The following is a 144,179-nucleotide window of genomic DNA, read 5'->3' on the forward strand; positions in this document are numbered from 1 at the left end:
GAACTTTATTCTAGTGGCTTATTTGCATACATTTATGTTGACTTAGATGTAACACTCTCGTTTTTTATCGTGGGATTCTTGACTCTGACATGGAGTTCTTGATCCTTTTTATGTACGTGTAGTATATGTATTTTTGAAGAACTCATTCAATACTGTTTGAAGTGTTTATGCTTGATATAAGTAATACAACTAGCTGAGTTGAGCTGGTAAATAATGTCAGATCAAATTGACTAATTTTCAAGTATGAGTAATCTCCCTAGTGTTTTGAGTTTTGAGGTATGAGAACTCAAACACTGGAATCATAATTTGACAGTTCGCGGTCTAATAGTCCCCAGTAGGATAGTTAGTTTCGATATTGATGGACTTTCAAATGGTCCAGTTCCAACATAGGGACGGTACCGAAGCTCTTTTTATCAAATATTTTGTACTCTGACCAGGAACTACGGAGGTTCCAAAATGTCATCGAGGATCATGCCATATCTTGATTTGAGCTATTCATACTGACTTTGATGAGTTTTTTATTTGAAGCCTTATTACCGGAGTAATTTTCACTGCTTTCTTTATAAATTTCTCGTATCATATATTTTGTTTGTTTGGTTCATGTGGCATTTTAGCTTTTGGAGCCTTGAATATTCTCAAATATAATTCTCCTCCAACAAGGCAGGTAGTACGGGATGAGACACACTCAGAGTTATCGAGAGCATGCTTATCTTTGGGTAAAGTCCCATTCTTCAAGTAATAAATGAATTTATTATGCCAATTCCAAATTAAATTAGTCAGGCTTACCTCATTTTCATTCTAATTGATGATAGATTAGGAATCGCCTAAATAAGAGATGGCTCGATACCGAGACTGTTTGATCCGGAAACGATATTTCTCAATAAGTGCCCGGAGTTGCTTTCTAAGTCAGTGATATCAGCAGTAGATCTGAGACTAACACATCCGGCTCGATTTTCTTGGGTTGCATAGTTTTCTTGGATTTGATCAATCGTTAAATCAATATTTTTTCTCTGAGTCCCCAAGCTAATTTAAGCCTTGTAGCATATGCTTCATACTCGGCTTTGTTGTTAGTAATAAAATAACTTTTATGAATTATCTAACTACTTTCCCTGATAGGCATTAAGCATTGCCCTTAACTCGAAAAGTTTAGTACTTGTGGACCTAATTGTGTAGAAGGTCCAGATCCCGAGAATTATCCCAGAAATAACATGTTCGGGTAATATGTTCGAGCTAAAATTAATCATGAAATCTGCTAAATTTGTGATTTTACAGTCGTACATGGCTGATAAACAATATCATATTCGCTTAGTTCGACTACTCATTTAGCTAGCCTTCCTGACAGTTCATGTTTATGCAAAATATTGCGTAATAAAAATATGTGACTACGGGAATTGAATGACATTGAAAATAAGACCTTAGATTTAGGGAAACTACAATTAATGCCAACTTATCAAAATGTAGATATGTAGTTTCCGTATCTAAGAACATTTTATAATAGATAGGAGAATGTGTACCTTTATCTTCTTGAATTAAAATTGCATTTACCGAGACATCCGAGACAATTTGGTGTACCAGCAATCATCTTTCTCCTTGGAATTTTGAAAGTAATGATGCGTTGTTGTTAGATAGCAAGTTCGAATGATTCGACTTTTCGGATTAAACCGATCTTTCGAAGTTCTGTAATTTTATCTTTTATTATTTGACTCTAGTTTCTTCTTTTGCTTGACCGAATTATACCACGGGTTAATATTGAGCATATAAACCGTTACCTCCGGTGGTACACCTGCTATGTTAGCATGGAGACAAGCAAAGAAATTTTTATTAGCACGTAAAAGTTTAATCAACTTACCTTTAAATTTGGTGTCGAGTCTCGACCAATGTAAACCTTCCTATTTGGGAAGTCAATGATAATTTCTAGTTCTTCAGCATTTGACCTCGTGGTTTCTGATGCCTTCAGTTCAATGATTTCTTCCGAAAATATTTGTATAATTGTCCAAGGTTATTAATGAACCTTCCTTCCTCGTGGTCTATTCCATCCCGCAACTATCTCTTCCTTTTCAGTTGTTAGGTGTAGTATCTTTGTAAGCAATCTCGTGGCTATTTTACCCATGTTCCTCCTAATCTTCATTCTTCTCTTGTGAAATTTTACAATTTAGCAAGGTAATTCCTTACCTGTTCGGGTAGATCCGGATCTTTTCCAGCCCGTGAAGAAAATCTTGTATCTCTTTTCTCGGACCTGTTTTTTTAGATTTTTGCGTTTAGATTCGGATCACCCAATAATTACATCATCTTGATCTCCGGACCAGTTTTTGACTCTCAATTGAATGAACGTGTCTTCCTCTATTCGAAGCTTTGTATTATATCGAGTGTAAATTTTACTCCTATGTTCCGGGAAGGTTCGATATTATTCTTCTGACTCCTTCAATCATATCCGGAATCACCTCGGTTTGGTTTTCGAACCTATTTTTGGACACTTATTACTGTCGATTCGACTTACCGTGTCTTCTTCTGTTTAAATTCCGGTGCTGCAACAGTTATGCATATCATTCTCGCAGGATAGATAGGAACTCCCGGAGGTGTTCTATCCGCTCGTTCTGTTCCTTGATCTGTTTCTGTAAGGTTAGAATTAAATTTTGCAAATTAAAATTACCTGGTGTATCTGAACCTCCTATTTCGAAACTGTTTCGTACAAATCCGTTATAATCAGCTCTGGTACAGATAGTTGTGGTACCAATATATCGATGTACATTCTCTATCTTTCTCTGCTTGTTACTTACATATCATTATCATGGCTATTCTTCCCTTTTTATTTTGCATGGTATGACATCTCCAACTTGGTTGTCCTTAACTGTGTTGATTGGTAAATTTCGGCCATGATGAAGGTTTAAACTGAAAACAAGCGAATATTAACAAAAATTGTTACTATCTTTGGATGAATAGCAAATTTGCTTGAGTTCCCGGTAACAGAACCAAACTGTTTAACCCAAAAAATAGTTTTCAAGGTCAAAGCAATAATTCTATATGACGGGCCACAAGCAACCGATTCAATCCGAAAGATATAAAATTTCGTTAATACAACGTGATAGAGAAGTGAGAAATAAATTCAATGACAGATAATATAATAAAAAAAAAGTAGAGAAGAAAAAATTCTTATTAAATGATCCTTGATAGGATAATTAGCCGAACAGAGCTTGAAGGGTCGACCTATGGCTAACTTGGGAGCAAGATGCTATGAATTACAATGTATAGAATTGTAGAGAAGAAAAATAGATTCCCCTGATGGTGGTAAAAGTATGTCTATTTATAGGGCTAAATCTAAGTAACTAGTCTCCTTGAATTATGGGTCCATTATGAGCATTTACTCAATCCATCCATTACTTTGAAAGACTTGTTAAATGCTGTAATTCCGTAACTGATGAGTTAATTCCGTAATTAATGAGTCAATCTCGTGCCTGTTGAGTCAATCCCGTGCCTGTTGAGTCAATCCCGTGTCTGTTGAGTCAATCTCGTGTCTGTTGAGTCAATCTCGTGCCTGTTGAGTCAATCTCGTAATTGATTGCCTTGTTCTGACCGTTACAATCATTTATTACATTTATTAATAATTGATTTGTAACTGATGGTGTAATGATGGTAAATCTCATATAATCCGGGATTAATTTATTCCTTCCTCATTTATAATTATGAGATATTCTCCCGCGCCTGATCTGGGCTATTTCATGATGATTAGTTTCGGGGCTAACAGACACGGTATGAGTATGTTCGGTCCCGGGGGTGTTTCACATATCATCTTTACATGTCATTCTTCATTTTTCTTCAAAGTTTACTGACACGTGTCGCCATTTAATAGACCCACATGGCGAGTCTAATTTTCACTAATACAGTATGTTTTTTCCCCTAATATTACTTGTCTTCTTTTTACTCTTTCTTTGTTCTTTGTAACACAGCTGAATCCTTCTCAGTCTTATAGTTTAACCTTTTCTCGATAGTACTACAAAGATATAAAACAAAAAGCTTTTAGGTTTCTCTTACTTTGTTTATATTTTATCACTAAATAAACAAAAACAAAAGGTTCTAATTAGAAGAAGAAAAATTACCTAGGCGGAAGTCAGCATATCCCCCACTAATCACTCATTTATATTTAAGATTAAAAAGATTCTTGACGTCTATACTAGGTTCTTTTATACACAGATTCCACGTGATACTCGAGAAATCAGGACTAGTTGATTGCGAATAATATAATGGATATGATCAAAATTTGTCCTCTGTTTTTACTGATGGTTTTGTGCATGGATGTTGAACAAGTGTTCTTCTGTTCCTATGAACTTGTATTAAAAGAATTAATTAAGAAAAGAGATCATATGTTTTCCAAGTTTAATAAATTAAAAGCTTAATTAAAAAGATAATTGAAACCACACCTTACAGAAGATGATTTTGGATAAGAATTAAAAAAGAAATTTGAATGAGAGATCATATGGAAAAACTTCTTTTATTCATGTGGATGCAGCCTTTTGCAGAAATGCAGGGTAAGACTGCATACAATAGACTCTTGTGGTCCAGTCCTTCTTCAGATCCCGCATATAGTAAGAGCTTAATGCACCGGCTGCCCTTTATTCTTGTGGATGGAAAATTGATTCGATATAAGCACAATCCAGTTGAAGAAAATTACTAATCTATACGTAGAAACAGAGCCCTTTAGACAAATCAGAAAGAGTAGTAAGTAAACTATAGCAGGTGGCGTCATGTGCTTCTGTTTTCAGATAAGAGTACAATGTATGGTTTTGTAGTTTTCTCCATGATAGCATCCAACAGCTGACTGCAGATCCCCTATTAGTTTTTGTACTGTTCTTTAGAGGAGCAGATGTAGCTTTCATGTACCGGATTCATTGTTAAATTTACGTGTGAATGCTCGTTAAAATTACAATAAATAGTAGATATGAACTCATCACCTTAAATTTATAATATAATGAGTTTAATGATAAAAATCTTAAAGGTTGAATCATAGAACTAAAATTCTGAATTCGTGAGGGTTAGGTGGAGTGTTTAGAGACTCCAATGGTGCTTGGCTTCATGGCTATACAAAATACTTACTGTAGGGAAATGACACAAAAAATTACAATAATAATATTGCAATAATATTATTTGGAGCAGATACACTAATTGGTTTGAGTCGTGTTGGGAATTGTCCTAAGAAACTATTTCAGCAATGTGAAATGTTTCCCCACGATTAAACAAGCCCATCTCCATTTGTGTGACGACCCGACCAGTCGTCTCATAAGTTACCGCTTCGTTTCCCCCATTTCTACTTCTTATTGCTTTGATTATCGGTTCTATGAGTGATCGGGTTGGTTGACTCGGGTTCGGAAAGAATTTGGTAATGTTTGAGACACTTAGTCTCTTTTGAGGAAGCTTAAGTTGGAAAATTCAATCGGATGTTGACTTATGTGTTACAGGGCTCGGATGTGAGTTCCGATGGTTCGGATAGCTGCGGGAGGTGATTTGGGACTTAGGTGCGTGATCGGAATGTGTTTTGGAGGTCCGGAGTAGATTTAGGCTTGAATTGGCGAAATTGAATTTTTGGCGTTTTTCGGTTGATAGGTGCGATTTTGATATAAGGGTCAGAATGGAATTCCGGGAGTTGCAGTAGTTCTGTTAGATCATTTGGGATGTGTGTGCAAAATTTCAGGTTATTCGGACGTGGTTTGGTTGGGTTTTTGATCAAAAGCGTAATTTAAAAAACTTTGGAATTCTTAGGCTTGAATCCGATGCGAATTTGGTATTTTGATGTTGTTTCGAGCGTTCCGAAGATTGGAACAAGTTTGAATGATGTTATGGGATATGTTGGCATGTTTGATTGAGGTCCCGGGGGCCTCGGGTGAGTTTCAGGTGGTCAATCAGACCATTTCTTGATGTTGAGAGTTGTAGAAAATTGCTGTTCAGTGTTGCAGAGAAATGGCCCTCGCGTTCGCGAAGGATTAGTTGAGGAGGCTGAGGATTTAGCCTTCGCGTTTGCGAGGAAGGCTACACGTTCGCGAAGGGCTGGAAGGATGTGCATCGCGTTCGCGAGAAGGGGAGCGCGTTCACGTAGAGGAAGTTGGGCAGCTGAGTTTCAGGGTGTTTTGTTCATCGCGTTTGCGAGAGAGGGAGCGCGTTTATGAAGGGTTAGGCTGAGAAACCATCGCGTTCGCGAGGGTCAGGTCGCGTTCGCGTAAGAGAAATTTTGGTCAAAGTTAATTTGTGCTTCGTGAATGCGAGGCGTTGACCGCGTTCGCGAAGAAGGAATTGAGGCCTGGGCAGAACGTTTAAATAGTCATCTTGTCCGCGATTTTGGGGGTTAACTTCCACCATTTTTGAGCGATTTTGGAGTTTTTGAAGCGGATTGAAGAGGGATTCAAGGGGAAACACTTGGAGGTAAGATTCATGGACTTAATACTCGATTTTAGTGTGAATTCTACCTAATTAATCATAGAAATTAAGCCTAAAATTGAAGAACTAGGGCTTGAAATTGGAGACCTAGAATTTGGGATTTGATGGGTCATTTGGGGTTGGATTTTGATGCTTTTGGTATGAATGAACTCGGGGAGTGATAAGGAGTCAATTGATGTGATTTTTATCGGAATCCGAGACATGGGCCCGGGGGTCGGGTTTGGCCAATTTCAGGATTTGTTTTGTAATTTGATTTCTTTCGAGTGAGCTTTGTTCCCTTAACATATTTTGATAGTTTTGCACTTATTTTGGTTAGATTTGGAGCATCCAGAGGCCGATTCGAGGGGCAAAGACATCGCGAGCTAGAGATTCGGACCGGGTAAAGGTGAGTAATGATTGTAAATGTTGTCCTGAGGGTATGAAACCCCGGATTGCACATCGTTGTGCTATATTGAGGTGACGTACACGCTAGATGACGAGCGTGGAGTCGTGCACTGTTGGGAATTGTGACTTAGTCCGTCCCGAATGACTATTTTACCGCGTATTTGACTGAAAACTATTTGCTATCATCATGTTTGGGGTTGAATGTCATATTTGGGCCTCGTGCCAACTATTTGAACCCTTAGGGTATTTTTTTACTGATATTTTCTCACTGTTTTGACTTTATACTTGAACTCAGTCATGCTATATTCTACTGTTTTCATAACTCAGCCATGTTTACTCTATTTTAACACTTAAATGATATTTTAAATGATATTCTGGGCTGAGCATTATGTTTTACTGTTGCCCGAGTGGCTTGTGAAATTCTGATTGAGTAAGGCCGAGGGTCTATGTTGTGAGGAAACACTGATTATGATTATGAGGCCGAGGGCCTAAGATTTGTACGACACGAGGTGACTTGTTGATGTGAGGCCGAGAGCCTAGTGATGATGCCACGAGATGGCTTGATATTACGCTTGGGACGTAAGGGGCCCCTCCAAGAGTCTGCACACCCCCAGTGAGCGCGAGTACCCATTGTGATGTGAGATATAGCCCGATGGGCTGGTGTTGTTCTATGATATTGCCCGAGGGGCAGATTTTGTTGACATTGTGCCCGAGGGGCGATCCTTTATTGTGTTTATCTTTCCTAGTTGCATGTCAGTTACCTGCTTAATCGTTAAAAGGGCATTTCATAAAGTTTAAAGTGAACTAAAATGACTTTACATATCTTCACTAATTAACTATTTTTACTGCTTCATTATAGCCTGTAATGTGCCTCACGTGATTTCATATTTCTCAGTCTTTATTTATGATTATTACTCACTGAGTTGGAGTACTCACTTTACTCCCTGCACCCCGTGTGCAGATTCAGGTGCTGTTGATCCTGCTTGCGAGGGTTGAGAGCTCCCGGCAGATTTCAGAGTTCACGAGGTAGCTGCTCGGCGTCTGCAGGCCCGTGCTTCTCCCCCTTTATCTCATTTCCTTTATCTTGTTAGTGATTCTGTAATAGCTTTGTAGACGCTTCAGACTTGTAGTATATTGATAGATGCTCATGACTAGTGACACCCCGATATCGGACTGTGTTGGTTTTATTTTCCGCAACTGTACTGTTTCACCTTATCTTGGGATATTTATTATGTTTAAGACTAATTTGTACTACTTTAAATTGCTTAAAATGAATTGGGAATGTGTCGGCTGACCTTGTCTTCACGAGAGGCGCCATCACAACCGGGTTCGGGTTTAGGATCGTGATAATTTGGGAGGATACAAGAATCGGCAAAATATTGATTACAAACGCAGCTATTTAAAAGAGGGAACAAACAAAGTAGACTACAAATATTTTAAGGAGGAAAGAAAAGGAAGCTGAGAGGAACGAAAGAGGCAAAGCACAATGTGATGATACTTGATGGCTATTTTGAAGGCCTATTTATAGGTAAAAAGAGAAGACTAGAGTATGACAAGTATACAATACTTGTCTTCAATTCTCATGCAAGAATGTCATATGGAAGGACATTTGTCCACAAAATGCTATATGGAAGGACATTTGTCCAATTTTTTGGAAATATCACAACAGTTCCCCCATATATTTTTAAAAAATTCATATAAAGAGGAGTAAGATTTGCTGGATTTGTATGGCCCAAATGCAATAGGTTTGGTGTCTTCTGGATTATGAACCAAACTTAGATCAATAAAATTTAACTCACATAATTACTGGTGAAATATAATAGTTCTATGAACCAATAACTCTTATTGTAAGTCAGAGATTTTATGAATCACATTTGACTCCCAGTAATTTTGCTATTCAGCGCGGTTTTGCGCCCAATAGGCCATGCGCGTGCCTGGTTATTCATGAGAGCTCTAGAGACTAGGTCAAAATCTCATAGGAGCGGCCCACTCCACTCTCATATAGGTGAATTCATCAAGTGTATACTGCTTTTAAATACACCATCCATAAGGACTATGAATTTCATTAAGAGTTATAACTCAACCTCTCAATTATTAGCAGTCAAGCACTCTCTTTTAGTGTATCAGTGCCAATATTGACAACCCATATGAACCTACTTTATGGGATCTCCAATCACATAGTTTCGGTTACCATCTCTATTAACAACATGTCAGCCTTAACCCTATCTCTTTTGAGGTTTGAAAAATTAATTTTCTTCCCACAGGTTTAGTCAGAGGATCGGCCAAATTTATCTCTGACTTCACATAGTCAATGGAAATTATTCCATCTCTCAACAGCTGTTTTATGACATCATGTCTCAGTTTCATGTGTCTACTTTTACAATTATAAGATTTATTCTTCGTTATAGCTATTGCTGCTTGGAAATCACAGTGTATAGACACATGAGGCAATACGTCCTTTATTAAAGGTATATTAGCTAAGAAGTTTCTTAGCCACTCAGCCTCAGAGCCAGCTAACTCTAGAGCTACAAACTCTGATTCCATAGTCGATCTAGCAATGATCGTCTGTTTAGCTGATTTCCACGATATTGCACCACCACCAAGGGTGAATACATAACCATTAGTGGATTTTATCTCATCTGAATCAAAGATCCAGTTTGCATCACTGTACCTTTCTAAAGTAGAAGAAAATCCACTATATAGGATACCATAATTCATGGTTCCTCTCAAATATTTCATTAGTCTATTTAATGCAGACCAATGCTCTCTGTTGGGATTATGAGTATATCTACTCAGTTTACACACAACATAGGCTATATCAGGCCTTGTAAAATTCATTAAATGCATCATACTCCCAATAATCTGAGCATATTTAGACTAAGCAACTGGGTGAGTCACCATTATTCTTTTTCAACTGAGAGTTAGCATCAAAAGGAGTGCTCACAGATGTGACATTAAAATATTCAACCTTCTTAAGAAGTCTCTCAACATAATGTTCTTGAGACAACATTATTCCATCTTCACTCCTTATAACTTTAACTCCCAATATTGTATTTACTTCACCCAGATCTTTCATATCAAAATTAGCAGACAAAAATAATTTAGTAATTTGCACAATATTTAAATTTGTACCAAATATAAGTATGTCATCAACATACAAACACAATATCACATTATCATTGTCTACCACTTTAGTATAAACACATTTATCCACCTCAACTGAAGAAAAACCGTCTCTCAGTAATTAATTTACTGTTCAAATTTCTCATATCACTGCTTAGGAGCTTGTTTAATTAATTTACAAACTTTATTTTCTTGTCCAGGAATGACACAACCTTCAGGTTGAACCATATAAATTTCTTCTTCTAAATCACCATTCAGAAAAGCAGTTTTGACATCCATTTGGTGGGTAAAAAGCCTATGAATTGAAGCTAAGACAATTAAAACCCGAATAGAAGAAATTCTTGTCACAGGTGTAAATGTATCAAAATAATCTATATTTTGTTTTTGAAAAAATTCTTTTGCTACTAACCGAGCTTTATATTTATCTAAATATCCATGAGGGTTAAATTTCTTTTTGAAAATCCATTTACAACCAATAGGTTTTGCACCAGGAGATAAATCAGTTAAAATTCATGTATTATTTTTCATAATAGAATCAATTTCAACTTTTATTGCATCCATCCAATGTTTAGTATCTGAAGAAGATATAGCTTCAAAAAAATTTGATGGTTCATTATCGACAAGAAAAGTTTGAAAATCATTTCCATAAGGAAAATATTCTTTCCTAGGCCTTTTGCTCCTTCTCAGTTCCTCATTAGAGGTAATTTCATTATTTGTTTTAATAGTTGTATGAGAAATTTTATCAGATAATGGATAAATATATTCAAAGAACTCAGTATTCTTTGTCTCAATTATAGTATTGCAATCAAGCACATCACTTTTTAAAACAAGAAATCTATATGCAACACTATGTTCAGCATATCCAATTAGCTTGCAATCGGCAGTTTTAGAACCTATTTTTCTCTTTTTAGGTTCAGGCAAAAGAACTTTCGCAAGGCACTCCATACTTTTAAATATTTCAAGTTAGGTTTATAACCCTTCCACAATTCATACGAGTTTTGCCAGTTCTTTTATGTGGTATTCTATTTTGTAAGTGACATGCAGATAATATAGCTTCACCCCACAAATTATCAGGAGTATTAGAACTAACTAACATAGAGTTTATCATTTCTTTTAGTGTTCTATTTTTCCTTTCAGCTACTCTATTTGACTCAGGTGAATAAGGCGGAGTTACTTCATGAATTATTCCTTCTTTTTCACAAAAATCATTTAAAGACAAATATTCTCCACCTCTATCAGATCTGATTCTTTTGATTTTTCTATTGAGTTGATTTTCAACATCAGTTTTATAAGAAATAAAAGCATTAAAAGCATCATCTTTATTTCTAAGCAAATACAACTTAGTATATCTGGAAAAATTACCAATAAAAGTCACATAATATCTTTTACCACCTCTAGTCATAATCTGTTTCAAGTCGCCCAAATCAGTGTGAATTAAAGATAACAATTCAGTTTCTCTATTTACAGAAAAATAAGTCTTTCTAGTACTTTTAGCTTCAGCACATATTTCACACTTGTTAATATTATTTGAGTCTAAACGAGATATTACTAGTGACTGCATTTTCTTTATATACGCAACATTAACATGTCCTAGTCTAGCATGCCACAAAGAAATTGACTCAACCATATAAGCAGAAGAAGATGCATTTTTTTGCTAGTATCAAAAATATTAAGCATAAATAAACCATGGTTACAATATCCATTGCCCACAAAAATATTATTTTTGGTCAATACGACCTCATTATTTTCAAATGAAACCTTTACTCCAACTTTTCCTGATAACCCCACAACAACCGAATTGGTTTGGATATTAGGAACATGCAATATATCACTCAATGCTAGAGTTTTACCAGATGTGAGTTTGAGAAGAATTTTTCCTTTCCCAAGAACGCGAGTTGTTCTTGAGTCACCAAGATAAATAAATTCTTCTCCTTCCTCAATTTGGGTGAAAGACAAAATTTTGTTTTTGTCTTCACAAATGTGCCTAGTAGCACCAGAATCTATCACCCAATTTCTCACGTTGGCCACATTATTTATTTGGGAAATGACCTCAACAATTATATTATTCGCTTTAGTCAAATTTAATTTTGATTTAGCGAGATTGTCATTTATCCCAACTCTCCTCTTGCATTGAGGTGCATTTTTCTTGAAGGTTTTAGCATTGGATATGTGACCATGTCTATTTACATACCTGTGTTTTGACATTAGTGTCTGCCAAAGTTGTGGATGCAATAACGTATTTGCAACACCATGGATATCTGGCAGGATAGCTAGAATAGTAGCAGCAGAGACATCACCAAAATTGTTAGCACCATCAAAAATTTTCGCAGTAGTATTACTTGCCATAGTTTCTTAGATTGTTGGGAAATGACACGAAAAATTACAATAATAATACTGCAATAATATTATTTGTGAGCAGATGCACTAATTGGCTTGAGTCGTGCGGGCAATATCCTAAGAAACTATTTCAGCAATGTAAAATATTTTCCCAGGATTAAACAAGCCCATCTCCATTTGGGAGGATACAGGAATCAACAAAATATTGATTACAAACCCAGCTATTTAAAAGAGGGAACAAACAAAGTAGACTACAACTGTTTTAAGAAAGAAAGAAAAGGAAACTGAGAGGAACGAAAGAGGCAAAGCAAAATGTGTTGATACTTGATGGCTATTTTGAAGGCCTATTTATAAGTAAAAAGAGAAGCCTAGAGTATGACAAAGAAAATTAATAAGAAAAACTGGAAATAAGAGAAGCTAAGAAAGAAAGAGAAGAAGGTTAAGTGGAAAAGCACTTCTCATGGGATGATCATTGTGCAGTATTTATACTTGAAATTGCATGTAAATTTATAGTGCATGGCATGAAAGTGGCTAATCAAGTTTGCCACTTGGCATAACCTTCTAGAAGGCTACATACTCGCTCTCTGCCAGACTTACATCAAACGGATGCCATGCACGCAGAAATACTCGCTCTCTGCCATGTACTACGCATTGCTATTACTCATAATTATCAGCCTTTGATTGGGAAACAGAAAATACTCAACTATTTTACATTCTTGCAGGTTGATGCTACTTGAACTACATGTGCCCAAACTCCACCACACTATCAGGGAGGGTAATGGCGTGGCAGATGCTCTGGCAAAATATGGCAAACAACTGAACCATCACCATCATCAAGATGTCTTACTTTTTGAAAATCTCCCCATTTTATTTCCCCGTCTTTAGATTTTGATGTAACAGGGGCTATAACCCTGCGTTCAGTCCCCCCTATGTACTGTTCTACTTAAAAGTTCTAATGAAAGGCTTCCCCCCCCCCGCCCCCCCCCCCCCCCCCCCCCCCCCCAAAAAAAAAAAAAAAACTGATTTCGTCACTTATTTTGACTTTAACCTGACTTTTTGGAAGGGAAACAAGTAGAACCATATCGGATACACACATCTTCACATATATTTTTTGTCATAACTCAACCTCTTCTATTCAATATAGTAGCCATTTTCGAAGCTTAATTTGCCGTTTGCCCCATACAAGGTGGGGAACGAGAAGATTGAATCATGGATAGTCACTTAGTTTAAAGTGTCCTGCCTCTTTTAATTTGTTGTGGCCGAAGCACTTTCTCCTAATTTTAGAGGACCAAAAAAAAAAAAACACTAAAAAAGGGCAGAAAAGAGACGTCAAGCAAGAGAACCAATCCGCTCATGTCAGATATGTATAATAAAACCACCAGAAAGATGTTGGTGCTATATAGGAATATAGTATTTAATTTGGTTTGTGGAATATCAACTTGTGAATCAGCCAACAACGACTGTGGTGGATGTAGATGATTCCTCTTCAGGTTTGATTTTTGGGTATGAAAAAAATCTTGTTAGGAAGTACTCTTTAATCGGGACTTCAATATAAGTATTGGACACCGAATAAAAAACAAAAGAAAAATTTGAATCACCTATTCTGATTAGATGGTGATTCCTCTATTTTTCACTTTAGGTTACCATTTGTACATAGTTCATCTATACATGTAACAAAAAAAGAGTACAAAGTAGTATCATCTAATAACACATTATCTTCTTATATATGGTATGCAGGAGAGGATTAGTTGTGCTGGTTTAGTACGTATTCTCAAAGACTCATTTGAAAGAAACCGTAAATAAATGAATTTCATATTTGTTCTCTAAACATCATCAACTCCATGCCTTGAAGAATACTTATGTTGTCGAAGAGCTAGCACGAAACTGGTCTAGTTAACTGATTTTATATAAGGGAGAAAGTCTACAATTTTGTAGGCACTATACTGGAAGAAGTCCAAATTAATCAACTGCTCAATTTATTGCAAATCTCGAATTAGATTGCACACATGCTCTAATCAATGTATCAATTTATTTTGTGTGAGCATCCTACTTGCTTCATCGAACTGTCCACACTAATTTTTTAGTCTTACGTTAGGTTTGGCAAATAGAAAACCCAAAAAAAAAATGGCACCAAATAATCAAAATTATTTTCCTTGAAAATAGCAAAAGTATCCTTCTTCTCCCTTTTAACGGTTGCAACCATCTTCATAGAAATCACGTTCAATTTCCTTTCAAAAGTACCGAAAATTTTCAAAATCTCTTTACATCCTTTTTTGATTCTTTTTTTTATTTTCCCAGTATCAGCTATAACATATTTAGAGCAAATTTTAAAATACAAAAATAATAATATAATTGTGGGAGTCAATAAATTTTTGATATACAAAGATTTTTTTTTTGATATAAACAAAGAAAGAAAATAAATTTGTGATATCCATTTTGGTATACACATTATTTGATGTGTCATACACTGTGATATACAAATAATATAATTATTTTTATTATGATATTCATTGATATAGAGACAACAATAAAGTTTAAATAACAATATTTATAATTTCATATTTTAGATATACTAAGAAGGAAAATAAAATTTTAATATACACTTTGATAAACACAAAAAAAAATGGGGATTTATATTTTGATATATACATTATTTTTGTGATAAATATTTATTTGCTATCTGATGTCAATATCTATTACTAGAATTTTTTTGAGTTAAATATGTGTGTATATTGTCACATCGTGCCAAAATCCCATTCTAGATTGAACATGGGATCCAGGAACAGAGTTGTGGCAAGCCCATAGATGCTAATGTTTAATATTGGGCCAGGAAACTAAAGCAACTAGAGGCCCAAAGGTATCAACATTTGGGTAGACAACGCAACAAAGAGATTTTATCTAGCTATATTATAATAGAAATATATTTACTACTTTCATTTAGGTTCCTTATTAATTACTTTATATATCTATATTTACTAGTTTTATATAAAACCATAAAAAGAAAGAAATGAAACATACTTTAAATATTGGGTATCTGTTACACATAATTCCCTACATTTAAAATACTCTTCCTTTTTCCAAGAAAAACTATATTTGTCACCCAAAATCATCACCTCTCTTTGTACTTACCCAAAATCATCACCGTAAGAAACTCACTGAACCCCAAAATCATCACCTCTCTTTGTACTTACCCACAGTAAGAAACCCATTGATACCTATAATCTTTCTAACCCAAAAATCTTGCTTACTCACTCCCCTGTTATCCCCCCAAAATTGCAGATTCTTTCCCCTTCCAAAGCTGTTGATATGTGATCTCTCTCTTTAATCGTCCAAAATCTCTTTCTTATATATATAATACAGAAGAAATTCGAAGATTTGCTCTACAATCAAGTTGTGGGTAGGCTTCACTCTACATTAAATTTGGTTTTAGGTTGAATTTCATAATGAAACTCGAGGAAGATGAAGTTTCGGAATTGTATTACGATTGTATGATAAAGGTATCATAATTGTATCTGAGTAGTATTTGATACATCAATACCCAAGACAATTCTTATACAATATTAATACAATTAAAATATAATATTGTATTATAATTTAAGTTTAGAGTTAGTTCTAGGTGGATGTTTTAAATTAGAACTTGAAAAAGATGAAGATGAAAGTTGTATCATAATTTAGAATTGTATCACAATTTGTACCTAAAGCAATACCTGATACAATACTAATACAAGTATAATACGATATTGTATCAGTTTAAGTTTAGAGTCGGTTTTAAGTTTTATCATAATTGTGTAAGAATTCTTTCAGGATTGTATCAAATTTGTATATGAATTATGAGTAGTTGTGAGATCGTGACGAATTTTACAGTTTGTATCACAAATATATGATAATTATATATTAATTTATTAGTATTGTATCATTTATTATTTTGGATATTAATATACCATCTACAAGTTATATACAATTGTTATACAAGTATGATACAATTACGTTTTACGTATTGATCTATCTGATACAATTTATATACAATTATGGTACACTTATCATTCAATTCCTGAATATTTCTTCATTTTCAGTGTTGTCCGGTTTTCCAGCAAAAGAACGATGCAATTGATAATTTAATAATATAAAATTATCGGCAATGGTGGGAAGAGAGAAGATGGAGATTCTGGACGTAGATTAAAGAATTTTGTTGTAACAAAAAGGAGAGAGGAGAAGAAAAACCTAGATACTTATTAAAAACTACAAAACATAGAGAACATTGGTAAATAAGTTTCTAATATAGTATAACTAGGTAAAAATCCTTTTCTGTGTAAACACTATCTTATACATGCTATCCTCAAGCCCAAGGCCACTAGAATATTCCCTTGCACAACTTATTGAAATTACCGGAAAGATTTTGACAAATAGCCACTTTTACAACTATCTTGAATATGACTCGATCTCCTCCTCCTCCTTCTTCTTCTTCTTCTTCTTCTGGGATTTGTATATATACCGAGTTTTTGGATCACTATTGAAGTAACACCCGTATTACATAAAAATTTGCAAGTTTACCTATTTTAGGATCAACTTTAAACTTAGCGGGTTTGAAGTTGGAGAAATTTGCGTATGGAGTTGAAAACTTAAGATACACTTAAGAATGCTTTAGTACGAAGTGGGTAATTTTTACGTGCACTTAAGACTTTTTAATCTGAAATGCAAATTGCCGAGAAGCAGGAACTTATTCTTCGAATTTTAAAAATCCAACATTCAAATCTACTCAAATTTACAACATAACTTTCATATTTCACAAAAAACAAACCGCAATAATCCATTTGTCAAAATAACAACATATCTAACAAACCTATTTTGCAATTAAGAGGAGGAGGAAGAAGAGAGGCTATGTAGTAGCGAAGAGAGGAACACCATGTCAGTTCAGTACTGTAAAACACTAACCACCTTAAAACCTGCTCACAAACACCATATAAATTCACCTGTCACATTTGTTTTCTCAGCAACCTAGAGGAAGAAGAAGAAAAAACAGGAGAAAAAATGTGTGAAGTCATTTATATTTTGGGTACTAGTTAAATATTTTTAAAAAAAAGTAAATACAAGTTAATTAGAAATGTTCAAATAAAATGCCCCATGAAATTTTCCCCTCTTTTTCCCTCTCTATCCTCTAATTTTTCGGTAAAAGCATTACACATTACTGTTTATCTTTTAAATGCCCACTTCCTCAAATCACCACATGAAGACACCATGGCAGGTGTCACATGCACGTTTTCTGTCCGCCGAAACCAACCTGCGTGGCAGCCAAGTCCCGCACTTGACTTCAACCTTCTCACAACACTCACCCAAAATTACAGTAACTTTGGACTTAGATTATTTTTAGGCAGCTTTTAACGTAGTAAGTTTAGGAATGATTTAGGCAACGAAATTTAGTAAAGGCAACAGAAAATTAACAAGAATACAAGGCACAATTATATGAAACTCTTTTTCCAACTTTGTATTTAACTCGAGCATACAAAGAAACTCAAACTCGAAGTACAATGCCATGTACAAGAAGATCACTCTTGACCCTCAGATTTTCTCACAAGACTACTCTTAGCCTTAAGTGTTTTCACTCTTGAAAATAGAGTCAACATGCACTCATACACATTTTTCTCACCTGTGACCCAAGCATAAGGATTCTGCCCATTTATAAAATATGAGACAGCCCCTTTACCTTACACTTGTCGCACTTAGACTTATACACTTGTCTCACTCTGCCCACTATTTTAGCCTAGTATAGTTGACATACCTCAACTACTAGGATCATGTAAATCATGATAATAATAATGGGATCATATCCCCAAAAACATGCTAACACTTCTGCCAGCTTTTTAGCAAAAGCCAACTGCTGCCCATGTTCACAGCATGTGCCGTAACCACCCTTAACTTGGTCAATCTGAATCTTGCTGCCATTTTCGTGCCTTGGCTTGAATCAGGCGCCAATGCCTTGTACTCAGATGCATTGTAGCCGCATTTTGCCTATGCCATTGCCCACGAACATGGCCCTTTGGCGTGCACCAATGCCATGACAAGTTTGTCCGCGCACTACCTTTCATTGCACTTTAGCCTCCCTTTGCTACTTCGTTTTTGCCTTGACTTGGCATCACTGCCTCATGCCTTGATGCCTTTTCCATGATCAAGTGTCACCCTCAGCCTGCATCTCATTGTCAAGCCCTTGTCAAGCTGCCTCATCTCCGTCAAATCCTTGGCCATTACTTGCCCGTTTCCCTTTTTGCCTTGGTGCTACTCGTGCACCTTAGCTTGGCAACACTCTTACTGTCCCATGACAACGCTCTCATTGTCAAGTCAAGCTCAAAGTGACAGAGTTCTAACAAACCACCCATACCCTTTGCAACTCGACGTCCTCGTTGAGGTTAGCTCAATTTATGAGTCCTAAAGGGTTGACAAGCAATGCCCCTTGGCCTCCCTTCTCTTTAGCCACAATTGCATTCACTCCAGCCACTTGTTTGTTGCTGTCCATTGCCTTTAAAACAGCCCTCTTGTCCGCGACAGTCATAACATTAACACTGCCTTTATCGGGTAGTCCGTTGCTTGATGTGGCCCATCACAAATGAAATAACCACTGAATTTGCTGCCCTTCTCCTTGCTCTTTGAAGTTCCAGCCTCTTGCCTTCCCTTTCCCTTATCTTCATTAGCATTGTTATTTTCACATTTCTTCCACTCTTTGCCTTGTCCTTCTTTCTGTCGTTTGGACTTTGAAGTAGAAGTCTCATCACTCAAGTGAAAATCGCCCAATGCATCAGCCGCAACCACAACATTTGCGAGATTTTGAATATTCTGCCTATGCAACTCCAATTGTGCCCACTGTTGCAGCCCGCTCATGAAGTTGTGCAATTTGTCTTTTTACGACATATTTCTGATGCTCAACATCAAAGAAGTGAAATCTTTGACATATGCTCTCATTGATCCAATTTGCCTCAACTTTTTCAGTTTGTCCCTAGCAATCCAAGACGTATTGCTAGGAAGGAGATGATCCTTCAATTCCTTTTTAAGCCGCTCCCACGACTCAATCTTTGGTCTGCCCAAACTTTCATCTTCAGCCACGCGAGTGTGCCACCATAACTTAGCATCTTCACTCAAATACATGCTAGTCAAGGTTACTTTATCCTTCTCATCTTGCACACGAATAGCATGAAAGTGCTGCTCCATATCCCAAAGAAAATTCTCCAATTCACGTGCACTCCTTACACCACCAAATGCCTTAGGTTCAGAAATTTTTATCTTGAGACAATAAGCACCACGTTGAGGAGCATCCTCGCCCACAGCATGTCGCAACACCACTTTCTTGCTTTTCAAATCCGTACTGTCTTGACTTAGCCTTGCCAATTCTACCTCAAGGAAGGCAAGCCTTGTCACGAGAGTTTGAATTTCTTTACCTTCAGGAACATTTCCAACCAATGCCTCTAGTTTTGTTAACCTTTCCCGCAGTTCGTTGTTACCACCGGCCATGTTCTCAAATAAGACCATGAAATCTGCCACTGCCCATCGTGTCTCTGTCACAAACCTGCTCTGCTCCGATACCAGTTGTCACAAACACATTTTCTGTCCGCCGAAACCAACCTGCGTGGCAGCCAAGTCCCGTACTTGACTTCAGCCTTTTCATAACACTCAGCCAAAATTACAATAACTTTGGACTTAAATTATTTTTAGGCAACTTTCAACGTAGTAAGTTTAGGAATGATTTAGGCAACAAAATTTAGTAAAGGCAACAGAAAATTAACAAGAACACAAGGCAAAATTACAAAAAACTCTTTTCCCAACTTTGTATTTAACTCGAGCATACAAAGAAACTCAAACTCGAAGTACAGTGCCATGTACAAGAAGATCACTCTTGACCCTCAGATTTTCTCACAAGACTACTCTTAGCCTTAGGCGTTTTCACTCTTGAAAATAGACTCAACATGCACTCCTACACATTTTTCTCACCTCTGACCCAAGCATAAGGATTCTTCCCATTTATAAAATATGAGACAACCCCTTTGCCTTACACTTGTCGTACTTAGGCTTAGACACTTGTCTCACTCTGCCCACTATTTTAGCCTAGTGTAGTTGACATCCCCCAACTACTACGATCATGTCAATCATGCTAATAATAATGGGATCATTTCCCCAAAAACGTGCTAACACTTCTGCCAGCTTTTTAGCAAAAGCCAACTGCTGCCCATGTGCACAGCATGTGCCGTAACCGCCCTTGACTTGGTCAATCTGAAGCTTGCTGCCCATTTTCGTGCCTTGGCTTGAATCAGGTGCCAATGCCTTGTAGCCGCATTTTGCCTATGCCATTGCCCACAAACATGGCCCTTTGTCGTGCCCCAATGCCATGACATGTCTATCCCGCGCACTGCCTTCTGTTGCACTTTAGCCTGCCTTTGCCACTTCGTTTTTGCCTTGCCTTGGCATCACTGCCTCATGCCTTGGTGCCTTTGCCATGATCAAGTGTCACTCTCAGCCCACATCTCATTGTCAAGCCCTTGCCAAGCTGCCTCGTCTCCGTCAAAGCCTTCGCCATCACTTGCCCATTTACCTTTTTGCCTTGGTGCTACTCGTGCACCTTAGCTTGGCAACAATCTTGCTTCCTTATGACAATACTCTCGTTGTCAAGTCAAGCTCAAAGTGGCGAAGGTCTAATAGCAGGTCACCTACATATGATCATTTGTGTGTTTTGGTTGTTCTTGTGTTACGCTAATATTTGCGACTATATGGTATAAGTTAAGTCCATGCGTCACTTAATGTATTTCCCTTGGTTATCTATCTAATTATGATTTAAAAGCTTTTTAAGGGGAATGTGTATAATTTATAAAGAAAACCCCGTTCGTTTTGGCAAATAATAAACATTAATAAAAATGGGGACATAAATTTATAATATGGATATATAAGAAAAAATCTCAACTATATAAGAGTTTTCGATGTTTTACCAAAAAGTACGGGTGTACAAATGAAATCGATAAATCGCACCAACCCGATAATCCCAGATTTATCTTTTAACATATTGTTTCAAGCTTGGACTTATAATTTTTGGATGCTCCAATAAGTTTTATAGTCCATAAATATTAGTAACTCAAATAAATCCTAAACCAAAATCAAATCAATACTAATGAAAGACATTCAATTCAATTGTACTATGATTGAAAATAGTATTGGATATCTGTATTTTTAGCTTATCCATGCTATAGATAAAAGGGAAAAAGGTCAAATTTGTACCTCTACTTTGATAAATTATTCACGTTTATACCTCGTTCTACTTTTCGTCTAAATATGTCCCTACCGTTAGCAAAGTAGATAAAATCGCCCCTAACCCTAACAGATCTCCAACGTGGCAATGAGATCCCTTAATTAATCTGCCAACTAGACAAAATATCAACCCAAATTAAAAGACCCATGTCCGACCCAACTATCACAAATGAATGGGTCAAAATCTGGAAATAAATGGACGATGACAATGAAGAGGTCTCTAACAAAATAGTACAAAATGATGATTTTTCCCTATCAATAGTGCTGGTTTCTCCATTTCAAATCATCGTCTTGAATTTATAAATGGATTCTAACTGATCAAAGATCGAATTACCGACAAAACTCCGATGAGTTTCTTCATTGCTGGTAAGACAACGAATGGAGAATCGCCGAAGTTTCTTCCGGCCAAACTTCGATGAGTTTCTTCGCTGATGGTTTTTGACCATGGTTGAACATCTCTCACTTAAATGGGCTTGAATATGAAACCAAAAAGGAGAAAATGGGTAAAATGGGCATAAGGAAAGAGAATAAGTTGCATCCAATTTGAGCATGCTAGAAGATTTTGAGATTTGAGAACAGTAAAAAAGAGAAGAAAAGAAAAAATGGGGTGGAAGGGAGATAGCAGGTCAATCTGCAAAATACCAAACATTCCGGCCAAATTTGAATATGGTACTCCAAATCCTTTTTTCTCGAATGATGATACGCTATTCAATGTGTATTTAGTTTTTATTTTATTATGAAATCTTCTAAATTTTTCAAAGTGATTTTTTGTTTTCTGCTCACAATATTTTTTTTTTTGGTAAAATTTTCAGTTGGTTATCTTATTATGAGCCATAATTTCCTGGCCATAAATGGAAAAGAAAAAAGAAGGAAGAATAAGATCTGGAAGAGAAGAAACGAGGAAGAAGAAAAGATGTGGTTGAATACTTGAATTAAAAGAGAGAGAGGTGGGACCCATAAGGTGGTTGGATAGTTGGGTTAAAGAAATGGGCATGGGTCTTTTAAAATTTGGTTGATATTTTGTCTAGTTGGCAGATTAATTGAGGGGTCCATTTCCACGTTGGAGATCTGTTAGGGTTAGGGGCGATTTTATCTACTTTGCTAACGGTAGGGACATATTTAGACGGAAAGTAGAACGAGGTATAAACGTGAACAATTTATCAAAGTAGAGGTACAAATTTGACCTTTTTCTCTAGATAAAATGCATAACTTATTTTTCTTTTAATGTTTAGTCATGTAAATAATAGTACTTATTAGTCGTACTTATGTTAGCAACTTATTAGTAATTTTAAATTATGTTTGCTTTCCTTATGTCTTATTAATAATATTTATTTTATGCAATTTTATTATTTTTATTGTCGAATATTTTAGTACAATGCCAGAACTCATCTCATATTTATGTTATTTTAATGAAAAATACCTTATATAGTTCTGTCTTATTAGGATTAAAGAAATATTTGGAGCACAAAATTCTATATTTTGTGCTATGAAGACTTTATGAAAAAAATCCCGAAAACTTGAAAAATTCGAAAAAAACCGAGACTAAAAAATCTGAGTTTTATTGGTTTGGTTTGGTCTTTAGATTTAATAATCCAATACAATTGGTTTGGTTTGGTAATTAGAAAATTCGAACCAACCCGACCGATGTACACCCCTACCAAAAAGTATATCCAAAGGCATGTTTACCTCAATATATAATTATTTTTCAGTGAGAACCTTTTTTACATCAATTAGTGTACATGCATGTGTAGTATTGGGATAAAATGGCCCAAAGATACTCTTAACACGGTGTGATATTATTCCTCTTTGTGCCAAGCCTGCACAGATTTTTCCAGAAGGCCTCACACCATTAAGAGTATCCAACTCTCTATAAGTAGAATCGTTTTTCTTTCTACTTTCAATGTGGGACTTTGTTCACACACACCCAACAATCTCTCTCTTGAACTAGGTTCTACATGACCCATCACCATTCATGGGCTAATTTGGAGATTAATTGTATGTCACCCACATGAGCTTGAGTATTTACAGTCATCGAAGCCCAAAGACTGTGTATGCGTCTTCAAAGCTACGGGTAAAGGTCGTAAACCCCGTAGACAGGAAAAGGCACTAAGCCAGGCCCCAAGCTACACTCTACCATCTCCATAGTCCCGTCGTACCATTGGCTCTGACACCAGTTGTTGGGATAAAATGAAATGGCCTAAAGATACTGTTGGCCTAAGTAAAGTTTGTTTTGATGATTGACAAAGGAACTCAAGCATGAACCAGGTCCATACATAGTGTACACAAGCACAGGCAGTTTCGAGCACAAGGCATGCACGTGAAGGAGATAAGCTTAAGTGGTTACATTTGATATCTCCTGAACGAAAAAGTTGCATAAGTGATAAGGAGAAGGACTCCTTACCGAAGAAAACTCTATCCTAGATAAGGGAAAAGTTAGAAGTTGAAGATAACTGGAACTCTTCTGCCATGGAAGAGAATAGCATTAGAACTCTAGTTATTTCCTATTCTACTAACTCTATAAATTGCAGGATGTTCTCATTTTATAGGTATGCATAAACGTTGAAGTTAAACGTGAGTTGAGAGCAAAATATCAAGCCATTTTGCAAGCAATTCTTGTGCGATTCAAGTGTGCGAACCTGAAGCTACATGAACTAGATAGAAGAACTAATTTCAAGTGTCTGTCTTTTACTCTAGTTTCATTGTAGTAGGTGTTTCAAATTGTACCTTTCAACTTTATCTAGAAACAATTGTTGTAACATCTCGCATTTTCGTATGTTAAAATTTCGTCTTCAGTTAATTGACATAGACTCGGGGATGAAATTATCTTGAGGTTAACGTATTTATGCTATTTATAACAAGCGATAAGTAAGTGCCATGAAGGGTAAATGGTACACGAATCAAAGAAAATGAGTTTCGTTGATGGTTGTCGATTTGGGATAAAATACGATCCGAGCTATAATACCTGATATTTATGGACTAGTACCATACAAGGTACCATATGACCATGATAGTATGATGTATAAAGTATATAAAAAATAAGTAGTATTTTAAGTAATTTGAAATAATTCTTAATTATATGGGTAATTGGTTAATTATCAGATAACGGGATATTACCTAATTAATTAATGAATGATAAGATAAGGTTAAAAAATCCCACCCCCACGTGGCAGGAAGCCACTACTAAGAAATATGACTCTTAGTCATATTGGATTAGGTGGCTATCTAATGTAATAAAACATTAACTGTACGACATTCAAGGTTTGGTTTCATTTATACAAAGTTTGGTTTCTTTTGGACATAGGATAATAAAGTAAGAAATCATAGACCTTTCTTCCTAATTCAAAGCATTTCAAAAACAGACGCTAAAACTCATTACAACAAAGCTTTTAATAAAATTTCTTGCGACCAAATCAGTTCCAGCGAGAATTATTAGCACCTTAGAAACATAAAATTTTGCGGTTCTAAAGGAGTACAGTGCAACTTTTTTCAAGAATAAATTTTTCCCTACTCCATGTATGTTAAGGCTACCCCTGCTTTCCTTTTGGTATGGTCCAAATGATACAAAAAGAAATGAGCAAACGCACAACTTTCATAAACGACTCTATTCATAGAATACTAGGGGTCTCTATGTTCTTGATTCCCCACGTGACACATTATTATATCTTCTGTTTATTGGTCGCAGAATAATATGCAGTTGATAAAGTTTATCCGAAAAGAATGTCGAGATTATTAACATATTTTCATGCATTTTATTCATTTATACATGTACATTGACCCATGACCAGATGACATTATATACGCGTGTGTATATGTATATATATATATGTATGTATGTATGTATGTATGTATGTATGTATGTATGTATGTATGTATATATGTATATATGTATATATGTATATGTATGTATATATGTATGTATGTATATATATATATGTATATGATATATGAGAAAAGGTTACGGCGTTATATACATACACTACCTGATCAGTTGGTATATGTTGATGATTTTGCCCACAGTGGCCAAGATGATATGATGGGATGCCCTCAGAGGCTTGATGATGTTGTGTACATCTATATCTATGCATGACACGACATTTACAATCACGTGCATGATATTATAACTGTTTTGAGATTTGCAAAGTTATTTAGACTTACAGGCGGAATTCCTTATTCCATGTTTCATCTATGTCTCTTATGTACTGATTTTCATGCCTTACATACTCAGTACATTATTCGTACTGATGCTCTATTTTCCGGAGCCTGCGTTTCATGCTCTCAGGTACAGGTAGGCAAGTTGACGGTCCCCCTACTTAGGATCCTTGATCAGCGAGAGTTGGCGTGCTCCACTTGATCTGGAGATGCTTTTGATTTTGGTACGATATGCTAGTATACATATATGGGTATGACGTGGCCTAGTCCCGTCTTTGTATAGTTGTATTTTATATTAGAGGTCTATAGACAGTTAGTTATGTATAATTAGATAGTATGTGACCTTGTCGGTTTCCAGTTTTGGGTATATAATTGTCTATAGCAGCCTTGCCGGTTTGCCTACTGTATTGCGCATGTATATGTACATATGTCTTTTGGATAAGTTTCCCCCATGTATGTTATTCATGCTTATATCTTAAATGCATGATTAAGGATGGTCGACATGTAGGATTCGGGCACCCGTCGCGGTCCATCAGTTTGGGTCGTGACAAAAGTGGTATCAGAGCAGTTCTGTCCTAGGGTTTCTACAGATCGTGTCTAGTAGTCTTGTTTATGGGTGTGTTGTGCGCCACACTTATAGAAAGGAGGCTACATGACATATAGGATGTTATCCTCTCTTTTTATCTTAGATCGTGAGATATAAGAATTCATGTTCCTAATAATATGTTACGTTTTCAGTAATGCCTTTGAAGGCTACAGCCGCCCCGAAGGGAAAGTCTGTGGGTGGTGAGACTACTAGTCAAGCGCCACGAGTTACCACGACTCGAGAAGAGTCTCATAGTGAGATTTCATCTCAGAATTCACATACCCCGCCCTCTCCAGAAGAGTTCCGAGGGCACTAGCTCCAGTGCCTACCCCTATTCGTTTAGCCCCTCAGCTAGATGCACCGAGTTAGGAGATGAGAGATGCTATTCAGCTGTTAACTCGATTAGTAACCGCATAGGATCGACGTTATAATGTAGATATTGGTCATGCAAATAGGTCCATCAATGCGAGGGTTCGTGATTTCATTAATTTAGACCCTCTGGTATTCACTGGAGCGAATCCAAATGAAGACCTTTAGGTATTTATCAATAGAATGCAGAGAACTTTGAGTGTAATGAAAGCCATCGTAACTGAGTCAGTTGAGCTAGCTTACTATAGACTTCAGGATGTTGCAGTTAATTGGTACGAGTCTTGGGAGTTGTCCAGAGGTGAGGATGCCCCTCCAGCAGTATGCCAGGAGTTTACAGAGGCTTTTCTTTGTCATTATCTGTCACCAGAGCTTAGACTGGCCAGAGTTGATAGGTTTTGACCCTTCAGCAAGGTAACATGAGTGTTCGGGATTACAGTCTTCAGTTTGATTTGTTGGCTTAACAATTGTATGTTAGTCTCACTTCAGCCAGACATGGATATTTCTCATATTCAGGCATACACTCAGGGTGTAGAGGAGCGTAAGCAGAAATAGAGGGTCGATCGTGAGCATGATAGGGCCCAGAATAAGAGAGCGAGGTCTTCGGGTCCTTCTAGTGAGTTTCGAGGTAGTCAGAGACAATAGTACCCGAGGTACCTAGCCCAATCATCGGCTAGCATACCCTCTTAGTTTGGCGTTAAGAGATTTGATCGTTCCACATATTCAGGGCCTGGTCAGAATTCCAAGGCCTCGAGTTCTCAATATAGGGGTGTATCAAGTTAGATGAGGCTACCCTTGCCACGATGTGCTTGATATGGAAAGCAGCATGTCGGGCAGTGCCGTATGGGGTTGGGTGTTTGTTGTACTTGTGGTTATCCGGGCCATGTTATGAGGGATTGTCAGATGAGAGGTGATGCAAGCATAGCTCAGCCAGCAGGATCTGTAGCTGGTTCGTCCTTATCAGTACGCTCCCCTGGGCAAGGTTCACAAGCACCAATCGGTCGTGCTAGAGGTAGAGGCAGAGCATCTAGCTCAAGCGGTCCTCAGAACCACATTTATGCGTTGGCAGGACGATAGGATCAGGAGTCATCGCTTGATGCTGTTACAGGTATATTATCAGTCTCCTCATATGATGTATGTTGATAACCAATTTTTTCCTGTATATTTTTAATATGCAAAATACTCTCAAAAGAGCATGTATGTGCATATATAGGTATGTCCCAAGGTTTTATTATTTTTCTCTTAATTTTTAAAGATTTTTAAATCAATTTATTGCCCTATTTATCAAGAAAAACCTAGTAATTATCCCCAAAATTATCATTTTGGGTGCTTAATTTATTGTATTCTCATATTTATATTAAAATATAGCTAGCATAATTTTTTCATATTTTTACAAATTTATTTAGTATTTTTAAAGCTAAATTGCATATAATTGCAATATTGGCCTCTTTCAAGATTTAATTGTAATTATATTTATAAAATCGACTCCAGTATTTTTAATTTGATAATTATGTATTATTAATCATTTTAGTACCTTTAATTTATTTCCAAAAATTATTTTACTATTTTTTATAAAATAAATAAGGAAAAAATGGCTATTTAAATGTTAGCCCCGTTTATAGCCAGATTTGACACCCCAATTAAACCCAATTTCAAATTCAATTACCCAGCCCAAATCCTAAATCTACCCAACCCATGACCCTTTAAAATAACCCGTCCGGATTCCCCTTCAATCTAGGCCGTTGATCAAAATGATCAACGACCACCCTTAACCCCTTCCTTTTTTAGCCCGACCGAACCCCTAAACCTAATCATTTCCTTCCTGTAGCCGCCCTTGAATTCCCCCTTTCTCCCAGTTCTCTCTCAAGCTCCCCTCAAACCCTAGTCGCCTCCCTCCGCTTCCACCCTAAAATCACCGGAATCCATGGCTTCCAAGGCCATTGAAGTCCTATACCGGCCTCCTATAACTCCTACATGCTTGGTTACTATAATTTCAAGGCCTAACCCTGAAGAAGCTTGGCCTAAACTTTGTTCGATTCGAGTTCTATGGTCGTCTCCAACCTTGCTCCGGCCAGCCATGGCTATTCGAGCCTGATCTCGACTTCTCCTGCTTAGATCAATGACTTTCCAAGCCTTTCTCACCATCTGGGTTCTTCTGAAACCCTAGATTTTGAGGTTATTCTGATTTCTTTAGATTTGTTCTTGATCTGTGTTTTCCCTAAACTTTCAAACGCTTTCTCAAAGTTTCTTTCAAAACACTACTTTCAAAACCTTTATCTTTTTCGATTTAGGGTTTTGGCAAGATATTTAGAAGTCTCTCTGATCTTTAGCATGTTCTACTATGTTTCTTATGTTGTTCTTTTACTATGTTTTTTATGTTAATTCTTCTACTGTGTTTCTTTATGTTAAAGTCTTAAGTTCTTTCTTAGGGTTTCTGATTTTATTTTCTTTGTTGATATTTTTGCCTGATTCTCTTGTCTTTCACCTCTACACTCGATTGATGGAAAAAACCCTAAGATTTGGGGTTCATTCGAGTTCTGATATTATTTGCTATGTGACTTGTTTGTTCCTCATCTCTGAACTTGTTTGGTTTCAAAACCTTAATTTCTTTGGACCTATTTGAGCTTTTGAAGTTGTTTCATCTGTTGCTCGACTGAATTTCAAAATCTTTTGTTTCTTTATATGATTTTGAATCCCTACTAAACTCTTCTAAGGTCTTTCTACTGGACCCTCTGCATGCTATTTTGATACTCTCTCCCTTCTCCATTGCTGAGTTACTAAAACTGACCTATGTGACTACCATGTACCTATAGTCCACTACTTACTGATTTTGCAATTGCATGACACTTTTCTTTGTCCTAAATTCAGCCTCGCATGCCTAATGCTTGTGTGCTCTTTATATATGCTGAGCTTCCCCTCTAAAATGACTTTCAATTTTTGACTGATTTCAGACCTCCTTGTATAAGTCTGATTGATTCTTTCCTTGCTTTACTAATTTCCTTGTTTCTTGGTTTGATTTGAAAACTTTCCTTAGCCTTTCTGACTTGGTTTATTCATGAACCAGTAATTTCGAATCTCTGACTCCTTGATTTACTATGTACTAATTGATTCTTATCTTATTTCTTTAACTGTGTATTTCAAAGATCCTTCCCTTAATTAAACTCCTATATATTTACCCCTAATTGTCTACGTTGCACAAGATGCTTATTTGATCTCTTTCCTTAAATGATTTCTGTTCATTACCATTTAAGTTTGAACTCCTTAATTAAAGGAAGTTCTTCTACTGATTGATTTTAATTGGTACATGGTTATTTTCTTGCCTTATTCTCTGCCTGTTTTCAAACTATAAATACCATGCTCTTTCATTGACACAAACACACGAACACTCTTAGTTTTCTGAACTCACACTCACATTCAGAAAGCACTCTCTCTTGTTACTTGTACTGTGGCCTATTTTCTTTCAAGTACTGCTACTGTTGTATTTTGCTTCTTTGAAACTAGTATGTCCTGATTAAGGTTTTCAGCAACCATAACAATGTGTTTCTTTAATACCTTCACTTGCATGTCTGCCTATTGCTTATGTTTAGTTCGGAATTTACTTTAGCATGCTGTAATTTCCTTCCTATTATGAATCCCAAACCCCTTACCCTAATGTGTTTGATGCTAATGGTTTGTTTGAGGCATGACAATATTAAGTATTATTGTCTATGGCTCAAACTTGATTCCCCTGGAATCATAACCTCCATGTCACTATCATATGTTGTGTATTCTTGTTGATTTGTAAGCATAACAACACTCTCTATTGCTGTGCATGCCTAGAATTAGCTAAATGTCTAAGCACGTAGGCTCTTTTCAACTTCCCTATTCCCTTGAACCCCTTTTATGTACTTGTTTGTAGCTATTTCCCTCTCCTTCACCCATTTAGAACTCCGTTCCTCACTTGCACCCTCTCTTAGACTTTAAGTTTTGCCCCTCTCTTGTGAGCCTTGCCTTGGGACCCTTTGAGCTCCCTATGAAATTGGACACCTGAGGGATGGCCCTTCCACACTGCACTTATCCCCATTCTGATAATGCAATTTGGGTGTAAGCATTGCCCGAAGTCCCATTGAGGCTCTTAGAGAACTTTGACACACTCAGATTGGAGAAAGGCTTTGGATCAATGGTCTTTGAGTTGAGTCTATCATGTAACTCAGAGAGGAAGTCAGAATCAGGCTTCCTCTGGTTGTACTTTTTTTACTTTTCCTGATGTAATTTTATTTATTTTGGTTTGTAATAATTTGTAATAAATATTTGGGGCTGGTTAGTGAAAAAGGGTGGGTAACTATGTATGAAAATGGTAGAAATCATGACTATAGGACTACTATATTCCTGCATATTCAACCTCATATACAAACCATGTCTATAGGATTCTACATATTCAATTACATCTAGAAATCATGTCTATAGGGTTCTGCATATTTAACTTCATATAGAAATTATGCCTATAGGATGTTCTGAATTCTGCATGTTCAAACTTCACTTAGAAATCATGTCTATAGGATTCTGCATATTTAATTTCATATAGAAATTATGCCTATAGAAATGTTCAATTCTGCATAAGGTTTAAAACAAGGTCCGCATTTAGATACCACGTCTACAAGGTCTTAAAATCAGTAACGCCTATAAAGCATGCATATAGGAGTTTCTAATAAAAAATCTGATTTGCCTAACTCAGTGTTAGATATAAAACCAGTAGTAATGGCTGCTATTATTTGCAGAACTTGTAATCAATTTGTTTAAATTCTGCCTCTCTCTTTCAATAATCTGAGTCCCCCACTTAGCAAGTTTAACGAGTATACATTCAAACAGTTCATTTCGAGCCTTATTGTTTCATTGCTTTCTGAATCCAGTAGATACCATGCTCATAGGATCCTTGTCCAACACTTAGGCAAGCCCTAGGGTAATAAATATAAACTGAATCTACTTCTGTTAATAATTATAACCAGCAGGCAGACCTGATTCGGACTTCTTATCTGATTTATGTGATAAGCTGAAACTATCTCAACAATTTCCTCTCACTCATCTTTAATACCTTTTAAATCAGACCTAAAACAGAACGTGTAAGTCATGCTAATTACGTGCTTCTTTGTTTAAGGAAGTATATCTGAGCCTCTGTTTGTTATATGCTTTCCCCCAATTTGCAATATGTGTTTTGTATGTCGCCTTAGAGTTTTTTACCTTTGAAACTACAAATAAGCGTAATATCCTTTCCTTTTAGGATTAGTAGTCCCAATGCCTCCGGGACTGATAGGATTGGGGTGGGTAATAGAATGCAATAAGTAATCGAGACCAATCCGCGCTTTAAATACCTTAACGGGGTGGGAAGGGTAGATATGGATATGATGATCACGTGATAATGTCACGTGTAGCCCCTCATTGAGGAGTGATTACCGGGCATTGTGTGGGGTGATCCATATTGTTAATAAACCTAGGACCCCTTTCCCTTATTTTTTTATTTCTTTTATCATTTCAACTCCTCCGCTAAAAAAAATCAGCTTTCTTTGCTCTTCCAAACTTTGTTTATTTGCAAACCATTATATGAAACCCCCTCTTATTTGAGCCTTATTTGTCTACATGTTAATTCACAATAATTGTCTGGCCGGGAACCACACTAGTGGATTCTGAGGGGTGCCTAACACCTTCCCCTTGGAATAATTTAAAGCCCTTACCTAAATCTCTGGTTATTCAAAATCAAACTCTTTTGGTGTCCTAATGCACCCTAATCATTAGGTGGCGACTCTTCAAACACAAACTCAATTCCCAAAAGGAATGAGTTGTCCCTCCAAATATCATAAACTCGATTTCGTTCTAGAAAAAGGGGGTGCGACAATGTATATGCACTGATACCCAGGTTCCAACTTATCATATGTTACTCCGTTGGTTGCTAGTAAATTTGGAATAAAACCTGAATTGGTTAAACCTTTTGAGGTGTCTACACCTGTTGGGGACTCAGTAAAAGCTATGCGATTAAATAGAGGTTGTATAATAGTAGTTCATAGTCGATCTACCGTAGCGGACCAAAGTCAAGTCCTTAGGAATCCTACTTGAAGGTTGTCCAAAGAAGTTTGAGATACCTTAAGGGAACTCAGGACCTGGTCCTGTATTACCCATCAAGTGATAGTTTTTAATCTTGTTAGGTATGATAATATTAACTGTGCAGGTTTTCTTATGGAAAGGAAAAGCACTTCTGGAATGGTTCACTTTTCATGTTCATACCTCATCCCTTGTGGGACAAGGAAGCAAAACTCAATGGCCTTATCAACAACTAAAGAAGAATGTATAGCGAAAGCACCCTACTGTGCTCAAACCCTATGAACTGAGCAACAACTGGAAGACCTTGGGGTATCTTTTGATGGTATATTTTCTCTATGCAGCTCAAAACAAGAAGACCAAGCACATTGAGGGGTGGGATTATCTTCTGAGGGTCAATATGAAAAAGGGTTGATCTGTGGAAGGTCTTGCAGAACAGAAGACCAAATTCCAGATATCTTCATCAAAGCCTTGAGTAGAGAATATTCTGAAACAAACAAGGTGAGGATGGGGTCATGAGAGTCTAATGAAGAACATGATCCTCAATTAGCTGGCTATGCAAGACACCGTTAGGTAAAGTTAGCTAAAGTATTTTCTGACCAATCCTAACTCACATCAATACCGTTGCAGGTAAACACGCATGACGATCATAGATTCTAACGGTACAGTTATGAATTGCAAAAGAGGAGTTGCTAAAACCTTTTTCAAAAAATTGCCTTGGCATCAGGTTCCTCTACCCCAATTTAGTAGTAATATGCTTATTATGCATGCCTTCTCAAAACAAAAAAAAATTTAAACAAAATTAACACAACTGCCACATCATCCGACTTTTCAAAGTCTGCATGTCATGTCTTTCAAATCCCTTCATCCCCTTTGCACGGTAATGCTTTCCCACAAACCTACCGTCATTTTTAGAACTATTCAGAACCCGTTTCTCTCTCATCTCATCATTAGCCCTTCTTCCAATAAAACTTTCTTTCTCTCTCACAACAAGTCATGAATGTTCATCTCTTTTGTGCAGCTGTGATCCTCTCTTCATCTCTTTCTCTCACTCTACTCGTCTTCCAAATACTCCTATAATGGCAATCGAACAATCGTCTCCTTCTCCCACCATTAACACCACTCCCACTTCCCTATCATCCTTGAAATCATCCCTAGAGCTTCATTATTTCACTCTTTCTACTACTTTACCCAAACCTGGTTCCTCCTCTTTTCTTATAGTCTTTCTTTTTCTAACAAAGCCTATTTTTCTCCCATATACTGAGAACTCTATGTCTTGTCACTCCTTTGATCTTATTAATGAACACTTATAGGGTTTCATCTCTTAAGTGTCAGAGGTCCTTGAGGATGATCCTGATCAGTATCTGAACTCTTCCATTTTGGACTTAGTGACTCTCAAAGAGTCACCAGAAAAGGAAGCAACATATAACATCATGTCTATCACTGTTGAGAGTCTGATGAATGAAGGAGCATATCTCTCGCCTGAGTATTAGGGGGAAGAAACTCCATTCCTAGGAGATGTAATAACCAGAGTACTCCTTGAGTCTTTGGCTCATAAGACGCTCCTAGAAAAACCTACTGAAGAACCTGATCCTCTTCTGGGAAAACCCACTTCTGCACCTCCTGATCATCTTAAGCTCTTAGAACCCTCCTCCAAGTCACCCACTATTAGGTCACAACAGAAAGAGGGTTTTGAGTCTACACTGCAGAAAAGTAGGAGGAGTGTCAAGACAAGGAAAAAGAGGTTGATGAATCAAGGGGAATGTGTTACTGACAAGAGTTCTCCATTAAGTAAGATTGACAAAATGCTCCAAAGGAACCTGGTTCCATAGTGCAACAATCTATGAAAGCTCAAAAGTCTGTGGATAAAGTTTCCGATGAAACCATTGAGAAACAAAATAGTGTATCTGTGAAGGGCAACGACAAGTCTAAAAAGAGTCAAGTTGAGCAAGCCATGTTTGAAAATGATACTGTGGGGTTAGTAAGCTGGAAAGGAAAATCTGTTGAAGGGTATAGAAAAACAAAAATGAGAAACTGTTAAAGAACCTGGTGCTTTGAGGACCATGCCCAGTGATAGTGGTCTTTGGTATAGAGATTAACAACTCAGAAAGTCTTGTGGGGTCGTACATTTGACCCAACAATTTCGGAGATGGCCAATATGAGACAAATTCTGGAGATTGTGGAATTTCAACAATGGGAACACTTGTTTGAAGGGAGCATGCCTCTAGTGTATGAAGATGCGGTACAAACTTTTTACGCATCTCTCTTCACTGTTGAGGGGGATCATATTTGTGCACTAGTAAATAGAGTAGACATTGTACTCGACGTTTCAACATTAGAAAAGGTTCTCAGAATTCCATGTGAAGGGATGTCCTCAGTCAAGGGTGTCTGTGGTGTAAACTTCAAGAGGGCCATCATGAAGGAGCAAGCTATTCAACATGGGGAACATGTGCATAAGAAGGTATTGCTTTCTGAGTATCAGCTTCTCTTTGAACTGGTTAATAAGGTGCTCTTACCTCGTTCTGAGAGGCGATCTATTGCTATAAAATCGGATATGGTCTTAATGGAAGCACTTGATGAGTTTGTCCCAATCAATTTGCCAGCAATCATGATAGATCATATGCAAAATGTGGAAAACTTTAAAGGTACGAATCATGGGCTCCCATATGGATTTCTCCTCACTCAGGTGTTCAGATTCTATAAGGTCCCCTTGGGGAATCACAGAGTGGGCACACGTAAGCAAACCTTCTCTAAGACCACTTTAGAAGAATGTGAATGTGTAGAAAGAGTTGGTGGAAGCATCTCGACCATTTCTCAGCTGATCAATGCTCAAAATGTAGCTTCTGAAGAGATCAGAAGGTTGAGGGCTCGAAATGCCATAATGGAAACTCAACTCAGTCAAGCAGTTAAAAGGACATGATTCTGTTAACGAAGAAGTTGCTCGACTAACAAAGGAAAATGATAAACTTCGGTCACAATTACTTGAAGAACAACTGCCTGCAAATGCTCGACTGGACCTGGTTCTTAAAACCATTGTCGTCACTTCTTCCAAGCCTCCTTCTTCTAGTGTCCCCTAGGACCCTTCTAGTGTCCAGCTATTTTTGCTCTAATATTTTGTGGTTGCTGTTTTATTTTTGTTTGCTTTTTTTTTTGTGATGGTATGCTGGAATTCACCATTACTGCTCATGTCTTGCTCAGTCCTTTGAACATTAATAAAACAACTCCCCTTTTTGCCTGTATAATGATGTGTTCCTCTGGCTTCCCTTTTCTGTCATGTTGTGTGCACATATGTGGAATGATCTAGCTATGTTAAACTTATTTATGCTAATTACCTTTTTGTGCTCTTTTTAATGATGCCAAAAGAGGGAAGAATATAAGATTTCAGGAGAGCTCTGGATTAAGGGGAAACTTTGTGGGGAATGTTTTGTAGTTTCTGGAATATCAGATTTCAGTAGAGCTCTGAGATTAAGGGGGAATAAAAAAAAAAAGAGATCTGAGATTAAGGGGGAACTTTGTGTAGTTTCTGGTATCTTATCTGGTTATTTCTTCTCTAAACAAATACTATCCATGCCTAAGTTTTTCATCATCAAAAAGGGGGAAATTGATGGGTTTTTAATGTCTTTGCCTTATGCTTCTTATGTTTTAATAATCTAACAAACTTGTTATGAAGAACCAGATAGAGAACCTGACCCATATAGCATACATTTCAACTGGTCTAAAAATTAGCAAATGAATGAACGACCACTAGGAGGAACACAACATGGACCTGGTGACCTGGTCCCTTAGGGTTCTCCGACAAAAGTACAAGTCAGTGACTGTCCGCAATCATTATAAAGAGGAACACAACAGGGACCTGGTCCCTTAGGGTTCTCTGACAGAAGTACAAGTCAACTGTACAGCCGGAACGTAATAGCAGAAAGTGACTATCTCACAACTGTTATAGAAGAGGAACACAATTGGGACTTGGTTCGTTAGTGTTCTATGACAGAATACAAGTCGACTATTCAGCTGGAACGCAACTGCACAGATGTGACTATGCAGACAATACATCATTCACTTCTCATTGGAAAGAAGCGTGTACCAAGAATTGACATCACTATCTATTGTGATGTCTTTTGTGATATAACAACCTGGTGCAAGACACAACATCTTTGTGCATTCCGTGATATTCTCTCAGGCATAACAATGTTCATCCAGTATTGAAGTCACTGGTGTGTCAAGAACAAGAAGACAACTCCACTAAGGATCGGTTTCACAATAAGCTTATGCATATCCGTAGTTGAGTTGTAATCTTGTTATTTGTTCTTCATTGTATTTCCTAGTTTGCTTTCTTAGAAGCATTTGTCTTAGGAAAAACCAAAAAAATTGTAAACTTCCGAGTTTATGTTCTGACTAGAATTAGTCATAAGTTTAAAGCCTTTGTAACTAGGATAGTTATAAAGTGGCTTGTGGTGAGAGCATCACAAGTTAGTTGAAGTCTTTGTAATAGGGTTATTGCAAAGTGGCTTGTAATAGTGATATTGCAAGTTAGTGAAGTTAAAAGCCTACAAGTGTAGGTCATGATTTTTTGATCCCTTTGTGTGGGATTTTTCCATGTAAAAATCCTTTGTCTTCTTTACTTCCAATTTTATTAGCATTCTCAGCATTATCTCATAGAAGACCAGGTACTCTACAGTTTGGTAGACTCATAAATATATATATATATATATATATATATATATATATATATATATATATATATATATATATATTGTATACGGGATATGGGAAAAGGTTACGGTGTTATATACGCACCACCACCTGATCAGTTGGTATATGTTGATAATTTTGCCCACAGTGGCCGAGATGATATGATGGGATGCCCTCAGAGGCTTGATGATGTTATGTACACCTATACCTATGCATGACACGACATTTACACGCACGTGCATGATATTATAACTGTTTCAGGATTTGCAAAGTTATTTAGATTTACAGGCGAAATTCATTATTCCATGTTTCATCTATGTCGCTTATGTATTGTTTTTCATGCCTTACATACTCAGTACATTATTCATACTGATGCCCTATTTCCTAGGGTTTGCATTTCATACCCGCAGGTGCTGGTAGGCAAGCTGAAGGTCCCCCTACTTAGGATCTTTGATCAACGAGAGTTGGCGTGCTCCACTTGATTTGGAGCTGCTCTTGATTTTGGGACGATATGCTAGTATACATATTTGGGTATGACGTGGCCCAGTCTCGTCCTTTTATAATTGTATTTTCTATTAGAGATCTGTAGATAGTTACGTATAGTTGGATAGTATGTGGCCTTGTCATCTTCCAGTTTTAGGTTTATAGTTGTCTATAGTAGCCTTGCTGGATCGTCCACTATATTCCGCATGTATATGTACATATGTCTTTTGGATAGATTTCCCTCACCTTTGTTATTCATATGTATATCTTAAACGCATGCTTAAGGATGTTCGACATGTAGGATTCGAGCACCCGTAGCGGCCCATCAGCTTGGGTCCTGATGATTGTACTAGGTACTCTGAGTGTTGTATTCAAGTTAGAGGTAACTTGAAGTTGTCGCAACAGCTAGAGGCTGGTCACTACAAATGGATTATGAGATAATTCTTAGGTTGACAAAGAGTTTTGTAAATAATATTTTGGCTCAGTGATTTAGTGAAGTGGTAGGAAAATCCTCCCGAGGAGTAGGTCATGGTTTTTCACCTTTTGAGGCGGGTGTTTTCCATGTAAAAATAATTGTGTTCTTTACTTTCCGAATTTATTATTCCTCAACAGTAGTATAAGGAACACATAGAAGAATCAGATCTTTCTATAATCCGTGCACACGAAAATTGGACACCACAAAAATCACCCCCTCTTGTGTGGTACTGAAGTATAAAATATCAATTGGTATTAGAGCGGGTTATCCTTGAAGAGGCTAATACCTTAGGAGAATATCAAGATGAGGGCACTACCTGGAAAATGGGAAGGACTATCCACTGATAGGCCACCACTCTTTAATGGCCAGTACTACTCTTGGTGGAAGAACAGAATGAGAGATCATATTCAAAGAGAGGACTATGAGCTGTGGGACATTGCCACTGATGGTCCACTGGCTACATTGAAGAAAAATGCTGAAGGAGTATATGTGCCAAAGACAAGAGCGAATTGCACTACTGAGGACTTGAAGAAGTGGGAGAAGAATGCTAAAGCCAAAATATGGCTTGTTTGTGGACTTGGTACGGATGAGTACATCAAAATCCAAGTTTGTGCCACTGCTAAGCAATTTTGAGACACACTACAGGTGGCTCACGAAGTAACAACTCAGGTGAAGAGACCTAGAGGAACTCTACTATACTCTCAATATGATAACTTTGCTATGAAGGATGGAGAAACCATTCAAGAGATGTACACAAGATTCACTACACTGACAAATGAGCTAAAGTCTCTTGGAAGGATTATTCACGAAGAAGAAATAGTCGAGAAGATACTTATTAGGGTTTTGCCTATCACTTGGGAGAGCAAGATCACTCCCATCCAGGAATTAAAGAATATTACCACTCTCCCACTAGATGAACTGATTGAAAATCTTACTGCCTATGAACTTAGGAGACAAACTATGAAGATGGATGTACCTAAAAAGGAAAGGAGCTTGGCACTCAGAATTACTGAAAGATCTAATCTGGAAGATGATGAAATATATATGATCACCAAAAACTTCAAGAAGTACCTGAGGAGAGGAAAGAGTTCTTCAAGAAGTGGAAGCTACATCAAATCAAAATATCCTGAGAAGCAAACCAATGATGGTTGCTACAAGTGTGAAAAGACTTATAACCACATCAAAAACTGTCCTTTTTGGGAAATTGAATGGAAGAAGGAAAGAGCTGAACGAAGGAACATGTTCAACCAAAGAAAAACAACAACAAAGGATTAACCAAGGCTATGGTCGCTTCTTGGGGAGAAAGCTCAGATGAAAGCTCAGATGATGATGATGATGATGAACGAGCACTTATGGCCATTGGAGAATCTGATGAAAAAATTGAGGTAAGTGTCTTTCATCCCAAAGACAAGATTAAATTTTTGTCTAAAGAAAGGTTATTTGAGTTTCTACTAGACATAATTGATGAATCTGAGGATGTAAATAATAAAAAGGAACAACTGTAAAAAGAATGTGTGGTATTAAAAGCTAAGTGCAAAAACCTAGAACTTAGGGCTAGTGAAACTGAAAGTGAAAATGTTGTGTTGAAGAACCAGGATCATGAACTTGACACAACTGTCCTAGAACTTATATTTGAATATCTAAAACTGAAAATAGGAACAGGTAAGAAGACAGTTGATCACACACAGCTCACTCTAGAAGGAAATGTAGAAAAAATGAAAGATGAGGTGTACAAAGGAGATGAGCATATAAGAATCTTAAAGGAGGATCTAAGAATGGTCAAGCATGAGCTAGACAGAATTTGTAAATGGAACAGGTCCTCCGATGCACTTTCATGGCTACAAGAACACCACGGTAGCAACAGAAGAGGACTTGGCTTTGGGAACCCTGCACCTAAGTGGGATCCCAAAATCAAGTACCTCACACTTCCTAAGAACAAGATTTACACATACTGTGGTAAAACATGTCACTATAAAAGTGAATGCACTGGAAAAGAAAAGGCATGTCAAAAGAACAAAGAATTTGTTCAAGGGAAGAATAGGCTACCAAGTTGGGCTAAAAAGAATTTGATTCATCATTTTGCCTATAGAAAGGGACCTAGTTTGGGTTCCTAAGACTAACCCCTGATTTCCTTTTGCAGGTCCAAGTGAAGGGGAGTAGACAAATGTGGTACATGGATAGTGGCTGCTCAAAGCATATGACAGGAAGCAAGAACCACTTCCTTTTTACTTCAGGACCTTAAAGGAGGTGATGCCTCATTTGGAAATGAGAAGAAATGTGAGATCATTGGGGTTGGAAAGGTAGGTAAGACTGATTCTCACTCTATTGAGAATGTCTACTTGATCGATGGACTGAAGTACAGCCTAATAAGTGTATCATAATTGTGTGATAGAGGTAAAATGGTAGCATTCACCTCTACAAAATGCTTTGTCATTAACCTTACCACTGACAAGATAGTTTTGCAGGGAAAAAGAGTGAATGTTAATCTATCCACACTTTCAGATAATGAAATCATTTGCTTAAGTGTGTTGGATAATGATCCCCTCCTTTGGCACAAAAGACTTGGACATGCAAGCCTACCCAACTCAACAAACTAGTCTCTAAGGACTTGGTGATAGAATTACCTAACATCAAGTTCAAGGAAGACAAAGTTTGTGAGGCCTGTGCAAGGGAGAAGCAGGTAAGATCCTCCTTCAAAAGCAAGAAAATGGTAAGCACCACCAGGATGATGGAACTGGTCCATATGGATCTTTGTGGGCTAATGAGAACATTGAGTAGATGTGGTAAGAGATATGTTATGATGCTTGTTGATGATTACTCTAGGTTTACTTGAACACTATATTTAATATCTAAAGATGAAACATTTGACATGCTCACTTCTTTTGTTAGGAAAACTCAAAAATAACTAGGTAATTAGGTCTGATCATGGTACTAAATTTGAGAATGCTAATTTTTGTGATGAGCATGGCATAAATCATACCTTTTCTGCTCCTAAGACTCCACAACCACCGGAACCACCAGACATAAGTTCCATGCATCTTGACCCACCACCACTAAATCCATCCACATACCAACACACTACCATACCATCACCACTCACTTTTGCCCAAACATTACTTAGAAACAACTAATTCACTCCATACTCTAACACATGCCAACAAACACATTCCCACCTAGATTTGACGGATGAATCCACAACAAATGAACTATACAAAGACACCTTCATACCACTTACCTCCGCTGATAGATAATGATTATACTTACCTTGGAAATATTCAGTTATCGTTAAGGTATATGGTAGAAAAGTGGGTCACCAAACACTGCGCACAAAACTCAGAGCTCTATGGAAACCCATAAAGGAACTACCCCTAATTGATCTAGGGTGTGATTTCTACCTAGTGAAATTCCAAAAGGAAGAAAATATGTTCACTACCCTACATAATGGCCCTTGGTTTGTACTTAATCACTTTGTTTCCATCTGCAAAGGGGAGCCCAAATTCATAGCTTCCAACACACAACTAACATACACCGCCATTTGGTTAAGACTACCTGAACTACATACGGAGTTCTATGATCTAGAAATACTTCAACGTGTTGGGGAAAAGATTGGATCCCTACTCAATAATACCTGCATGTCAGCAACTACACGGGGTCGATATGCAAGAATATGTATTGAAGTTCTACTAGAAATGCCTCTTAAAACCCATGTCTATATTGGATCCCATAAACATCAACTAGTATATGAAGAGTTTAATATGCTATGTACATTATGTGGTAGACTTGGACACACAAAGAACCTTTGTTCGTCACCCTCAAATTCGATGACACCCACCACCACTACTATGTACACACCATTACCAAATATACCTTCAACTTCACACAACTCCGGTCCTAACACCACCTAAACTACATATCCACACTCCAAAATAACAACTAACGACTGGAAAACAGTCACTTTTCCAACCAAAAACCGTTCAAGAACAAAATCACCAATCCCAACCAATGTCCAATCATACAACTCCAATAATGGCGGCACGGGACCCACATGTATGTTTATTAATTCTAACTCTAATATTTCCCCTGTTGGTAAACACATATACCCTAAGAAATCCTTAATTAATACTAATCCCATAATCCAATCGAAGGTTTTTTTAATGAAAACACTTTAAAAATTCTTAATGCCCTTGAACCAATGGACCAAACGGGCACTACAAATGGGCTAGGTCTTGAAGCCCAAGACAATAACCCTAACACACTAAGCTCACGCTCCAAAACTTATCACCCAATACACTCATATACTCACCTTGCTGATTCATCTACTACCAATACACAAAGTACACGAAATAGTCATGTGGCACACGAGCACACAACAGCTGCCAATCATGCCACATGCAACCACAACTCATCCCAAATTATAGGAACTCAATTGCAAGCCTACATTACGACAATCCAAACCTTCCAAAATAACACTCAAGGCCCAATACCCTCACTCACTACCCAATTACCCAACACACCATCTGATAAAGCCAATATCCAACACAAGTAACCGGCACAACCATTTCACGTGAGCCTACACACATTACCCATATCAAATCAGTCGGCCATATTACCCACTCAAAATTAATATCCTACTAGACCCTCATCATTTCCCTCTCAAACCAATACCTCTATACATAAACCACCCTTACAAGATACATCACCCCTAAATGAATCAGTCACATTACAATTTTCAACACAGGAGAACTCTCTCTTTTACCAACACCAATCTCCTCCAACATCCAATCTTCCTCAACACCATCACAATGCAACCATCGCGGGAACACCTACCACAACCCACCCCCATCAATATCACACAATACCCACCAACTCAAGCTTATCCCTAGTCATGGTTAGAGATGAGCATGCAGGAACATGCACTGACCTTCACCATGGAGATAAACAACCAAGATGTAATAATGATGATCCAAAATCTGGCGGATATAGCTCAGATAGTCACAAAAGGGATGCGCATGAGAATGACTCCTTACAATCAATTCCTATGGGAAATGCACCCCCATCAATCCTTAATCACCAACCACCAATGACACAACAAATTCCCACTCCTCTGCCAATGCTCATGCCACCATCTCCACCACTGAACAATATGGATCTTCCCTTTTATCCACCCCAACAACAACCCCATACATTTGTTCCTTGGATACAACCTCGCACAACAATAACACCCATAATACCACTCCATGCACAAGCATCCCCATACCACCTTTTGACACCACCAACCCGCCCACTTCCACCTCCTAGTCCATCTCACAACAAACTAGATGACATAGCTCGATTGGAAGTAGTAGTAACTATGGCAGAAATCAGAGAAACACTTCCTATATTGAGATATCTCAATAGAAACAAAACATACATCCTCAAAGAACAGTACGAAAGAAAAGTGATCATAACCTGTCCACCCGAGCTACAAAGTGTATCACTATATATACGTCCAACAAGAAACCCAGAGGTGGGCAAGTTTGCAATAGTATTGATCCCAGCACTGATGAACACATCCTCAACACTGGAGAGGGAGATTCCACCAAATCCACTCACTAATCAATCCATGCAGTTTGTTATATGGAACTGTCGAGGAGCTCAATCACCGGAGTTTAAAAGAAATTTTCGCTCGATGCTTAACTACCACAAACCATCTCTTGTGGATCTACTGGAAACTCACATGCAAGATCATGAATATCATAAAGCTGAGTTTGGTTTCTCACACTTAGCATAGTTGCCAGCGAAAGGAATTTCTGGAAGAATCGCCCTACTATGGAAGGAGGAGGACATAAAACTTGATCAAGTGGCAGCCACAAACCAAGAAGTCCATTCTATCATCCAGGTATACCCTAACCCTAACGCTTGGCTACTATCCATTTTATATGCCAAAAATGACACCTATGCACGCACTGTACACTTGGGTATACGGGTAGTCATTACACTGGGTCTAATAATTGTCAATTAACAAATAGAATTCTAGAATGTCTAGATAGATGCTTAGCTATTTATGAATGACTAAAACTATATCTTGAGGCTTCAGTGGATCATTTGCCAAGAACTCACTCAGACCATAGTCCCTTGCTATTAAATTTAACAAAGCATAAAGCTCCTCAAGATAAAAAAATTTCGCTTTGAGACCATTTGGACCACTCATCCTCAATTTCCTTCAATTATTACCCAAAATTAGACTCCTAATAAACCTACTCTTCATGCCATTAAGGATTTCCAAATTCATATAACGGAATGGAATAGGGCTACCTTTGGTAACATATTTCAGAAAAAAAAAATCTTGTTAACTAGGTTACAAGGGATACAAAACTCCACCAAGTATCCAACTAGCAAATTCCTCCAAAATTTAGGAAAGGACCTAATTTCTCAATTTAATGATATTCTACAACTCGAAGAAGAATTTTGGAAGTAAAAATCAAGGATAAATTGGCTCCAATATGGTGATGCCATCACAAATATTTTTCATTTAACCACTCTCCAGAGGCGTAGACGAAACCGTATTACGGCTCTAAAAGACTCTGTTGGGAATTGGATACTAGATCAAAAATATATTAATACTTCTATTGAAGAATACTACCGCATACTATTTACTACTAATCACTCCCATCACTCAATCCATAACTATAACCCAATCCCCATCAACAAAAATGATTACTCAATTCTTGAAACCCCAATCACACACATGGAAATTACTGAAGCTCTTAAATTATTCCAATCATTTAAAGTATCAGGGCCAGATGGTTTACATCCTTATTTTTTCCAGCAATACTGGTCTCAAGTCAAATCCCAAATTATCTTTTTGTGAAGAAATATTTACCACACAACAAATTCCCTTTGAAATTAATAAAATTATTTATCTCTAATACCTATAATGTAACAACCTACATTAATCACTCAATATAGATCAATCAATCTTTATAATACCCTTTACAAATTAATTACTAAAATATTGTCAAACGAATCAAACCTTTTCTAATCAATATTATTAATCCTAAGCAATCAACTTTCTTACTATATAAAAGAGCCTCAGACAATGCTATTATAGTGCAAGAAATTATGAACTACTTTAGAAAGAAAAAAGGAATCCATGCGGCCTTCTTGCTCAAGTTAGATTTAGAAAAGGCATTTGATAAGCTTGAGTGGGGTTTTATACATGACACACTTCAATATTTCCAATTCCCTCCAAAGCTTATAAATCTCATAATGTCTTGCATTACTACAGCTTCAATTTCCATTTTAATTAATGGCCAACCAACTTCTTCTTTTTTCTCTCCTTCAAGAGGCAATCGTCAAGGAGATCCGCTATCTCCGCTATCCAAAGTGGCACCCTATTAAGTTATTCAGACATGGTCCACCACTATCTCATCTACTCTTTGTTGTTGATAATAGCCTAACCTCTAAATTGACCACTAAGAGCATCAACTCAATTATCGACACTCTAAACCTATTTACTAGATTGTCAGGGTTAACAATTAATTATACAAAATTCAAAATATTCTTCTCCAAGAACACTTCCAAGGAAGCTAAAGAAAGTGTTACTCAGGTTTTCCAAATGAAGGAGGGTATAAACTTTGGCAAATACCTTGGATACCCTCTTTTCAACACAAAACAAACCCCAACCCATTTCCAGTTCTTAATAGACAATTTTAAAAATAAATTATCAGGATGGAAAATGAACTTCCTATCAATGGCAGGACGCACTACTTTGATAAAAACTACTCTTAATTTTCTGTCTAATCATGTTATACAATTAATCAAAATACCTCATAGTGTCATTAAAAACTAGAATGATATCAAAGAAACTTTTTATGGGGTACCACTCCACAGAAACGCAAATTACACCTTATTAAATGGGAAACAGTCCAATTACCAAAGGAAAATGGTGGTTTGGGTAGACAAAACCTCAAAGATAAAAATAAAGCATTATTGGGCTCCCTAGCTTGGAGACTATTTCAATCACCTTCCTCACACTGGGCAAGAATAATCCTTTCCAAATACTTAATAACTACTAATTCGAAAACTATGTCCTCCAACTGGAAAGCTATCACTCATGGCTAGTCCTCATGTCAATTAGGCATTAAATGGAATTCCGTTAATGGAAAAAACATAAGTTTCTGGGATGATCCTTGTTTAGACACTAATTTAATTCTAAGAAAAATTATTTAAGGTCCCCTAACCCAGAATGATCAATCTTCATCACTCTCATGATATATAACAAGGAACTTCATAACTATCCAAACAATACCCTTTGAGCTACCAACGACTATAAATGAGTTAATTATCCATCACTATATACATACCATCACAAACCCTAATGCATATGACCATATCTATTAGGTCCTCACACCCAGTGGCCTCTTCACAGTTAAGTCACTCTATCAAACGTTACATTCTTTCGAACAAACTAACTTTTTTCAATGGTTATGGAAATTACACTTATCCCACAATATCAAATATTTCCTATGGCTTATGAGGCAATATCGACTACCCACATCCAGTCATCTCCATAATATATATCACCCAACATGCATAATGCCCCATTTGCCATTTACATGAGGAATCCATAATCCATCTTTTTTTCCAATGCCACCATGCCAAAGTGCTTTGGCAACGCTTTGGTATTAACTTATCCATTGCAAACTTAAATAGGCTGCATAAGGATACATCACACAGACTATTTCAATTCATTCTACAAACAACTATTCATAATCCTCAAATCTCTCCTCATATCTTAATTCCTTACACTCTTTGGAACTTATGGAAAACGGGGAATCGTACTGTCTTTGAAGGAAAATACATACCGCCAGACCCCAATCAAATTATAGGCCAAGCTGTAGATTTTGTTTACATAGGCCGGAACAATCCTAACACCATCCTACAAAAAATACACATGCAAGCTAAATGGAACCCTTCTAATAATGGTTCCTTTAAACTTAATTCAGATGGTGCGTGTAGCCTAACACATCAAAAACGTGGTTTTTGTGGAGTGATTGGAGACTCCACAAGTAGATGGTTACTTAGATACATGTGTTAAAGGCCTATGGGAAACACAATCTACATGGAACTTACAGCCTTACAGGAAGGGCTACGTTTTGCCCTACAACATAATTTCACACCATTGAAGGTCAATGTGGATGCAACTGAGGTAATCTCCTTACTTCATTCACACAATTCACATTACTCATCTTTGATTAATGAATGCAGATATATCCTACATCTTCTGGGTAGTCCTTGGGTGAGACACATATACAGGGAGCACAAATAAAGTGGCAGATCAAATGGCCAAACAAGGGGCAACTCTATCAATGCAAACCCCAACTACTGAATTTTTGGAAGCGCCTCATTTTGTCATGCACCAGTACATTGATGATCAATGGGAAACACTGCACCAACATTCCACAACTACTCACAAGATGCTGGAACACTCATTATTTTGTTTACATATATTGTCCAACGCATGTAATATGAACTTGGAAAATTCGGTAGAAGTTAGCATCAGTGCCCAACGATATTTTTGTAACTCTGTACCACATTATACTCCTTGTACTACTCCTTAATATATAATATATGCATCTTTGATTGACAAAAAAAAAAAATAGAGTGGTTGAAAGAAAGAATAGGACATTAGAAGAAATGGCTAGGACTATGCTTCTTTCTAGTAAAATGCCCCATAGTTTTTTGGCTGAAGTTGTGAACACTGCATGCATCATAATAAATAGGTGCATGACTATAACTCTTGTTGAAAAGACTCCCTATGAGTTACTTAAGGGGATAAAACCAAACATATCTTATCTTAGGGCATTTGGATGTACGTGCTTTGTGTACAATAATGACAAAGACTCCCTAGGTAAGTTTGATCCCAGAAGTGATGATGGAGTATTTTTGGGATATTCTTCACATACTAAAACTTATAAGATTTATAACAAAAGAACTATGTATGTATAAGAAAGTGTACATATGATTTTTAATGAAACTAACATTCTTTCTGAGAGGCAGGAACATGATGATGAAGCAATTGGGCTGGTAAGAAACTCAAACAAAACCACACTCAGACTGAAGCTTGTAACGATCCGACACATCATTTTGAGATTTTGCACTTTGATCGCCAGTTCTCGGGCATGACTTGCCCCGTGTGATGTATTATGACTGATGTAAATCGTTGGTTTTGATTTTCACGGAAATCGGTATGAATTTGAAAGAATAGTCTTAGTTGAAAGCTTTGAATTTGAAAGGTTTGACCAAGAGTTGACTTATTTGTATATGAGCTCGAATTAGAATTTTTATGATTTGGTTAGCTTTGTTGGGTGATTTATGACTTAGGAGCGTGGTCGGAATTGGTTTTGGAGGTCCGGTGTAGAATTAGGCTTGAATTGGCGAAATTAGTATTTTAGCGATTTCCGGTAAATAGGTGAGATTTTGATCCGAGGGTCAGAATAGAGTTCCGAGAGTTGCTGTAGCTTCGTTATGTCATTTGGGGTGTGTGTGCAAAATTTTAGGTCATTCGGACGTGGTTTGGTTAGGTTTTTAATCGAAAACGTATTTTGGAAGTTTTTAGAAAACTTAGGCTTGAATTCGATGTGAATTGATGGATTTGATGTTGTTTGAAGTATTTTGATGATTGGAATAATTTTGAATAAGGTATTGGGTCATGTTCGTGCTTTTGGTTGAGGTCCCGAGGGCTTCGGGGTGATTTCGGGTGGTTATCGGAGAAATTAGAATTTGTGTTGCAGCTTTAGATTTGCTGCTTCTGGTATTTCCGCAGATGCGGTTTGTGGACCGCAGATGCGGCACTGCAGATGCGGGTGTTTCATTACAAAAGCAAAAAAGGGTCAGATGGGCTGAGACCGCAGAAGCAGCTATGCGGGCCGCATCTGCGAAGACGCAGATGCGGGGAAAGAATCGCAGATGCGAGTTTTGGCTGGCAAGTGATTTTCGCAGAAGCGGAGGAAGAACCGCATATGCGGTCCCGCAGGTACGTGTTTGGACCATAGATGCGAGTCCTGGCCTATAAGTGAAATCTGTAGAAGCGGATGTTTTTCCGCAGAAGTGGAAGCGCAGATGCGCTTTTTGGGTCGTAGATGTGAAAGAGCTGGGCAGAAGGTATAAAAATTCCCTTTCGCTATTTTCAGTCATTTGTTCATCATTTTTTTTGCGATTTTGGAGCTCCAAGCTGTGATTTCAAGAGATGATCAAGTGTATCCACTGAGGTAAGCTACTTGGGCCTTATACCTTGTGTTTATGGTGATTATATCATTGCTTCATCATGAAAATTTGTGGAAATTAGAGGGAGAGTTGGGAAATTAGGGCTTGAAATGGGAGAGTGAATTTTTAGAATTTGAGTGACCATATGAGGTCGGATTTGAGAACTGTCGATATTTATGAACTCATGGGGTGATAAGGAATCTAATGATGTGAAAATTTCTGAGTTTCGAGAAGTGGGTCCGGGGCTTGGGTTTTGGTAATTTCGGGATTTGTGCGTGTTATTTATTGTTTTTGCTTGGGCTTTATTTCCTTGGCATATTGTGATGCATTCGTTCTGATTTTTGATAGATTCGACGCGCGTGGAGGCCGATTTAATGGGCAACGACATCGCGAGCTAAAGATTTCGCCGGTTCGAGGTGAGTAATGATTGTAAATGATATCCTGAGGATTTGAAACCCTGGATTCGCACATCGTAGTGCTATATTGAGGTGAGACACGCGCTTGATGATGAGTGTGGGGTCGTTTACTATTGGGGATTGTGACTTGGTCCGTCCGGATTGACGCTTTTACCGCATATTTGATTGAAACTTATTTGTTATCATCGTTATTTGGACTGATTGCCATCTTTGGATTTCGAGCCAACTATTTGAACCCTCCGGGGATTTTTATCACTATTTCCTCACTGTTTTGATCTACTACTTGACCTCAGTCGTACTATTTTCCACTGTTTTACAACTCAGACACTTTTACTCGGTTTTGAAACTAAAATGATATATTAAATGATGTTTTGGGCTGAGAACTACTGTTTTAATAATGCCCGAGGGGCTTATATGATTTTCGGACTGAGTATGGCCAAGGGCTAGATATAAGGATACTATGGGATCGAGCTTCGCGCCGCAACAGTGTTATACTAATATTGATATGAGGCCGAGGGCCTAGATTTGATGCCACGAGATGGCTTGATATTGCGCTTGGGCCGTAAGGGGCCACTCCCGGAGTCTGCACACCCCCAGTGAGCGCCGTCGACGAAATATATGGATCGAGCTGCACGCCGCTGCGGTGCTGGCACTGTTCTATGTGTTTACTTTATTTCATTTGTCCGCCATTATCTGTTGTTTGTGCTACTTCATGTGATATCTATCTGATCGCCTGACATTATCTGTCAATTGAGTTTTGTGCCCGAAGGGCAGATTTTCGTGCTTATCTGCACTATTGTTTTGCACTTATTTGCGTAACCGTTGAAAAAGTCATTTTTAAAAGAGGTTTAATCTGAGCTAAGATGTTTTTTTCCAAGGATTTCACAGTTTCACTGCTTTTATTCAAAGGGTTTTAGACTGCTTTATACAGCAAGTTGATGCACTTTTCGTGATTTCTTACTGCTCAGTTATTATTTACCTTTTTTACTCACTGAGTTGGAGTACTTGCTTTACTCCATGCAGCTCGTGTGCAGATGCAGGTATTTGTTCACCCGATAACGGGTTTTGAGCTGGTCGGAGGCTAAGTTATCGGATTTTAGTGAGGTGACTGCCAGCGTTCGCAGCACTGCATTTCTTCCTTTTGTTTACCAGTCCTATTTTATATGTTTCAGGCTTTGCAGTTGTATTTATACTCTAAGAGATGCTCGTGACTTATGACACCCCAGTTTGGGTTGTGTTTGGGTTGTATTACGCACTTAATAAAGAAAACTTTTGTTTAAACTGTGGTTAATTAATTATGCTAGAACTATTTATTAATATTAACTATTCTGAAAAGGCGAAATGGGTTGGTTGGTTGGCCTTGTCTTCACGAGAGGTGCCATCACGACTGGATCGGGGTCTGGGTCGTGACAAGTTGGTATCAGAGCCTAGGTTACATAGGTCTCACAAGTCATGAGTAGGTTTAGTAGATTCTCACGGATCGGTACGGAGACGTCTGTATTTATCCTCGAGAGGCTGTAGAACCTTCAGAAAAAACTTCACATTCTTGAATTCTTATCGTGCGTCCTTGATCCAGCTTGAAAAGTAACTCTTGAAATTCTTTCCACGCGTTCGCATGCATGCATGAGCACTCGGTATTAGATGTGCCTTGATGGCTTGTGATTCCCCGATCGAGGGGCAAGATGTGATCTCTGTGAGTTTGAGGTTGGGCCAGTTTGGAGGACTTGTGGCCGGATCTTTGCCTATGGCTTGAGCATCGAGGTTTTGATTGTTTGAGGCAGTGTTTTTGAACTTATATGTTCGGTAGCCCCCCTATTAGTGGGAGTGACGGTTGGGTAACTATGTGATGAGTATGTTAGTACTGCGAGATGTATCTATATAACTTGGAAGTGACAAGGAAGGTTTGCTGGTAGATAGAAGAACTATTAGGTGCTTTATTTCCATCTTGATTCGAGGTATAGCCCCGAGTTATGGGCGTATGAAGGATCTTTCAATGTTTCCCAGTTGAGAATGAAGTAAATTTCATGTTGCGGTATGAGTTTAGACTCAAGAAGACTAAGTAACTGCGTACGGTTTGTGACGGTGGAAGGTACACAAAAATGTTAATTGAAGGCAAAGCAGATGGGTTATCCCCTGCGAAGAACTTTGGGGTTATGTGATCCTTATATGTCCGTTAGAAGATCTCATTTACCAGCGAAATATAAGTGTTGAAATTTGAATGTGGATCTCTTCAGAGAGCAAGCTTGACTGTTGCGCGAGTGAATTGCGTGATTTTCAGAAGAGTTAAAATTCTAGATGAGCTGTGTTTTCACCAGTTTATAAAAGATTTGAGTTTAATCTCACTATGGTATTATGGCATCAATAAAGTATAAGTGTTATGAGTTATTGAGAGAATTTTGATCTATGGCTCCGAGCCAAGTGGGAGAGTCTGCTGTGAGTAGTTGATTGCACGGTTAGGTGCTACTTGGTTCCAGTTGGAGGCGTGCGGGCGAATCAGTTATGGCTTGCGGAAATATAGACCGAGGATGGCTCGAGTAAAGGATTTTTTTGACAAAGGTTATATTATGCTTCATAGGGTATGAGAATCACGAGATGTCTTAAGTGGTTGTTGGTAAAGAATGCTCGGTGTATAGGGAAGGAAGTTTCTTGGTTGTATTAGGATGAGGATTTCATTTTGCGGTGTCGGAGTGCCAATGAGGCACAGGTGGTTCTGTTCATTGGGTCAGGTATATTGCAGTTTGAATAAGAGTGAATGACTTGCGAGAATGATTCTAATGTGTTCAAAGAGTCTGCATACATCAATTGAGTATTCTAAAGTTGCATATGCGGTTAGAAACTGTGTTTTCATTGGAAGAGGTCAAGATTTGTGGTATTTCTACATTAATTATGGGATTCTATGTATCAGTATCAGGAAAGAAAAGGTAACAGATTTAGATTCACAGGAAGTTCCTCAGAGTAAAGAGTTCTGGAATGTGGTGTTTTTGGGAGTAATTGAGTGAGTATTCAGCGACATATAGGTCTTAGACAATGTGGTTTTGTGCTTGGGTCTCGTGTGGTGAGCCCGGGTTAAGGAATTGTGGTGCTACAACAAGAGAGAATATCAAGTTGAAAATGAATCGGAAGGAAATTTAGACAGATGGAAAAGTTTGATAGTAGACCGAACCGGTATGGTAAGGATATGATTAATTCCTTGTGTGTGTTCGAGGTAGTGAGTTCTTTCAGGTATTTAGCAGTGATGCTCTTAGGTTTTGATGTCTTGCTTAGCTTGATCCAGTTATAAGGATTCAGTCCTGACATGTCTGATTTGTGCAAAGGGAACTCGGGGAGTTCTTGATGGTTTTTACCATGGCTTGGAGATGTATATTTTCTATAGACATGCGAAGCATGGGATGTATAGTGATTTTTCTTCTAGATTGGGACCAATGGAAAGTTCTTGACCAATTGAGTACGTAGATATTTATGGCTCGGAAGGAAGATGAAGTTCTCATGTTATCCTGAGATGGTAAGGTATATGCAGAAGGTTGTGAAGGATTGACAATTGCATGTGGAAGGTTACGATTCAGTTCTGAATGGAAAGTCATGAATTCGTAGGCAGCACATACAGTTTCAGATGATTAAGGAAGTGGTAGTGCTAATTGGGGTGATTTGACGAGGGTATGTGTTTCAGAAAAGACAATGTGATTAAGCTGATGGTACTTCAGTAGTATTGCGACACTTTCTTGTTAGATCGACTGGTGATATTCGAGTTTTTTTGGTGGCACAGGGAAATTTTTGAGTATCTATCGTGGAATGATTGGGTATTTAAGGCGTAACATGTATTCACACGGCGAAATTGGGATCGGATATGGTGATTCATGGACCGTGTGGATTTGGAGACGGAAGTTCTCATATTTAGGTTATGTTGTGGTTGTGGATGGTGTGTATCGACACTTTTTAGCGACTATCGGGATTTGGAGGCTCGAGTGGATTTTTTCTTTGTTGGTATGTTAGATGTTGGATGTGATGTTGGAGTTTAGACTGGTTGTCTCAGTGTTGAGTCATTCTGGACTATTACGCTACGGGCTATGCCAGAAATGCCACGGGTTGAGTGGCGAGGTGCGGCGGATTATGTTCTAGTAGAGTGGTTTATATTTCAAAGACCAGCGAACGGCTGGGAAGGACTGCCTTTCTTAATTGAGCCTTCGTGATGGATGTCAGTGCAGAGGATTCTACCACTGATTCAGTTCCGGTTTTGAGGGACTCTCCAGATGTGTTTCTTGTGGTTGGGCATGTCGCCGGGCAGGGTTGTTGATTTCGGTATTGAATTGGTGCCGAGCACCGTATTGTATGACTCCAGCAGGAGTTATAGTAGTGGAAGGAGTAGCTTCAGGCGTCCTTGATAAGGAGTTCGTTGGCAGGCCTATGTGGATGTGTGTTCTAGCTGAGTCGGCTTAGTTTGCCCCAAACTGTATTGTTGAGGGACAAGTTGAATACACCGTTATTGAGATTACTAGTGATCTGGGAGATCTATGAGTTGCCTTTCTATGTTGCGAGACGTTATGATTTGTTGGTTATGGGCACATATGGTGCGGTTCTATTGGGGTTCATAGTCAAAGTCGAGCGGGAAGAGTAATTGGGTGTTGCTCGGTGAGTGGCGTATCGGTCATGTCCTATCGGGTTTGCGTGGTATATGTTACTTATTTCACCGTGGGTGTAATGAATTGCTTTGGTTCCAGACATCAAATTGTGTGTGGTTGTCTATTTCAAGCATAATGGCTTGAGGTGGTTCATGTGGAACAATGTTTGGATAGAATCGCGCATCGCAACGAAGATTATGTAGAGGTGTGATCTTTCGGGTTAGATTCGTGTGTTCTATTTCTATGATGTGAGACGGGTCCTCAACCTTGTGTTGTGGTGATTCTGGTGAGCTTGAGGTACAACTCTTTCATTTAAGTCATTTTCATGATTTGAGTATGTTCGTACTGTTGCCTATTGGTACGTGTACTACCCAAGTTGTGGCCTAAGCCTGTATTGATGTGTCGTATCGACAGAATAGTGTGTTGGATTAGAGAAGATCGTTGGGATCATTAATGAATACGAACGGATTCGATTTCAGTATGCTGGAAGGATAATATCGAGGTTCGGCTCGGAAATTTACTATGGTATTTTCCAAAGGAGAAGTGGCTTCATGAATAACTGATCTGAGAAATAGTTATGGTTCGTTGCGTGTTTCATTTATCGTTGGCAGTATATGAAAGTGTTGGGGTGAGACTTTAGTTGATAAGAGGTTTTTCTACCAATATTCGGTTTTGTGGGCAGCTACTATGAATAGAAGTTATCGCTACAAGTGTTTGAGTTATGTGGTATATCATGTGATTGCATCGGAGACCGCAAGTATGGGTGATTACAGCTTGTTCGGGCTTATTCTGAAAAATAGGTGTGAGATTCTAATCTTGTGAATGATTTCAGAAGTGGAAATGTGGTTCTAAGGCTTATGGGCTAGGTTGGAATGTGGAAATGTCAGTTATATTGTGTTATCGAACCTATGTGAGATAGGGTGACGTGGACTACCCCCGGGTATATGCAGGTTAAAGTTATTCAGCTACGGGTTGGCTTTTAGAACAACTCTGGGTACTTTCGAGGACGAACATGTGTTTAAGTGGGGGAGGATATAATGACCCGACCCGTCGTTTTGAGCTTTTGCACTTTGATTGCCAGTTCTCGGGCATCACTTTCTCCGTGTGATGTATTATGACTGATGTAAATCGTTGGTTTTGGTTTTTACGGAAATCGGTATGAATTTGAAAGAATAGTCTAAGTTGAAAGCTTTGAATTTGAAATGTTTGACCAAGAGTTGACTTATTTGTATATGAGCTCGGATCGGAATTTATATGATTTGGTTATCTTTGTTGGGTGATTTATGACTTAGGAGCGTGGTCAAAATTGGTTTTGGAGGTCCGGTGTAGAATTAGGCTTGAATTGGCGAAATTAGTATTTTGGCGATTTCCGATCGATAGGTGAAATTTTGATCCGAGGGTCGGAATGGAGTTCTGAGAGTTGTTGTAGCTTCGTTATGTCATTTGGGGTGTGTGTGCAAAATTTCAGGTCATTCAGACTTGGTTTGGTTGGGTTTTTGATCGAAAGCGTATTTCGAAAGCTTTTAGAAAACTTAGCCTTGAATTCGATGTGAATTGATGGATTTGATGTTGTTTGAAGTGTTTTGATGATTGGAACAAGTTTGAATAAGGTATTGGGTCATGTTCGTGCTTTTGGTTGAGGTCCCGGTGGCCTCGGGGTGATTTCGGGTGGTTATTGGAGAAATTAGAATTTGTGTTGCAGCTTTAGATTTGCTATTTCTGGTATTTTCGCATCTGCGGTTTGTGGATTGCAGATGCGGCGCTGCAGATGCGGGTGTTTCATCGCAGAAGCGAAAAAGGGTCAGATGGGCTGAGACCAGAGAAGCGGCTATGCGGACCGCATCTACGAAGATGCAGATGCGGGGAAAGGATCGCAAATGTGAGTTTTGGCTGGCAAGTGATTTCCGCAGAAGCGGAGGAAGAACCACATATGCGGTCTCGCAGGTGTGTGTTTGGACCGCAGATGCGTGTCCTGAACCATAAGTAAAATCCGCAGAAGCGGATAATTTTCCGCAGAAGCGGAAGCGCAGATGTGCCTTTTGGGTCGCAGATGCAAAAGAGGTGGGCAGAAGGTATAAAAATGCCCTTTCGCGATTTTCAGTCATTTGTTCATCATTTTTGTGCGATTTTGGAGCTCCAAGCTGTGATTTCAAGAGGGGATCAAGTGTATCCGCAGAGGTAAGCTACTTGGGCTTTATACCTTGTGTTTATGGTGATTATATCATTGCTTAATTATGAAAATTTGTGGAAATTAGAGGGAGAGTTGGGAAATTAGGGCTAGAAATTGGAGAGTGAATATTTAGAATTTGAGTGACCATATGAGGTCGGATATGAGAAATTTCGATATGTATGAACTCGTGGGGTGATAAGGAATCTAATGATGTGAAATTTTCTGAGTTTGGAGAAGTGGGTCCGGGGCTCGGGTTTTGGTAATTTCGGGATTTGTGCCCGTTATTGATTGTTTTCGCTTGGGCTTTGTTCCCTTAGCATATTGTGATGCATTTGTTCTGATTTTGGATAGATTCGACGCGCGTGGAGGCCGATTTGAGAGGCAAAGGCATCGAGAGCTAGAGATTTCAGCGGTTCGAGATGAGTAATGATTGTAAATGATATCCTGAGGGTTTGAAACCCCGGATTCGCACATCGTAGTGCTATATTGAGGTGAGACTCGCGCTTGATAATAAGCGTGGGGTCGTTTATTATTGGCGATTGTGACTTGGTCCATCCCGATTGACGCTTTTACCGCGTATTTGATTGAAACTTATTTGTTATCATCATTATTTGGACTGATTGCCATCTTTGGACTTCGAGCCAATTATTTGAACCCTCGAGGTATTTTCATCACTATTTCCTCACTGTTTTGACCTACTACTTGAACTCAGTCGTACTGTTTTCCACTATTTTACAACTCAGTCACTTTTACTCGGTTTTGAAACTAAAATGATATATTAAATGATGTTTTGGGCTGAGAACTGCTGTTTTACTAATGCCCAAGGGGCTTATATGATTTCTGGACTGAGTACGGCCAAGGGCCAGATGTGAGGATACTATGGGATCGGGCTGCACACCGCAGCAGTGTTATACTGATATTGATATGAGGCCGAAGGCCTAGATTTGATGCCACGAGATGGCTTGATATTGCGCTTGGGCTGTAAGGGGCCCCTCCCGGAGTCTGCACACCCCTAGTGAGCGCCGTCGACGAAATATATGGATCGGGCTGCACGCCGCAGCGGTGCTGGCACTGTTCTATGTGTTTACTTTATTTTATTTGTCCGCCATTATCTGTTGTTTGTGCTACTTCATGTGATATCTATCTGATCGCCTGACATTATTTGTTAATTGAGTTTTGTGCCCCAGGGGCGGATTTCCGTGCTTATCTGCACTATTGTTTTGCACTCATTTGCGTAACCATTGAAAAAGCCATTCTTAAAAGAAGTTTAAACTGAGTTAAGATGTTTTTTTCCAAGGATTTCACAGTTTCACTGCTTTTATTCAAAGGGTTTTAGACTGCTCTATACAACATGTTGATGCACTTTTTGTTATTTCTTACTGCTCAGTTATTATTTACCTTTATTACTCACTGAGTTGGAGTACTCACTTTACTCCCTGCACCTCGTATGCAGATGCAGGTATTTGTTCACCCAATAGCAAGTTTTGAGTTGGTTGGAGGCTAAGTTATCGGAGTTTAGTGAGGTGATTGCCAGCGTTCGCAGCACCGCATTTCTTCCTTTAGTTTACCAGTCCTATTTTATATGTTTTAAGCTTTGCAGTTGTATTTATACTCTAATAGATGCTCATGACTTGTGACACCCCGGTTTGGGCTGTGTTGGGTTGTATTCCGCACTTAATAAAGAAAACTTTTGTTTAAACTGTGGTTATTTTATTATACTAGAACTGTTTATTAATATTAACTATTTTGAAAAGGCAAAATGGGTTGGTTGGCTGGCCTTGTCTTCACGAGATGCGCCATCACAACCGGATCGGGATCTGGGTCGTGACAAAGCTGCACAAGTGGAAGGAACATGTGATGGAACAGGTCCTTCCACCCATGGCAACTTGACAAGGGGAACTGAACAGAGAGGAATTGATCCTTAAACCTCGAGGAAACTTGTGCATGAACCTGTTCCTCAGTAACAAAACATTGAAGGAACATCTAGGGGAAGCCAGTTGGTTGTGAAACCTTACAAGTATAAAAGTTCTCATCCCATTGAGAACATAATTACTGATCCAAACTTCGGAATCAAAACCAGATCTTCTTTGAAGAATTTTTGTGCCTTTGATGCTATTTTATCTCTTATTGAACCTTCAAATGTTGTTGAGGCTTTGCAGGATGCAGACTTGGTGAATGCAATGCAAGATGACCTCAACCAATTTGAAAGAAGTCAAGTTTGGCATCTAATACCAAGACCCAAGGATAGATAAATAATTTTATTAAAATGGGTCTTCAGAAACAAACTTGACGAAAATGGAAACAGTTACAAGGAAAAAGGCAAGATTGGTGGTTCAAAATTATAGTCAAGATGAGGGTACTATGATGAGACGTTTGATCCCATTGCAAGATTGGAAGCAATTAGACTCCTTATAGCCTTTGCTTCCTACATGAAATTAACTTCCCATAAGATGTATGTCAAGAGTGCCTTCCTCAATGGCTATCTAAAGGAAGAAGTGTTTGTCGAGAACCCTCCGATCTTTAAAATCAAGCAATGTCCTGATCATATATACAAGATTGACGAGGCACTTTGTGGGCTCAAGCAGGCTCCAAGAGCATGGTATGAAAGATCATAAAAGTTATTGCTTGAGCATGGCTACAAGAGAAGTAAAATTTACAATACTTTATTCTTGAAAGAAAAAGGTAAAGATCTCTTGGTAGTTCAGAGATATGCTGATCATATAACCTTTGGAACAACTACTGATAAGTTAATTAAAGAATTTGCTAAACTAATAGGGAGTGAATATGAAATGAGTATGATGAGCGAGATTAATTTCTTTTTAGACTTACAAATTAAACCAAATTCAAATGGAACTATAATCCATCAGCAGAAGTATGTGAAAGAGTTGCTTAAAAGGTTTAAATTGGAAGATTTCAAAGAAATTAACACCCCTATAGCAACAGGCACAAAATTGGATGTAGATGAACCTGGTTCATCTGTTGATGAGAAGTTGTATAGGGGAATGAAAGAAAAAGGTAAAGATCTCTTGGTAGTTCAGATATATGCTGATGATATAACTTTTGGAGCAACTACTGATAAGTTAAGTAAAGAATTTGCTAAACTAATAGGGAGTGAATATGAAATGAGTATGATGGGTGAGATTAATTTCTTGTTAGACTTACAAATTAAACCAAATTCAAATAGAACTATAATCTATCAGCTGAAGTATGTGAAAGAGTTTCTTAAAAGGTTTAAAATGGAAGATTCCAAAGAAATTGACACTCCTATAACAACAAACGTAAGTTGTTCTCTTCTTTCCAACGATGGGATGCTAGAAAGAAAACCTTATGTCTAATTTGGCACAACTTTATCTATTTCTAATTTAGCCCATTATCAAATTAGAAACTATATCCGGGTATATACACATAAGACCTCATACTTTATAAGGTATCATTTTGGCCTTTTTAACTGTAAACCTTAGTAGATCACTTTAATTGAGCCCAGTCTTATAGTGGTAGTAACCAACACACAATTATTCTTAATACGATATATGTGTGCAAGTCCATAAATTCTAAAAAAATATGAAAGAAGAATAGCAAATTTGAAAAGAAATCAAGGACAAGGACTCTGCTCTTATAAGCTTTAGCTATCAAGAAGTACAACGACAATGGGTTGGCTGCTCGGACTATGGATATTAATATGCTATTAGCATTACTAGAGGCGGATCCGACATGTGATACCGGGTTCATTTAAACCTCTTTCTATACGGATCATAAATTTATGTGTAAAGATACACTAAAATTGTATAATTAATAAGTAGATGAATATTCATGATTAATTTCATGGGCGACTTTTCAGCCATGCCCCATGACTCCTTGGATGCACCTCATGGCATCATGGCAAGCCTCCCAATGCCCTAGCGCCATGGTTGGCCCCATGGTCATGTCAGCGCCTAGTGACAAGCGCGTATGTGCCTCTGTCGCCCCATCAACCCACGCCAGTGCCCAGCAGTTGGCAGATGCCAACAACGCCGCACGCACAAACAATGTCGGGCGCACAGTTCATGATGATGCCAACAGCGTTGCACACACAGACAATGTCGCGCGTGCAGATCCTGATGTCTTACCAGCGGCCAGCCGCAGACAGACACCAAATAGTGTCACGCGCGCCGACAGCGCCGCGCGTGTAGACCCTGATGCGAAAGAAAATGTTGTTGCCAACGAACCTGTTTTCTGCCTTGTAGAAAACTAAGTCCTTGACGTTGGTTTCTGCAATTGCTCTTGACGTTGGTTTTCTCGTACGACACTGACAATTTCGTCTAGCGTATGGAGATACCTCAGTTGGCGGATAGCAATCGCACTGACATCGGTTGCTTAGCCTTACGTCGCCCTTCTAAGGAACCTTAGGAAGGTGTCGCGTAACATTAATAATGATTCATTTCCTTCAACTTCCTTGTATTGACATGAGCCTAAATATTCACATTATATATTTTTAACCTCTCCCCCAATTTATGTGATGTGTTTTCCTTTTTATTCTATCCCAAAAAAGAATGATATCTATTATATTTGGTAATAATTTTATTTAAATTTTTATTTTACCCTTAATGAGATAATTATAGCCATAATACAAATATTTGTAGCTTGTTTTTTAATCACAAGTTTCAAAAATCTTTCTTTTTATCTTAAACTCCGTACCCAATCAAAGTGTTACACATAAAGTGTTACAAATTTTTGCTAAATCTAAAAAATAATGAGAGTTTGATAACTCACCCCGCTATCTCCAAAAAAAAGTGAGAAAGAACAATTCTATAAAGAATTGGAAGAAGAAAATCCAGGTCTGTTTGTTGCCTAATTAATCCATAAATCATAATCTTCCTTAGGTGTGTTGAGAAGCTCTGGCTATGGAGAAAATGTAGGTTCTAGAAGATGAGAGAACAAGAAGAAGACTGAAATGAAGCTCTCTGTTATTAGCATTCAAAGACGAAAATGAATAGTAGTACAAATACTAGTCAGTTATCCTATTTATACAATTAACTAATTCTAACAAACTACAACTAACTACACTTAGTGTATAAATAGCTTGGACCCACAATATAACACTCCCCCTCAAGATGAGGAATGAAATACATCTTTTATGCCCAGCTTGCCTACGAGATACTCATGTTGTGGTTTGCACACACCCTTAGTTAACAAGTCTGCCAGTTGCTCTGTTGTTCTGATGTGTTGTGTTTGAATTAAGCCTTGTACAATCTTTTCCCTCACAAAATGGCAATCAATATCAATGTGTTTGGTTCTTTCATGAAAGATGGGATGAGCAACAATTTGTATAGCAACTTTACTATCACAATAAAGCTGTATAAGATGCTTTATATCGGACCTCAATTCCTTGAAGGGTCCTGTTAGCAACACCACCTCTGCTATAGTAGAAGCCATACTTCGAAATTCAACTTCAGCAGAGCTTTTAGATACAGTTCCTTGTTTCTTGGACTCAGCTATTTGGGTCCCAGCTATTTATACACTAAGTGTAGTTAGTTGTAGTTTCCTAGAATTAGTTAATTGTATAAATATGATAATTGGCTAGTATTTGTACTACTATTCATTTTCATTTTTGAATGCTAATAACAGAGAGTTTCATTTCAGTCTTCTTCATATTCTCTCATCTTCTAGAACCTACAGTTTCTCTATAGCCAGATCTTCCCAACATGGTATCAGAGCTCGGTGCTCGATTCTCTGAAGCCCGGTTGTGATAGAACTGGAGTAATTCGATTGCATTGGTAGCTTCTCAATTTCATCGATCGATCGAGCTATTTCTTCAACACAAAAGACTTCTCACTCATTCTAGGGTTTAGGAATTATCAATTGTCTGGTTGAATCACGATCAGATCGAGACTAATTTCATGAGAAATTAAGAAATTGAAAGCTTATCTCCTAGAAGCAATTTGTCTCTGCTATAATGGCGATCAATGAAGAAACTAGTGATTCTCCATTTGCGGCATCAATATCTACGCCAACTACAGAGCTGGTTGATCACAATTATACTCTTTATGTTCATCCTTCCGATACTCAAGGTTTTGTACTCATTTCTATTCAGCTTCAAGGTTCAGAACATTATTTCATTTGAAGTAGATCTATGAAAATTATTTTTCATGGTAAAAACAAATTAGGCTTTGTTCTAGGCACTTGTAGAAAGACTAGATATGATGTTAGTTTACATGAATTGTGGGATAGATGCAATGCTATTGTGCTCGCTTGGATAATGAACATAGTTTCACCTAGTTTGATCAGCTCTATGATCTATGCATCCGATGCACACACTGTTTGGGAAGATAAAGTAGAGATTTGATAAGGATAATGCATCTAGGGCTTGTTATTTGCACAAAGAAATTGCCACATTGACCTAAGGCATATTCACTATTTCAGTATACTATACTAAACTAAGAGAACTCTGGGATGAATATGAAATACTAACACCACCACCTTCTTGTTGTTATGCGAAATCAAGCAAACATGTAGAACATTACCAAATACAGAAGTTATATTAGTTCCTCACTGGTTTAAATGAATCATATGAGAATACAAAGAATCACATACTTAATAAGGTGTCATACCAAAAAAATACTTTTTGAAACAATATACGCATCAAAAGTTAAAAGAAAATACAAACCATTCAATAATCACTAAATTGGGTAATGACATTAGTTTTAGATAATCACGTATACGCCCTAAAGTAAAAGCAATGTGCTTTCAGCTCTTTTGTGGTAGGTGATTGTGATGATCCGGCCAGTTGTCTCATGAGTTACCGCTTTGTTTCCCCCATTTCTACTTTTTTATGCTTTTTGTATCTGTGTTATATGGTATCGGGTTGGTCGGATCGAATCCGAAATGATTTGGTAAGGTTTGAGACACTTAGTCTCATTTGAGGAAGCTTGAGTTGAAAAAGTTAACCGGATGTTGACTTATGTGTTAGAGGGCTCGAATGTGAGTTCTGATAGTTCAAATAGCTTTGGGAGGTGATTTGGGACTTAGGAGCACAATCGGAATGAGTTTGGAGGTTCGGAGTAGATTTAGGCTTGAATTGACGAAGTTGATATTTTGGCGATTTCCGGTTGGTATGCGAGATTCTTGGACTTAAAACTCGATTCCAATGTGAATTCCACCTAAATAATCATGGAAATTAAGCCAAAAATTGAAAAACTAGGGCTTGGAAATTTAGACCTTTGATTGAGGATTTGAAGGACCATTTGAGGTCGGATTTTAGAACTTTTGATATGTATGAACTCGTGGAGAGATAAAGAATATATTGATGTAAAAATTATCAAAATTTGAGACGTGGGCCAGGGGGTCGGGTTTTGGTAATTTCGGGATTTGTGTCATATTTTGATTATTTTTGCTTGGGCTTCGTTCTCTTAGCATATTTTGACGTCCTCGTTCTGATTTTTGGATAGATTCGACGTGAGTGGAGGCCAATTCGAGGGACAAAGGTGTCGCGAGCTAGAGATTTGACCGGTTCGAGGTGAGTAATGATTGTAAATGATGTTCTGAGGGTATGAAACCCTGTACTTGCACATCGTGTGCTATATTAAGGTGACGCACACGCTTGATGACGAACGTGGGGTCGTGCACTGTTAGGGATTGTGACTTAGTCCGTCTCGAATGGCTATTTTACCACGTATTTCACTAAAATCTATTTGCTATCATCATGATTTGGGCTGAATGCCATATTTGGGCCTTGTGCCAACTATTTGAACCTTTTGAGGATTTTTACTGGTATTTTCTCACTGTTTTTGAATTTATACTTGAACTCAGTCTTGTTATATTTCACTATTTTCGTACTCAGCCATGGTTACTCTGTTTTAACACTTACATGATCTTTTAAATGATACTTTTGGGTTGAGAATCATGTTTTACTATTGTCCGAGTGGCTTGTGAGGATTTTGATTGAGTAAGGCCGAGGGCCTATGTTGTGAGAAATCATTTGATACTGATTATGAGGCCGAGGGCCTGAGATATGTACGCCACGAGGTGACTTGATTGATATGAGGCCGATGGCCTAGTGATGATGCCACGAGATGGCTTGATATTGCGCTTGGGCTGTAAAGGGTCCCTCTAGGAGTCTATACACCCCAGTGAGCGCAGGTACCCATTGTGATGTGAGATTGAGTCCGAGGGGCTGGTATTGTTCTGAGATGTTGCCTGAGGGGATGGTACTGTTCTGAGATGTTGTATGAGGGGAAAATTTGTTGATACTGTGCCTGAGGGGCGAACCTTTATGTGTTTATTTTTCATAATTGACTGTCAATTACCTGCTAATTGTTGAAAAAGGCTTTTCAGGAAGTTAAATTTGAGAAAAAGGAATTTTTAACTATCTTTCACTGGTTTACTGTTTTAAAAGGGTTTTTACTGCTTCATTATAGCATGCTTTTATGCCTTACGTGATTTCCTGCTTTCAGTCTTTATTTATGATTATTACTCACTGAGTTGGAGTACTCACTTTACTCCCTACACCCTATGTGCAGATTCAGGCGTATCTGGTCCCACTCCCGAGTGCTGATCATTTCTGGTTCAGGCGGATCCGAGGAGTCTCTAGGTAGCTGTTGGCATTCACAGCCCAAAGCTCTTCCCTATCTTACTTCTTCATGTTCTTGGTTTCTGTATTAAACCCTGTAGTTGATTTGGAGTATTCCGGATTGTTTAGATGCTCATGACTAGTGACACTCCGGAATCGGGCTGTGTTGGGTTTTATTTCGCAAATTATGCTATTATCTATTAACTTTGGATTATCTTATCATGCTTTAGATTTATTTCTTATGGTTTAACTGTTAATAACTGAAATGGGAAGTGTCGGCTCACTTTCTCTTCACGAGAGGCGCCATTACGACGGGGTCCGGGTTTAGGGTCATGACAAGTTGGTATCAGAGCCTAGGTTACATAGGTCTCACAATTCATGAGAAGGTTTAGTAGAGTCTCGCGGATCGGTACAGAGACATTTGTATTTATCCTCGAAAGGCTGCAGAACCTATAGGAAAAACTTCATATTCTTGAAATTCTTGTCGTGCGAATTTGTTGATCCGAGTACTAACCTTCTGTTGTTCTATTCTCTCACAGATGGTAAGGACACATGCTACCGGTCAAGATGGACGACCACTAGTACTACCAGCTGTGGCCACCAGAGGTCGGTAGGGGCAAAGGTGTAGCTCGTATAGTAGCTAGGGAAACACCTGCAGATCCACCAGTTGCCCCAATTCAGGATCAGGTCCCAGTTATGGATGCTCCAGCAGCACCAGCTCAAGCACCAGTTGTGCCCATTGTGACTCCGGGTCTTCAGAAGGCTTTGGCTCAGATCTTATCAGTTTGCACTGGCCTAGCTCAGGCGGTTTCAGCCACTACAGCCACAACTACTTCTAAGGCTGGAGGAGGTAATTAGACTCCCACCACTAGCACACCTGATCAGGTCGTGCAGGGACTTCAGACGCCGGGGGCACATCTAGCCCAGCCGGTTGCAGCTACTCAGGGCTATGTAGTTCTTGCTATGCTAGAGGATGAACAGCGTAGGTTGGAGAGGTTTGGTAGACTACAGCCTCCGACCTTCAGTGGTGCAGAGGGCGAGTATGCCTAGGGTTTCTTAGATAAGTGCCAGAGGATGTTTCGTACAACAGGTATTCTGGAGACCAGCGGGGTGGCTTTTACTACTTATCAGTTTTTTGGAGCTGCCTTCACTTGGTGGGAGGCTTTTGAGAGGCGTAGGCCTATTGGTGTAGCACCCCTTACCTAGCAACAGTTCTCCATTCTCTTTCTAGAGAAGTATGTGCCGCAGTCCCGCAGAGAGGAGCTGCATAGGGAGTTTGAGTGGTTGCATCAGGGAGAGATGACTGTGACGCAGTACGAGATGAGGTTCTCCGAGTTAGCTCGTCATGCTATTTGGATGGTTCCGATAGATAGGGAAAGGGTAATTGGTGCTACCTTTGAGGAGGTTGTAGACATTGCTCGGGAGATTGAGTCTGTTCATCATCAGGAGCGTGATGAGAGGGAGGCCAAGAGGCTTCGAGGATCTGGTAGTTACAGTGGTACTCCTTCGAGAGGTCAGTTTAAGCACCACAGAGGTCGTCCATTCAAGCATGCACAGCCAGCTCACCCAGTTTATCGTGGGGCGTCATCGGGTCATGGTTCTCATAGTTCTCATCAGGGCCAATCATCACTTAGTACCCTTCTAGCTATGAGTTCGTCCCGTGCTCCATCAGTTCAGGGCTCTTCTATGCTGAGTGCATTTGTTAGTAACTCCGGTGTGAGGGGTTCCCTTCAGTCCCCTTCTCCAGCACCTGGGAGTTGTTATGAGTGTGGAGGCAATTCTCTCGCCATCTTGCGAGCTCATCTCAACAGAGGGGTCAGTCATTGGCTTCAGCACCAGTTACTTCACCACTACTCGCCCAACCAGCTAAGGGTGGAGGTCAGTCAGCTAGGGGTCGCCCCAGAGGGGGAGGTCGATTAGGTGGAGGTCAGGCCCGTTTCTATGCACTTCCAGGCAGACCCGATGCTATTGCTTTAGATGTTGTTATTACAGGTATTGTTTCAGTCTGTCATAGAGATGCCTCTATATTATTTGATCTCGGTTCCACCTTTTTATATGTGTCATCATACTTTGCTCGTTATTTAGGTATGCCCCATGAGTTTCTTGCTTTACTTGTTCATGTATCTACCCCGATGAGTGATACTGTTATTGTAGATCGTGTATACCGGTCGTGTGTGGTGACTATTGGGGGTTTAGAGACCCGTGTGGATCTTTTATTATTGTATATGGTGGATTTCGATGTCATTTTGGGCATGAATTGGCTATCTCCGTGTCGTGCTATTCTAGACTGTCATGCTAAGACAGTCACATTAGCTATACCGGGTGTGCCATGGATCGAGTGGTGAAGTGTGACTGATTATGTCCCCAATAGAGTGATGTTATTCTTGAAAGCCCAACGTATGGTTATGAAGGGTTGTCTTTTGTATCTAGCCTTTGTGAGGGATGTCGGTGCTGAGACCCCCAGTATTGATTCTGTTCCAGTTGTGAGGGATTTCCTGATGTGTTTCCTACAGACCTGTCGGGCATGCCACCAGATAGGGATATTGATTTTGGTATTGACCTGGTGCCAAGGACTCAGCCCATTTCTATTTCGCCGCATCGTATGGCACCAACAGAGTTGAAGGAATTAAAGGAGCAGCTTCAGGAACTCCTTGATAAAGGGTTCATTCGGCCTAGTGTATCACCTTGGGGTGTACCAGCTCTATTTGTGAAGAAGAAGGATGGCACTATGAGGATGTGCATTGATTATAGGCAATTGAACAAGGTAACAATTAAGAACGAGTATCCTTTGCCTCGCATTGATGATTTATTCGACCAACTTCAGGGAGCGAGAGTGTTCTCCAAGATTGATCTCCGTTTATAACCAGTTGAAGATCAGGGACTTGGATATTTTTAAGACAGCTTTCAGGACCCGATACGATCATTATGAGTTTTGGTAATGTCTTTTGGGCTGACGAATGTCCCAGCAGCGTTCATGCATTTGATGAGCAGTGTGTTCCGACCTTATCTTGACTCTTTTGTCCTAGTCTTCATTGATGATATTCTGGTATATTCAAGTAGTCCGGAGGAGCACACGGAGCATTTGAGAGTTGTGTGGCAGAGATTGAGAGAGGAGAAGCTTTATGCAAAATTCTCCAAGTGTGAGTTTTGGCTCAGTTCAGTGGCTTTCTTGGGGCACGTAGTGTCTAGTGAGGGTACTCAAGTTGATCCGAAGAAGATAGAGGCAGTTTAGAGTTGGCCCAGATCATCCTCAACCACAGAGATTCACAGCTTTCTTGGTTTGGCAGACCATTATCGCTGGTTTGTTCAAGGATTCTCATCTATCACATCGCCCTTGACCAAGTTGACTCAGAAGGGTGCTTCTTTTGTATGGTCGGACGAGTGTGAGGAGAGCTTTCGAAAGCTCAAGACAGCTTTGACCACAGCTCTAGTGTTAGTTTTGCCATCAGCTTCAGGTTCATATACCGTGTATTGTGATGCTTCGAGAGTCGGCATTGGTTGTGTATTGATGTAGGAGGGTAGAGTTATTGCTTATGCTTCTCGTCAGTTGAAGCCCCATGAGAAGAACTATCCCGTTCATGATTTAGAGTTGGCTACCATAGTTCACGCATTGAAGATTTGGAGGCATTACTTGTATGGTGTGTCTTGTGAGGTGTTTACTGATCATCCTAGCATCCAACACTTGTTCAAACAGAAGGATCTCAATTTGAGGCAACGGAGGTGGTTGGAGTTGCTTAAGGATTATGATATCACTATATTGTACCATCGGGGAAAGGCCAATGTGGTAGCCAATGCCTTGAGCTGAAAGGCGGTGAGTATTGGGAGTTTGGCATATATTCCAGTTGGGGAGAGGCCTCTTGCAATTGATGTTCAGGCCTTGGCCAATCGGTTCTTGAGGCTAGATATTTCGGAACCCAGTCGGGTATTGGCTTGTGTGGTTTCTTGGTCTTCCTTATATGATCGCATTAGAGAGCGCCAGTATGATGATCCGCATTTACTTGTCCTTAAGGGCAGAGTTCAGCATGATGATGCCAGAGATGTTACCATTGGTGATGATGGGGTGTTGAGGATTCAGGGCCAGATTTGTGTGCCTAATGTGGATGGGCTTCGGGAGTTGATTCCGGAGGAGGCCCATAGCTCGCGGTATTCCATTCATCTGGGTGTCGCGGAGATGTATCAGGACTTGAGGCAGTATTATTGGTGGAGAAGAATGAAGAAAGACATTGTGGGATTTGTAGCTCGGTGTCTCAATTGTCAGCAGGTGAAATATGAGCATCAGAGACCGGGTGTCTTGCTTCAGCAAATGGATATTCACGAGTGGAAGTGGGAGAGGATCACTACGGACTTTGTTATTAGACTTCCATGGACTTTGAGAAAGTTCGATGCTATTTGGGTGATTGTGGATCAGCTGACCAAGTCTGCGCACTTCATTCCTATGTGTACTATCTATTCTTCAGAACGATTGGCAGAGATCTATATCCGGGAGATTGTTTGTTTGCATAGCGTTTAATTTCCATCATTTCAAATAGGGGAACTCAGTTTACTTCGCAGTTTTGGAGGTCTGTGCAGCGAGAGTTGGGTACTCAGGTTGAGTTGAGCACAACTTTTCAGCCTCATACGGACGGGCAGTCCGAGCGCACTATTCAGATATTGGAGGACATGTTGCGTGCTTGTATCATTGATTTCGGAGGGTCATGGGATCAATTTCTACTGCTTGCAGAGTTCTCTTATAACAACAACTACCAGTCGAGTATTCAGATGGCTCCGTATAAGGCTTTTTGTAGGAGGCAGTGTAGATCTCTAGTTGGTTGGTTCGAGCCTGGTGAGGCTAGGCTATTGGGGACAGACCTAGTGTAGGATGCTTTAGAAAAGGTGAAGGTGATTCAGGAGAGACTTCGTACAGCGCAGTCGAGATAGAAGAGCTACGTTGATAGGAAGGTTCGGGATGTGTTGGCGAGAAGGTTCTGTTGAAGGTTTCACCCATGAAGGGTTTTATGAGATTTGGGAATAAAGGGAAATTGAGTCCGCGGTTCATTGGGCCTTTTGAGGTGCTTCAGAGGATTGGGGAGGTGGCTTATGAGCTTGCTTTACCACCCAGCTTGTCGAGTGTACTTCAGGTATTTCATGTTTCTATGCTTCGGAAGTATATTGGGGATCCGTCTTATGTTATGGTTTTAGCACGGTTCAGTTGGATGATGATTTGACCTATGATGTGGAGCCAACAGCTGTTTTGGGTTGTTAGGTTTGGAAGTTGAGGTCAAAAGATATAGCTTCAGTGAAAGTGCAGTGGCAAGGTCGGCCCGTGGAGGAGGATACCTGGGAGACCGAGCGGGAGATGCGGAGCAGATATCCTCACATATTTAAGGCTTCAGGTATTTTTCTTGACTCGTTCGAGGACGAACGTTTGTTTAAGTTAGGAAGGATGTGACAACCCGACCAGTCGTCTCATGAGTTATCACTCTGTTTCCCCCATTTCTGCTTCTTTATGCTTTGTGTATCCGTGTTATGGTATCGGGTTGGTCGGATCGAATCCGGAATAATTTTGGTAAGGTTTGAGACTCTTAGTCTCTTTTGAGGAAGCTTGAGTTGGAAAAGTCAACCAGATTTAGACTTATGTGTTAGAGGGATCAGATATGAGTTTCGATGATTCAGATAGCTTCGGGAGGTGATTTGAGACTTAGGAGTGCGATCAGAATGAGTTTTGGAGGTTCAGAGTAGATTTAGACTTGAATTGGTGAAGTTGATATTTTGACGATTTCCCGTTGGTAGGCGAGATTTTGATATAGGGGTCAAAATAGAATTCAGAGAGTTTTAATAGTTCTGTTGTGTCATTTGGGATGTGTGTGCAAAATTTCAAGTCATTCGGTGTGGCTTGGTTGGATTTTTATCAAAAGCGTAATTTAGAAGATTTTGAAATTCTTAGGCTTGAATCCGATGCGAATTTGGTGTTTCGATGTTGTTTTGAGCGTTCTGAAGATTGAAACAAGTTTGAATGAGGTTATGGGATATGTTGGCATGTTTTGTTGAGGTCCCGGGGGCCTTGGGTGAGTTTCGGGTGGTCAATCGGACCATTTCATGATGTTTAAAATTGCAGAAAACTGTTGTGTGTTGCAGAAGATTTAGACCTTCGCGTTCGCGAAGGGTCAGTTGATAAAGGTTGGGATTTAAGCCTTCGCGTTCGCGAGGAAGGCTATGCATTCGTGAAGGGCTGGATGTTTGTGCTTCGCGTTCGCGAGAAGGGGAGCGCTTTCGCGTAGAGAAAATTGGTCAGCTAGGTTTGAAGTCGAGTTGTTCATCACATTCGCTAGAGAGGGAGTGCATTCGCGAAGAGTAAGTTTGAGGAACCATCACGTTCACGTGGAGAATTTTTGGTCAAAGTCATTTTTGTGCTTCGCGAACGCGAGGCGTTGACCACGTTCGCAAAGAAGGATTTCAGGCCTGGGCAGAACGTTTAAAAGGTCATCTTATCCGCGATTTTGGGGTTTATTTCTTCCATTGTTGGTCGTTTTTGGAGCTTTTTGAAGGAGATTGAAGAGGGATTCAAGAGGAATCACTTGGAGGTAAGATTCTTGGACTTAAAACTCGATTCTAATGTAAATTCCACCTAAATAATCATGGAAATTAAGCCAAAAATTGAAGAACTAGGGCTTTGAAATTTAGACCTTTGATTGAAGATTTGAAAGACCATTTGAGGTCGGATTTCAGAACTTTTTATATGTATGAACTCGTGGGGAGATAAGGAATCTATTGATGTAAAAATTATCGAATTCCGAGACGTGGGCCCGAGGATCGGGTTTTGGTAATTTCGGGATTTGTGTCATATTTTGATTATTTTTCGCTTGGGCTTCGTTCCCTTAACATATTTGACGTCCTCGTTTTGATTTTTGCATAGATTCGACGCGAGTGGAGGCCGATTCGAGGGGCAAAGGTGTCGCGAGCTAGAGATTTGACCGGTTCGAGGTGAGTAATAATTGTAAATGATGTTTTGAGGGTATGAAACCCCGGACTTGCACATCATGTGCTATATTGAGGTGACACACACGCTTGATGACGAGCGTGCGGTCGTGCACTATTAGGGATTGTGACTTAGTCCATCCCGAATGATTATTTTACCGCGTATTTGACTGAAATCTATTTGTTGTCATCATGATTTGGACTGAATGCCATATTTGGGCCTTGTGCCAACTATTTGAACCCTTCGGGGATTTTTATTGGTATTTCCTCACTGTTTTGACTTTATACTTGAACTCAGTCATGTTATATTTCACTGTTTTCGTACTCAGCCATGTTTACTCTGTTTTAACACTTACATGATCTTTTAAATGATATTTTTGGGCTGAGAATCATGTTTTACTATTGCCAGAATAGCTTGTGATGATTTTGACTGAGTAAAGCCGAGAGCCTATCTTGTGAGGAAATATTTGATACTGATTATGAGGCGGAGGACCTGAGATATGTACGCCACGAGATGGCTTGATTAATATGAGGCTGAGGTCCTAGTGATGATGCCACAAGCTGACTTGATATTGCGCTTGGGCCGTAAGGGGCCCCTCCAGGAGACTGCACACCCCCAGTGAGCGCGGATACCTATTGTGATGTGAGATTGAGCTCGAGGGGCTGGTATTGTTCTGAGATTTTGCTCGAGGGGCTGGTGCTATTCTAAGATGTTTCCCGAGGGCCGGATTTGTTGATACTGTGCCCAAGGGGCGAACCTTTATGTGTTTATTTTTCATAATTGATTGTCAATTACCTGCTTAATTGTTGAAAACGGCTTTTCAGGAAGTTAAATTTGAGTTAAAGGATTTTTGTACCTATCTTTCACTGGTTTACTATTTTAAAAGGGTTTTTACTGCTTCATTATAGCATGCTTTTGTGCCTTACGTGATTTCCTGCTTTCAGTCTTTATTTATGATTGTTACTCACTGAGTTGGAATACTCACTTTACTCCCTGCACCCCGTGTGCAGATTCAAGCGTATCTGGTCCCGCTCCCGAGTGCTGATCATTTCCGGCTCAGGCGGATCCGAGTAGTCTCTAGGTAGCTGTTGGCGTTAGCAGCCAGAAGCTCTTCCCTATCTTACTTTTTCATGTTCTTGGTTTTCTGTATTAAACTCTGTAGTTGATTTGGAGTATTCCGGATTGCTTAGATGCTCATGACTAGTGACATCCCGGTATCGGGTTTTGTTGGGTTGTATTCCGCAGATTATGCTATTATCTGTTAACTTTGAATTATCTTATCATGCTTTAGATTTATTTTTTATGGTTTAACTGTTAACAACTGAAATGGAAAGTATCGGTTGACCTTGTATTTACAAGATGGGTCATCACGATCGGGTCCGAGTTTAGGATTGATCAATGACGAGAATGTGTGACAATAGACTTTTTTTCTTCTGCCAAAAAGTGAAAAGGGGAAAGTGAAAAAGCAAAAGACAAAGAGGAGTCATGTACACGCATCAACTGCAGTCTGCAAATTAGAAGTACAGCTTACATTGAAATAAAATACTCCATCGCTTAATTTCACAAGAGGCCTTGAACTTATTCGATGAAATTCATAACTATTTTTATTTACAGTTCATTCTTTTAGCTTTTGAGGTGCAAATGAAACTGTGGAAAATCATATGTATTTGCAGTTGATATGCATTTTAATTTGCAATTTATTCTTGTAGATTATTCAGGTTAAAACAAATGAAATCGTGATTCATAAAAATTAAGTGGAGGCGAAAAATAAATAACAAATGGGAGATAAATGTATTAACTAGTGAAAGATAAAAAACTTGCTATAATTTGCTAACTCATTTGAACAACCATAATCAAATTCAAAAATAAAGACATAAATTTAAAATGATAATTGTGTAAATTATATATTGTTATTATATGTAATAATAGTAAAATTGGGGCCTTTAATATATCTTAGGGGCCTAAAGCAATGGCTTTGCTGGTCTTACCCTCAAGCCGCCTCTGCATATAATTTAAAGGGAAAATTTCACATAAAAATAATTGGACTCCCTACTTTTCAATTCTATATCTCATATTTCAATTTACAACCAACTAGCCCAAAAATAATAGGCTAACATTCGATATCCAACTCCAATAGGTTCTCAAAATTACTATTTAATTTTTAAAAAAGAATGCTCAAGCTTTTAAGTTAATTTTTGAATCAGTAAATGTGACTCAAATATTAGTTCAACAAACCAAATCCATTTGGGTGGTAAAAATTAGATTTTTAAGAAGCTTAAATATGTGGGTTTAAATTTCGAATTTAATTTTGTGAGAAATTTGGAGTGGGTATTATTTAGAATTGTTAGAAATAATATAATGAGGTTTTATATAAAATTTAAAGTCATTTAATGGAGATTTGGACTAGTTTTGAACAAGAATTACAACTGAAAATCGTAGAAGAAGTTCGTCTAGAAACGCTTGTATAAATGTGTATAACAATGTATAATAGTGTATAAGATGTGTTTATACACTCATATACACTATTATACAAGATTATACATAATTATATAAAAAATTAACTTCGTCTTCTTCCTTGTGTCTTTTATGAAATTTAACTCAAATCTTGCTCAAATCTACTCCAAATCACTTCAAATTTAAATTTTGAACTCATTTTGATAATTTCAATCAATTGGAACAACACTCAATCCAAAGAACTAACAAACTCAAAAAGTCCTATTTTCGAAAGCAAGGCTTTGAATGGCCTTCAATGGTGGACTTCTACTCTTTAATTCTTTTACATTGCAACCAGGTGACATAGGGGGAGAAGTAGTAATGGCGGACGACCCCTTGAAGCATATGTAGATGATGCGAGAAGAAGAGAGAGTGAAAACAATGGTTGTGAGGACACAGATTTAACTCCATAGCTTTTAGAAGTAATGATTGTAAGAACATAAATTTTGATTTTTCAAGAGCTACTCTTTTCAAAATATGTACAATATGGGCTAGGTAGGATAAACCTTAAAAATATGAGACATTTTTTGTTATGGTGTGAAGTCATGTGTATTTTCTTGTAATTCTTTCTAATTTAAAAGTTTAATTAAGAAAAAATCAAAAACTATTTTCACTTGTGTTTTAAACCGTAAAACCTAAACCACCCAATATTAAGGACCATTTTGATCTTCTCGACCAATAGCAATCACTTATTTTCTTCTAAAAAATTTGTTCTCTTCTTTTTTACTAGTAGCTCTTGGAAGATTTTAATTATTCCAACTTTCTCTTTCTACAATTTATGTAGATTTGGTGATCTTTTAAGAAAAATTAGTTGAGACAAAGGGTGTGTTTGGTATAACTGAAAATGTTTTCCGTGGAAAATGTTTTCTTGGAAAACAAGTAGTAATTTTATTTATTTTTCGGTGTTTGGTACGCAAATTAAGGAAAATGACTTCTCATGAGTATTCATAAATAATTTAGATATATTAAACATGAAGCCATAAACTTTCAAACCAACAACCTTCCGGACCCACAAATTTCATAAACTTTAAACTTTCAAAACCGGGGGATTTTGAACCCGTAAACTTTATAATTTCTAAACCCGTAAACTTCCAAACACATAAACCTCCGAACGCATAATTTTGGAACTTGTAAAATTTTGAGCCTTTAAACCGATAAATAATCGGGGGGAGGGGGGCTGGAGGGTGGGAGGGGAGGGGGGGAGGGGCAGTAAAACGAAAAAAAACAGAAATTTAAATTACAAAAAAGAAATTTGTGCGGGGGGATTGGGGTGGGTGGTGGGTGGTGTTAAAAAAAACAGAAATTTGAAATTGCAAAAAAATAAATTAAGGTAAAAATTATAATTTTTTTTGCGGGAGGGGGGGGGGGGATGGAGGGGCAGTAGGGTGAGTGGTAACGAAAAAATTAAAATTTGAAAAAAAATATATTTTGGAGAAGGGGTGGGGTGGGTTGGCGAGGGTGACAGAAGATTGAGAAAGAGCTTTGGAAAATGTTTTCCAAAACATTTAAACCAACCAAACGTGGGAAAATTAGAAAACATTTTCCGAAAAATTAGAAAACATTTTCCGGAAAATGTTTTCCTCCGTACCAAACGCACCCAAAGAAGCATTTTAATTATCCTCTTATATCCGCTTAGTGAAGCTTGCTTTTGTTCTGTCGTGCAATTGTTGACAGAGTTTTTTCCAGTTGTTGTGCAATTGTTTGACAAAGTTTTTTTAGCTAATGTGAATTTTTAGGAGGTTGCATAGTGTACGTTGAAAAAATTTCAGTGCACTCATTCATTAAAAAGATTTATTTTTTTTCCAAAGTTTGAATATTTGCACAAGTTTCGCTATTGTTCACAGTGAGTACGCCTGAGTAATATGAGATGGAAGCTCGATCAACAAGCACCGTTGAACTTTTGTTATGTCCAAGTCAGTCAAAGAAAGCATTAATTTTGATATCCTCACCTCTAAAGACTTGGAATTTTCGTAAATATTTAAGAACATAAGCAAGAGTGGCATTCGAGAAATTGAAAAGCCGTATGAAAAGCAAAACCGAACAACCCAGGACGTAGTAGAAATGCAGATGAAAAAAACAAGGAGAGGAAAATGAGGAATATGACAAAGGATATGCTGTTTTAAACCTTAGTCTCCACTCTCTCAAGAGAAAAGTGACGACACATTTCATGGGAATAAAATCAAGCAGAATCTCCAGCTTTCAGTAACTTTTTTCTGCATGCAGCTGATCACCTACAAACATGGACAAGGCAACCAGGGAATATGGTGAAAATATATTTTAAAAGCAGCTACTTTCACCAAATGGAATGGTAAAGGATAAGAAAGTTGCCCCATTTTCTGACTACTCTTTATAAAGCCAACCCCCCTAATGCAAGAAGATATATATCCACAGGGCCACAGCATACAAATTTCAGGATATGCCGATTCTTTAGGGGTTTATTCCCTCTCTTAAACTGTGAAGGCATGCTCTATAAAGAGTGGAAGTCTTCTGTTGTGATGAAGCAGAAGCAGAAAAATGAGAAAGAAGAGTTGGTGATTAATGAAAATAAGGGAAATAGTGATAGGGCTACTCTCTATTGGCATGCAGTTAATTATATGTATTTCAGCTGACACGCCAAAGGAGAGCTGCCCTGTTACTGTCTCTCCTTAATCCTAACACACTTAACACTGTGATGCAGAAGGTATTATTATACTTATCTTTAGACTTCTACTGTGTTGGTTTTTTTTTCCTCCTTATTTTTGTGGCAAAAATTGATGTAGAAATTAATCAGTTAATTACCACATTAACTGGGGCTTCATGTCCAGGAGTTATGCTGAAAAGCTATAGTCTCAGTTTTGTTAGGATTGTAAATTACTATACTTGGTAAATAAAATCATTTTAATTACCAAAAAAAATAAAAAAATTAACACATTAGCTTCCGAGTCTTCTACCTGAATTCCCTATCCGTTTTGTTTACTCGTATTCCCATAAATCATTATAACTTTAACTTGACGCCATGTTCAGGTGTATAGTGTCGATGTCATCTTCTCAGGCACGGTTATAGTGAGTCATTGTGTTCTTTTTCGTTGGGCTAAACTAGCCCAAATACACCCGTAATTGTTTGACTCAAAAGATATTGGAACCTTTTAGAACAAATCAATCAAAGAAAGTGAAGGGGTAAATCTTAGTCAAAAATAATAAATTCCATATCAATGAGCTAATAGAATAAATCATCATCATATCTATCTATATTATTATAAAAGCACGAATATAATGTTGGTTTACAAAAATAACCTTATAATATTAAGAATAATAATTCACCATAAAAGGTCATAACCGGAATTGTACCCATTAGTCATGTAATCATACTAGTTTATGTGATGACCTAAAAGGTCATCACTTTGGGTCATCACTTGTTTTAAAACGAAACTCCTTGTTCCGAGGCCTTGAAAACCTCATTTAGAGTCACCTCGATTTGCGTGCACAGTCCAGGCGTGTAGCCGGAAAGTTAAATATGATAATCTGTGAAAAACGATAAGTTTTGATTATAAATGAGTTAATTTGACTTCGGTCAACGTTTTGGGTAAACGGACCCGGACCCGTGATTTAACAGTCCCGGAGGGGAAAATATGGTACTTGGGTATATGTCAGGAATCGAATTCCGAGGTCCCAAGCCCGAGAAATGAATTTTCAAAGAAAATTATTTTCTGAAATTGCTTAAAGAAATTTGAAATGAAATTTGATTAGAACATGATAGTATCGAGCCCGTATTTTGGTTCTGGCGCCCAGTACAGGTCTTATATATGGTTTAAGTCATCTCTGTAAAGTTTGGTTGAAAACGGACGTCGTTTGACGTGATTCGGACCTAAATTGCTAAATTTGATACTTGATGAAGTTTTAGAAAAAATTCTTGATTTTGAGGTTTGATTCATTGTTATTGAGGTTATTTTGGCGATTTGATCGCACGGATAATTTTGTATGATGTAGTTGAGTTAGTACGTGTGCTTGGTTTGGAGTTCCGAGGGCTCGGGTGAGTTTTGGGTAGGTTTCGAGATGCCTTAGGTCTAAAAACACAGTTGTTGCAGGTTCAGAGGAATTTGTAGGTCTCTGAACTCGCTAGTGCGGTCCGCGAGAAATCGTGTGTGACCACGGAAGGGCCAGTGCGGTCCGCGTGAGGTTCGTGCGGTGCGTGGTGGAGACTGTGCGGTCGCAGTCAGTTTTGTGCGGTTCGCACAGCTTTTCACTGGGTTGTGCGGCCGCGGTCGGTTTTGTGTGGTCCGCACAAGGCTCTGGACTGCAGTACCTTCACGAAGGACTATGCGGCCGCGGTCCATTTTGTGCGGTCCGCAGAGGGCAGCTGAGAATAGTATAAATAGAAGGGATTTTCAGTCAATTTTTATTTTTCAAAACCCCAAAAACATAAGAGGCGATTTTTCAAACAATATTTCTTCTCCAAATCAATTGTAAGTCATTTTTAACTAGATTTCTTCAATCATTAACATCTTTTAACATGATTTCAACTTCAAATCAATAATTTTTACGGGGGAATTGGATGTTTTGGGTAGAACCTAGCTTTTTCGAAAATTGGGGATTTGGACCTTGATTTGAGGTCTGATTTCAAAACAAATCATATATTTAGGTTCGTGGGGGAATGAGTAATCGGATTTTGGTTCGAATCTCGGGTTTTGACCATGTGGGTCCGGGGGCTATTGACTTTTTGGGTAAAACTTTGGAAAAACTCATTTTCATGCATTGGGGTTGATTCATTTAGCGTTTATTGATGTAATTAAGTAATTTATGACTAGATACGAGCGAATTGGCGGTGGAATCAAGGAGTAAAGCTATAATTGAAGCTTGAGTTGTGTTCGAGGCATCGAGGTAAGTATTTGGTCTAACCGTAGCTTGAGGGATTAGGAGTTGTGTCCTATTTGCTATTTGTTTCTTGTCGAGTACGACATAGAGGCATGGTGACGGGTATCTATGCGTTGGTGTCAAGCATGACCGTGAGTCTTATCTTGTGATATTCATGATCTCGTTGTATTATTCATGCCTTGGTGAAGATTTCTATTTGTAGTGTAAAGTTGTGGAAAGAATTGTGACCTATGAACATTGAGGAGCGTTGGCTCCAATTGTATACAGAATTGTGAAAGTATAAGTGATAATCGAAACTCTAGAGCATTGGCTCGAGTTGTGAAGTGAATTGTGAAGTAAAAGTGAGAAAGAGAAGAGACCATTATGTTACCCCTTGTCAGGCTATTGTTGAGTTAAGGTTCCCTTGCATTGTGTTCTTAATTGATATTATGGACATTTAGGTTGATGATTCTTCGTGTTAGGTGTTGTAACAAATTTGGTTATAGTTGGGTAGTTAGGTGTTGTAACAAGTTTAATTATAGTTGAGGTAGTTAGATGTTGAAACTAGTTGAATTATAGTTTAGTTATGGTTGTTTCTCCCTTGCCGGGACGTATATACTTGTACTATTGAGTTCCCTTGTCGGGATAGTGTAGTCTATTGTTGATCCCTTGCTGGGACGGTTAATTATAATTATTGTTGACTGTATATTTGGAACGGGTTGCGCGCCGCAACATTTTTAGATATTATATTGGATCGGGTTGCACGCCGCAACAGTTATATATGTGGATCGGCTTGCACGCTGCAACAGATATTATATTGGATCGGGTTGCACGCCGCAATAGTTATATATGTGGATCGGGTTGCATGCCACAATAAATATTATATTGGATCAGGTTGCACGCCGCAACAGTTATATATGTGGATCGGGTTGCACGCCGCAACAGATATTATATTGGATCAGGTTGCACGCCGCAACAATTATATATGTTGATCGGGTTGCACGCCGCAACAGATATTATATTGGACCGGGTTGCATGCCGCAACAGTATTGTTATCGTATTCATTTTAGACATCGAGTGTTCTTCCATACTTTATTAAGTTTCTGATAGAATTGATATGTTTCCCCGGAGCATGCTTCCCCCTCCCTTTAAAATTGTTGTTACTTGTTTATATTTCTGTTGTATATTATATAACTGCACATGTTTATCTGGAGTCTGGTCCTAGCCTCGTCACTACCACGCCGGGGTTAGGCCAGACACTCACCAACATATTGGGTCGGTTGTGCTGATACTACACTCTGCACTCTGTGCAGATATCGGAGCGGCACTTGATCAACAGCAGTAGCTCGGGAGCCAGCCTTCAGTCCACCGAGACACCAAGGTAGCTTCGCAGGCATCTGCAGGCCCAACGTCTCCTCTATCTTATTATGTATTCTGTTATCTCAAGTATTCGAGACAAACAATATTATATTTCTTTCAAACGGTGGTATTTAGTACTATTAGTAGTCCGCGGATGTTGTGACATTAGGTTCTGGGTTGAGGCATGTATTGACTTTCAAAACATTCTAGTTTTATATTTATTTAAGACTTCTACTTAATCTCATATTCCGCTGTTATTTAACTGTTTATTTCCTTGTTAATATAAGATGTAAAAAGGATAAAAACAGACGAGCTAAAGATTTCTAAGTTCATGGCTTGCCTAGCTTCTACGAGTAGGCGCCATCACGACTCCTGAAGGTGGGAAATCCGGGTCGTAACAAGTTGGTATCAGAGCTCTAGGTTACATAGGTCTCACTGTTGATACCCAATTTTTCCCTATGTATTTTATACCCAAACTATTTTCAAAATAGCATATATGTGCATATATAAGCACACCCAAGAGTTTTGGTATTTTTGTAATTTTTAAACTAATTTACTGCTTATTTTAATACCATAAAAATCCAAAAATCATTCCCAAAATTATCATTTTTGATGAATAACTCATTTCATTCTCATATTTACACCAAAATATAATTAATATGATTTTTGCATATTTTTACAAATTTATTCGGAATTTCTAAAGCTTAATTGCATGAAATTGCAATTATGACCTATTTTTATAATTAACTGCGTTTTATAATTATAAAATTGTTACAGATATTTTTAAATTAATGTTTATATATTATCAATTGCTGTGCTTTCAATTTGTTTTAAAATTATTTTTTAACTATGTTAATTAATTAAAAAGAGGAAAAATGGCTATTTAAAAGCTGGCCCATTTCCATTTCAATTTTATCCACAATTGAACCTCAATTTTGACCCCAACTCAGCCCAATTAGACGACCCAATTTTTACCCGACCCAAACCCAATTAATCTAACCCGCCCACTTGCCATCTTTAAATCCTGGCCGTTGATTGTTTTAATCAACGTCCCTCATTCTTTCTTTCCTTTTTTAATTCCGCCCCAGCCCCTAACCCTAATTATTTCTCCAAAGTAGCCGCCCCCGAATTCTCTCATCCTCTCAAATGCTCTCTAACACTCGAAACCCTAGCCGCCTCTGTCGTCGTCTCCGACTAGTTCTCACCGGAGTCCATGGCTTCTCAGGCCATGGACGGCCTGTGCTCTCTTCCCTTCACTCCCAAACCATGATTATTCAAGGTTCTTCGAGGATTCGATCTTCAACAGGCTTGTTCAGGTCCTCCGCCGACCTGAGTTCCTTTGGTTTCTCCGGCCCCGTTCTGGCATGTTCGAGCTTTGACAAGGCTTAGCATGGCCCAGACTCGTTCAGAGACCAAACCATTCCAGGCCTTCTCGTCTCTAGGGTTTCCGAGAAACCCTAAAAAGCTTGATTCGAGGTTTTTCTTTCCTTATTTTCTTAGATCTGTAGCAGATCTATGCTCTATTCGATGTTTTAATGATTTCCCCTAATTTTCCCCTTTTAAAATTAGTCTATTCAAATTAGGGTTTTCAAAAAATCCTAAAACAATTCTTCTTCTTCTCCTTCTTTCTTTATGTGAATCTGTGTGTTCATGCCATGCTTTAGGGGTTTTCGTTTGTTTCTTATGATTTGTTGTTAATATGTATGTCTCTCTGCCTTCGTTCTATTACTGCTTCTACTGATTTTTCTATAAGCATGTTTATACGCCTATCTTGCCTGTCCCTTTACTATTTCTGGTACTGAAAGTGTTTACTCTTACTGGATTTATTTGGGTTATTGAACTTGCTTATTTTACTACTTCCTAAACTTCTATGGCATCTCTTCTCTCTTCTGAACTTGTTGAGTTTTAGTTTGTACTCTACTGCTTTCGATTGCTACGTATGTCTGTGTATTTCCTCAGGGAATTCTGAAAGAGTTCACCAAGCTTGTTGAGTTTGCCTTCTCTTTTTGTGTGTCCTACTCGGACTGAAACCCTATTTGGGGATTTTGCGAGCTTTTGGTTCTAGGGTTCTACTCTAGAAACCCTAGGCTCTCAAATTTGTGCTGAGTTCATAGACTGAACTGAAACTTGCTTTCCTTTTTTGCTTATTATTCTAAAACTGTTTATGCCAATCTTTCTTTCTTGCTTGATACTAGCATGCTTATATACGAGGTTTTGTTTTTGAATTGATACTATTAGCTTGTGATTGATTTCAATCTCCTTTACTGAGGCTCGATTGATTTGCTACTGATTTTTTACAACTTAGCCTCTTCCCTATTTTCCTGACTAAGTTCATTCAAAGCTTTTAAAACTTTCTGGCTGTTTGATTACTTTGTTTCCTTATTCTTTCAAAACCGTATACTATAGTTTCTTACCTTAAATAGACTCTGTATGAACCTACCCTTTATTATGCTACTCTGAAAGGTTTTCATTATTTTCCTTTCCTTAATTACCCACTCTCGTTTGAAATCAAATCCCTTTGACTAAGGGAGATTTTATTTGATTGACTGAGATTTTATTTCCTTGCCTTCTTTTCTACTCGTTTTTGCACTATAAAAGCTCACAGCTCTCACAAGCTCTAAGATAGTTTTTTTTTACACAAACACTCGAGACGACACAAGTTCAATACTTTCTCTACTACTGTTTTCTCTACTTCTAATACTGAACACTTTGCTCTTCTTCTCTTTTACTGCCTAAAACATTCTTGAGTTCCTTTTGAACTCTTAAGTGTTTTTGCTGAAGACTTAAGTCTGCTCCTGCTAATTTCTGGCTGTCTGCTTACTCTGTTATTCTGCTGTTTATTTACTTTGCAACTGGTATGTCACTCTTAATTTAAATAATGCTCCTCCACTATGTGTTTACTTCTTAGTCTGTTATGTTCTTCTTTACTATGTTTCTGCAACTTTGTGGATACTTTTCTTATGTGAATTCCCTCTCCTTTTTCCTCTTTGTATGAGAGTATGGTTCTAGCCATGTCAGCACTCTGTTATTGCTGCCCATGACTTTGAACTGGGTTCTTTGAACCCCTTAACTCAAACCAATTCCCACTTCCCATCTCCCCTTATGTGTGCTTTGAGCCTAAGACCTTCGTCTGGCAGTGTCCTAATCACTGTCCAGACCTTGGTCTGACCTTCAATAGGTCTTGCTCTTATTTGTTTGGCTAAACAGGTTGGTCAGGGGGTGTGCCAGCCAGTCTTATGGCTGGGTATGACCACCAATCTGTTATGACTTCCCCAACCCCTTTTCACACTTACACTCATTCTTAGCAATTAAGTTCTGCCCCCTCTTGCAAGCCATGCTTTGGGACCCTTGAGTTCCCACTGAACTTGGATGCCTGAGGGCTGGCTCTTCCATACTGCACTATTCTTTTAATGGTATCCTAGGTATAAGCAATGCCGAGAATCCTTGAGATTCCTTGGAACTCTGAAACACTTTGGATAAGAGAAGGCTTTGGAAATCTAGATTCGGAATTGGTTAATCACATATTATTAGACATTAAGATTGAATTAGGTTCCTCGGATGCAACTGTTGGTCTTTGATGTATTTTTATCTTTTCTTTTGGTCTTTAATAACTTGTATAAACTCGGGGAATCTAGTAAAAGGGTGTGGGAGGGATTTTACTTTCCTGCATCAAAGGGTAGAAACCATGCTTTAGGGTTTTAATTCTTTTTAATATTTCTGATCCAATCACATAGAAATCATGCCTATAGGAGACAATATTTAACTTTATGCAATCTTGCATATAGATATCATGCCTATAGGAATGTGCATGTTCACGATATTAGGCAAATATTTAGGGTTAATCAAATCAGCATCTATTTACAAGTTTGTTAACATGGTTTAAAACAAATGACTCGTAGAGATCATGTCTATAGGAAGTTTTTAAAATCAAACTTGCCTCACTCGTCTAAAAGCAGTAACGATTTCATTGACTAACGGACAAAAACCAGTGGTTCTCCGAACCATTGAGCCTCTTCTCAGATTAGTGCAACTCTTTCTAAAACCTAATCTTCTGGTAAACTTGCATGCTTTCTGAAACTTACTGCCTTTTCTGGTAGTTCGATGAACGATTTCCAACTCAGTTACATATCATTTTTCTGTATTTTATCATTTTTTAATAGGTTCTGCAGCTCGAACTCGTTCTCCTTAAACAATCTGCCTCTTTTGAAACTTGTTTAAAATTTCTCTTTATCTACTAATCTGCAATTCAATGGTCTGTCTTCTGGGAACTATTCTACGTCGTTTTGTTAAGTCTACAGCTTGACTTTTCTTCAAAACTTTTCTGTCTATTTTTTCAAAAGAATCAGTAATCCCACTCGTGTTAATTAAGTGCCTTAATCTCTGAAAATTGTATCCGAGTTGCCTAATGCAGACTTTCTGTCTAAATATATGTGTTGAACCAGTCCGCTTGCCGCTTAATTTTTAACTTAAGACCAAATCAGTATATGCTAAGACATGCTAAACTAAGTGTTGTCTGATTTAAGGGGTTTATTTGAGCCTTGTTTGCTTCTTTACTCATCCCTTTATTTGATATTTGTTTTGAACGTCGAAACTAGAATTTTATCCTTTAAACTCCATAAAGGCCTCATCCCTTTCTTCCCTCTTAGGATTAGAAGTCCTAATACCCCGGGACTAATAGGTCGGGACGGGTATTAGCATGCAATAAGTAAACGAGACTAAACGCGCTTTAACACCTTAACAGGGTGTGAAGGGTAGAATATGGATATGATGACCGGTGCGCTAATATCACGTGCGACCCCTCTTCTGAGGAGTGATTGCTGGATATTGCATTGAAGTGATCCATATTAATCAATAAACCTAGGACCCCCTTTCCCTTTACTTGTTAATTTTTTTAGTTTTCTTTTAAGACTAATTTTCTAAACACTCTATTTCTTCAACTCTTAAGCTTGTTTGCTAAGCTATGTGAATCTCTTTGCTTGTTCTCTTACTTGTCTTCTTAAAGTCACAATTGTAACATGGCCGGGAACCACACTTGTGGATCCTGAGGGGTGCCTAACACCTTCCCCTCGGGATAATTTCTAGCCCTTACCCTAATCTCTGGTCTCTTCATCTCAAACCTTTCTTAAAGTGTCCTAATGCACTATAATCATTAGGTGGCGACTCTTCAACTTCCAAACCCAATTCTCGAAAGGGAATAGAGTTGTCCTCCCAATGTCGTATACCCGATTTCTGACCCCACGGTTAGAGGAAAATGGGGGCGTCGACAGCATGGCGACTCTGCTGGGGAATTTCTTTAGACTTTTACCATTGCATGTTGCTTGTGACTTTACTATCTCATTAATTGCTTTATTTACTGTCTTTTATTCTTTCACTACGAAACTGACTTGGCTCTTCATGTCTTTTCTTTCCTTTAGTTGCTTTCCTTTATTGCTTTATTTCAATGCTGTTGTAATTACTACAATTATTGTAATTATTTATCTTATGAACGTGAAAATACATGTCAATTTGTTTCATTCTTGTAAACTACATCTTCAACATCATATTCCACTCGTGCCAAACAAACACCATAGCAACGCTTATAATGAGTGGTTGCGCCCTTCCGATATTATAAACCCCCTAAATGTGGCAAAGGCATATTTGTGGTAAAACCAGTCAATCAACGGTGTAGTCGACGGTTCCGGGCTTTTCCCTCTTGAGTTGTCCGCTCAATGGTACCTTGTCTAGCAATTATTTGGAGAACTAAATTCCTTTTGCTAATTATTGATTCAAATAGTCGAGTCTGGTAGGGTTAAGGGCCTAACACTTTGTTTTGCAGAAAATGAGGCACGAGGTCCCCAGATTCGGCATGGTACCCAACATTCATCCAAGGCTGCTGAATTGGTGGGAAGATCTTCACTCCAGTGATCAGACACTCGTCCGCAAATACTTAGAGAATTTTCCCTCACTTCTAGAAATCCAGCCCAACAACAAGATCATTGAGGCTGCCACTTTGTTTTGGGATAGTGATCGATCAGTGTTCCGCTTCGGAGACTTGGAAATGACGCCTTTGCTAGAAGGGATAGGGGGCCTAGCTGGTATCCCCTGCGAGACTCCAGGTTTGCTTATGCTGGAAAACCGCAAAAGTAGAGGCTTTCTTAAGATGATGAGACTCAAGAAAAATCCCGACCTCTCTTGCTTGAAGGACTCCTCCATACCATTTGACTTTTTGTATGAGAGATATGGCCACAACAAGTCCTATCGCACCTACATGGACGAGTTTGCCCTCACTTCTTTGGGATACATACATAGAAGGGTCTTTGTGTTCATGTTTTGCTTCTTAGGCATGATAATTTTCCCTATGAAGAAGGCTAGGATCCACACCAGACTAGCCATGGTGACTAAAACCTTAATGGAGGGTATTGATGAGCAAACTTTCAGCATAGTACCCATGATCGTTGCTGAAATATACCGGGCTTTGGAAAAGTGTCAACTAGGAGCCCCGCACTTTGAAGGATGCAACTTGTTACTTCAACTTTGGCTCATAGAACACCTTCAGAAATGCGACTACAGATAGGAAATCATACGCAGGGATTGGGATGACCATATAGCTTTTCATCACCCAAAGCGAATGAACTTTATGCCCAATATGTTTGCTCAGCCAGAAAACGCTAGTGGATGGGTAGAGTTGTTTGAGAATCTGAAAGAAGAGCATGTACAATGGATGTATGAGTGGTTCCCAACCGGGGAATTTATTGTTCGATCTCGGGATTCACCATTCCTTATACTCATTGGCTTGAGAGGAACTTACCCTTATGTCCCTCTCCGAGCTGTGAGACAAGCAGGGAGGAAACAAATCATACCAAGGGTCGACAAGATGAGTCAATTCAGAGCCGACTTTCAGGATGATGATAGCCCACACAGGTGTTAAGCTCAGAATATGTGGCACTGCAAGTTTGTTTTGGGAAGGAAATCCCTCGAACCAGACAGGTATCATGCCGGATGTATGCCGCACTATTTGGGTTGGTTGGAGGATGATCACATTGGTTTGGGTCACCCAGGGTTTATCCATGGTCATAGGCTTATTGATGAAAAGACTGCAGCAAAGGTTAAATACAATCAACTGCGCAAAAGGATGCGAGAATGCGAGAACGAGCACCGGGAAATACAGGAAACCCACGAGAAGCTGATCAACGAGTGGAAGGATATGGCTATCAACGCCAACAACCAGCTGGAGTATCTGGAACGAGGCTTAGTGGAATTGAAAGGTAAATTTCTGAAGAGGATCGATGATTGTCAGAATGCTGAGGGTAATGAAGGTGGGCACCTGGCCCGAGCTTACTTGCTGCTGGGACTGCGTGAGCTGGTACAGCTGTACGAGGGAGGCAAGAATACCGGATCTGGGGAAGGTCCGTCTGGGACCAAGTAGTTAGGAGTCTTTTATTTTGCTTCTAATAATGTAATAAGGTCGATGGCCACTAGTGACATTTTATTTTCCGTTTTTTAGCGTCGCTTTGGAGTCATCTTATTTTTTATCAATAAAATGAGGCATTTAGCATTATAAGTTCTCCAAGTTAATTTGTCGCTAGGCCTACCTCAGGTACAACGAGGCACCCAAATTAGGATGCGAATTATATTCTTGCACAATGTGTTTAAATATTGCAACATTTTCTTCTCACAACCCGCACTAACTTGTTACCTTTTTTGTTTTTCTTTATTTTTATTCTCCTCCCCAAAGGTTAGTTCGTGCATTCTGGCACCATCAGGATACTCAACAAGATCCAAGGGCCCTCCACCTCCTCCTCCTCCGCGTCCTACCAGAAACAGGAACAAAGGCAAAATGGGAGATACCAGTGCTACAAAGGAAATCGAGGAAACCTCTCAGAACGCTTCAATCACTAAGGAAACTGATTCTCATCTTGAGCAAACTTTGCTGAGATTTCGAGAAGAATTGGAACAAGTTCGAAACCTGGCAAGTCTGTCAATCACTATTGCCGCTGCTGATGCCAACAACCAGAACCATACTACACCACCACCAGCACAACCCTCTCATACCCAAGCCTGCAACACCTGCAACAACACTCCACTGCTCATTCCCGAACCCCAAAACACCATAAACGACCATAACGCTCCCATCTTTGTGGACACTGTACCCCACTATGCCTAGCCTATCTTAGATACACCTGAATCAGACAGCAAAGACTCCCTCATTCATAATTTAGCTGCTGAGCTCAAGATGTTAACCAGCCGGGTCCAGGGTGTCGAAGATAGCAAAGGTGTGGAAGGTTTGAACTATGAAGATCTTTGTGTTCAGCCAGATGTCGAACTCCCGGAGGGGTACAAACCTCCCAAGTTCGAAATGTTTGATGGTACAGGTGATCCCAAGGTCCATCTCAGAATGTATTGTGATAAGCTGGTAGGAATCGGAAGGGACGAGAAGATCCGCATGAAGCTGTTCATGAGGAGTCTGAAGGGTGACGCATTATCTTGGTATATTTGCCAGGATGCGAAGAAATGGACAAGTTGGGTGAATATGGCATCCGATTTCATGGACCGGTTCAGGTTCAATAATGAGAACGCACCAGATATGTTCTATATCCAAAATCTGAAGAAGAAACCCACAGAGACCTTTCGCGAGTATGCTACTCGTTGGAGGACAGAAGCCACTAAGGTCAGGCCGGCCTTGGAAGAAGAGCAGATGAATGGGTTCTTTGTCTGGGCTCAGGACCCGCAATACTACGAGAGGCTGATGTTGATAGAGGGTCAAAAGTTCTCCGACATCATCAAGTTGGGAGAAAGGATCGAAGAAGGTATCAAGAACGGTATGGTCACTAATCTCGAAGTGTTGCAGGCCACCAACAAGGCTTTACAGTCTGGTGGCACGTCAAAGAAAAAGAATGTGAATTCCGTGATGGCTGCGCAAAGAAACAATTCCCCTATGAAATACCAATCATACCCCTCAACTCCACTCGCATACCAACCTTCCCTAAACTACCAAGCACCATCACCTACCTACCAAATTCCACCACCCGTTTACCAATCATCTCCACCTCCCGCATATCAATCCACTTTACCCAGATACTCTCAACCTGCACCTGTTTACCAAACCTATAATGCCCAACCCTCTCACTACGAATCACCTCCCACTCGCCAAAATTTCCCTAGACCTAGACCAAATTTTGACCGCAGACCTCCCAGACAATATACAGCCATCGCTGAGCCAATTGACCAACTCTATGAAAAACTCAAAGCAGCCGATTACGTTACCCCTATTCCAGCCGTAACTCCAGAAAATCCTTCCCAATGGATCAACACAAACAATACTTGTGCATACCATTCCGGGATGAAGGGCCATACCATCGACGAGTGTTGCTCGTTGAAAGACAAGATTCAGAACCTGATTGACAACAAGATCATTATAGCAAAGGAGCCCGCTCCTAATGTCCGCAACAACCCCCTACCTGACCGCAAGGGTGGAGGCATCCATATGATCGAGATTGAAGATGATTGGGACCCCGAGGGGTCAATTGGTTTGATAGTTGAAGGAGATGAACCTAAGAAGCCAGCAGTTACTCTCAATCCCATTATTGTTCAGATTCAGCCCTCTAAGGGCGATGTGGTAAATGTGTCCGTACCAATCGAGTTTGAAGCACCTTCCGCAAAGGCGCCAAAATCAATTGAGGTTGAGTTCGGAATTCCAAAGGCACCTACACCTGTCGAAGTTACTATGTTACCTCCCAAGGTGCCTATTCCGGTCTCCATGACAGACGTGACCCCGTTCAAGACAAATGCTATACCTTGGGATTACACCGCTGAGGCTAGAAGGAAAGGAAAGACATATACCGGGGAAGCAATTGCCGCATAGGGCATGACTAGGACAGGCAGGGTATACACCACAGAGCACTTGGCTGAGTCCAGCAAGCAAGCCTCCGGGCGGGTTGTTGAAACCGGACCCGATGACTTTTGGAGGAAGGTACAGGCCAAAGAGTACTCAATCGTCGAGCAACTGAACAAAACGCCAGCACAAATTTCTATTCTGGCTCTTCTGCAAAGCTCTGAGGCACATAAAAACGCCCTAATGAAAATACTGAGTAAAGCTTATGTTTCCAGCAACATAACAGGAGGCGAAATGGCAAACATGGTGGGGCAGGTACTGGAAAGCCACAAGATCACCTTCCACGAGGACGAATTACCACCAGAAGGGCTTGGTCACAACAAAGCATTGCACATCACTGCGCAATGCGAGGATCACTTTATCACCAGGATTTTAGTCGACGGGGGATCCAGCCTCAACATTTGTCCATTGATAACTCTCAGGACATTGGGTAAGGGATTGCACGAGGTTAAAGACGGGGCTATCAATGTCAAAGCTTTTGATGGATCTCAGAGGCCCACCATTGGAGAAATTAGCCTATGCCTACAGATGGGACCCACCTGGATTGATGTCGAGTTCCAAGTCATTGACGTACCAGCATCCTACAATTTGTTGCTGGGACGACCCTGGATCCACGCCGCTGGGGCTGTAGCATTAACTTTGCATCAAGCTATAAAATTTGAATGGAATCATCAGGAAGTAATCATTCATGGCGACGGTAGCAACCCTATATACAGTCGCCAAACCATTCCGATGATCGGAGGCAGAAGAAGGATAGGAGGAGAAACGTACCACCACATCGAGCGGGTCAATGCTGTAGACAAAGACACGTGGTGGGATAGCAAGATCGAAAACATCCTGAATTGGAGCGGGTATGAACCCGGAAAAGGACTTAGCAAGAACCAGCAGGGTATTACCAAACCTATCAAGCTGAAGAAGCACGGTACCACTTTTGGCCTAGGGTATGAGTACACTTGGGAGGAGTTCGACCACTGGTCATCTCCATGGCACAGACCATACTATCCACTGGAGCACCCTATACCTCAGTTGAAGCAGACTTTTCAGCCATCCGACACTTTGTACGGATCAGAGGAAGACGAGGCACTAGCAGCAATTGATCGCAACGGACTCGACCTGAGGAAGAGTGGGCGCTAATACTTTTACCCAATAGCGGTATCGGGGTCAATTTTCCACAGGGAACTTCAATTTGGAGTTGCGTGTTTGTATAGTCTAGGACTATGTTTTAGCTCCTAATTGATCTTCTAACATTTTTGGTTTTCTTTTGATTAATAGCTACAATTTATCAACTACAGTTGTAAAGCTAAGTTATGCTAAAATTATGATTCTAAGTTGTATGCAATATAGAGAAAGGCACTAGGGTCGTGGCATGTACCTAGGTGGTCAACTAACGGGTAGAGATTCCTAATGCAAGAATGATGACTATGGGACTTATGCTATAACCATTGCACTTTTGCACTCACTCTCACACCTCTCGGTAGAGAGAGTGATTTTGCCCAATTGACTCTCTCGAGACCAATTGGGTAGGCCAATTTGCCCAAGCAACTTATGGTTCAAGTTGTGTAATTACTCTCTCGAGGTTTAACCCGTTAATTAAGACTACCATTTTCATGGGTCCATCTCAATTCCTTGTTAGAATTAATCTTGGGGTCATAGACTCTCTTTCTCAAGAAGAGTCAAGACTCACTAAGCTAGACTTAGTGTTTGCAACCACCAAATCTTAATGAAAACATAAGATTAATTCAAATAACAAATACCCAACATCATTCATGCACTAAACAATCACACCCATTAATTACCCACACTAGGGTTGAGCCACAACCATAGCTAATTGGTTCAGCTAGCCATAATAAGAACAGAAATTGAAGAAATAATAGATGAAATTGACATAACAATTAACTACAATGTTAATCTACTCAAATCCACGTTAATACTAGAAGAGATTGCCCAAAATAGGCTAAAATCATGAAATCCCAAGTTCAGCTGCTCTATGCTCTCAAAACAGATCTGAAAAACTGCTGCTAAAAAGTAAAATGTTCTATTTATACTACACAGGAAAAACCGGACAAAAATACCCCTAAGGGTCTGGCGCGGACCGCGCACAAATGACGCGCGGTCACGTGAACTTCATCCACGCGGACCGCACTGATTAGGTGTGCGGCCGCGTGGGATTTTGCCTTGAACGATTTAGTCTCTGATACTCTTAGGCGCGGACCGCGTGAAAAGGGGTGCCGACCGCGTAGCTTGACTTGAAGATATCATGGCCTCTGAACTTTCCTGCGCGGCTGCGTGGCAGAACAGTGTGGACCGCGCAGGTTGAACTTGAAGATGTCCATCTTCTGAACTCTCCTGCGGTCGCGTGACAAAACAGTGCGGACCGCGAAGGTCCTTTTGATCCCCCCTTTCAGTTGTCTTTTGACACTTGGCAGATTTCACTCCTTTTTGAGCCGATCTTTAGTATTTGTCATCTTGTCGCTCAAACCTGCAATCAAGCGCAACTTGTAAGCATTTTGGGACTAATTTATGGCAGTTAATGCACAAAGCTTAGGTAAGAATGGGTATAAAACATGTAGAAATCACAGTTATCAACTCCCCCAAACTTAAACCTTTGCTTGTCCTCAAGCAAATGAAATGAGACCTACCCCTCAATGGACAACACTCGAGAAATTCCTGTTTATCCTAAAATAACTTCAACAAGCCTCAATTGGGACTAACAATTGCCCTCAATGCGAATGCATCATTAACACATTTAAACTTTGCAAACTTGTGGATCAAGTGCGATGCAAGAGCATCAAGAGTTGACACATTTCATCAAGGAACCTTTCTCAATTTCTTTGGTCATTGTGGAACCCAAACTCACACATCCTCGACTTTCCTGAGTGAACCTCACCCTTTAGAGTATTCGCACACAAACCGAGGTGAATGGACTTCTCTCTCATCTCTCACAAAGAAAAGGCCCTAAGTTCGGCTCTAAGTACCATATGCTTGCCCCTTATGTAAGTATCCACTAATGTAGGCTTCCCTCAACTCAAGATCATATAGGGCTTTTGAGGAGTCATTGTGAAGGCTTTGGGTAAAGGTAGGACGTGTTTTTGTTCAAATCTTCCCTCAAGCACTTCTTTTGATTTATTTTGGCACACTTTCTTGACTCAATTGAGTAATTCACTTCTCTCAAAGGGTTGGAGAGACGCATTGTCACTCTTTCTTTTGCAATTCAAATCCTTTCTCCTTTTTTTTGGATTTCCTTTTTTTGTTCTTATTCATTTTTGTCTTTCTTTTTGTCTTTTTCTCTTCTTCATTGCCTTCCTTTTCTTTTGTTTTTGCGCCTTTTTACCACATTGATGCCTTTCTTGTCTCTCCCCCACCAAACTTAGACATTTGCCATTTACTCAAGGGAAAATTTGGGTGCCAAGAGAGGGTTTCGTTAAGAACGGGTATAGGCTTGTAGCTTGGTTCATGAACGAAAAAGGTTTAAGGCTCAAAAGGGTTGAACTAGGGATTATTTCATTGGTAGGTCATGGAAATTGTTCAAAGTTTGCATTTTAGATCAAGGAGAGCCTATAATCACGTCTCAAGGCAAGTTCCACCTATGATTTCGCCTCAACAAACATTCAGGGCAAGTTCTAGACCATCGGCTCGGTACTTGGGCTCACGATTCGAATTCTCACTACACACACTCAAGGATTGCCTAAGACGGAGTCAAGGGCCCACAACGACCTTAGATATGATTCAAGCGCACAATGGCCCAAAATGACCACATGATGATTGTTTGGTCAACACAAGAGTCTCAAGGCCACAACTTTCAACATCCTACACACAACATAATGTCTTTGACTATAGGATCAAAGGAAAATATGCTAGGACCAAGTGAAACTTTGCCTGAGGTACCCTTAACTACAAAAACTTGAAAATCAAAAAGAAAAATAAAAAACGGACTCAAACCTTTAAGAAGGTTCTCACGCCATCTATCATTGGGAAGAGCCACCCGGTTCACACAACCTCCACCCTTGGAAAGAACCGTGGCATTAAGAAAACCAAGGGCTTATTGCAAATGCCAAAACAAGACAAAAAGGCTCCGAGCCTAACTTTGCAACTAAGACGAAAATTTTTAACGAGAAATAGAAAAACAAAATGAAAACCGAATGAATATGTACAAAAGGGGAGTAGAATATACAACCAGGGGGAATGAATATATACATCGAATTTAAAGAGCATCTGGAATGAACAGTTATATACAAACCATCTACCAATTACTAATGTCAACAAGCTAAATGTAAAGATAATATGTACAATAATCCAGCAGTTAATCAAAATAGTATGGACACACCCCCCACGAATAAAATCTAGCATTGTCCCCAATGCTAACTACCAGATAAAACAACAAAAATTAGCAAAGGATATAGAGCGGCCCCTCAAGCCTCATCAAACTAGTCCCCAGCCTGCTGCTGTTGTGCTGCTGGGACAGGTGTCTGCTCCTGATCCGGCTCATCAACTGGTGGAACTGAAGAGGGCTCAATATTTGCATTACTATACGGGCCCACCTAAGTTGGAGCCACCTCGATCACTATTCCCTCTGTGCTAGGGAGCTTTCTCTTCTTTCTTGGCCTATCCTCCTCTGCCTGTGGCTGCATTGCTGCTGGCTCTCCAGCTGGATCTCCAAATAGTAAGTCGAGTGGCATCTGATCCGCTAGCAGCTTGTCCACATCCACTCTCAACTGTGCAACTCACTCCTTGGAAGCTTTCTACTTCCTTAGCTTCTTGTACTCCCGAGCCAACTTTTCCAATGCCTTTCCATGTTCCCCAACCGCCTTAGTCAAGGCATCCTGTGTTGCCATCATCTTTTCCTGGTTGGCCAGGATCTTCTTCAATGCATCCTCAATAGAGGAGGGAATATCAATAGTAGTTGGTGCTCCCTGTGCCTGCACAACAGTGGTCAAAGTAGACAACTTGGATGTCGCAACTGACATCCAGTTGTTCAAACTGGCAAGGGAGTGAGTGAGCCGGTTGGCAGTGAACCGGTGAGTCTTTGATGAAGGAATCACCGGATCAGCTGCGATAGATGGATCAGCTGTGGAGGAAGGGCCTCGGGGCAGTGCCTCATCAGTAGTGGGTTCAGGGGGCTTCTCAGTAGCAACTGGCTCTTCAGACTGGCCAGGTGCGAAGGGGGTGGAAGCTTGAGTCTTTTTGCCTCTCTTTGGATTATCCGGACCCAACTGATCATACTACGAGTAGGGGGCCACTGGAGGTACCGTAACATCATATCTTTTCTTCTTCACTTTCAACTCTCTGAAGTAAAGGGAGAGTGTGTTTGAAAAAGGGTAGTTTGTTTTTGTCTCATTACCGACAGTAGAAATCACTCTCAACATTATATTACCTACATTCAGAGGGAAACCCGCCATGATAGATGCTACCAAGACAGCTCGAGGAAGGGGAACGGAGTGATCATGTGTAGACGGGTCAAGTCGACTACACACGGAGGTCAACCACCCTTTTGCTTCAAAGTTGAGGGTGTTTCGAAAAATCTTTTCCTGTGCTTTCAGCCACACAGGGACTGTACCTAGAGCTGCTAAATGCTCGGCCAACCACGGACGAACCTCCTCTTTCATTGCCAGCTTCTCAAGATACTGAGACTGATCCTCTTCTTCAAACCCCAAGAAGTCATTCAACGACTTCTCATCAAATATCACGATCTTGTCCCTCACTTTTGTTGCTTTGGAGTCCCGAACTGTGTGGTGAACATTGCAATAAAACTCCTTCACCATGTGCTCGTTTGTAATTTCAACTCGCTCTTTGAAGAATCCCCCCCCCCCTCTCTAGTGCGGAATTGTGCTTGCACATGAGGGTTGAGTGGGACAAGATCGACATCTATGAACCGCCTTTCCGGAATCAACTTTCTCTTGGGCCACCATTCCCTGAATTTGTGGAAAGCGACCTCACTGACAAACCTATCTTTCCATGCCCCCGGTTGCCTGGTCCTCTCTATGCCTCCAACCTGTGGTGCACCTCCTTCGGCATATCCTCCACTTTCCCCTGATAGTGAAGCTGTGGGAGAGGTGGAGTAGGTGTTCTCATTTGCTTTTTCTGCTCCGGACTCATCAGATGAGTCCGAGATGACATTTACCGGCCTTTTAGAAGTGGCTACATCAGCACGACCAGGAGATAGGAAATCCCATAGCTGAAAAGATGTGGACATGTGTGTGGGGGCAGACTCTGAAGTGACACTCCTCGAAGGTGCATACTCACTCCCCGTGGAGTGATCTGCAGCTCTATCAGCTTCCCGGGTTTGAGGATTCAACTTTACAATTCTTTTTCCTTTTCCCCCACGGGAGGAACCACCTCTCCCTGGTGGTATTTGTTTGCCCGCTCGTTTTTTAGCCACTTGCTTTTGAACCATTGTCTGCAAGGAATACGTGTCTAACATTGTTAGTAGAAGTACATAATAAAAAATAAACATTTCAGTTGAATGCACAGTTGCAGACAGAGTTACACAGACAGAAGGGCGCGGACTGCAACAAAAGGCACGCGGCCCGCGCAATATACTGATACCCACACATGTTTCTCTGAATAAGCCGACACGGTCTGCACTGTTTTGGACCGCGGCCGCGTGGCTTTAGCGCAGACCACATAGAACTGGCACGCGAATCGTGGTGAGAAGGTTCGTCCTTGCACACAAGGGGCCACGCGGATCGCACCGCGTAGGGCAAATATAACTGAGCCGGGATATTCTTCCATTAAGTCCCATTTTTGTTCACAATTTGAGTCGCGTAGGCCATTTTCAGGGACTAACCAATTTTTTCACTTTTGCCCTGCACTGGTGCAACATTATTCCCTGCAACACTTCACAAATTATCAGCTCAAAAATCTTATTCTACAACAGAAAAACAAAGAAAAGGAAAAGACATGGGTTGCCTCCCAAGAAGTGCCTGATTTAACGTCGCGACACAACGCATGTTACCATCACAGTTATTTCAAATGAATGCGTGCCACCATGTGGCTGTCATCAATCTTTCCCAAATAGTGCTTGACACGATGCCCATTGACTCGGAAAACGTCACCATTTTTATTTTTGAGATCAATGGCACCAAAGGGAGTTACACCAACCACTTCAAAAGGGCCGTTCCACTTAGACTTCAGCTTGCCCGAAAATAACCTCAACCGGGAATTGAAAAGAAGAACCATGTCACCAACTTTGAATTCCTTCCCTCGGGCATACTTGTCATGAAGGTACTTCATTTTGTCTTTATACAAGGACGAGCTAGAGTAAGCATGAAACCTAAACTCATCAAGTTCATTCAATTGCTCAACCCGGAGATTTGCAGCTACATCCCATTCTAAGTTCAACTTTTTCAGAGCCCACATAGCCTTATGTTCCAATTCTACAGGAAGATGACAAGCCTTCCCAAACACCAAACAATACGGTGACATATCAATCGGAGTTTTGAAAGCTGTACGATAAGCCCAAAGAGCATCATCCAATTTCTTCGACCAGTCGGTGTTATTTGCATTGACAGTCTTGGACAAAATACTCTTGATCTCACGGTTGGACACTTCAACTTGGCCACTCGCTTGAGGATGATAAGGAGTGGTCACCTTGTGATTTACCCCATACTTGGCTAGCAAAGAGTCAAAAGTCCTGTTGCAAAAATGAGAACCCCCGTCACTGATGATAGCACGTGGAGTGCCAAACCTCGTGAAGATATTCTTTTTCAAGAATGCCACCACACTTCGAGCTTCATTATTTGGAAAAGCTATGGCCTCAACCCATTTCGACACATAATCAACCGCTACCAAGATGTAAGTGTTGCCACAAGAACTTACGAATGGTCCCATAAAGTCTATCCCCCAAATATCAAAAATGTCAACCTCTAGAATCGTGTTAAGGGGCATCTCATCTCTCTTCGAAATCCCTCCGGCACGTTGGCATTCATCACATATTTTCACAAAGTCACCGGCATCCTTGAACAATGAAGGCCAATAGAAACCACAGCTCAACACTTTAGACGCCGTCCTCGCCCCGCCATGATGGCCACCATAGGGCGAAGAGTGACAAGCTTCCACAATACTCAATTTCTCTTCTTCGGAAATACACCAGCGAATTACACCATTGGTGCAAATTTTGAAAAGATACGACTCATCCCAATAGTAGTCCAAGCAATCCCGCTTGAGCTTCTTCCTTTGGTTAGAAGAGAGCTCATATGGAACCACACCGGTAACAAGATAATTGGCAATGTCGGCAAACCATGGCATGTCTAGCATTGAAACCGAGAGGAGTTGTTCATCCGGAAAAGCATCATTTATCTCAAGGCCGTCCAAAGGCCTCCCTTCTTCCTCCAATCGAGACAAGTGGTCCGCCACTTGATTTTCACTACCCTTTCTATCAACAATCTCCAAATCAAATTCTTGAAGAAGAAGCACCCATCTCATTAACCTTGCTTTAGAATCTTTCTTCGTCATCAAATACCTAAGGGCGGTGTGATCGGTATGAATAATCACTTTGGCCCCCATAAGGTATGGGCGAAACTTTTCCATGGCAAAAACAATGGCAAGCAATTCCTTCTCGGTGACCGTGTAGTTCCTTTGAGCTTCATTCATTGTCTTACTTACGTAGTACATCGGATGGAACATTTTGTTGATTCTTTGGCCCAAGACCGCCCCCACCGCAACATCACTTGCGTCGCACATGAGCTCAAAGGCAAGCTCCAATTTGGTGCAGTAATGATAGGGGTAGTCGTCAACTATTGCTTTAGAAGCTCGAAAGCCTCCATACATTTCTCATCGAACACAAATTTGGCATCTTTCTCTAGCAATTTACACAACGGGTTAACTACCTTAGAGAAGTCTTTGATGAATCTTCGGTAGAAACCCACGTGACCAAGAAAGCTCCTCACCCCTTTGACAGAAGTAGGGGGAGGGAGCCTTGAGATAACCTCAATTTTCGCCTTATCAACCTCAATCCCTCTTTTTGAAATTTTGTGACCCAACACAATTCCTTCTTCTACCATAAAATGGCATTTCTCCCAATTGAGAACCAAGTTTGTGTCTTCGCATCGGGCCAACACACAATCCAAGTTTTGCAAGCAATCACCAAATGAGTCCCCAACCACACTAAAATCATCCATGAAGACCTCCAAAATGTCCTCCACCATGTCGGTGAAGATTGCCATCATACATCGTTGGAAGGTCGTCGGTGCATTGCATAATCCAAATGGCATTCGAGAGAAGGCGAATGTGCCATAAGGACATGTGAAGATTGTCTTTTCTTGGTCTTCTGGGGCAATGAGAATTTGGTTATAGCCTGAATACCCATATAGAAAACAATAGAAAGCCCGGCCGCAAGACGATCAAGCATTTGGTCCAAGAACGGCAATGGAAAATGATCCTTTCTAGTCACCTTGTTCAACTTCCGGTAGTCCATGCATACCCTCCAACCCGTCACCGTACGAGTCAGAATAAGTTCATTGTTGTCATTGGTCACCACCGTCATTCCTCCCTTCTTTGGCACACATTGTGCCGGAGAAGTCCACGAACTGTCAGAAATTGGATACACCACACCGGCTTCAAGCCACTTGATGACTTCCTTTTTAACCACCTCTTGCATGGCCTCATTGAGTCTCCTTTGATGTTCAAGAGACGGCCGAGCATCCTCCTCCAATATTATCTTGTGCATGCAAAACGCGGGGCTAATACCCCGAATATCCGCCAAGGTCCATCCAATCGCCCGCTTGCGCTTTTGAAGAACCGCCAAAGTGGCATCAACCTGCACGTTAGTCAAGCAAGAAGAAAGAATAACCGGCAAAGTGAAATTAGGAAAAAGAAATTCATACCTGAGGTGAGGAGGAAGTGGTTTCAACTCCAACACCGGTGGCTCCTCAATAGATGGCTTGGTGGGAGGAGTTTTGCGATTTTCAAGATCAAGAGATAACTTCCTCGGTTCATAAGAATACGAGCCCATGCCATGTAATGCGTTCACACACTCCACCCTTCTAGCATTATCATCAACATCAATGTTCAATAGCACGGCCTCAAGTGGGTCCTCAACATTTGCCATTGCGCTTGTGTCATCCACTATCACCGCTGTGACAATGTCAGCAAACGAGCACACCTCAGTGCTATTTGGTTGCCTCATTGATTTGCATACGTGGAACACCACCTTTTCATCACCAACACGGAAGGTCAATTATCCTGCTTCCACATCAACAAAGGCCTTCCCCGTAGCTAGGAAGGGCCTCCCAAGAATAATAGGCACCTCGAAATCCACTTCTCAATCCAAAATTACAAAATCAGCCGGCAATATGAACTTATCAACACGAACAAGGACATCATCAATAATTACCAAAGGTCGCTTCATTGATTGGTCCGCCATTTGAAGCCTCATAGAAGTTGGACGAGGTTGTCCGATTCCCAAAGTCTTGAAGACCGAATATGGCATTAAATTGATACTTGCCCCCAAGTCACAAAGGGCTTTTGCAAAGTCGGCACTTCCAATGGTACATGGGATAGTGAATGCGCCGGGATCCTCAAGTTTTGGAGCCATAAAATGCACAATTGCACTCACTTGATGGGTCATCTTGATTGTCTCACACTCCATTGATCTCTTTTTTGTAACCAAATCTTTCATGAACTTTGCGTATCCCGGCATTTGCTCGAGTGCCTCCACCAAAGGCACGTTGATAGTCAAACTCTTCATCATTTCAATGAATTTCTTAAATTGGTTGTCACCCTTTTTCTTGGCCAACCGTTGAGGATAGGGCGGAGGAGGTCTAGGTAAGGGTGCCTTGGATTTGGGTATATCAATGACGTGTTCCCTAGACGGGTTCACAGCCTCTTGAGTTTCATCCTCACCTTCATCAATTTCAATTCTCACATCATCATTTGCACTTGGTTCAACAACATCCTCAACTACCAACGGGAGCTCATCATTTTGCAACTCATCTTCATCCACCGTAACTTGGTTTCCTCTTGAGGCATGCACATTACCGCCTCTTCCACTTCACGTTGTCACTGCCATCACATGATTATTGTGCCCACCCTTGGGGTTTACTACCGTATCACTTGGTAGAGCACCCTTTGGGCGAGTATTTAAAGATTGAGAGATTTGGCCTAATTGCACTTCCAAGTTCCGGATAGATGTGTTATGCAAAGCTAATTGGGCCTCGGAATCTTGACTTTTTTTCATCATTTGCTCGAACATACTCTCTATTCGACCCATGTCATTGCCCGACGAACTCGACCCTTGAGATTGAAACAGAGGCGAGTTATTGGGTTGTTGATACATTGGGGGCCTTTGAAAGCCTTGGCCCCTATTACCTTGTCCACTATTGTTGTTCCAATTGTTGTTCTCATTCCAATTACCTTGATTCCCCGAATTATTGTTCCCCCAATTGCCTCCTTGATTGTTGTTGTAATTCCAATTGCCACCTTGTTGATTGCCCTAATTTCCTTGGGCTCTCCATTGTTGATTCTCTTGATTACCTCTATTCCCTTGGTAGTTGTTGACATATTGGACTTCCTCACTTTGGTCATCAAAACCTTCATTCGAATATCCACCACCATCATTGTTGTTGTCATATTGTTCACAATTACTTTGAGGTTGTTGTCCTCTTTGCCTCCTTTTCAACATAGCAACCCCTTCCATTGCATTGACTTGGCGCGGGTTTTGGACTTGTTGCAATTGCGCCTTTGCCAATTGATTCATAGTTGTTGTAAGCTCGACTATAGCTTGACCATGATCGTGCAATTCCTTATGCAAATGGATGACTGTGGGGTCACCTTGGGGCACGTTTGCTCGGCTTTGCCATGCCGAAGAGGTGTCGGCCATTTCATCCAGTACATCACATGCCTCTTGGTAAGAAAGTTTCAAAAAATTCCCTCCGGCCAATTGGTTCACAATGCATTGATTTGTGGTGTTGATGCCCCGATAAAAGGTTTGTTGCATCATAGCCTCGATCATGTCGTTATTAGGGCACTCTTTCACCATTGTTCTATATCTTTCCCATATCTCATGCAAAGGTTCCGTTGGCTCTTGCTTGAAAGCTAGAATTTCATCCCGAAGAGCTGCCATATGACTTGGAGAGAAGAACTTGGCAATAAAATTGTCCGCCAATTCATCCCATGTTGTAATAGAATGATTGGGGAGCCTTTCTAACCAATCCAATGCTTTACCCCAAAGAGAAAAAACGGGAAAAGCCTCAATCTCAACGCATCCTCGGACACGTTTGTCTGCTTTCTACCCCAACATGTATCCACGAACCCCTTCAAGTGCTTGTAGGCATTTTGATCGGAGGCACCCATGAAATAACCTCTTTGCTCGAGCAAGGTCAGCATAACATTTGTGATTTGAAAGTTCCCCGCCCGGATTCGGGGAGGAACAATAGCAGTAGCGTATCCTTGATTTTGTAGAACTCTAGGAGCCACTCTTGGCGATTGCAGAGGAGGGTCTGGAATGTTGATGTTCTCATTTGCATTTATATTGACATGTCGGCCTCTCCGTGGAAGTTGAGGTAAGACCTCATCTTGTTCTAGATCTTCTACCTCCTCCCCCGCTATCACATTGCCGAGAGGGTCATTTTCATTAAGAGCCATTGTACCTGATTGATCGGCACACACCAAGTTAGTAAATAAGAAGGAAATAGAAGGAAAACACAATACTAGCTGCACAAATAGTCAACACCGTAAACGCATCTTCACTCCCCTTTCAGTTGTCTTTTGACACTTGGCAGATTTCATTCCTTTTTGAGCCGATCTTTAGTATTTGTCATCTTGTCGCTCAAACCTGCAATCAAACGCAACTTGTAAGCATTTTGGGATTAATTTCTGGCAGTTAATGCACAAAGCTTAGGTAAGAATGGATATAAAACATGTAGAAATCACAGTTATCAACAATAAAGAACATGTTTCTGGAAGATGATATGGATTGTTGTGTTATCTTCGAGGAGGAAGGGGAGGAAGGCCCTTCCATTCAAGCCATGAACCGAGGGGGACGCCTCACCAATTGGTAGGTCAGGACCACCAGTGCCCGGACATCTTCGGGGTAGCAAGGCTGAACGAGCATCATGCATCACATCTTTATTTTCTTAATTGCTTTTCCTTTCTGCATTGTCTTTACTTTCCAAAAGAGCTCTGATGTCACGAACAATTATGAATTTCAATCAAAGCATTTCAAATTCATTATATATTGCACTCTTATTACTTTTCTCTATCATTTACTTTGTTTTACACAGCGTTACTCTTACATATCTTGATGATGAACCAACAACTGTGACTTGCAACGAGGCAATGCAACAAACCTATATAGATTCAAAAGAGGATGATATACTAGAAGAGGTTGTCAGAGAGGTTGAAAACTTTGAGAATAGGCCTAAAGTCTAATCTAGATGAGACCGAAGTCGTTAATTTGGGTGATACTGAGAATGTCAAGGAAACACGTATCAGCGCACATTTGTCGCCATCAGAAAAGAAAGAGTACACAGAGTTCCTAAAAGAGTATGAGGATATCTTTGCATGGTCTTATGACGATAGGACTGGCCTCAACACATTCATTGTGGCTCACAAGTTGCCAACAGATCCTACATGTCCGCTGGTAAAGTAGAAGCTCAGGAAGTTCAAGCCAGACATGAGTTTGAAGATTAAAGAAGAGGTTACTAAGCAAGTCAAAGCCAGGGTTCTCAGGGTGGTAGAATATCCGACATGGTTAGCCAACATCGTGCCGGTACCAACGAAGGATGGGAAGGTTAGAGTTTGTGTCCACTACCGGGATCTCAAACGGGCCAGTCCCAAAGACAACTTTCCTTTTCCGAATATACACATCTTGATCGACAACTGCGCCAAGCATGAGCTGCATTCATTCGTTGATTGTTTCGATGGGTACCATCAGATATGGATGGATGAAGAAGATGCAGAGAAAACGGCATTTATCACGCCATAGGGGATGTACTGTTATAGAATGATGTCGTTTGGATTGAAAAATGCTGGTGCTACCTACATGAGATCCATGACTACCATCTTTCACGACATTATACACAAAGAGATCGAGGTGTATGTGGATGACATCATCATCATCAAATCCAGGAAAGCTGCAGATCATATGGAGGACTTACGAAAGTTCTTCAACAGGTTGAGAAGGTACAATTTGAAACTGAATCCCACCAAGTGTGCATTCAGGGTTCCTGCTGGAAAATTATTGGGTTTCATCGTGAGTCGTCGAGGAATAAAATTGGATCCATCAAAGGTCAAATCTATCCAAGAATTGCTGCCGCCAAAGAACAAGAAGGACGTGATGAGTTTCCTGGGAAGACTCAACTATATCAGCCGATTCATAGCTTAGTCTACTGTCATTTGCGAACCCATCTTCAAAATGCTGAAGAAGGATGCCGCCACCAAATGGACCGATGAATGTCAAAAGGCTTTTGAAAGAATCAAGGAATACTTATCTACGCCGCTAGCCTTGGTTCCGCCTGAACCAGGGAGACCCCTCTTGCTCTATCTCGCAGTGTTGGATGGAGCATTTGGTTGTGTTTTGGGGCAACATGATGAAACAGGGAGAAAGGAGCAATCCATCTACTATTTCAGTAAGAAGTTCACACCGTACGAGGCCCGGTATTCTCTTTTAGAACGCGCTTGCTGTGCTCTGACTTGGGTCGCGCAGAAGTTGAGGCATTACTTATGTGCTTACACTACTTATCTCATATCCAGAATGGACCCTCTAAAGTATATCCTCCAGAAGCCCATGCCCACTAGCAAGCTCGCCAAGTGGCAGATCCTGCTAAGTGAATTCGACATTGTTTACGTAACCCAGAAAGCAATCAAAGGGCGAGATCCATTCCCCAAGCGGCTAACGGTCATGGTGAGATTGTTGCATTAAGCTCGTTTGGAGGCACTTTTATCATATCTGCATGTATCTGACAGAGATGACACTTTTGGACATACTGGATGCAGTCTGTTTCCATAGTCATCCAGAAATATCCTGCTCGGAGTATCTTCTTTGCTAATACAAAACCATTCATGTGCGGTCCGCAGGTCCCTGAATGTACTTCCTCCGATAACTTGGTTTCTTCCCTTGCATCGACATACCTTAATAAACCCAAATCAAGAGTCCTCCTGTACAGGATTCCTCCGCTATGAAAGAAATTATTGGATAGTCTCTGAAGCATGTGTTTCTGGGTAGCATTGGCAAGCTCTGGATATTCTACTATGGTCAAATACTCTTTGATGTCGTGGAACCATGGTTTCCCGTCGGCTTCTTCCTCAACATGAGCACAATAAGCTGGTTGGTCATGAATATTGACCTGGATGGGGTCAATGAAATTTGTATCTGGATGCTGAATCATAGATGACAAAGTGGCAAGTGCATCGGCGAACTCATTCTGTACCCTGGGAACATGCTAGAATTCCGTCTTTCTGAACCTCTTTCTCAATTCTTGTATCTGATGCAGATAATGGAGTATCTTGGGATTCTTGGTTGCCCATTCTTCTCAAACCTGATGTATGAGTAGGTACGAGTCTCCAATTACTAGTAACTCTTGAATATTCATATCGATGGCCAGTTTAATCCCTAGAATGCAAGCTTCATATTCGGCCATGTTTTTGGTGCATGGGAACCTGAGCTTGGCGGATACCGGGTAATGGTGACCGGTTTATGATATCCTACCACAGTCCACACATCAACCGGGGCAACTCCCTACATGCTGGTTTATGGTACAGAGGCGGTCATTCTTGCTGAGGTAGAAATTCCATCATTAAGGATCATACAAGAAGCCGAGTTAGATGACACAGAATGGGTAAAAGGTCGCTACGAGCAGTTAGCCCTCATAGATGGAAAGAGGATGAATGCAGTTTGTCATGGTCAGTTATACCAGAACAGAATGTCCAGAGCCTTCAACAAGAGAGTTAAACCAAGGAAGTTTACACCTGGACAGCTGGTGTTGAAGAAGATATTTCCACATCAAGACGAAGCCAAAGGGAAATTCTCTCCCAATTGGCAGGGTCCATACATGGTTCACCGAGTCCTAACCGGAAGAGCCCTTATTCTTGCAGAAATGGACGGAGAAGTCTGGCCGAAGCTGATCAACTCAGACGCAGTAAAGAGATACTACATTTGATCGTATGCTTTTCTTTATGATGTAATTTGAACTACGCCTGACCTGATTCCTGTTTAAGAGGGGATACGTAGGCAGCCCTATGGGTTCGGTCACATTTTAATAAAAAATCCATTTTCCCCGCTATTGGAACTGGGGCAGAATTTTGAGGAGGATCCTCAAAATTCCGAAGTCAGTTTGTCTGCTTTCGCATCAACATCAACCCAGTAAACTGGGGCAGTTATTCAGCACAGCCGTCAGCAGCGCCAGCCCAGTGAACTGGGGCAGGATTTTGAGGAGGACCCTCAAAATTTCGGAGCAAGCAAGGTTGTCGTGTCTTGAACCACGTTGCAGTTGTTGGTTCATCCAAAATAAAATCATTTTTTTCAAAATATATATACTTACATTACATTTACTGAATCATGTATAAACATCATTTGCATCACCGTCGTTTAGCAATGCTACCCCAATGATACATAACGTCAGGAGCAAAGGGATACGAACTAACCTTCCCCCTCTACAGAATTCACGATTTTTCTTTGGATGCAGGAACTCAGATCGCAATGCAAAACGCATTCACTCTTCAAAGTCGAAACCCTCGAAACAATCACTCAACTCACAAAGGTCTACTATCTACACCCAACATTCCCCAGCAGTCATGATATCGCAACCGCCTATCAGCTAAGAAAATTACTACTATTTGCTCATTTACATTCCTGCACTGCATAAGGCTACTTTCTGCCTTTCGAGACTAAACTTTGTCTCCATCCGCATTTTGCATAAGGCTACTCTCTACCTTCCGAGGTTAAGCTCTACCTCCATCCTGCATAAGGCTACTTATCTGCCTTTCAAGACTAAGCTCTGTCTCCATTTGAATCTTGCATAAGGCTACTCTCTGCCTTTCGAGGTTAAGCTCTACCTCCATCTGCATTTTGCATAAGGCTACTTTTCTGCCTTCCGAGGTTAAGCTCTACCTCCATCCTGCATAAGGCTACTTATCTGCCTTTCGAGACTAAGCTCTGTCTCCATCTGCATTCTTGCTTAAGGCTACTTTTCTGCCTTCCGAAGTTAAGCTCTACCTCCATCATCACCTACATAAGGCTACTCTCTGCCTTTCGAGGTTAAGCTCTACCTCCATCCTGCATAAGGCTACTTATCTACCTTTCGAGACTAAGCTTTGTCTCCATCTGCATTCTTACATAAGGCTATCTATCTGCCTTCCGAGACTAAGCTCTGTCTCCATCCATATTGCATAAGGCTACTCTCTGCCTTCTGAGGTTAAGCTCTACCTCCATATTGCATAAGGCTATCTATCTGCCTTTCGAGACTAAGCTCTGTCTCCATCTATATTTTGCATAAGGCTATTCTCTGCCTTTCGAGGTTAAGCTCTACCTCCATATTGCATAAGGCTATCTATCTGCCTTCCGAGACTAAGCTCTGTCTCCATCTATATTTTGCATAAGGCTATTCTCTGCCTTTCGAGGTTAAGCTCTACCTCCATATTGCATAAGGCTATCTATCTGCCTTTCGAGACTAAGCTCTGTCTCCATCTTTCATCGCTGAAATATCGCCACTTTATTTAAATTCTTGCTTCGGCTGAAATATCGCCACCTGCATTCAAATTCACGCCTTGGCTGAAAAATTGCCACTCTTTGCATTCATTCGGCTGAAAGATTGCCACCTTCTCATGGGCTGAAAAATCGCCAACTTATTCAAAGGTGTCATAGTTCGGAGGCACCATCTGCATAGCCCGAGAACACCATTTCATGGCCTACGAATCTTTATTTTATGCTCTTCATGGCCCAGGACATCATAGTCTGAGGACGTCATCCTAACCGTCCAAAGACAACATTCATGGTCCAACAGGAATTTGCATCATGTTTAAATTACGCACAATATGTGCATCTGCTCATCTACAGGTACACCCGCTAGCGAACGGCCGTCTCAGCAGAAGCGATCCCGCTCCGGTTCTCCGCAATCTATTCGACTCCAAACACCTTTTAAATCTGACCATCGCGTCCGTCTTTTCAAATCTCCATCGACACATTCCGTCAATGTTTCCTGAACTACATGTGGCCTGATTCATGTGAAACCAGGGATATGAAGGCAACTCAGAAACCAAAGCGCGGTCAAAGTTCTTTTTCAATCACCGTTTCCGGTCAAAATTGGTCATCTTGTCTTTACCCGACAACTCTTTCATCCTCCTCGAGTAAAGAGGGGTAGTTGTTGATACCCAATTTTTCATATGTATTTTATACCCAAAATATTTTCAAAATAGCATATATAAGCACACCCAAGAGTTTTGGTATTTTTGTGATTTTTAAACCAATTTACTGCCTATTTTAATACCACAAAAATCCAAAATTCATTCCCAAAATTGTCATTTTTGATGAATAACTCATTTCATTCTCATATTTACACCAAAATATAATTAATATAATTTTTGTATATTTTTACAAATTTATTCGGAATTTCTAAAGCTTTATTGCATGAAATTGCAATTATGGCCTATTTTTATAATTAACTGCGTTTTATAATTATAAAATTGTTCCAGATATTTTTAGATTAATGTTTATATATTATCAATTAGTGTTGTGCTTTCAATTTGTTTTAAAATTATTTTTTAGCTATGTTAATTAATTAAAAAGAGGAAACATGGCTATTTAAAAGTTGGCCCATTTCCATTTCAATTTTCGCCACAATTGAACCTCAATTTTTACCCCAACTCAGCCCAATTAGACGACCCAATTTTTACCCGACCCAAACCCAATTAATCTAACCCGCCCGTTTCCCATCTTTAAATCCTGACCGTTGATTATTTTAATCAACGACCCTCGTTCTTTCTTTCCTTTTTTAATTCCGCCCCAGCCCCTAACCCTAATCATTTCTCCAAAGTAGCCGCCCCCGAATTCTATCATCCTCTCAAATGCTCTCTAACACTCGAAACCCTAGCCGGGTTTTGTTCTTTTTGAATTGATACTATTAGCTTGTGATTGATTTCAATCTCCTTTTACTGAGGCTCGATTGATTTTCTACTGATTGTTTACAACTTAGCATCTTCTCTATTTTCCTGACTAAGTTCATTCAAAGCTTTTAAAACTTTCCGACTGTTTGATTACTTTGTTTCCTTATTCTTTCAAAACCGTGTACTATAGTTTCTTACCTTAAATAGACTCTGTATGAACCTACCCTTTATTATGCTACTCTGAAAGGTTTTCATTATTTTCCTTTCCGTAATTACCCACTCTCGTTTGAAATCAAATCCCTTTGAATAAAGGAGATTTTATTTGATTGACTGAGATTTTATTTCCTTGCCTTCTTGTTTACTCGTTTTTGCACTATAAAAGCTCACAGCTCTCACAAGCTCTAAGACAGTTTTTTTTTACACAAACATTCGAGACGACACAAGTTCAATACTTTCTCTACTACTGTTTTCTCTGCTTCTAATACTGAACACTTTGCTCTTCTTCTCTTTTACTTCCTGAAACATTCTTGAGTTCCTTTTGAACTCTCAAGTGTTTTTGCTGAAGACTTAAGTCTGCTCCTGCTGATTTCTGGCTGTCTGCTTACTCTGTTATTCTGCTGTTTATTTACTTTGCAACTGGTATGTCACTCTTAATTTAAATAATGATCCTCCGCTATGTGTTTACTTCTTCTGTTATGTTCTTCTTTATTATGTTTCTGCAACTTTGTGGCTACTTTTCTTATGTGAATTCTCTCTCCTTTTTCCTCTTTGTATGAGAGTATGGTTCTAGCCATGTCAGCACTCTATTATTGTTGCCCATGACTTTGAACTGGGTTCTTTGAACCCCTTAACTCAAACCAATTCCCACTTCCCCTTTCCCCTTATGTGTGCTTTGAGCCTAAGACCTTGGTCTGGCAGTGTCCTAATCACTGTCCAGACCTTGGTCTGACCTTCAATAGGTCTTGCTCTCATTTGTTTGGCTAAACAGGTTGGTCAGGGGGTGTGCCAGCCAGCCTTATGGCTGGGTATGACCACCAATCTGTTATGACTTCCCCAACCCCTTTTCACACTTACACTCATTCTTAGCAATTAAGTTCTGCCCCCCTCTTGCAAGCCATGCTTTGGGACCCTTGAGTTCCCACTGAACTTGGATGCCTGAGGGCTGGCTCTTCCACACTGCACTATTCTTTTAATGGTATCCTGGGTATAAGCAATGCCGAGAATCCTTGAGATTCCTTGGAACTATGAAACACTTTGGATAAGAAAATGCTTTGGAAATCTGGATTCAGAATTGGTTAATCACATATTATTAGACATTAAGATTGAGTTAGGTTCCTCGGATGAAGTTGTTGGTCTTTGATGTATTTTTATCTTTTCTTTTGGTCTGTAATAACTTGTACAAACTCGGGGAATCTAGTAAAAGGGTGTGGGAGGGATTTTACTTTCCTGCATCAAAGGGTAGAAACCGTGCTTTAGGGTTTTAATTCTTTTCAATGTTTCTGATCCAATCACATAGAAATCATGCCTATAGGAGACAATATTTAACTTTCTGCAATCTTGCATATAGATATCATGCCAATAGGAATGTGCATGTTCACGATATTAGGCAAATTTTTAGGGTTAATCAAATCAGCATCTATTTACAAGTTTGTTAACATGGTTTAAAACAAATGACTCGTAGAGATCATGTCTATAGGAATTTTTTAAAATCAAACTTGCCTTACTCGTCTAAAAGCAGTAACGATTTCATTGACTAACGGACAAAAACCAGTTGTTCTCCGAACCATTGAGCCTCTTCTCAGATTAGTGCAACTCTTTCTAAAACCTAATCTTCTGGTAAACTTGCATGCTTTCTGAAACTTACTGCCTTTTCTGGTAGTTCGATGAACGATTTCCAACTTAGTTACATATCATTTTTCTGTATTTTATCATTTTTTAATAAGTTCTGCAGCTCGAACTCGTTTTCTCCTTAAACAATCTGCCTCTTTTGAAACTTGTTTAAAATTGCTCTTTCTCTACTAATCTGCAATTTAATGGTCTGTCTTCTGGTAACTATTCTACGTCGTTTTGTTAAGTATGCGGCTTGCCGTTTCTTCAAAACTTTTCTGTCTATTTTTTCAAAAAAATCAGTAATCCCACTCGTGTTAATTAAGTGCCTTAATCTCTGACAATTGTATCTGAGTTGCCTAATGCAAACTTTTTGTCTAAATATATGTGTTGAACCAGTCCGCTCGCCGCTTAATTTTTAACTTAAGACCAAATCAGTATATGCTAAGACATGCTAAACTAAGTGTTGTCTGATTTAAGGGGTTTATTTGAGCCTTGTTTGCTTGTTTACTCATCCCTTTATTTGATATTTGTTTTGAATGTCGAAACTAGAATTTTATCTTTTAAACTCCATAAAGGCCCCATCCCTTTCTTCCCTCTTAAGATTAGAAGTCCTAATACCCCGAGACTGATAGGTCGGGATGGGTATTAGCATGCAATAAGTAAACGAGACTAAACGTGCTTTAACACCTTAACGGGGTGGGAAGGGTAGAATATGGATATGATGACCGGTGCGCTAATATCACGTGCGACCCCTCTTCTGAGGAGTGATTGCTGGATATTGCATTGAAGTGATCCATATTAATCAATAAACCTAGGACCCCCTTTCCCTTTACTTGTTAATTTTTTTTAGTTTTCTTTTAAGACTAATTTTCTAAACACTCTATTTCTTCAACTCTTAAGCTTGTTTGCTAAGCTATGTGAATCCCTTTGCTTGTTCTCTTACTTGTCTTCTTAAAGTCACAATTGTAACATGGTCGGGAACCACACTTGTGGATCCTGAGGGGTGCCTAACACCTTCCCCTCGGGATAATTTCTAGCCCTTACCCTAATCTCTGGTCTCTTCATCTCAAACCTTTCTTAAAGTGTCCTAATGCACTATAATCATTAGGTGGCGACTCTTCAACTTCCAAACCCAATTCTCGAAAGGGAATAGAGTTGTCCTCCCAATGTCGTATACCCGAATTCTGGCCCCATGGTTAGAGGAAAAGGGGGGTGTCGACACTCACAATTCATGGACAAGCTCAGTAGAGTCTGAGGGATCGGTATAGAGACGTTTGTATTTATCCCCAAGAGGCTGTAGAGTTAGAAAAATCTCACATTTGTTCTTTCTCAGAGTGCGATTTTGTTTCTCAATGCTAATTGAACTTCTACTCTATTCTTTCGAGATGGCGAGAACACGCGCTTCCTCATCTACCCCTCAGCAGTCCGAGCCCCCAGCAGTAGCTCCCATGAGGGGCAGAGGGCGAGGCCAAGGCCGTGCCAGAGGGAGAGTCCAAGGCCGTGCCAGATGCAGAGGTAGGGGTAGAGCTCAGCCCCGAGCAGCAGCCCCAGTAGCGAAGCCTCAGGTTGACTTTGATGATGAGGTTTCGGCTCCAGCAGCTCCGGTGGGCCCAAATCAGGCCCTAGAGGGGTTTATTGCTTCCCCAGTCCTTCAGGATGCTCTCGTCCGATTAATGGACCTCATAGAGAGTGTCACCCGAGCGGACTTGCTTCCTGTAGCACCAGCTGTCTCTCAGGCTGGAGGAGGGGCTCAAACTCCTACTACTCGCACTCCGGAGCAGGTAGCTCCTCAGATTCAGACTCCAGCAGTTCAACTTGTTGGAGCAGTTCAGCCGGGTGTAGTAGCTCAAATCGGTGATGGAGCGACTGTGTCTGCTGATGCTTTGTGGAGGCTGAATAGGTTCACCAAGCTCTTCACTTCCACTTTCAGTGGTGCATCTATTGAGGATCTCTAGGATTATCTAGACAGTTGCCATGAGGTTCTCAGGAACATGGGTATTGTTGAGACCAAGGGGGTTAATTTTGCTATATTTCGCTTGTCTGGATCCGCCAAGACTTGGTGGAGGGATTTCTTAGCTAGACCAGCCAGATCGCCAGCCTTGGCTTGGAGCAGTTCACACAGCTATTTCTGGAGAAGTTTCACCTCATTACTTAGCGAGAGGCTTATCGGAGGCAGTTTGAGCGCCTTCAGCAGGGTTCCATGACGGTTACCCAATATGAGACCAGGTTCATCGACTTAGCTTGCCATGCTCTTGTCATACTTCCTACTGAGAGAGAGAGGGTGATGAGTTTTATTGATGGTCTTATTCAGCCGATTCGCCTTCAGATGGCTAGGGAGGCTGGGAGTGAGATCCCTTTTTAGGAGGCGGCCAATATCGCCCGTAGAGTGAAGATGGTCCTGTCGCAGGGAGGTGGTCATGGGTCAGATAAGAGGCCCCGTCATTCAGGAAGATTCAGTGGTACCTCGTCTGGAGGTAGAGATTCATATGGTAGAGGCCATCCCCCTAGGCCTTTCCAGTCAGCACTTCAGGTTTCTCACGGTGCTTCAGGTAGCCTTGGTCCTCAAATGCAGTATTTTGATTAGCAGTCCTATAGTGCACCACCGCTTTAGAATTTCTAGGGTCGTCAGCCCCAGCAGCCGAGGGCTTGTTTTACTTTTGGCGACATGAGGCACATTGTTAGGTATAGCCCTCGAGCTTCGAGCAGTTCTCCGCATCAGGGTTTCCGTGCTATGGATTAGGCACCAAGTGTCCCACAGGCCGCCCAACCAGCTAGAGGTGGGGGTAGAGGTGCTAGAGGTGGAGCTCAGGCCACTAGAGGTGGAGGCCAGCCAGCTTCAGGCCATCCCAGAGATGTAGTTCAGGGTGGTAGGGAAAACCCTGATGTTATGCTCTCCTAGCCAGGCCCGAGGTTGAGGCTTCAGATGCAGTTATTACAGGTACAGTTCTGGTTTGTGATAGAGATGCTTCAGTGTTGTTTGATCCAGGGTCTACATACTCGTATATGTCATCTTATTTTGCACCGGATCTGGTGATGCCTAGTGATTCATTTGAGTGTTCCCGTTTATGACAGGTGGGTGATTCTATTGTAGTTGATCAAGTCCATCATTCTTGTATTGTGGTGATTGGGGGTCTTGAGACTCGTGTGGATTTGTTGCGTTTAGACATGGTCGATTTCGATGTTATATTGGGAATGGATTGGTTATCAGCTTACCAAGCTATCTTGGACTATCATGCCAAGATTGTGACCTTAACCTTACCGGGTATGCCGCGTTTAGAGTGGAGAGGGACTCCTGGTCATTCTACCCGTAGTGTTATCTCTTATATGAAGGCTCGGCGCATGGTCGAGAAGGGGTGTTTGGCCTATTTGGCGTATGTTCGTGATTCTAGTGCTGAGGTTCCCTCTATTGATTCTGTGCTCGTTGTTCGTGAGTTTTCTGAGGTATTCCCTTCAGACTTGTCAGGTATGCCACCCGACAGGGATATTGACTTCTACATTGATTTGGCTCCGGACACTCAGCCCATTTCTATCCCGCCGTATCGTATGGCCCCACCTGACTTAAAAGAGTTGAAGGAGCAGTTCAAGACTTTCTTGAGAAGGGTTTCATTAGGCCGAGTGTTTCGCCTTGGGCTGCGCCGGTGTTGTTTGTTAAGAAGAAGGACGGATCGATGAAAATGTGTATCGATTACCAGCAGTTGAACAAGGTTACAATCAAGAATAAGTATCCATTACCGAGGATTGATGATTTGTTTGATCAGATTCAGGGTGCCAGGGTATTTTCGTAGATTGACTTGAGATCTGGCTACCATCAATTGAGGATTAGGGCGTCCGATGTCCCTAAGATAGCTTTCCGCACTCGGTACGGACATTATGAGTTCTTGGTTATGTCATTCGGGTTGACAAATGCCCCAGCAGCTTTTATGAATTTGCTGAACTGGGTGTTCAGACCTTATTTGGATTCGTTCGTGATAGTCTTCATTGATGATATTTTGATATACTCCCGCAGCCGGGAGGAGCACAAGCAGCATCTCAGAGTGGTTCTTTAGACTTTAAGGGATAGTCAGTTGTATGCTAACTTTTCGAAGTGTGAGTTCTGGTTGAGTTCAGTTGCATTCCTGGGTCATGTTGTGTCAGCATAGGGTATTCAGGTTGATCTGAAGAAGATTGAGGCAGTCAAGAACTGGCCTAGGCTAGCATCAGCTACAGAGATTCGGAGTTTCTTAGGATTGGGAGGCTACTATCGTCGGTTCATGTAGGGTTTTTCATCTATCGCAGCCTCGATGACCAGGTTGACCCAGAAGGGTGTCCAGTTCAGATGGTCGGACGAGTATGAGGCGAGCTTTTAGAAGCTCAAGACAGCTTTGACTGCGGCACCGGTGTTGGTATTGCCCATAGGATCAGGGCCTTATACAGTTTATTATGATGCTTCCTGTATTGGGCTTGGTTCAGTATTGATGCAGGATGGCAAGTTCATTGCCTCTGCTTCGCGACAGTTGAAGATTCATGAGAAGAACTATCCAGTTCATGATTTAGAGTTGGCATCCATAGTTCACGCATTGAAGATTTGGAGGCATTATCTGTATGGCGTGGCATGTGCGGTGTTCACGGATCACAAGAGTCTTCAATATTTGTTCAAGCAAAAGGAGTTGAATTTTAGGCAGAGGAGGTGGTTGGAGTTGTTGAAGGATTATGACATCACTATCTTATATCACCCGGGAAAGACCAATGTGGTGGTTGATGCCTTGAGTAGGAAGTCAGCTAGTATGGACAGAGTTGCTTATATTCAGGTCGGTGAGAGGTCGCTTGCTTTGGATGTTCAGGCCTTGTCCAATCAGTTTTCTTTGGATGTTCGGGCGCGTAGCCGGAAAGCTTATATATGATAATATGTGAAAAACGATAAGTTTTGATTATAAAAAAGTTAATTTGACTTCGGTCAACGTTTTGGGTAAACGGACCCGAACCCGTAATTTGACGGTCCCGGATGGTCCGTAGGAAAATATATTACTTAGGGTATGCCCGGAATCGAATTATGAGGTCCCAAGCCCGAGAAATGAATTTCAAAGAAAATTGTTTTCTGAAATTGTTTAAAGAAATTTGAAATGAAATTTGATTAGAACATGATAGTATCGGGCCCGTATTTTGGTTCCGGTGCACGGTACAGGTTTTATATATGGTTTAAGTCATCTCTGTAAAGTTTGGTTGAAAACAGACGTCGTTTGACGTGATTCAAACCTAAATTGCTAAATTTGGTACTTGATGAAGTTTGAGAAAAAGTTCTTGATTTTGAGGTTTGATTCATTATTATTGAGATTATTTTGTCGATTTGGTCGTACGGATAAGTTCGTATGATGTTGTTGAGCTAGTACGTGTGCTTGGTTTGGAGTTCCGAGGGCTCGAGTGAGTTTCGGGTAGGTTTCAGGATGCCTTAGGTCTAAAAACATAGTTGTTGTAGGTTCAGAGGAATTTGCAGGTCTCTGAACCCGCTAGTGCAGTCCACGAAAAATCGTGTGCGACCGCGGAAGGGCCAGTGCGGTCCGCGTAAGGTTCGTGCGGTGCACGGTGGAGATTGTGCGGTCGCAGTCAGTTTTGTGCGGTCCGCACAACTTTTCACTGGGTTGTGCGGCCGCGGTCGGTTTTGTGCAGTCCGCACAGTGCTCTAGACTGCAGTACGCTCAGGAAGGACTATGCGGCCACGGTCCATTTTGTGCTGTCTGCACAAGGCACTTGAGAATAACATAAATAGACGGGATTTTCAATCATTTTTCATTTTTCAAAACCCCAAAAACATAAGAGACAATTTTTCAAACAACATTTCTTCTCCAAATCAATTGTAAGTCATTTTTAACTAGATTTCTTTAATCATTAACATCTTTTAACATGATTTCAACATCAAATCAATGATTTTTGTGGGGGAATTGGATGTTTTGGGTAGAACCTAAGTTTTTCAAAAATTGGGGATTTGGACCTCGATTTGAGGTCCGATTTCAAAACAAATCATATATTTGGGTTCGTGGGGGAATGGATAATCGGATTTTGGTTCGAATTTCGGGTTTTGACCATGTGGCCCGGGGGCAATTTTTGGCGTTTTGGGTAAAACTTTGGAAAAACTCATTTTCATGCATTGGGGTTGATTCATTTAGCGTTTATTGATGTAATTAAGAAATTGGTGACTAGATACGAGCGAATTAGCGGTGGAATCAAGGGATAAAGCTATAATTGAAGCTTGAGTTGTGTTCGAGGCATCAAGGTAAGTGTTTGGTCTAACCTTAGCTTGAGGGATTAGGAGTTGTGTCCTATTTGCTATTTGTTTCTTGTCGAGTACGACATATAGGCATGATGACGAGTATCTATGCGTTGGTGTCAAGCATGACCGTGAGTCTTATCTTGTGATTTTCATGATCTCGTTTTATTATTCATGCCTTGGTAAAGATTTCTATTTGTAGTGTAAAGTTATGGAAAGAATTGTGACCTATGAACATTGAGGAACGTTGGCTCCAATTGTATAACGAATTGTGAAAGTATAAGTGATAATCGAAACTGAGTTGTGAAGTGAATTGTGAATTAAAAATGAGAAAGAGAAGAGACCATTATGTTACTTCTTGTCGGGCTATTATTGAGTTGAGGTTCCCTTGCATTGTGTTCTTAATTGATATTACGGACGTTTAGGTTGATGATTCTTCATGTTAGGTGTTGTAACAAATTTGGTTATAGCTGGGTAGTTAGGTGTTGTAACAAGTTTAGTTATAGCTGAGGTAGTTAGATGTTGAAACTAGTTGAGTTATAGTTTTGTTATGGTTGTTTCTCCTTTGCCGGGATGTATATACTTGTAATGTTGAGTTCCCTAGCCACACACAGTGTTGTCTATTGTTGATCCCTTGCCGGGACGGTTAATTATAATTATTGTTGGTTGTATATTTGGAACGGGTTGCGCGCCGCAACATTTTTAGATATTATATTGGATCGGGTTGCACGCCGTAACAGTTATATTTGTGGATAGGGTTGCACACCGCAACAGATATTATATTGGATCGGGTTGCACGCCGCAATAGTTATATATGTGGATCGGGTTGCACGCCGCAACAGATATTATAATGGCGGGTTGCACGCTGCAACAGTTATATATGTGGATCGAGTTGCACACTGCAACAGATTTTATATTAGATCGGGTTGGACGCCGCAACAGTATTGTTATCGTATTGATTGTAGACATCGAGTGTTCTTCCATACTTTATTAAGTTTTTGATAAAATTGATATGATTCTCGGAGCATGCTTCTCCCTCCCTTTAAAACTGTTGTTACCTGTTTATATTTCTGTTGTATATTATATAACTTCACAGGTTTATCTGGAGTCTGGTCCTAACCTCGTCACTACCTCATCGGGTTTAGGCCAGACACTTACCAGCACATGGGGTCGGTTGTGTTGATACTACACTCTGCACTCTATGAAGATACCGGGGTGGCACTTGATCAGCAGCAGTAGCTCGGGAGCCAGCCTTCAGTCCACCGAGACACCAAGGTCGCCTTGCAAACGTCCGTAGGCCCGACCTCTCCTCTATCTTATTATGTATTATGTTATCTCAAGTATTCGAGACAAATAGTGTTATATTTCTTTCAAATGGTTGTATTTAGTACTCTTAGTGGTCCGTGGATGTTGTGACACCAGGTTTTGGGTAGAGGCATGTATTTACTTTCGAAATATTCTGGTTTTATATTTATTTAAGACTTCTGCTTAATCTCATATCCCGCTGTTATTTAACTATTTATTTCCTTGTTAATATAAGATGTAAAAAGGATTAAAACAGAATAGCTAAAGATTTCTAAGTTCGTGGCTTGCCTAGCTTCTACGAGTATGTGCCATCACGACTCCCGAAGGTGGGAAATCCGGATCGTAACATTTTAGGACATACTTCCTACGGGAATCCCAGACATTACCTACACAACTCTATTACTTTTAGGATCCTATTCCTAATTCTTAAAACCTCGAAATTTTTTGCTAAATCAATTTATTTGTAAATATGCTGGTTTGATAATATAGTTAAAGAAAGTATGTGAATTTGACGAAACTTAATGGGAATTAACTGAGAAAAAAAGGCTAACCTGTACGTAGTTACTAATCCGCAATTTTGGTTTACATTTTAAGTCCAAATCCTAATATCAATTGGAAACAATATATATAACTTATTTTCTGTTTGAGACTTGCCACATTGTCATGTAATTCTATTATCTTTTAGGAATTTTATATGCCACGTTGCCACATAGACATGTAATCCTTTTAGTTTTAGGACATATTTCTTTTAAAAAAAATATTTTACTAATTTAATTGGAGAACGTATTAAATCGTACGAATCCATTTTTTTTTAAAGAGCCAAATACTTCTATATATTAGTTTTTAGCTTTGGTCCTGGTGTAAAAATACAAGGTAAAATTAAAAAATAACCAGATTTATAAGTAGTAATTGAAAAATAGCCATAGTTTCAAAAATAATCGAAATTTAGCCACTTTTCATGTAAAGATAAATCTGAATGAAAATACTGTTCAAAATCCGAAAAATATTCTAGCATAATATACTAAAGTTCCAGTATATTATACTGGAGTTCCAGCATAATATACTGGTCCAACATAATATGCTGGAAGTTCATACACAGGTGTTCCAATCTCCAGTATATTATGCTGGAACTTTTCGTGTGTTGGAGTTCCAGCATAATATGCTTGAAGTTCATATCCAGGTGCATCAATCTCCAGTATATTATGCTGGAACTTTTTGTGTTGCAGTAAAATAGCGGCTATTTTTTAATGACTTTGCAAACGCTGACTATTTTTCAATTACCAGTCCGAAAACTGGCTAGTCTGTGCTATTTTCAAAAAAATACAATCAAAATTATGCAAACATTACAATGCTACAAACTTTGCAAAAGGTATTATTTCTTCTATATTATACTCTTGTTATTGTACTTATCAACCAAGTTTTCTTGCTTTAGCTTATGTATTCATATGTTATTCCTAAGATTGAAAATCAACCGTGTAGGTAATATATTCCTCAATTGTTATTTTTTTCCTTCAATTTTATCAACTACATTATTTTTCAAAGAATTTATTCAAGATGATTCATATAAATAGTTATTGGATGTATATATTCAATAGATAGTTTTATTGAATTCTATCAGTATGAGATCAAACTATTTTTTTCTTTTTTGCTTAGCTAATATTATACTCTTATTTAGTTAGTTGTTGATTTGTGTTCGCCTATTAATTAAGTTAGTTATTAATGTTCTATCTGTTTTATTAAAGTGATGTACTAGATTAGGCCGCCAGGCCTTTCTAGATCATTTGGGTCTTTTTCAAGAAACTACTTTTTCCAATAAATATTGGTTACATTTCTTTATGTTATTTGTATCAGTAAGAAGCACGTTTTAGGAAGTTTAGTCATTTACTTTGTCTTAAAATAAATGGATAAATAATCTTTTTACTTTGTCTTAAAACTAGTATTAGTACCCGCGCGGATGCGCAGACACTAATGAGTTACAACCCGGCCAGTCGTCTCATGAGTTACCACTCTGTTTCCCCCATTTCTGCTTCTTTATGCTTTGTGTATCCGTTTTATGTGGTATCGGGTTGGTCGGATCGAATACGGAATAATTTTGGTAAGGTTTGAGACTCTTAGTCTCTTTTGAGGAAGCTTGAGTTGGAAAAGTCAACCGAATGTAGACTTATGTGTTAGAGGGCTCAGATATAAGTTTCGATGATTCGGATAGCTTCGGGAGGTGATTTGAGATTTAGGAGTGCGATCAGAATGAGTTTTGGAGGTTCGGAGTAGATTTAGACTTGAATTGGAGAAGTTGATATTTTGGCGATTTCCCGTTGGTAGGCGAGATTTTGATATAGGGGTCAAAATAGAATTCCGAGAGTTTTAATAGTTCTGTTGTGTCATTTGGGATGTGTGTGCAAAATTTCAAGTCATTCGGACGTGGTTTGGTTGGATTTTTTATCAAAAGCGTAATTTAGAAGATTTTGAAATTCTTAGGCTTGAATCCGATGCGAATTTAGTGTTTCGATGTTGTTTTGAGTGTTCTAAAGATTGGAATAAGTTTGAATAAGGTTATGGGATATGTTGGCATGTTTGGTTGAGGTCCCGGGGGCCTTGGGTGAGTTTCGGGTGGTCAATCGGACCATTTCATGATGTTTAAAATTGCAGAAAATTGTTGTGTGTTGCAGAAGATTTAGACCTTCGCATTCGCGAAGGGTCAGTTGATGAAGGCTGGGATTTAAGCCTTCGCGTTCGCGAGGAAGGCTATGCGTTCGCGAAGGGCTGGATGTTTGTGCTTCTTCGCGAGAAGGGGAGCGCTTTCGCGTAGAGAAAATTGGTCAGCTAGGTTTGAGGTCGAGTTGTTCATCACATTCGCGAGAGAGGGAGTGCATTCGCGAAGAGTAAGTTTGAGGAACCATCACGTTCGCGTGGAGAATTTTTGGTCAAAGTCATTTTTGTGCTTCGCGAACGCGAGGCATTGACCGCGTTCGCAAAGAAGGATTTCAGGCCTGGGCAGAACGTTTAAAAGGTCGTCTTGTCCGCGATTTTGGGGTTTATTTCTTCCATTATTGGTCGTTTTTGGAGCTTTTTGAAGGGGATTGAAGAGAGATTCAAGGGGAATCACTTGGAGGTAAGATTCTTGGACTTAAAACTCGATTCTAATGTAAATTCCACCTAAATAATCATGGAAATTAAGCCAAAAATTGAAGAACTAGGGCTTGGAAATTTAGACCTTTGATTGAAGATTTGAAAGACCATTTGAGGTCGGATTTCAGAACTTTTTATATGTATGAACTCGTGGGAAGATAAGGAATCTATTGATGTAAAAATTATTGAATTCTGAGATGTGGGCCCGGGGATCGGGTTTTGGTAATTTCGGGATTTGTGTCATATTTTGATTATTTTCGCTTGGGCTTCGTTCCCTTAGCATATTTGACGTCCTCGTTCTGATTTTTGGATAGATTCGACGCGAGTGGAGGCCGATTCGAGGGGCAAAGGTGTCGCGAGCTAGAGATTTGACCGGTTCGAGGTGAGTAATAATTGTAAATGATGTTTTGAGGGTATGAAACCCCGGACTTGCACATCGTGTGCTATATTGAGGTGATGCACACGCTTGATGACGAGCGTGGGGTCGTGCACTATTGGGGATTGTGACTTAGTCCATCCCGAATGATTATTTTACCATATATTTGACTGAACGCTATTTACTATCATCATGATTTGGGTTGAATGCCATATTTGGGCCTTGTGCCAACTATTTGAACCCTTCGGGGATTTTTACTAGTATTTCCTCACTGTTTTGACTTTATACTTGAACTCAGTCATGTTATATTTCACTATTTTCGTACTAAGCCATGTTTACTCTGTTTTAACACTTACATGATCTTTTAAATGATATTTTTTGGCTGAGAATCATGTTTTACTATTGCCCGAATAGCTTGTTAGGATTTTGACTGAGTAAAGCCGAGGGCCTATCTTGTGAGGAAACATTTGATACTGATTATGAGGCGGAGGGCCTGAGATATGTACGCCACGAGATGGCTTGATTAATATGAGGCCGAGAGCCTAGTGATGATGCCACAAGATAGCTTGATATTGCGCTTGGGCCGTAAGGGGCCCCTCCAGGAGTCTGCACACCCCTAGTGAGCGCGGATACCTATTGTGATGTGAGATTGAGCTCGAGGGGCTGGTATTGTTCTGAGATGTTGCCCGAGGGGCTGGTGCTGTTCTGAGATATTGCCCGAGGGCCGGATTTGTTGATACTGTACCCAAGGGGCGAACTATTATGTGTTTATTTTTCATAATTGATTGTCAATTACCTGCTTAATTGTTGAAAACGGCTTTTCAGGAAGTTAAATTTGAGTTAAAGGATTTTTTTACCTATCTTTCACTGGTTTACTATTTTAAAAGGGTTTTTACTGCTTCATTATAGCATGCTTTTGTGCCTTACGTGATTTCCTATTTTCAGTCTTTATTTATGATTGTTACTCACTGAGTTGGAATACTCACTTTACTCCTTGCACCCCGTGTGCAGATTCAGGCGTATCTGGTCCCGCTCCCGAGTATTGATCATTTCCGGCTCAGGCGGATCCGAGTAGTCTCTAGGTAGCTGTTGGCGTTAGCAGCCCGAAGCTCTTCCCTATCTTACTTCTTCATGTTCTTGGTTTTCTGTATTAAACTCTGTAGTTGATTTGGAGTATTCCGGATTGCTTAGATGCTCATGACTAGTGACATCCCGGTATCGGGTTTTGTTGGGTTGTATTCCTCAGATTATGCTATTATCTGTTAACTTTGAATTATTTTATCATGCTTTAGATTTATTTTTTATGGTTTAACTGTTAATAACTGAAATGGAAAGTGTCGGTTGAACTTGTATTTACGAGAGACGTCATCACGATCGGGTCCGGGTTTAGGATCGTGACTGTGATCAATGACGAGAATGTGTGACAATAGACTTTTTTTCTTCTGCCAAAAAGTGAAAAGGGGAAAGTGAAAAAGCAAAAGACAAAGAGGAGCCATGTACAAGCATCAACTGCAGTCTGCAAATCAGAAGTACAGCTTACATTGAAATAAAATACTCCATCGCTTAATTTCATAAGAGGCCTTGAACTTATTCGATGAAATTCATAACTATTTTTATTTACAGTTCATTCTTTTAGCTTTTGAGGTGCAAATGAAACTGCGGAAAATCATATGTATTTGCAGTCGATATGCATTTTAATTTGCAATTTATTCTTGTAGATTATTCAGGTTAAAACAAATGAAATCGTGATTCAAAAAAAATAAGTGGAGGCGAAAAATAAATAACAAATGGGAGATAAATGTATTAACTAGTGAAAGATAAAAAACTTGCTATAATTTGCTAACTCATTTGAACAGCCATAATCAAATTCAAAAATAAAGACATAAATATAAAATGATAATTGTGTAAATTATATATTGTTATTATATGTAATAGTAGTAAAATTGGGGCCTTTAATATATCTTAGGGGCCTAAAGCAATGGCTTTGCTGGCCTTACCCTCAAGCCGCCTCTGCATATAATTTAAAGGGAAAATTTCATATAAAAATAATTGGACTCCCTACTTTTCAATTTTATATCTCATATTTCAATTTACAACCAACTAGCCCAAAAATAATAGGCTAAGATTCGATATCCAATTCCAATAGGTTCTCAAAATTACTATTTAATTTTTAAAAAAGAATGCTCAAACTTTTAAGTTAATTTTCGAATCAGTAAATGTGACTCAAATATTAGTTCAACAAACCAAATCCATTTGGGTGGTGAAAATTAGATTTTTAACAAGCTTAAATATGTGGGTTTAAATTTCAAATTTAATTTTGTGAGAAATTTGGAGTGGGTGTTATTTAGACTTGTTAGAAATAGTATAAGGAAGTTGTATATAAAATTTGAAGTCATTTAATGGAGATTTGGACTAGTTTTGAAAAAGAATTGCAACTGAAAATCGTAGAAGAAGTTCGTCTACAGACGCTTGTATAAAGGTGTATAATAGTGTATAAGATGTGTTTATACACTCATATACACTATTATACAAGATTATACATAATTATATAAAAAATTAACTTCGTCTTTTTCCTTGTTTCTTTTCTGAAATTTAACTCAAATCTTGCTCAAATCTACTCCAAATCACTTCAAATTTAAATTTTGAACTCATTTTGATAATTTCAATCAATTGGAACAACACTCAATCCAAACAACTAACAAACTCAAAAAGTCCTATTTTCGAAAGCAAGGCTTTGAATGACCTTCAATGGTGGACTTCTACTCTTTAATTTTTTTACATTGCAACCAGGTGACATATGGGGAGAAGTATTAATGGCAGACGGCCCCTTGAAGCATATGTAAAAGATGCGAGAAGAAGAGAGAGTGAAAACAATGGTTGTGAGAACACAGATTTAACTTCATAGCTTTTAGAAGTAATGATTGTAAGAACATAAATTTTGATTTTTCAAGAGCTACTCTTTTCAAAATATGTACAATATGGGCTAGGTAGGATAAACCTTAAAAATATGGGACATTTTTTGTTATGGTGTGAAGTCATGTATATTTTCTTGTAATTCTTTCTAATTTAAAAGTTTAATTAAGAAAAAATCAAAAACTATTTACACTTGTGTTTTAAACATGTCATAATATTTGTATAACTATAAGACTTTTGAAATTTGTAATCTTAAATATGATATAATATTTGTACGAATATAGAAGATTCTCATTAAAAGTAAATATGAAATTTAAAGTGAAAATATATCCAACTTAGAAAATGATCACTCTTTTTTAAATAAAAGATAGGATCACTTAAATTGAAATCTAGAGTACATATTCTCTATTCTCTTCATTGTGCTGTGTGTTTTTCTACAATGCGATCAAACGTGCAAAAGATTTCAAATTTTATCTTCTTTCTTAAACCAAAAAAAAAACATACAAAAATTAAACGAGAGGAAACTGCATTCAGTTCTCGTCTCTCTTTTTCTCCTTTTGTTTGCTTTCAAAGACCAACTTATAAACTGAATTAATTGTATTCGGGTTATCGTTTGTGTTTACTGTTTACCTTTATTTTATCAGTTTGAACTGATTTGTTGAAACCTTAACCGTAAAACCTAAACCACCCAATATTAAGGACCATTTTGATCTTCTCGACCAATAGCAATCACTTATTTTCTTCTAAAAAATTTGTTCTCTTCTTTTTTACTAGTAGCTCTTGGAAGATTTTAATTATTCCAACTTTCTCTTTCTACAATTTATGTAGATTTGGTGATCTTTTAAGAAAAATTAGTTGAGACAAAGGGTGTGTTTGGTATAACTGAAAATGTTTTCCGTGGAAAATGTTTTCTTGGAAAACAAGTAGTAATTTTATTTATTTTTCGGTGTTTGGTACGCAAATTAAGGAAAATGACTTCTCATGAGTATTCATAAATAATTTAGATATATTAAACATGAAGCCATAAACTTTCAAACCAACAACCTTCCGGACCCACAAATTTCATAAACTTTAAACTTTCAAAACCGGGGGATTTCGAACCCGTAAACTTTATAATTTCTAAACCCGTAAACTTCCAAACACATAAACCTCCGAACGCATAATTTTGGAACTTGTAAAATTTTGAGCCTTTAAACCGATAAATAATCGGGGGGGGGGGGGGGAGAGGCAGGGGGCAGGACGGGAGGCAGTAAAACGAAAAAAAAAACAGAAATTTAAATTACAAAAAAAATGTAATTTTTTTTGGGGTGGGGGCAGTAAAATTAAAAAAAACAGAAATTTGAAATTGCAAAAAAAAAATTAAGATAAAAATTATAATTTTTTTTGCGGGAGGGTGGGATGGAGGGGCAGTAGGGTGAGTGGTAACGAAAAAAATTAAAATTTGAAAAAAAAAAAATTTTGGAGAGGGGGTGGGGTGGGTTGGCGAGGGTGACGAAGATTGAGAAAGAGATTTGGAAAATGTTTTCCTCCGTACCAAACGCACCCAAAGAAGCATTTTAATTATCCTCTTATATCCGCTTAGTGAAGCTTGCTTTTGTTCTGTCGTGCAATTGTTGACAGAGTTTTTTCCAGTTGTTGTGCAATTGTTTGACAAAGTTTTTTTAGCTAATGTGAATTTTTAGGAGGTTGCATAGTGTACGTTGAAAAAATTTCAGTGCACTCATTCATTAAAAAGTTTTTTTTTTTTTTTCCAAAGTTTGAATATTTGCGCCAAAATTTCTAGTTTCGCTATTGTTCACAGTGAGTACGCCTGAGTAATATGAGATGGAAGCTCGATCAACAAGCACCATTGAACTTTTGTTATGTCCAAGTCAGTCAAAGAAAGCATTAATTTTGATATCCTCACCTCTAAAGACTTGGAATTTTCTTAAATATTTAAGAACATAAGCAAGAGTGGCATTCGAGAAATTGAAAAGCCGTATGAAAAGCAAAACCGAACAACCCAGGACGTAGTAGAAATGCAGATGAAAAAAACAAGGAGAGGAAAATGAGGAATATGACAAAGGATATGCTGTTTTAAACCTTAGTCTCCACTCTCTCAAGAGAAAAGTGACGACACATTTCATGGGAATAAAATCAAGCAGAATCTCCAGCTTTCAGTAACTTTTTTCTGCATGCAGCTGATCACCTACAAACATGGACAAGGCAACCAGGGAATATGGTGAAAATATATTTTAAAAGCAGCTACTTTCACCAAATGGAATGGTAAAGGATAAGAAAGTTGCCCCATTTTCTGACTACTCTTTATAAAGCCAACCCCCCTAATGCAAGAAGATATATATCCACAGGGCCACAGCATACAAATTTCAGGATATGCCGATTCTTTAGGGGTTTATTCCCTCTCTTAAACTGTGAAGGCATGCTCTATAAAGAGTGGAAGTCATCTGTTGTGATGAAGCAGAAGCAGAAAAATGAGAAAGAAGAGTTGGTGATTAATGAAAATAAGGGAAATAGTGATAGGGCTACTCTCTATTGGCATGCAGTTAATTATATGTATTTCAGCTGACACGCCAAAGGAGAGCTGCCCTGTTACTGTCTCTCCTTAATCCTAACACACACTTAACACTGTGATGCAGAAGGTATTATTATACTTATCTTTAGACTTCTACTGTGTTGGTTTTTTTTTCCTCCTTATTTTTGTGGCAAAAATTGATGTAGAAATTAATCAGTTAATTACCACATTAACTGGGGCTTCATGTCCAGGAGTTATGCTGAAAAGCTATAGTCTCAGTTTTGTTAGGATTGTAAATTACTATACTTGGTAAATAAAATCATTTTAATTACCAAAAAAAACAAAAAAATTAACACATTAGCTTCCGAGTCTTCTACCTGAATTCCCTATCCGTTTTGTTTACTCGTATTCCCATAAATCATTATAACTTTAACTTGACTCCATGTTCAGGTGTATAGTGTCGATGTCATCTTCTCAGGCACGGTTATAGTGAGTCATTGTGTTCTTTTTCGTTGGGCTAAACTAGCCCAAATACACCCGTAATTGTTTGACTCAAAAGATATTGGAACCTTTTAGAACAAATCAATCAAAGAAAGTGAAGGGGTAAATCTTAGTCAAAATTAATAAATTCCAGATCAATGAGCTAATAGAATAAATCATCATCATATCTATCTATATTATTATAAAAGCACGAATATAATGTTGGTTTACAAAAATAACCTTATAATATTAAGAATAATAACTCACAATAAAAGGTCATAACCGGAATTGTACCCATTAGTCATGTAATCCTACTCGTTTATGTGGTGACCTAAAAGGTCATCACTTTGGGTCATCACTTGTTTTAAAACGAAACTCTGTGTTCTGAGGCCTTGAAAACCTCATTTAGAGTCATCTCGATTTGCGTACACAGTCCAGGCGTGTAGCCGGAAAGTTTAAATATGATAATCTGTGAAAAATGACAAGTTTTGATTATAAATGAGTTAATTTGACTTCGGTCAACGTTTTGGGTAAACGGACCCGGACCCGTGATTTGACAGTCCCGGAGGGTCTGTAGGAAAATATGGTACTTGGGCATATGTCAGGAATCGAATTCCGAGGTCCCAAGCCCGAGAAATGAATTTTCAAAGAAAATTATTTTCTGAACTTGCTTAAAGAAATTTGAAATGAAATTTGATTAGAACATGATAGTATCGGGCCCGTATTTTAATTCATCTCTGTAAAGTTTGGTTGAAAACGGACGTCGTTTGACGTGATTCAGACCTAAATTGCTAAATTTGATACTTGATGAAGTTTGAGAAAAAAATCTTGATTTTGAGGTTTGATTCATTGTTATTGAGGTTATTTTGGCGATTTGATCGCACGGATAAGTTTGTATAATGTTGTTGAGTTAGTACGTGTGCTTGGTTTGGAGTTCCGAGAGCTCGGGTGAGTTTTGGGTAGGTTTCGGGATGCCTTAGGTCTAAAAACACAGTTGTTGCAGGTTCAGAGGAATTTGTAGGTCTCTGAACCCGCTATTGCGGTCCGCGAGAAATTGTGTGTGACCGTTGAAGGGCTAGTACGGTCCGCGTGAGTTCGTGTTGTGCGCGGTGGAGACTGTGTGGTCGCAGTCAGTTATGTGCGGTCCACACAACTTTTCACTAGGTTGTGCGGTTGCAGTCGGTTTTGTGTGGTCCGCACAAGGCTCTGGACTGCAGTACCCTCACGAAGGACTGTGCGGCCGCGGTCCATTTTGTGCGGTCCGCAGAGGGCACCTGAGAATAGTATAAATAGACGGGATTTTCAGTAATTTTTCATTTTTCAAAACCTCAAAAACATAAGAGGCGATTTTTCAAACAACATTTCTTATCCAAATCAATTGTAAGTCATTTTTAACTAGATTTCTTCATTCATTAACATCTTTTAACATGATTTCAACTTCAAATCAATAAATTTTACGGGGGAATTGGGTGTTTTGGGTAGAACCTAGCTTTTTCAAAAATTGGGGATATGGACCTCGATTTGAGGTTTGATTTCAAAACAAATCATATATTTTGGTTCGTGGGGGAATGGGTAATCGGATTTTGGTTTGAATCTCGGGTTTTGACCATGTGGGTCCGGGGGCGATTTTTGACTTTTTGGGTAAAACTTTGGAAAAACTAATTTTCATGCATTGGGGTTGATTCATTTAGCGTTTATTGATGTAATTAAGTAATTTGTGACTAGATACGAGCGAATTGGCGGTGGAATCAAGGAGTAAAGCTATAATTGAAGCTTGAGTTGTGTTCGAGGCATCGAGGTAAGTGTTTGGTCTAACCTTAGCTTGAGGGATTAGGAGTTGTGTCCTATTTGCTATTTGTTTCTTGTCGAGTATGACATAGAGCCATGGTGACGAGTATCTATGCGTTGGTGTCAAGCATGACCGTGAGTCTTATCTTGTGATATTCATGATCTCGTTGTATTATTCATGCCTTGGTGAAGATTTCTATTTGTAGTGTAAAGTTGTGGAAAGAATTGTGACCTATGAACATTGAGGAGCGTTGGCTCCAATTGTATAACGAATTGTGAAAGTATAAGTGATAATCGAAACTCTAGAGCATTGGCTCGAGTTGTGAAGTGAATTGTGAAGTAAAAGTGAGAAAGAGAATAGACCATTATGTTACCCCTTGTCAGGCTATTGTTGAGTTAAGGTTCTCTTGCATTATGTTCTTAATTGATATTACGGACATTTAGGTTGATGATTCTTCGTGTTAGGTGTTGTAACAAATTTGGTTATAGCTGGGTAGTCAGGTGTTGTAACAAGTTTAGTTATAGCTGAGGTAGTTAGATGTTGAAACTAGTTGAGTTATAGTTTAGTTATGGTTGTTTCTCCCTTGTCGGGACTTATATACTTGTACTGTTGAGTTCCCTTGTCGGGATAGTGTAGTCTATTGTTCATCCCTTGTCGGGACAGTTAATTATAATTATTGTTGACTGTATATTTGGAACGGGTTGCGCGCCACAACACTTTTAGATATTATATTGGATCGGGTTGCACGCCGCAATAGTTATATATGTGGATCGGGTTGTACGCTGCAACAGATATTATATTGGATCGGGTTGCACGCCGCAATAGTTATATATGTGGATCGGGTTGCATGCCACAATAAATATTATATTGGATCAGGTTGCACGCCGCAACAGTTATATATGTGGATCGGGTTGCACGGCGCAACAGATATTATATTGGATCAGGTTGCACGCCGCAACAGTTATATATGTTGATCGGGTTGCACGCTGCAACAGATATTATATTGGATCGGGTTGCATGCCGCAACAGTATTGTTATCGTATTGATTTTAGACATCGAGTGCTCTTCCATACTTTATTAAGTTTCTGATAGAATTGATATGTTTCCCCGGAGCATGCTTCCCCCTCCCTTTAAAATTGTTGTTACCTTTTTATATTTCTGCTGTATATTATATAACTGCACAGGTTTATCTGGAGTCTGGTCCTAGCCTCGTCACTACCACGCCGGGGTTTGGCCAGACACTTACCAGCACATGGGGTCGGTTGTCCTGATACTACACTCTGTGCAGATATCGGAGCGGCAATTGATCAGCAGCAGTAGCTCGGGAGCCAGCCTTCAGTCCACCGAGACACCAAGGTAGCCTTGCAGGCATGCGCAGGCCCGGTGTCTCCTCTATCTTATTATGTATTCTGTTGTCTAAAGTATTCGAGACAAACAATATTATATTTCTTTCAAACGGTTGTATTTAGTACTCTTAGTAGTCCGTAGATGTTGTGACACTAGGTTCTGGGTAGAGGCATGTATTGACTTTCGAAACATTCTGGTTTTATATTTATTTAAGACTTCTACTTAATCTCATATTCTGATGTTATTTAACTGTTTATTTCCTTGTTAATATAAGATGTAAAAAGGATTAAAACAGACGAGCTAAAGATTTCTAAGTTCATGGCTTGCCTAGCTTCTACGAGTAGGCGACATCACGACTCCTGAAGGTGGGAAATCCGGGTCGTGACAAGTTGGTATCAGAGGTCTAGGTTACATAGGTCTCACAATTCACGGACAAGCTCAGTAGAGTCTGAGGGATCGGTACGGAAACGTTTGTATTTATCCCCAAGAGGCTGCAGAGTTAGGAAAATCTCACATTTGTTCTTTCTCATAGTGCGATTTTGTTTCTCAATGCTAATTGAACTTCTACTCTGTTCTTTCGAGATGACGAGAACACGTGCTTGCTCATTTACCCCTCAGCAGTCCGAGCCCCCAGCAGTAGCTCGCACGAGGGGCAGAGGGCGAGGCCGAGGCCGTGCCAAAGGCCGAGGTAGGGGTAGAGCTCAGCCCCGAGCAACAGCCCCAGTAGCGGAGCCTCAGGTTGACTTTGATGACAAGGTTCCAGCTCCAGCAGCTCCGGTGGGCCCAGCTCAGGTCCTAGAGGAGTTTATTGCTTCCCCAGTCCTTCAGGATGCTCTCGTCCGATTAGTGGGCCTCATGGAGAGTGTCACCCGAGCGGGCTTGCTTCCTGTAGCACCAGCTGTCTCTCAGGCTGGATGAGGGGCTCAAACTCCTACTACTCGCACTCCGGAGCAGGTAGCTCCTCAGATTCAAACTCCAGCGGTTCAGCCAATTGGAGCAGTTCAGCCGGGTGTAGTAGCTCAGATCAGTGATGGAGCGGCTGTGTCTGCCGATGCTTTGTGGAGGCTGGATAGGTTCACCAAGCTCTTCACTTCCACTTTCAGTGGTGCATTTATTGAGGATCTCCAGGATTATCTAGACAGTTGCCACGAGGTTCTCAGGAATATGGGTATTGTTGAGACCAAGGGGGTTAATTTTGCTATATTTTGCTTGTCTGGATCCGCCAAGACCTGGTGGAGGGATTATTGCTTAGCTAGACCAGCCGGATCGCCAGCCTTGGCTTGGGAGCAGTTCACACAACTATTTCTGGAGAATTTTCTCCCCATTACTTAGCGAGAGGCTTATCGGAGGCAGTTTGAGCGCCTCTAGCAGGGTTCCATGACGGTTACCCAATATGAGACTAGGTCCATCGACTTAGCTTGCCATGCTCTTGTCATACTTCCTACTGAGAGAGAGAGAGAGAGAGGGTGATGAGGTTTATTGATGGTCTTATTCAGCCTATTCGCCTTCAGATGGCTAGGGAGGCTGGGAGTGAGATCCCTTTTCAGGAGGCGGCCAATATCGCCTGTAGAGTGAAGATGGTCCTGATGCAGGGAGGTGGTCATGGGTCAGATAAGAGGCCCCGTCATTCAGGCAGATTCAATAGTACCTCGTCTGGAGGTAGAGATTCATATGGTAGAGGCCATCCCCCTAGGCTTTTCCAGTCAGCACTTCAGGTTTCTCACGGTGCTTTAGGTAGCCGTGGTCCTCAGATGCAGTATTCTGATTAGCAGTCCTACAGTGCACCACCGCTTCAGAGTTTCTAGGGTCGTCAGCCCCAGCAGCCGAGGGCTTGTTTTACTTTTGGCGACATGAGGCACATTGCTAGGTATAGCCCTCGAGCTTCGAGCAGTTCTCCACATCAGGGTTCTCGTGCTATGGATTTGGCACCAGGTGTCCCACAGGCCTCCCAGCCAGCTAGAGGTGGAGCTCAGGCCGCTAGAGGTGGAGGCCAGCCAGCTTCAGGCCATCCAAGAGATGTAGTTCAGGGTGGTGGGGAAAAACCCCGATGTTATGCTCTCCCAGCCAGGCCCGAGGTTGAGGCTTCAGATGCAGTTATTACAGGTACGGTTCTGGTTTGTGATAGAGATGCTTCAGTGTTGTTTGATCCAGGGTCTACATACTCGTATGTGTCATCTTAATTTGCACCGTATCTGGTTCTGCCTAGTGATTCACTGAGTATTCCTATTTATGTATCTACACCGGTGGGTGATTCTATTGTGGTAGATCGAGTCCATCGCTCTTGTGTAGTTGTGATTGGGGGTCTTGAGACTCGCGTGGATTTGTTGCTTCTAGACATGGTCGATTTCGATGTTATATTGGGAATGGACTGGTTATCACCTTACCACGCTATCTTGGACTGTCATGCCAAGACTGTGACCTTAGCTTTACCGGGTATGCCTCGTTTAGAGTGGAGAGGGACTCTTGGTCATTCTACCCGTAGTGTTATCTCTTATATGAAGGCTTGGCGCATGGTCGAGAAGGGGTGTTTGGCCTATTTGGCATATGTTCGTGATTCTAGTGCTGAGGTTCCCTCTATTGATTCTTTGCTCGTTGTTCGTGAGTTTCCTGAGGTATTCCCTTCAGACTTGTCGGGTATGCCACCCGACAAGGATATTGACTTCTGCATTGATTTGGCTCCGGACACTCGGCCCATTTCTATCCCGCCGTATCGTATGGCCCCGCCTGAGTTAAAAGAGTTGAAGGAGCAGTTGCAAGACTTGCTTGAGAAGGGTTTCATTAGGCCGAATGTTTCGCCTTGGGCTACGCCGGTGTTGTTTGTCAAGAAGAAGGACGGATCGATGAGAATGTATATCGATTACCAGCAGTTGAACAAGGTTACAATCAAGAATAAGTATCCATTGCCGAGGATTGATGATTTGTTTGATCAGATTCAGGGTGCCAGGGTATTTTCGTAGATTGACTTGAGATCTGGCTACCATCAATTGAGGATTAGGGCGTCCGATGTCCCTAAGACAGCTTTCTGCACTCGGTACGGACATTATGAGTTCTTGGTTATGTCATTCGGGTTGACAAATGCCCCAGCAGCTTTTATGGATTTGTTGAACTGGGTGTTCAGACCTTATTTGGATTCGTTCGTAATAGTCTTCATTGATGATATTTTGATATACTCCCACAGCCGGGAGGAGCACAAGCAACATCTCAGAGTGGTTCTTCAGACTTTGAGGGATAGTCAGTAGTATGCTAACTTTTCGAAGTGTGAGTTCTGGTTGAGTTCAGTTGCATTCCTGGGTCATGTTGTGTCAGCATAGTGTATTCAGGTTGATCTGAAGAAGATTGAGGCAGTCAAGAACTGGCCTAGGCCAACATCAGCTACAAAGATTCGGAGTTTCTTGGGATTGGCAGGCTACTATCGTCGGTTCATGTAGGGGTTTTCATCTATCGCAACCCCGATGACCAGGTTGACCCAGAAGGGTGCCCAGTTCAGATGGTCGGACGAGTATGAGCCGAGCTTTCAGAAGCTCAAGATAGCTTTGACTGCGGCACCGGTGTTGGTATTGCCCACAGGATCAGGGCCTTATACAGTTTATTATGATGATTCCCGTATTGGGCTTGGTGTAGTATTGATGCAGGATGGCAAGGTCATTGCCTCTGCTTTGCGACAATTGAAGATTCATGAGAAGAACTATCCAGTTCATGATTTAGAGTTGGCAGCCATAGTTCACGCATTGAAGATTTGGAGGCATTATCTGTATGGCGTGGCATGTGCGGTGTTCACGGATCACAAGAAGTTGTTCAAGCAAAAGGAGTTGAATTTTAGGCAGAGGAGGTGGTTGGAGTTGCTGAAGGATTATGATATCACTATCTTATATCACCCGGGAAAGGCCAATGTGGTGGTCGATGCCTTGAGTAAGAAGTTAGCCAGTATGGACAGCGTTGCTTATATTCTGGTCGGTGAGAGGCCGCTTGCTTTGGATGTTCAGGCCTTGTCCAATCAGTTTTCTTTGGATGTTCGGGCGCATAGCTGGAAAGCTTATATATGATAATCTGTGAAAAATGATAAAAATTTGGTTATAAAATAAGTTAATTTGACTTCGGTCAACGTTTTGGGTAAACGGACCCGGACCCGTAATTTGACGGTCCCGAAGGGTCCGTAGGAAAATATATTACTTAGGGTATGCCCGAAATCGAATTCTGAGGTCCCAAGCCCGAGAAATGAATTTTCAAAGAAAATTATTTTCTGAAATTGTTTAAAGAAATTTGGTTAGAACATGATAGTATCGGGCCCGTATTTTGGTTCCGGTGCACGGTACAGGTCTTATATATGGTTTAAGTCATCTCTGTAAAGTTTGGTTAAAAACAGACGTCGTTTGACGTGATTCAGACCTTAATTGCTAAATTTGATACTTGATAAAGTTTGAGAAAAAGTTCTTGATTTTGAGGTTTGATTCATTGTTATTGAGATTATTTTGGCGATTTGATCGCACGGATAAGTTCGTATGATGTTGTTGAGCTAGTACGTGTGCTTGGTTTGGAGTTCCGAGGGCTCGAGTGAGTTTCGGGTAGGTTTCAGGATGCCTTAGGTCTAAAAACACAGTTGTTGTAGGCTCAGAGGAATTTGCAGGTCTCTGAACCCGCTAGTGCGGTCCACGAAAAATCGTGTGCGACCGCGGAAGGGCCAGTGCGGTCCGCGTGTGGTTCGTGCGGTGCGCGATGGAGATTGTGCGGTCACAGTCAGTTTTGTGCGGTCCGCACAACTTTTCACTAGGTTGTGCGGCCGCGGTCGAATTTGTGCAGTCTGCACAGTGCTCTAGACTGCAGTACCCTCAGGAAGGACTGTGCGGCCACGACCCATTTTGTGCGGTCCGCACAAGGCACCTGAGAATAGCATAAATAGACGGGATTTTCAATCATTTTTCATTTTTCAAAACCCCAAAAACATAAGAGGCGATTTTTCAAACAACATTTCTTCTCCAAATCAATTGTAAGTCATTTTTAACTAAATTTCTTCAATCATTAACATCTTTTAACATGATTTCAATGTCAAATCAATGATTTTTATGGGGGAATTGGATGTTTTGGGTAGAACCTAAGTTTTTCAAAAATTGGGGATTTGGACCTCGATTTTAGGTCCGATTTCAAAACAAATCATATATTTGGGTTCGTGGGGGAATGGATAATTGGGTTTTGGTTCGAATTTCAGGTTTTGACCATGTGGGCCCAGGGGCAATTTTTGACGTTTTGGGTAAAACTTTGGAAAAACTCATTTTCATGCATTGGGGTTGATTCATTTAGCGTTTATTGATGTAATTAAGAAATTTGTGACTAGATACGAGCGAATTAGCGGTGGAATCAAGGGGTAAAGCTATAATTGAAGCTAGAGTTGTGTTCGAGGCATCGAGGTATGTGTTTGGTCTAACCTTAGCTTGAGGGATTAGGAGTTATGTCCTATTTGCTATTTGTTTCTTGTCGAGTACGACATATAGGCATGGTGACGAGTATCTATGCGTTGGTGTCAAGCATGACCGTGAGTCTTATCTTGTGATTTTCATGATCTCGTTATATTATTCATGCCTTGGTGAAGATTTCTATTTGTAGTGTAAAGTTGTGGAAAGAATTGTGACATATGAACATTGAGGAGCGTTGGCTCCAATTGTATAACAAATTGTGAAAGTATAAGTGATAATCGAAACTGAGTTGTGAAGTGAATTGTGAATTAAAAATGAGAAAGAGAAGAGAACATTATGTTACTCCTTGCCGGGTTATTATTGAGTTGAGGTTCCCTTGCATTGTGTTCTTAATTGATATTACGGACGTTTAGGTTGATGATTCTTCATGTTAGGTGTTGTAACAAATTTGGTTATATCTGGGTAGTTAGGTGGTGTAACAAGTTTAGTTATAGCTGAGGTAGTTAGATGTTGAAACTAGTTGAGTTATAGTTTAGTTATGGTTGTTTCTCCCTTGCCGGGACGTATATACTTGTACTGTTGAGTTCCCTAGCCACACACAGTGTTGTCTATTGTTGATCCCTTTCCGGGACGGTTAATTATAATTATTGTTGGTGGTATATTTGGAACGGGTTGCACGTCGCAACATTTTTAGATATTATATTGGATCGGGTTGCACGCCGCAACAGTTATATATGTGGATCGGGTTGCACGCCGCAATAGATATTATATTGGATCGGGTTGCACGCTGCAACAGTTATATATGTGGATCGGGTTGCACGCCGCAACAGATATTATATTGGATCGGGTTGCACGCCGCAATAGTTATATATGTGGATCGGGTTGCACGCCGCAACAGATATTATAATGGCAGGTTGCACGCTGCAACAATTATATATGTGGATCGAGTTGCACACCGCAACAGATATTATATTGGATCGGGTTGGACGCCGCAACAGTATTGTTATCATATTGATTTGTCACGACCCTAACCCCGAACCCGGTCGTGATGGTGCCTCTCTTGAAGACAAGGCCAGCCAGTCTAACCCAATTCATCTTTTAAAGCAGTTAATTAACACAAATATAGATAACAATGCGGAAGTCCAGCCCGACACAGCCCTAACCGGGGTGTCACAAGTCACGAGCATCTATAAGAATGAAATTTCCACTTTACAGTCTAGAAATACACTAAACAATAATAATGAATAACATAGAAAGACAGTGGTGCTGCGAACGCTGGCAGTCACCTCGCTAAAACCTCTACAACTCTGCCTCAACACAACCAATACCCGCTACCGGGTGAACAAATACATGCAACTGCACGCGAGGTGCAGGGAGTAAAGTGAGTACTCCAACTCAGTGAGTAATAAAGGTAAATAATAACTGAGCATCAAGAAATCACGTAAAGCAACCAACATGCTATATAGAAGCAGTGTAAAACTCCTTGAGAAAAATCAGTGAAACTGTGAATTCTTTAGAAAATACCTTGGCTCAGTTTTAAACCTCTTTTGAAAATGATCTTTTCAACAGTTGTGAAATAATTTCAAAACAATTAGTGCCGCTATACACAGAAATCCGCCCCTCGGGCACAAATTAGTTCCTGGTCAGCCATTGTTACCTGACCTCACGGTGTTATTCCTGGTCAGTCATTGTTACCTGACCAAATTGCATCATACAGTGCCATTGTTACCACTGTCCTGGTCAGTCATTGTTACCTGACCAAATTGCATCATACAGTTTCATTGTTACCTCTGTCTCAAATCACACGGGTACCCGCGCTCACTGTGGATGTGCAGACTCCGGAGGGGCTCCTACAGCCCAAGCGCAATAATAACATAAGGCCTGAAAGCCTTCTCACTTCACTCATAAGGCCTGAAAGCCTCCTCACATCACTCAAAAGGCCTGAAAGCCTCCTCACATCACTCAAGCCACCGCGTGGCATAAATAGTAACTCAGGCCCTCGGCCTCATATCACTCAGCATATCCTCACATATGGCCCTTGGCCTCACTCAGTCCGAAAATCATCACAAGCCCTTTGGGCATTTGTAAAACAGTAGTTCTCAGCCCAAAATATCATTTAGAAATATCATTTGAGTTTCAAATCTGTATAAAAGTGGCTGATTTTGTAAAACAATAATCATCAACAGGACTGAGTTTAAATATAAGTCAAAACAGTGAGGAAATAGTGATAAAAATTCCCGAAGGATTCAAATAATTGGCACGAAGCCCAAATATGGCAAACAACCCAAATCATGATGATAACAAATTAGTTTCAATCAAATATGCAGTAAAATCATCAATACGGGATGGACCAAGTCACAGTCCTCAGTAGTAAAGGACCCCGCGCTCTTCATCCAGCACGTGTCTCACCTCAATATAGCACTATGATGTGCAATCCGGGGTTTCAAACCCTCAGGACATCATTTACACTCATTACTCACCTCAAACTGGCTAAAGCTCTAGCTCTCTATGCCCTTGCCTCTCAAATTAGCCTCCTTGTGCGACGAATCTGCTCAAAATCACAACGAATATGTCGCATTATGCTAAAGGGACAATACCCAATCGAAAACACTAGAAAAATATCAAAATTAACAAAATTATCAAATTCCCATAACATTTCAAAACTCAAATCCTCAATTCTATCCGAGAGGGTTTCTAACTTTTCCCGCTAAATTCACGGATTTAATGCCAAAACTTGTAATAGATTCGAGTAATCTAACCAAAATTGAGTTAAGAATACTTACCCCGTTGTTCTCTCTGAAAATCTCCCAAAAAATTGCCTTATCCGAGCTCCAAATCGTTAAAAATGGAAAATCTCTCGAACTTAATATTCTATCCGGTACTGTTCACGGGGTTACTGTACACGTCACTGTTCATGGGGTATTGTTCACGGATCACTGTTCACCCTGCGCGGTTACTGTTCACGCGCGGTTACTGTTCACTGGGTACTATTTCTGCAATTTTTCTCCAAATTTTCCTAAGTCCGAAATCACTCCGAAACACTCACGAGCCCTCGGGGCTCCTAACCAAACATATGCACTAACTCAACAACATCCTACGAACTTAACCGTGCGATCAAATCGCCAAAATAACGTCATATACCATGAATTATGCTTTAAAATCCAAGAATTCTTTCAAATTTCATAAAACATCAAATTTTCCATTTTGAGTCCGAAACACGTCAAATGACGTCCGTTTTCAACCAATCTTTACAGAAAGTGCTTAAACTATATATAAGACCTGTACCAGGCACCGGAACTAAAATACGGGCCCGATATCATCACTTTCTAATCAAATTTCATTTCCATTTTTCTTAAATATTTTCGAAAAATAATTTTACTCAAAAATTCATTTCTCGGGCCTGGGACCTCGGAATTCGATGATTCTTGTTCCTATGAGTCAAAAATAATGATACAAACATAGCCCTTCAGTCAAAACTCAATTCGGAGCTCGTTTGCTCAGTGCGATATCCATTTCGCTCGTTAAACAATTAACAGATGTTTCGCGTCAAAAACCCAAACGCGACTTGATGAAATTAGACCAAACTTTTGAGATCAGTCCTATAATTCATTATCAAAATTCCGGAAGTCTCGAAATCAAATTTCAATCTCGAGAACTAAAAATTGACCTTTGGATCATTACGTGCTTATGCTCAAAACGGCAAAAATCTTCCAAAAACTCTTCCAAAACTTATCCGAGCCTCATGTGACCCCGACCAAACATGCTAACACACCCCATAACATCATTCAAACTTTTTCCAATCAACAAAATACCTCAAACAACATCAAAACCATCAATTCACATCGAATTCAAGCCTAAGTTTTCCAAAAACTTCCGAAACACGCATTTGATAAAAAACCCGACTAAATCACCTCCGAATGACATGAAATTTTGCACACACATCCCAAATCACATAATGAAGCTACAGAAACTCTTGGAATTCCATTCCGACCCTTGGATCAAAATCTCACCTATCACCGGAAATCGCTAAAATACTACTTTCGCCAATTCAAGCCAAATTCCACACCGGACCTCCAAAACCAATTCCAATCGTGCTCCTAAGTCATAAATCACCTAATGGAGCTAGACAAATCATAAAAATTTCGATCCGAGATCATTTACACCTAAGTCAACTCTTGGTCAAACCTTTCAACTGAGACTATTCTTCCAAATTCATTCTGATTAACCTGAAACCCAACACCAATGATTAACATAAGTCATAATACACCACACGGGGCAAGTAATGCCCAAGAATTGGCGAGCAAATTGCAAAAGCTCAAAACGACCGGTCGGGTCGTTACATCCTCCCCCACTTAAACACACGTTCGTCCTCGAACCTACTCAGAGTTGTTCTAAAAGCCAACCAATAGCTGAATAACTTTACCATGCATATACCCGGGGGTGATCCTACATCACCCTATCTCATATAGGTCCGATAACACAATGTAACTGAACTTTCACAATCCAACCTAGCACATAAACCTTAAAACCACATTTCCACTTCTGAAATCATCTATAAGATCAGAATCTCACATCTATACTTTGAATAAGTTCGAACAAGCTGTATTCACCCATACCTGCATCGTCAGGTGCAATTATATGACACACCACATAAATCAAACATATGTAGAGAAAAATTCCATTCATAGCAGTTGTACGCAACAACCGAATACAGGTAGAAAACCTCTTATCAACTAAAGTCTCATTCCAGCACTTTTATATACTGCCAATGATAATGAAACACACAATAAGCCATAACCATTTCCCAGATCAACCATTCATGAAGTCACTTTTTTTATGGCAAATACCAAAGCAAATTTCTGAGCCGAACCTCGATATTATCCTTCCAACATGTTAAAACCGAATCTGTTGTATTCATTGATGTTCCCAACAATCTCATCTAATCCAACACAATTACTCTTCCCGATCGACTTCCATTATGAAACTCCGATAGAACCGCACCATAGGTACCTATAACTAACAGATCGTAATGTCTCACAACACTAAAAGGTAACGCATAGATCCCCATAATTGCTAATAGCTCAAAACAACCGAAGCAATACATCCTCTGCGAACAGCAACTCGAAGTCAACAAAACCGTCTCGATGCCGGACACATATCCCATATTGGTCTACCAATGGACCATACATCAACTCCAGTTACACACAACCGATAAATAATCCTTTGAAGGTCCACAATGATTGAATCATAGCACATACTAATATCTGACTAACTTACCCACATTTTGCCATCCACAACCACAATCTAACCTGTATATGAGAACTCCTAGTCTCCAAGTCCATAAAACACATGAATTACCATATCTGATCCCAATTCCTCCAATCTCATATATAACTCACCTCTAGTACTCAATCACTTCACGAAAGATACAAAAACATTCTTCTGTGCCACCAAGAAAACTCGAATATCAGCGGTCAATCTAGCCAGAAAGTGTCGAAATACTACCGAAGTGCCATCCACTTTATCATGTTACCCTTTTTATGAACATATACTATCGCCAAATCACTTATAATTAGAAATATCATTCCCTTAACCATCTGAGGCTACCCGCTACCTAAGAGTTTTATGAACTTCCTTTCGGAACTGAACTGTAACTCTACACACGCAAATCTCGATCCTTCACTACATACCGCACATACCATACCATCCTGGTATAACATGAGAACTTTATCTCCCTTCACTACTAAAAAAACCAGGGTTTAGCGACGGACAAAATCTGTAGCTAAACAGAAAAATCCGTCGCTAATCTCATTTAGCGACGGATTAGCGACGGATTATCAAAAGATTCTTCTAGCAACGAGCATTTTAGCGACAGATTAGCGACGACGTTCGTAGCTAAATCCAGTTATTTTTGTAGTGCTTTCGAGCCACACGAATATACGTACTCAACTAATCAAGAACTTTCCATTGGTGCCATCTAGAAGAAAAGTCACTACACATCGCATGCTCTACATGCCCATATAAAATATACATCTCCAAACCGCGGTAAAAACCATCAAGAACTCTCCAAATTCTCTTTGCACTAATCAGACCTACCAGGACTGAATCCTTCTAACTCGGCCAAGCTAAGCAAGCCATCAAAACCCAAGAGCATTGCTGCAAAATACTTGTAAGAGATCATTACCTTGAACACGCACAAGGAGTTAATCATATCCTTACCATACTGATTCGGTCTACTATCAAGCTATTCCATCTATCTAGTTTCCCTTCTGATTCATTTTCAACTTGATATTCCCTCTTGCTGTAGCACCACAATTCCTTAACCCAGGCTCACTACACGAGACCCGAGTACAAGACCACACTATCTAAGACTCATAAGCCACTGAATACTCTCTCAAATATTCCCAGAAACACCATATTCCAGAATACTTTACTCTGAAGAACTTCCTGCGAATCTAAATCCGTTACCTTTACTTTCCTGATACTGATACATAGAATCCCATAATTAACATAAAAATGCCACAAGTCTTGACCTCTTCCAATGAAAATACAGTCTCTAGCCATATACACAACCTTAAGATACCCGATTGTTCCATGAAGAATCTCAAACACATTAGAACCATTCTTGAAAGTCATTCATTCTTATTCAAACTGCAACTTACCTGACCTAACGAACAGAACCACCCGTGCCTCATTGGCACTCCGATACCGCAAAATGAAATCCTCATCCCAATACAACAAGCAACTTCCTACTCTATGCGCCGAGCATTCTTTACCAACAACACTCTAGACATTCCGTGATTTTTTTTTATGAAGCATAATATAACCTTTGTCAAAATGTTTTCCTCTACTCGAGTCATCCTCAGTCTCAATTTCGGCAAGCCATAACTGATTCGCCCGTACGCCTCAAACTGGAACCAACATAGCGCCTAACCGTGCAATTACCTAATCA

Source organism: Nicotiana tabacum, chromosome 6, assembly GCF_000715075.1.
Source record: "Nicotiana tabacum cultivar K326 chromosome 6, ASM71507v2, whole genome shotgun sequence".
Classification (NCBI taxonomy): Eukaryota; Viridiplantae; Streptophyta; class Magnoliopsida; order Solanales; family Solanaceae; genus Nicotiana; species Nicotiana tabacum.